The 111,825-nt window shown below is 35.5% G+C and overlaps 1 pseudogene; it reads right to left on the reverse strand.

Moving 5' to 3' along the window:
* Positions 1 to 16,550: 16,550 nt before the first annotated feature.
* Positions 16,551 to 91,305, reverse strand: LOC128546465 (multiple epidermal growth factor-like domains protein 6; annotated as a pseudogene).
* Between the last annotated feature and the right edge of the window lie 20,520 nt (positions 91,306 to 111,825).

Genomic DNA, 111,825 nt, shown 5'->3' on the forward strand with positions numbered 1-111,825 from the left:
GAAAAAGCTCTTTTAAATTTATATAAAAGCAAAACTTAATGTACTTATTGCATTTGCAGAAGAAACAGCATCAAGTGACCTGAAGAAACAGGCCACGATACAAATATCAAAATAGCTCAGTCCCGGTGTGATTTGAAAACTTACATCATACATTCCTCCGCCTGTTCCATCAGACACACCCAAAGAGGGAAACGTAGTTATAAAGAGGTTAAACACAAAACATGCGGAGTTTCTCAAGATAGTTGGGCCATAAACACTTTTAATGAAACTTTTATAATTTCCACCTGCTTTTCATAAACATTGAATAAATTACATGATCCCAAAGGTTTGGGTATACCTTCTCGCAGAATGAGGCCTCCGTGGCTGAGAGGTTAACGTTTCTGACCCCAATCATTTGCCCCTCACCGATGTGGGTTCGAGCCTTATTCGAGGCATTGAATTCTAAATGTGAGGAATCCATCCAGCTGGCTTACGGAAGGTCGATGGTTCTACCCAGGTGCCCGCCCGTTAAGAAATAATGCACGAAGGGGCACCAGTCTGGAGTCTTTCTCTACCACAAAAGCTGGAAAGTCGCAATATGACCTATAATTATGCCGGTGCGACGTTAAACCCAACAAGACGAAACAAAACAAATTACTATTGAACTTTAAAAGCAGATCAGACTTACGATCGACAAATTCAGCAAAATATTTACGTTACCTTGCTTAAGAAGATGATTTGTAATTTATAGGTTTCTTTCATTGAAATATATATCCTGCGGTACATTTCAATTCAAATGGGGGAGATTAACTATACTAAAATTAAAATCATCCTTTGGTACGTATGATATTGTCATAAATAAAGAGATGGAAATCTACAACTGAAGCAGTAGATCTAGTATTTTAATTGTTAGTTTTATTCAATCAGAGGTCCCAGTGATGAACAGTATTCACCAACTGAGCAACACTGTAAGATTGATGCATTGGACAATGATATTAAATAAAGGAAGACAATTCAAAAAGTAATTTGAGTTGAGTTATTACTCTTAAACAGTGCATTTGCTAGCAATAGTCTCTGTTATTGTTTAAGGGAAATTAATAAAACACGTAAGCGTTGTAGAGCTATAGTTCTTGTACATTGCACTTTCTTACGATATTGTCTGTCAATATGTGACATTTCAACAATATCCTTTATAAGTTTTGATTGATGACTATATCATAAAAAGGAGATAGTTTAAGAAATAAGCAAGGTAGAGTTATAATTTTTGTACAGTTCATTTTCTCCCAATAGTTTCTATCATCATTTTCAATTTAACAAAAGCTCACAGCAGCGTGTGTACGTATGTACATGATGTATACAAGATAGACAAATACACATCAAAAATTGACAAAGTAAGGCACAAATGGACAACACGGACAAAACGAACACGCAAAAGGGACGTAATGTAAAATGAAGGTAACTTAAGTAAATACAACAATAAGAAAAACAATGAAATAATCATTATTTGATATTGTCTACTTTGAAACTTGGGATATTATTATTATTATACCAGATTTATATAGCGCACTTTCACGTTCAAAGGCGCTTTACATAGTTCAAATGCAGCCACACAGGGCGCATAATTCATCCTCTACTAGTACAGACACAGAGCGATCTGACCAGAGGGACAGAGTGAGACAAAGCCCCCACAGAGAGATCAGAAATCAGATACAGGCTTGTCCGGCTAACTTAGCCTAGCTCGTTGCAAATAGACAGCCTGGTTCTTTAACGTGCCCAGTGTATAGCACTGATACACGCAAGGATTGCCTGGGTTCCTGACCAGTACACCTCTAGTTGGGTGGGAAACACTGAAAAGCGTTTCTGAAAATTCCCGAGTAGCTGCCGGGGATCGAACCCCCAACCTCAGGATTGGAAGGCCAGTGTGCAAACCACTGAGCTATCCGTCCACCTATAAAATACGGATAAAATACGATCATTATAGATTGTAAATTTTTCTTGCTATGATTAAGTTTGTATCAAACAGCAGTATGCCAATGTGTTTTATCCTTACAGTATCAAACATAATCTACCGATCGATCTTTATCTTTACATACAGTGTACATAATTCTGTTTTTGTGTTCTAGTTAAATCTACAGATCATTTTATGAAAGAGTATTTTAAGTAAAAGTTATTTGATCGAATTATTACAGCTGGTCACCTTCTCTGACACTGTGTATTGACATCAGAATTGGTATTGTTCGAGATACTTGAAAGGTCCTGGTACGACGTTTGCCGGTTTTTGCCAATAGCTGTTGTAATTTGCAAGCTTTACAAGTATTTTGACTGAAATAGCCTAGCTTCTGCTTGCTGGAAATGGAATAGGCAGTATTGATGGTTAAACATGTTCTACCAGCGTTTGGTTGCAACTGAACAGATTCGTCAGTTTCTTCCGAGCGATTTAGTTTTAATATCAATTGCAAGAGTTAACAAATCGATGTGCACGTTATAAAAGATTGTTTGATGTATACTCGAGCAGGTATTTGAACCCTTCTCCTCAAAATAAAATGTTGTTGAAAAAATATTTATATCGAATACGAAAGTAAAATTTGACGGCGCTAAAGATGAGCCGATTGTCGTGACTATAGATTATCGACTTTTCGAGTTAGCAACAAATAGAAAAAGGTATTTCAGGTTCAACAAACTGAGTATAGCATATTTCACAAATACCAGTATAACAACCCATTTCAATTTCTAAGCTATGTGATGAAGTTCTGACAGTAAGTTTGCTAAAAGCTCTAGACATTTATCTCCAAGATAGCAAAACTTACCGTATTTGCGGAAGTTTCATCTTCTTGGATTTATCTTTAAATGTTTTTTCGTGCCATTAATGGCCTCACAACTGACCAGATTGTTGTCATAACACGACTGGTGTCCTAACATGACTGACCTGACTGGTGTCCTCACCTGACTGACCCGACTGTTGTTCTCAACTAACTGATCCGACCGTTGTCCAAAAATAACTAACCATACTATTGTCCTCAAATAACGGAACTATTGTCCACACATAACTGCCCTGACTGTTGTCCTTATATACCTGACCTGACTGTTGTCCTCTCATAACTAACCGGATTGTTGTCCTCACATATCTGACCCGACTGTTGTCCTCACATAACTGACACGACTGTTGTTTTCATATAGATGACCCGACTGTTGCCCTCACATAAATGACCCGACTGTGTTCCTCACATAACTGGCCCGACTGTTGTCCTCACAAAACTGACCCAACTATTGTCCTCACCTAACTGACTCGACTGTTGTCCACATATACCTGACATGATTTTTGTCCTGATACGAGGTTCGAAATGAATTGCTTATTTCTATCTGGAGATTTCAAATTTCAAGTTAGCCCAAAAGGGCTCATTTCATGCCCTCGAAGTACACCCCGTGGCTAGAAATGCAAAGTTTCAGCCGATGTATCCACTTCTTGAAGGCGTCACGGTACGCTAATTTGGGCACAGTAATAAGGTACTGATGAATGGCAGATCCAAGTGCCTGTCGGGACTGGTATTTCCGCCCAGCAAGGAATGATTTCAATTTCGGAAACAAAAAGAAATCACATGGGGCAAGGTCTGGGGAATACGTGGGGTGAGGCAAAACAGTTACTTTTTCTTTCTTCAAAAACGCCGTAACTATTGCGGAGGTATGAGCGGAGGCATTGTCATGTAGAAGACGGACATGTTTAAAACCAGTAGCAGGGCGTCGTTTCTGATAATACTTTTTCAGTTTCTTCAGTACTACGTCTCTGTAGTACTTTCCGGTGATGCTTTTGCCCTTTTTCACCGGCACTTTTATTGCGACTCCTTCACCAGAGAAGATTGCATACAAAACCTTCTTTGCACTCAAAGAACGTTTGGCATTTATTGGGCGTTTGCTGTGTTTAGTGGCCCAGATCTTATTGCTAACCTTTCTGACGGGCTCAAAATAATGGACCCAGGTTTCATCACCTGTGACGACATTGGCAAACTGCTTTTTGTCATACTTTGGAAACATTTGAAGCTGCTTTTTGGCCACTTTAACCCGTTGCCTCTTTTGCTCATCAGTCAACAGATGTGGCACCCATCTAGCAGAAATCTTTCTGACTTTCAAATGCTTCTTCAAAATAAGGTGAACCGTTGATAGTGATATGCCTACCTTTCGTGCAATATCACGAACTGCAAATCTGGCATCTCCTTCAATGATTTCCTTTATTTTGGAAACGATTTCTTTACGAGATGCAGATTTTGGCCTACCTGATTTCGGTGCATTTTTGATGGACTCTACACCAGACTCAAATTTCTTTTTCCATCGCCGAACTGTGTCATAAGACACACAAGAAGGTCCATAAGCAGTAGAAAGTTCAGTCATCAGCTGCTTCAAAGAACAACCAAGTTTTGAGCGAGCTTTGATGTAAGCCCGTATTTCATCTTTCTTGTCGACGCTTCTACCAACCATTTTTATTACAGTGGTCAATGATTGCGTGTATTCAAATGGCAAATTTTATGTCTTACACTTAGTCTAACATGTACATTTATACACCGTTGTGTAGGTATTGAATAACCCTATACAGGTAGGTATTGGTTTTTATCGTGCCCCTCGTGGATATCGAGCTAGAGGACAATAAGCAATTCATATCGAACACTCCTCGTATAACTGACCTGACTGTTTTTCTCACATAACGGACTCGACTGTCGTCCTCACATAACTGATACGACTGTTGTCCTCACCATACTGACCAGACTATTGTCCACACATAAGTGACCTGACTGTTGCCCTGACATAACTGACTCGACTGTTGTCCTCACATAACTGACAGAACTGTTTTCCTCACATTACTGACCGGACTGTTGTCCTCACATAACTGACCTGACTGTGAGGAAGTCCTCACAAAACGGACCCGTCTGTTTTCCGCACATAACTGACCCAAGTGTTGACCACATATACCTGACCTGACTTTTGTCCTGACATAACTGATCTGACTGTTATCCTCACATAACTATCCCGACTGTTGTCGTCGCATAATTGACATGACTGTTGTCCTCAACATACTGACCCGACTGTTGTCCGAAATTAAATGACATGACTGTTGCCCTCAAATTAATGACCGGACTATTGTCCACACATAACTGACCTGACTGTTGTCCTCACATTATAACTAATTCGACAGTTGTCTTTCTATAGCTTACTTGATTGCTGTCCTCACGTAACTGACCTGCCTGTTGTCTTGACATAACTGACCCGACTCTTGTCTTCGTATTACTCACCTGACTGTTGTCTTCACATAACTGACACGACTGTTGTCCGCACATAACTGACCTGACTGCTGTCCTCACATAACTGACACGACTGTTGTCCTCACATAACTCACCTGACTGCTGTCCTCACGTAACTGACCCGACTTTTGTCCGAACTTAAATGATCTGACTGTTGCTCTCAAATAACTGATCGGACTATTGTCCACACATAGCTGACCTGACTGTTGTCCTCACATAACTGATTCGACATTTGTCTTCCTATAGCTTACCTGACTGCTGTCCTCACGTAACTGACCTGACTGTTGACCTCAAATAACTGACCCGGCAGTTGTCCTACATAACTTACATGACTGCTATCCTCACTTATCTGACCTGACTTTTGTCTTGAGATAACTGACCCGACTGTTGTCGTCATATAACTGACCCGACTGTTGTCTTTGTATTACTCACCTGACTGTTGTCCTCACATAACTGACACGACTGTTGTCCTCACATAACTGAAACGACTGTTGTTTTCACATAACTGGCCTGACTGCTGTCCTCACATAACTGACCTGACTTTTGTCCTCACAAAACTGACCTGACTGCTGTCCTCACATAACTGACACGACTGTTGTTCTCACATAAATTGTTGTCCTCACATAACGGATCCGACTGTTGTTCTGAAATAACTGACCCCCGACTGTTTTCCTCACTTAACTTACCCGACAGTTGTCCTCACATAACCTAAGTGACTGTTGTCCTCATATAACTGACCCGAGTATTGTCCTCACATAACTGACCCGACTTTTGCCCTCACATAACTGACCAGACTTTTGTCCTCACATAACTGACCTGACTGTTATCCTCACATAACTGACCGGACTGTTGTCCTCATTTAATTGACAATGTCACCAGAGTCAGTGTCAGAAGTAGGGAAAACGTTGCCCCGTTTGAAATCGTTACGGACAATATATTCTGAGATTGAAGACGTGGCCTTATACCTACCAAGAGTAGAAGGGGTTAACTGAGTGCAACTCAAGTATAGTGTAGTTTAACAATAAATATTCCCTTTACTGGGAACAAAGCGGAAACACCCTTAAAACTTACAACAGATATAACCGGCTTAAGCAATACGAACAATAGCAAACATGGGGATACGCAGACTTCGCAAAATAGTATATATCTCGCGGTTATCATTTAATTAAAAAATGCACATAAAATAGCTTACCAGATATGTCTAAGAATTCTGCACTTAATTAAATACAACAAATGAAAATATTTGTTGAAAGGAAAAGACAGTTTTCAAAAGTAATACGAAGGCGGAATTATGAATAGATTCTCAAGAATGGTGTGTAGAGAGGGTCGTGCAAATGTTAGTTCTAGGCGGTGGAACTAAAAATACAAACTTCAAGTAGGTATTATCTATTTCAGATAGATGTGTAGTTATCTGCATCAATACACGTAGACTGAAAAAAATATTAAAATATCATTTTCTGAAAAAAAAAGTTATTTTAGCTAAAAAATCAATGACCCCGGGTAATGTTTTGGAAAAAATGGAGACAGAAAGTCCCGACAATATGCACATATGCCAGTGCATGATGTAAAATTTAAATTTCATTTGAGTTGGATGTTGAGTACACAAGAAAGTGTCTTGGAAGGACAGACAGACGAACTGATGGACAGTTCAAACACTATATGCCTCCTGGTCTTCGACACTGGCGGCATAAAAAGCGTTTTTTTCGTCTGAAAATATGCGTTGATTCTTGTTACAGTGGTTATGCTCTTGAATTAAGAGTCTGTAATTCCAAGTCTTACCTGTGCGTATAATTTATCATTTCTAATAAGTTTATGTCTTTATCTATAAAGCTTTCAAAAAGTCTTAACTTAAGTGAGAAATATATGTTATTAAGTTGAACAAAAATAAAACTATGTTACAATATTGAATACCATAAACCTAGAATTAGAGATAAAGCTATGAATGTAAAAAAGCCCATGAAAGAAGTACAAAACATAAAATATCCAGTCTTTACGATACTAAGAGAAGGTCAATGAACATTTTGAACCTGCACTTCTATTGAATTTCCAATTAACTATTTTTCTTTACTAAATAGTATCGTACATACAAATCATACAGGCATTAATAACTGGATTTTTCCAGCAATTTCCCATGTCCTCGATGACATTTACAATCACTTTCTTAGATAATCATTTAATAACTATAGATGTATATGAATTTTTGTCTCTTACATACAGGTAGCAATTACTTCCAGCAATTAGCTAGGTGTGTGGTCGTAAGAAGCCTAAATGAGGGCATAGACGCTCTGCCCTTCTAAACTTCCTTTAATGACTTTATGAAAAATGGTCAGTGCATTCTAGGAACAGGTGAAAGATTGACAGTAAAATAAAGAGTACATGACCTTAAGGTGGGAATTAGTCCATGAGGTTCGATCACGTCACTAAACATAAATATAGTGAATGTATCAAATATAGACATTTTGTACAGTTACTAAATGTATTTTGATTCTGTGAAATATATTTCAACAGATTACACCATCCTGAGCATATACCAGCGATTGCTTATGTTACATAGTTTGAGGACAGATTGAAGAATCCTAATGAAATTGTATCTAATTCGTGTTGTTTAGGACAAAAAGTAAGCATTTTACAAGATTCTCAAGCTGTTGAGTATAAGCATATCTTTACAAATTCTATATCGGTAGTTCCAACGCATAGAAATTTGGGAGTCGGCGATATATATGAAACGTTTGAAACATACCGTATTATTTATTTCTCTTTAATTACATGTACCAATATCAATATACACTAGACAGATATACAATTCAAAATTATCGACAGAAAGATATTAGCAAAGTACATTGAATGCACCTAACAGTGTCATTAGAAGTGAGTTTCTTTGGGAAAATACTAGCATTAAAACAAAGATAGGCTGTATCTTTATGTAAAACTGGAAGAATATTTAGTAAGTTTGCAGCAACATAAGGTTCGTGTATCTTCGGTGAATCAGGATTTAAAAATTGCAGATTTTAATCTAAGTTTTAACTGATTTTAAGACTATATTATCACTTTACTACATATATCATATAATACTTGGTTTTAACTTTAAAGACATTTCCTTTCTAATCAACAAGAAAGGAGAAATATCCTACAGCAAAATATACGTTCCAAGAACGCTGCTACTTCAAACATCGCTGTTGTTACAACGACCCTGCTGGGATTTACAGAAAACTGATCGCTGAGGATTACTTAGGTAGCAGGGTACACTTCGAATTTTGGCCCCCGTCAATATTTGTTATAATTAGAACTTCGTGATTTTGGATGTCTGAAATTAAGGTGAGAGGTAATGATTGTTAATTCTTTAGAAAATTTAAACAGCCGATAACGTTACATGTAAAATTCTGATGTAAGTTGTAAAACTAACTGCAGCTAGCTTTGTATGAATCGGTGAGTCACCTTGGCGCGGGAAATTCAAATCACGGAAGGGTTCCATGCTTGTTGATTGATAATCAGGATCTTTTTCGCTATTTTGTGAAAAAGCGAGCTCGATGTCCCCCCACCCCCATTTCGTTTATATCCTGCAGTTCAGTAGGGACTATTAAATTGAGAAATGTAATAAAATTGGGCATTGTTCCTGCAGCGGGATCATTGCAGGTTGTTCAACAAGTGCAAAATTGATGATTATGGCATGCTATTTTTAATTGAATATGTAAAACTATCGTTTTGATAACTTTCTGTATTCTTGTATGAGAGTCCTGATCTTGCCGTTAATTAAAAGCTCAAAAAATGCACGCAATTTATAAAATAGCCACCCTGATTCTGCTCATTAGGGAAGTGCAGTATTGCGACTCGCTACATGTAAGCCGGTCCGTGCCCAACATTTTCGAATCTAAGTGTACCCTGCTACCTTAGTATTTTGATATTTAATATATGAACGTTGAATAAAACTCCAAAATGAAATCAGGAATAAGTGTGCGTTCCATTTCGAAATGATAGACTATATGTTAACTGCGTTTCATTTAGAGCAGATTTTCACGAAGTAATGACAACCTATCAAGAGACACCTTGTAAGTCTTCTGCAGAAGGGAAGCAACAACCATAAATATAGTACAAACAGTACCGTAGTATTCTCCCTTGTATCATCCTGCGGGATTCATAAAAACACTCATTTACACATCTAAATATGATAACACATGTTATAACGTATTCTGGCAATTAAGTATATACACACTAAGATTTTAATGAATGCATTATTATATTTTATGCTACACAGTTTTTGCCTTTCTGTTAGTTAAAATGGTAAAAAATAACATTAAAAATATGGTTGAATAAGGCCAGGCAAAACCCTCCAAAGTTTGTACAAAGAATTTGTTCTAAGATAACAGAATGAATTTAATTTCAACGACTTGACGGTATACATAGACGATATTTGTTTGTTTTGAGTGAATATGGAATATATCTCACTGAGAAGTGAGAAAGTTTCAAATATTTTCAAGAGCGCGTAGCTTCGAGGTGAGATGTATTCCATATTCACGAAAAACAAACAAATTTTCTTTTCATTTTATGCTCAATTACGTTGAAATGTGCATTTTGTAACAATTTTTAATCTCAGCGCGGGAAACAGACGCGCGTATACAGACATGACGTCAGACATGTTGTGACGTTATAAAGACGCACACAACATAAAGTTCCATTTTATTTTATTTTTTGCTGCATAACGTTATGAAATTCTCATTAAGTAAAATGATTTGAATCGAGAAATATACTATAAAGAACAAAGTGCAACTACAACTTTAATCCTGTTTTAAGCAAATAATTTAAAATTCATACACAATGTATGAGGGGGCGGAGCTTTATCTCCCACAGTGTGAAAATATAGATTTCATATTTTCACAGTGCGAGTGATGAGATATGAAAATATTTAACTGATAGAATACAGTATTTCATTAGTGAGCATAAAATAAATAAATTTATACCACTTTGCAGAGAGCTAATGCTTAATTATGTCGTCGTTTGCTTGTCACTGTCCTGCCAAAATAAGTGGCGCTTCTGACTTGCATGATCCGTAGTAGGAAACTATTTAGAAACAATAATTTCCTGCCGTTGTTTGTTTCTGATTGGAAACAGTCTCTGGAGAGGTTAATTTATAAAGGTTCCCCTAGTTATCGTTTCTATCAAAGTGACTAGTGTCAGTACGTAACTGCAGTGCCTTCATTTGATTGAAATACCGAACTTTTTGATCGCTGTATGGATAGATAGTTGTTTAATGAACTAGGCTATGCATGGTTTCCCAATATTCATAAGTTTTTGTCCATTGATATCGTTAAATATACTGTTGTTACCTGCAGAACATTAAAACAGTTTTATAAACATAGAATTATAACCATCTTACACTGTAGAAACAAAGTCTTGTCTAAACTTACCTTAATATTGCAAGTATTATGCATACTGCTGCTTTGTTTTAATAATATATTAGGACACTGAACACATCGTCTTGGCCTTATATATGTCACTGTCAATTTGTAACTAGATACTTGTACCGATATTTCTCAATATTTTTTCATGCAAATCATGTATAATTACCATCACGGAATTTTATTTTGTTTCGCGTCTGTAACCAGTCGAATCACGCGACTGTAACTCTTTCATGTAAGTAGACATTGTGCATTTTATTCGACTTGGCGGAGCGGAGTTAATCTCTGACTTATGCAAATAATGGTAAGCGAAATAGGCAATCTGACTTAAGTATTCGATCTTCTAAACAAAGATCTGATGATGACCTATTCACATTTATCTTCTGTATATTTGGATTTTCCGATATTGTTATTTCTATTTTCGCAAATCTATTTTTATTCGAACTCAATCAGACGACTCGTTTCAACAAGCATTGGACTGAACCATCAACTTAGCGTCGAATGTCACAGGGTGAGAACAATGTGCAGTCAGTCCGGAGCTCGGACCCGGAACCCCTCGCTTACAGTGCAAGTGTTTTATCGACCGAGCTAACCGGTTGCCTGACACATATTCTCCCCTTAAGTGACTTAGTCCGTATCGTGACATATGATACAGGGCGCAGTCATTGTCAGAATAATTTGTATATTTAATATATTGATAACGTAACACATAAGCACAGATAGTGCTTGACTCCCTTTTCAGGTTATCATTGCTATAATTATTGTTGAATTGCTGTTAATAATAGAATTTGGGTCATTTGTGGCTGATTTGGGTTCATTATGTGGATGGCTGGGTCCCAGCTTCGCACATTATGCCATATACAAAAATTAAAAGGAACCAGATATTTGATAGAGCAGGTACTCGTTGTAAGACACTATGTATAAATTTGGACCAATCAGAAACAAGTTCTAACAAGCAAATTCGATGAATTGGTATCCCCCGCCGAAAGGGTTTGTGGCGAGGAATGGCAAAAATATATATCCGTCAAAAAGTTAAGGATGTTAATAAGAAGCAAATAATTTCATCAGTCAAAATCAATTTAACAGAAAACAAATGTTTAATTAAAGAGTACAAAATAAATGTATGATACTTTGATCCTGACTGAAGAATTTATTTTGAATGGGATATGCTTATTGTAATAAGCTTAGCTTTTAAAATTAAATGCAGTTAATTGAAATGTGAGCTTGAAGTTTAACTGGAAAGAAATATTGTCTTTGAGTGGTTTGGCACCAGGTGTTGCTGATTAACATGTACATTTGAACTTAAAATAACAGATGTCCTTAAGAGAACACAGGTAAGATATCTTGAACATGGCTGAGGGCAAGGTTTGTGCAGTCACAACTTAACATGTTGAAGGTTTGAACATTTAAAAAAAAAAAAAAAAAAAGGAATGGAAATATAATTATATATGTATATACAGTGTAACTTCCGAAAACCGGACCTTCTAAAAACCGGAAACCTTTGAAAACCGCACGAAACTCAAAGTCCCATTTTTTTTTCGTTCTTATTTCTATATATTTTTAACTTCTGAAAACCGGAACTTCCGAATTCTGAAAACCGGACGATTTTTGAAGAACCGTTTATGTTTTAACACTTAATTTGACTTCCGAAAACCGAACAGCAAAATATTTGCCAGATTAAGAATGTCACCTGTCCTTAACATGTTGTTAATCCAAAAACCGCCCACGGCAAGTTGTCAACATGTTCTTTTGTTTATCTATTAGCAACACATGTTTATTTTGACACGCATAACAATCACAACGATCATTTGATGCAAAAGTAAATTGAGAAATAATCAACAGTTACTATTTTTCAGTTTATGAAAACATGATGAATTAAATATCTTACTTGTAGATAACTTTTGTTTGAATAATAAAAGGTCGGTGTTTTAATTAATTTAGTTACATCGATTAAACTAAGCATTATCAACATCAGCTAAATATTGACGAACTAGGGACTTTAAAGATGGTAAAATATATTAAGAGGAAAATGTTTGAGTAAATTCTATTATTTTTCATATACAAAAATGGAAATTTATTACGGTTATACATACTTGATTAACCTTAATATTTTGTAATTAATCAAAGCATTAATTATTTAATTATATCTAGTAAGTTAATTATTACTTTATTCAAACTTGTACAATCATGAATGATAGTAATCCCCTTTATCCTACGTGTACGAAAACATAACTCTAGTGCACCACGTCCACTTCGCTTGCAAACTTCCAAACTTCTGAATTCCGGAAACTTCCAAATACCGAACTTTTAGGCTGGTCCGGAGGTCGTTCGGTTTTTGGAAGTTACACTGTATATTCTTTTTATGGGGTGTGGGTGCGGGGGAACGGGAGAGGAAACAAAATTTTACATGTTGATTATAAATATTGATGGAAAATTAAAAATGAAAAAAAAAAAAAAAAAAAAGGGTAAAAGGGTGAAGTTTGGGGGTGGGGATGGGGGCAGAGGATGCATGATTAGTGGTGGGCATGACTGTATGGAGGAGTGAGGTGGTGGAACTTGCATGTTGATAAATAATCATGGGAGGTTTGAAAAAAAATCTAAAATAAGAAATGAAAAAAAAAAAAAAAATATTTGTTTTTTTGGGGGGGGGGGGGGGGGGGGGGGGGGGGGGAAGGGGTGTGACCAAGGCAAGTAGGTGACCAGGTGTAGATGCGCAACTTCACATGTTTCTAATAAATGTTCACAGAAAAGAATGAAAGAAATTTAATGAAATTCTGCCGAATGGTAAGTTTGTTATGTACAAATATGTGGATTTTTTTTTGGGGGGGGGGGGGGTTGGGGGGGGGGGGGCAGAGGATGCATGATCAGTGGTGGACATGACTGTATGGAGGAGTGAGGTGGGGAAATGGTACAACTTGCATGTTGATAAATAATCATGGAAGGTTTGAAAAAAATCTAAAATAAATGAAAAAAATATTTTTTTTGGGGGGGGGGGGGGGGGGGGGGGGTTGGGATGGGGAGGGAGTGTGACCAAGGCAAGTAGGTGACGAGGTGTGGGTGCGTAACTTCACATGTTTATAATAAATGTTCACAGAAAAGAATGAAAGAAATTTAATGAAATTCTGCCAAATGGTAAGTTTGTTATGTACAAATATGTGGATTTTTAGACAATTAAAGGGCAATAACTCTGAAGTTACAAAATAAATCCGTACAAAATTGTGTGTGCACAGCCACATTGTGCTCTAAATTCTGTTAAAGTTTCATAGTTCAAGGTTAAATATATCAAAAGTTATGATGCAGAAATTGCCATATCTATAGATCTATAGTACCCTATATTATAGTTAACACTAGAAACTTCTAAGGGCCATAACTCTGGTGTTACTTGGGCAATCTGTCTGAAACTTATGGTGATCTAAATTATGTTTAAGTTTCATAGTTCTAGGTGAAATATATCAAAAGTTATGATGCAGAAATTGCCATATTTATAGTACCCTATATAGTTAACACTAGAAACTTCTAAGGGCCATAACTCTGGTGTTACTTGGGCAATCTGACTGAAACTTGACGGGCCGCAAGAACTCATAGTGGTGAACATGTATATGAAGTTTTAAATAAATATTCCCAACCATTTCCTAGATATGGCTCCGGACGGACGGACGGACGGAAGGACGGAAAGACGGACGGACGGACGGACAACGCCAAAACTATATCCCTCCGACTTTCGTCGGGGGATAAAAATAGCACGTCTGCTGGGGTATAAATAGGTAGATGAATGATAGAGAGCTCATTCGGTATCCAGCGGTTGAAGAAGTCACATCGAGGATTCAACTAATAATTTATCCCAGTACCTTGAGAAGGAGACTATTGCAGTTACCCTGTCAGGGCGGATAAATTATTAAAAAGAAGACTTTGGAAGTTCTTAGACTAAAGAAGAGTAGTAGAATTTCAATAAGGTTTCGAGCTATAGGGCCAGCGCATAGGAGTTTTACCTTAAAGGTAACTGAATGCTATAGACGATAGCATATACAGGCTGAGCTTCGGGAAGCTGAGACAACACCCAGAGTTTGGTAATCTACTGAGATAGTAGGAGAGTTCCAGCTTATACACGGTTCAGCATTATTGGCGAAGTACAGCCAAGGCATCGGGGATAATACCTATATGGTAGTTGAAAGTTACATATGATAGCATATAGGCGCTGAGCATCCAAGAGTCAGGGCAATCTTATAGAGTTTGAGAGGACAGAGGCCGAGCATCTATGCGACAGGACTCGTATGTTGTTGATTTAAAGACATTGTCTGACGGGAACTTCAACAAAAAGACCAGTCAAGTATAGAGTCTCCAGCCTATAGGAGTTTGAGCTAAATGGAAATTGTTAGTTTGAAATATTTATTGATTTGCCTTATCCCTGAAATTGTCTAGCTCATAATTAAAATCATTTACGAATCATTGGTACACGAATCATTTAGGCAAGGTAGCCAGAGGAAAATTCTATATCTGAGATATTTGGTCTCACCAGCTTTACGTTTTAACAAAGGACATTCTACATCGTTTGTCAGCTAGTCTAAGACATAGTCATCTTAGCGATTGGACCCAAACCATTGTTCAAGATACTAAAGGCGTAGGCACTTCCCTGGGTTATATAACCAGTATCCTGACAGTCATGATGCGGTCGTTGTAATAACATGAAAAACCCAGGCTAAATATAGATTTTTAAAACTTTTACTTCCACTTTCAAAATGTTGAAAGAAAGGCTCCGATTGACTAGCGGAAGGTCGTCAGAACGAGTCTATCAATAGCACGTCTTCGGTTCCAAAGCTTAGCGTGAATTGGAGATGTACTTTAGTCAGTAACCAATGACTAAAATTCAACGCTACATCGATCACAATGTAAGGTACCGGTAGATGGCCACTGAATAAGAAATCAGGATGCCGACTATATTACACATCCTGCACAATAATGCAGCGGACCGTCGCGAAACCCCGCCCTGCCAGGTCGATTAAAATGCACAATAGTCTAATACAAAGAAATTCTCGTGCAAAACTACTTTTGTAGCCTCTCTGTACTTGTGAAAACATTTTAATTTGTATGACTCTCTTTTCTGTTGTCAAAGGATTAAAAGTGTCTACAAAAATACCAATTTGTAATTTTATTCTTCAAAAACTGTGATGGTGAAGAAGTTTTGTGATAAAATGGACTTACTTGATATATATTTATTATTAGTTATCTATAAACATATTTGATAGTATTATCCAAATATATTGTTAAGTATTTTCATGTATGTGCACATTGTGATTAGGACAAATAAGATTTTTCTGTTTGTTAGCCAAAGGCACATAATTGTGTTGGTATAATTGAAATAAATGTAGAAATCTTTTTTCTATGATCTAACAATAATGAGTTATCTTATGGAAAGTAATGAAACCCGATTAACTTTACACATCTCTTGCATTATTAGGTTATAATTATGAAATTGCATTAATGTGAGGAAGTGATCAGGTATTAGTATGTTTGTGTTTCTTATAAGAAAGGTTGAGGTCATTGCAATTTAATGTTAAAATCAAATGTAGATAATAAAATAAGTGTGAGGGGACGATCTTTAGTAAAATGGGGATGTAGGTAGGCAGAAAATAATATTCTAGCTCCAGCATCACAAAAGACAAAAGGTTTGGCCTTAGTTTCAACTTAATAAAATGTTGATCTCAGTAAATAAGTAAGTAAGTACGTACGTAAGTAGGTAAGTAATTATTTTAGGCTACACATTGGGTGTCCCTATCTACCATGTAGGCCCAGAACCCAAATCAATTCCAGGAATAATCTTAGAATCTCAAAAAATATATATTATAATTTGGTTTCAATTCAAGGATATAAAAATATAACAAAAAGGTATGCAAAAAGCTTGCATCGCTGGCAATAACTTTTTCCTCCATTCCATATCGTATACGTCCCTAATCAAACCGAAGTTGACGTAATCGCTATTATAAATTTTTTATAATATTTTAAAACTCTTTTTTTTAAGATACAAATATATCATACAAAATCATGAGTAGAAGCCGCAAGTTAGATAGATAGATTTCTTTCAACATAAAATATACAATTACACGACAAGTATAATATAAATACATACAACAAACAATAAACAATGTATGCATTAAATTAAGGTATGCATTGTTAGTAAAAATCAGGCTTCGACGTATCTTATTTAACGAAAAGTTGAAGAACCCCTTCATGGAAACTGAAAAATCCATGTATGAATATATATATGATAATGAGATAATCGTATTTACTTATTTCTTATTTTTGACAGCTTCTTATAATATTTACGGCATATAACTTAATTTTACTAAAAGCTTTCAATTGTACAAACAAATGAGAACTTTGGGATGTTGCGAAGCTCGAGCCTGATATGGATTTTCGAGACAGCGTATATCCCGTATCCTGTCACCAACAAGCAGTGTAATGATTTTATCTTGCCGACTACCCTTTATTTACATGTATAATCGACACCTTTTGTAAATTAACAAAGCCACTGACTGTGCAGACTGGAATCCTACAATCATTTGTTTGGTCATCACGTTTTGTTTATAGTTGATTTACACCAGCCATAAAATGCACAATGACCTGTGTTTTGGTTAAATCACAAAACACAAAAGCTCATTTACACAGGTTATGAACTGGTTTAGATCAGAAACACTAAAAAATTTCTTGTTCCATCCCTTCGAAAGTTACCGGATTTCACGATGTCATTAATGTCTTGATACTTCGGCTTTTGTCCCGTTTCCTGTTAAATCATTTATCTTGCACGTAGATTAAATGATCCTACAACAAACAGCTGAGTAAAAAGTACTGTCAATTCCTTTTTTTCACGGTGATTTAATTGTTTAACTTCCAAAACAAGATTTCAACTTCCGTGTATCCCATACAGAGTTATTCCGCTTTTACGGCTAACTTTTGTCAAACTTCATAAGCCTCAACTTAAGTAGAATGAAATCGGCAAGAAAACACTAAATTTACTCTCGGAAACGATACTATCGCTGGAGAATAATCTGACTTGATTCAATTACGCCAGAAGTGTGGCAGCCATTTTGTTTTAATCAAAATTCATATCTGAAATATACTAGCAGGATATGGAATATCCTGTCTTCACGTGACGTCTACTGACCAATAGAAATGCAAGACACTTGTAGGAGGCAAGATAATATTAAATATTTTATCAAATTTTACAATGGACTCAACAGTAGCTTGAAAGAAAGTAGAAATACAATATTATCAAATTGTGTAATTTCTAAAAACTATTTTAAAATGTTGAATGATTCCTTACATTTTTGTACGTCAGAACAGTTGTAATAATAGTCGAACAGTTTACTGTTATTCCATCTTGCTACATCAAGGTGCATCAAATATATAAAGTGATATTTTATAGCGTAAAAATCTTATCAGCGAAATATATTAGTAACTCACCTTTTTTTGACAAGTGACTACATTCATTGACTGTATTAAGTTAATTGGACAACACTGGGACAAACAAATTATTTTTATTTGTCATTACTATTTCTTGTTTCGTAATATATATCTGAATGTTAAAGTGGACGGCGAAACAATATGTAGTGTTGGCGTGGTTTACAAACACTAAATACTGGCGCAAAGAACACAGTAGCGTTGAAATTTCGTATTAAAATATGTTCTGCATAGAATGCTTCCTGAGCTTCTTAATAATACCACAAAGCAGATCTATACTTGACATTATGCAGCATTTATATCATTATATTCTCAATAATTGCATTATAGAATTAGTCATGAAAACGTGGACTATACATTCTAATTCAAGTTTGCCTATCTATATCACAATATCTGCCGATATCATTAAAATGATAAAGTTCGCTTGCGGCTTTCTATGAAAGTATTTGGACGCTACGCTTTCCTCTTTGATTGTGTCTGACGGATCAGGTGGAGGACTGTTTGATTAGTAGTTCTTAAATCCCACTAGGACTGAGCTATTTTGATTTCCGTCTTCTGGCCTGTTTCGTCGGGCCCTTAAGGGTGTTTTCCTTGTTGCTCTGTCTTCTGCAAAGGCATTGAGTACATGCGTATTAGGTTCTTAAGGACTGCATTTTTATATTATATTTACAAGGGCATCTTTGTGTTTTACATAACATACCTTCTGTTGCCTTTACGTATGTTAGGATTTCACCTGGCGGGGATTATTTTTATTTACACTGTCTTGTAACTTTGGAACATGGTGGGGGTAAGAGTGAGGTTAGGTGCACCATAAACCGGTTTAAACTCCCCAGTGGTGGTTTTGCCACTGACCGTTCCAAGGCGGTGCCCCACTGTGTTCCTATATTTGTTTGTTTTGTCCTTTGGTGTTTCATTTTCTGTGTTGTGTGCGAGGGTTGTTCGTGTGTGTCTTTGGGGAGGCTGCGTGTTTTGAACGTGGCTTTCCCTGTTGGATATTCTTCCTTGTTTTTTATTTTAGATTTGTTTCGATTCAAATGCACTCTGCTTGAAATACTGCAAGATTTTTTTTTCAAAACAAAGAACAGAATTTATCTACAGCTAAGTATATTTATTTCGTGTACTCTTCAGAGTATATTAATAAAAAAAGTTGTGAAGTAATGTGAACGTTACGTGTTACATTATTTGGCGGCAAATAAAACATGCTAAAAGAAGTATAAAAATTTGTAAGATATCAATGTATATAGAATCAGATTAAATATGCTGCAATATATATTCTTATATGATAGTAATACGCATAGTGTATACAACATCTTGCAATGTCCGCGAGGTCGTAACATTATATCATGTATTGAGGTTATGAATCACATAACCTACTCATTTCATCAAAAACATTCCTTTGATTACATTTCTAGAATAATAAAGTACAAGTTTGTAAAATTACCATATTTAGTACAAAGTATGTGTTTGCATATTTACTAAAAGGATGAAAATGTCCCAAAGCTCATTGCTTTTAAACAAGTCCTTTTTAAAATCTCATTTTCCTGCTTCTAAATCCTTTGAATAACATCATATGCTGTCTTGTCATCCACAGAGCTTCGCGCTAAATCTGTATATAACTCTATAGATTTATCTTTGTTTCCACTTGAACCACTGTCGTTTCTGCTTGAACCTGCTTCTGCTACATTTATGTATGTCCTGAAATTTAATCTGTTCTGTTTTGTTTTTAACAACACTTATATACACAACAACATACATACCTGATAAAACGGAACGGTCAAAAAGGGAAACTTTAGGGCACAATCTTGTAATGGGCCGAAAATTATGAAAAGAGATCTAGAGGGTTTGTGTAGATGCTTTTTTTCTCCCACGCATTTCACGGTTGTCCAATCTTCAACTCGTTACACGAGTACGTGTAAACAGATTATTCTCTGCTGAGATAAGGTCTAATATATATATATAAAATACTGAATAAATTTAAAGATATACATAGGGTCAATCGTTGGTATAAGTATATATATGGCAATATGCTCAATACCCTGCTTGAGGTAAAAAAATCAAGAATATAACATTTGAAAAAGCAGGACTAGGCAAGTTGCAAGACAAAATATCCATTCCCTCGGTCCATTTCGAAAAAGCATTATGGAGTCTCACGCTTGAGTAGTCGCCACACACCAACAAATAAGAAAGCGACTAACTGCAGAGAAGTCTACCACCAAAATTATGATATTTGCATTGAATTCTCCTTCAATATATTTTCTAACAGATACTACAAATATTTGACTAAAATTAATATCATTATATTCAATTTCCGTATTTCATTAATTGTATCCATACATAGTATATGGGTGCAATACCAAGTTTTAGAAGTACTTTAAGATTATTGTTGTATTTCTTTAAAATTTCGGACGATCAGTCAATTGTGATAGCGGTAAACGTTTTGTAACTTTTATTTTCATGAAGTCATTCCAATGCTGCTTGGTAGAAACATTATCTAACTGTTGATATTCTAATGAGAATAAAAGCTTCTGTTCTTATAAACACTGTCTTATTACGCAAACAAAACCGAAAAGAAATCTCGCTGAAAAAGTAAAACCTGTTGGGACACGTAAAACAAGTGTATGATTGCAAACATGATAAGAAGGTGTCCATCATTAAGTGAATATCTCGGCAAAGCCAAATAAAGTATTCATGTGCGAAATATATAATACTACAATGATTAGTAAATATGCTTACGCTTGTTTAGTCGACTCCTCCTTTGACTGGGTTCCTGAAAAAATACAGGGATACGGTTTAATACACAGTGCTTGCACATCTTAGCAGTATTTCTTGACATGACCATTAGAGTCAATTAGCCACTAATTTTAAGAATTATAAATTAGAATATCATCAGTAACTGCATCGTTGAAAAATAAAATGCATGCATGCACATGTACCTGTATTTGATGTCTTCCTTTTCAGTGCAATGGTAATAAATGTTGAATAGACAGTCAATACTGCACTCAGTATGCCAAAACATATTCCGACTGTTAGTCCAGTCTTATCTGTTTCTACTGTACATTTAACGGCGGTATTTTCTTTTTTCTGTTCGTCTTCTAAATAAACAAACATATAAACTCGTACAAAATTACAATTCCGTCAAACACAACCAATATTAAAATTGATTATTGGACATTCTTATAAGTATTCCTTGACAAGTTTGTACCTGAGTAACAACCCTATGATGCATGCAGATTAATTTTCGCAGTAAAATCAAATGTAAGTTTTATTGTTATTTCTGAATTTGCTTTTAAAAAGACAAGTCGAAAAGTTGATATGGAGAACTGACAGATGCTTTTTTATATTAATGATTTCAGGCTCGGCAGATATGGTCGGAAGGGGTTCGGCTCCCTTACCATTTCCAGCCCATATTTACCTCGATCTGATAACATTGATAGCAAAAGACAGTAGCCTGTAATTCTCTATTAAGCTCCTCCCATACTGACTGGATATTTTGATATCAGTTTCCTTCCAGATCGAATTTTAGTTTTGCATGGCTTTTTTTCTAAATATACTATTTATTCTTGCATACCAGACGCGGATATCCGATATTTTTACCGGTGCTGGAAAAATCCATCTTACATCGTGCTTTAAATGACGTATTACGAACTACATATATGTGGAAGATTTATGTAGTTATCTGGTTATTTATATTTTATTTAAAAAAACGGAATAAAAATCCAGTACCGTGACAGTTCCTCTTTGTTCCTGATAGTATATTTCTCGATTCAAAACACGTTATTTTACCAAAAATTCATAACGTTACGCTGCAACTGATAAAACAAAACCGGAACTAAATATTGTTATTTGTCTTTGAAACGTCATGACGTCTTTCCTGTTTACGGACGTTGGTTTTCCGCGCTTTGTTTAAATACGCTGCTATAATAAATAGTTCTAAAAAGAAAGCCGTTCGACTGATTTTATTTTTATTATTATATCTTGATATCGGTATATATCCGGCTCTCGGGTAACTGTTAGGCGGTAACTCGATAGGAACCTCGTAACCGCCTAAACAGTTACCCTCGAGGCCGGAAATTCCCATCTGCACCTATAACCAGTGAAAGAATCTTATAATCTCAATTAGTAATTTAACTATGCATGTCTCAACTTTCACCACTCTTGGAAAGGATTAAATTTAACTTGATACTATACTTTTCTTTGATTTATGCTTAATATAAGTTATCTAGTTTTATTAAGGAGAAACAAAAGTGTTTATTTTAATAATAATCCTCGGAACGGTGTATATTTAGTGATTTTTATATTTAGAATATTTTTCAGCTGACCTACTGTCCTCTATTGGTACTGTTATTGTTTTTTGCCTGCACTTACCAGAACGAGGCTCCAGGGGAGAACGACTCCTTGTGTCAAATTATGCAGGGAATAACTCTGTTTCGTGAAAAAAATAACAAGGTATTGTTAAATTTTCTATATCAAACAGGGAATGCCACGCACCAAAAGCGCAGCCTCCTCAAAACGAACCCCCCAGCACGCAAACGCGTGCACCACACACACACACACACACATACACACACACACACACACTCAAAGCCCACACATCAGGACAAAACGAACAACAAACACACACACACCCAAAGCCAACACACAAGGACAAAACGAACAATAAGCATACACACACGCGCGTACACAAAGTCAACACACAAGGACAAAACGAACAAACAAAGGAACACAGTGGGGCACCGCCTTGGAACGGTCAGTGGCAAAAACACCACTGGGGAGCTTAAACCGGTTTATGGTGCGCACCCAACCTCACTCTAACCCCCACCATGTTCCAAAGACATGGGACAGTGTAAATAAAAGTAGTCCCCTCCAGGTGAATCTCTAACACACGTAATGGAAACAAAAAGGCATGGCATGTAAAACACAAAAATGCTCGTGTATAAATATATAAAAAGCAAACCTTAAGAACCAAAAACGTATGTACTCAATGCCTTTTCAGAAGACAGAGCAACAAGAGAAACACCCTTAAGGGCCCGACGAAACAGGCCAGAAGACAAATATCAAAACAGTTCAGTCCTGGTAGGATTTAAAAACTGCTCATCATATAAACCAGGTACACTGACTCTACTAGCGATTAGGTTAATTCTTTATTCTGCTTATGTGTTCAACGAATCATAATTGAAATCCCAGCACTTAGCAGCTCCATTCAAATTTACCGACAGAGAGGGTTAAAAGAGCCGTGACGGAGTAAAGGATTACAATCAAATGTATCTTATGATGTGACTGATAAAGTGAGGTATGGGACAATATATAACACATATTATCATACTGTTGATTATGTGTAAATAACAAAATCCGTAAAAAGATCCTTTTGGAAGCAAAGAATGCAACTAAGAAGAATAACAGCAGACTCGGTTTGATTGAGTCTATTCATGAGAGGTAATGAAATGCGTAACACCTCTCACGCCCCCTAGCACCGGCTTAAGCGGAACTATATTACACACATTTTGAATAGACTCCATGACCCCAAATGACCAGATAATATAACAACACATAATCAAAGTACGGGGAGATTTTTACAGTCGCCACACGGAACTTAACCACTTCTGTGCCAAGGGCCGATTTCGGGCCGATGTTGTTTACTACGTTGAGTGCCAAGGGCCGATCTGAGCCGATTTGAATTGAATAGTCCTGTCATTCCTTTATTATGGGAATAAATCGTTTTCGTGCAGAAAGGTATACAGTTGTTTCTATGGACATGCAAACATAACAACGTAACAGACTTTTCATGACGTAACATTTGTAATGACGTCACGCAAAAGACGTTCATGTTATATTGTATCCCGCCAAAAATATTCTGTGTTCTTACGTTTGACGTTTATAGAAAACTCGAAGGAATGCGATTTTGAGGGGGGAAAACGTTTGTTTCATTTGGAAATAGCGAAATAATGTTTTAAGAAAAATTTATCTGCTGTGAACCGTTGGCTGCGAAGATATTTTAGATATTAATTTTGTTCTAGAAAGTAGTTTTACTTTTTACATATCTAAATGTCATAGAAGCTAGATATTTAAAAAAATATCATATTTTATGGAATCAATTACACCAGACAACTAATCTATGAATTTACAGAGAAATAAAATGGGATGTTATACAAAAGCACATGTGATAAATATTCTACATAGAGACGCTTAAAGCTCAAACTTGTACGAATACACCTGTCAGGTGCGTAATTAATGCAATGAATGTATGTGTCAAAATATAGACCATTAAAGGTGTGTACGCGTAAATAAATTTACATGTTGGTATGTTATGTTGAGTTCTGTCCGAAATGTATGTTTTATTGTATACTGAGCCGCCAAAATTATAGAAAAGAAAATCTAAAAGACACTTATTATATGACGGAAACGTATGCGTACGGATATTTAAATCCCTACCTATCTGCTCCACCCCTTGCCTGTTTAAATGGTGTCAAATAAACAATACTTCAGTGAATAGACCTAAGTAAGTAACTGAAGCAAGTTTTCATTTGTTAGATAGTAAGCCAAAGTTTATGAAAACAGTCTGAATATCTGTAGGACAAACGACATCGTAATTGTGATTGATATCAAACATAAAAATAAAATCTTAAAAATCAACAAATAAAAAACAAGCACGCGTATGCGTTCGAGCAGACACATGCAAGAAAAAAAAATACGCCACAAAAATGCACTTGTGCAAACACATAAAAACTAAACTTTTGAATATAAGACATACTTTTTAAATTAAAACTGGAGATAACTTTAGATGATAAACAGCCTGAAACCTTTATTGCTTTTACACATGTATATCAAAGTACAGGGTATATTACAAGCTGCAATATTAACGCTGTTATATACAGTATTGATTTATATGAGCCGCGCTATGAGAAAACCGACTAGTGCATTTGCAACGAGCATGGATACCGACCAGTATGCGCATCCGGACGTATAGGTATATGGGTATTTATGTGGCCACTCTATTGTTCTCTCTTGTAGCCACGTAAAAGAAAAATAGCCACATAAAAGCCTTACGGAATGAATGACAGCAAAGAAAAAGTACAGTTACCTATTGTTTCTATAGCCACTTAAGTATGCAAATGTGAGCTCGCGAAGTCTGGTCAGGATCCATGTTGTTCGCTTTTAAAGCCTATAGCAATAAGAGAAACCATTAGTGAACTGCATGGATCCTGATCAGACTGTGCGAATGCGCAGGCTGGTCTGGATCCATGCTGGTCGTTAAACCACTATGACGGTTTTCTCATGGCGCGGCTCATATATGTGCTTAAAACAGCTTAAATTTCTTTCTAAATTTCTGTTGATTGAATATACTACACATCCTGTTACCATTATAAAGACGTACCTTCATTAATTCGTCATAGACGTCACATTTGACGTCAATAATAAATGACGTCAGATAGCGTGCAAACAGACGCTTAAAAACAAAATGGCAAGGCCTTGGTTTCGAGTACTGCCATCAGAATCTGAGAGAAACTTGAATTTTCAAGAAAATGTTGGAGTGAAGAATATGCCGCCTAGAGACTCGGATCCAGTAGTCTATTTTCTCCTTCTTTTTACCTCAAACTTAATCAGAGAAATAGTGAGACAAACTAACAGGTGAGTGTACATTTTTGTAAGATGTTACTGTTTAATTACTAATATGTGTTTTATTAACACTGAGTTAGCTAAGGTCTCGGAAAAAATTGCTACGTTTTGAAAAGAATTTAGAGATGGATGTTTATAAACTTTACGGATCTTTTAGAGCTATTTGTTGTTGTTTTTTTTCAATCCATTAGGTATGCACGACGGTATGTGCGTAACACGATACTAAGACGATTTTCCCGAGCTCATAGCTGGCGACCGGTGACTTTTTCGGAAATGAAGGCCTTCATTGCTGTAATACTTAACATGGGAATCGTACGAAAACCTACAATACCAGAATATTGGAATAGGAGAGACAAGACCCAGGCCACATCGTGGTTCAGACAGACGTTTTCCAGGAATTGTTTCCAGCTTATACTGAAGTTTTTTACGTAGTGGATAATCTAAAAATACCAGGACGCCAAAGCCAGTTGTACAAGTAAGCTTTACTACATACTGTGTACTATCTTCACGAGTGTTCCTTATCATTGCAACTTTACAGTCTGTCAAAACCATATATGAGCCGCGTCATGAGAAAACCAACATAGTGGGTTTGCGACCACCATGGATCCAGACCAGCCTGCGCATCCGCGCAGTCTGGTCAGGATCCATGCTGTTCGCTTTCAAAGCCTAACGTAATTAGAGAAACTGTTAGCGAACAGCATGGATCCTGACCAGACTGTGCAGATGCGCAGGTTGGTCTGGATCCACGCTGGTTGCAAACGCACTATGTTGGTTTTCTCATGGCGCGGCTCAATGTTTTCTAGGAAAACTGTGTCATGACAAAATATCATTGTCTTTTTAGCCTACTTTGGTAACTCTGGGTTGTGGGCTTGTTGACGTCACATTGAATAATGGGCTGACGCAATTTCTATGTTTTTAAAATTAGCTAATAGCGAAAATAACATGTTTTCTTTTTATTTTACACTTAGCTAATAATCAAGGCCTTCGAGTTGTTTACCGTCTGATTTACCACGGTTCAAAGTTCAGATGCGTAGGAATTGAACCACAAGGGCGTTAGCCCGAGTGGTTAAATACTGAAGCATCTAAACGATGAACCGTGGTAAATTAGACGATAAATAACAAGAAGGCCTTGATTATTTTCATTCTGACATGCCCATTGATATATTTTAACAGATATTATACTGGACTTCGTTTACGCGAGGAGTAATGTATCGAACGTCATGCGGCAATATGACGTCATAATTGAGGTCATAATGCTCTCTTACCGGCCCGCGCGTCAACCGTTGTTTATCGCATAATATATAGAGCTTGATTTTCTTCTTTGTTTAACTGGAAATCAAATCGAGCCATGTTAAAATAACTGATAAACAACAAGGAGATAAATAAATAAACTCATTCTTAGTGCATTCGTAGTACGAGTGTAATGAGCTACATTTCATTGATAAAAGTATATTATCAATTTTCATGGAAAAGCACTATGAAGACATTCATACTGTTCACGACGTTAACATGTTCTTATTTGAAACTACATAAAACATAAAATGTTTAATTTGATTTTGAGGACGAGAATCTTCGGTATAAATGCGAACTTTTCATGTGATTCTAGGCCGGACCTGAAGTTCAAGCCCCTTTTAGACTTTGCAAACAGAATGTTCCAGCATTATTACACTCCTTCCAGAAATCTGAGTATAGATGAAACCTTGGTAGCAACGAGAGGGAAAACGTCAATGTTGCAATATATTCCGACAAAGCGAGCAAAGTTTGGTGTATAGTTCTGGGTACTTGCAGATAGCCTTAACGGATATGTCCAAAAGATGACTTGTTACCTCGGAAAGCGGTTCGAACCAGCTATTGTCGGTCTACAAGGTACCCGAGTCGTGTTGGATCTACTGTCAAATTGTAATTTGCTAAATAAGGGGTATCATGTTGTGGTTGATGGTGTCTTTTGTAGCATTGACCTTGCAAAGAGGTTGTTGCAGGTCGGTACTTATGTCACGGGCACATTACATGCCAATCGACCAATGCCCATAACTATAAAAAATGCCCGTCTAGATTCAGGTGAAACCATTTATATGCGTCAGGGGGAGATTCTCATAACAGCATACAGACCAGCAAACCGGGCACGAGCTAAACCTGTGAGGTTGTTATCAACAGCTATTGCTGCACGTGATATACACGACCGTTGCCATGCCATTGTTCATACGTATAACCGTTATATGGGCGGTGTGGATGGCGCAGATATGCTGCTTAGTTTTTATAATGGACAGAGAAAGACAATAAAGGTATGGAAAAAATGGCGTTTAACATTATACAGAGAATGACCCTTAATTCTTATGTGCTTTACTCACAAAACTCACAAGAGAATCCCATGTCTCGTTTGAGATACATGCAAGCAGTAGTCAATGGTCTTTCAGAAGAACATCTTAGAGAGAGAAACCAACCTCCAGTGGTAGTGCGGCGGGAAAGATACCGTCACCAAAAACTGAGACCAGTTCCAGGTAGGGCACTGAACATATTATCCGTTAGTTGATTGTAGTGAAAATTCTAGCCAAAAAAGGTTATTTTATGTATATGATTTATTTCATCGGACTTTATGTCTTGATTTTGTTGTAGCAAATTCTTTGCAAGTACTAAAAATAAAACTGAGGTAGAAAAAAGTAACCTGACTAAGCAGAAAAGATGTCAGATTTATTACTTTACGGATGTGTTTTCCTTAACACCCTTTAGGCCTACTAACTTGTTAATTTAACAAGTGTCACCGCATGTATGCAAGAGTTTTTGTTTATACCAACATAATTATGAATGAAAATCACACATACTGGATGTCAAAGATAAAATATTTATGCATCTAAAATAATGAAATGTTCCACTCAAAATATATCGTAATTGATATTCCAATTACATTTCAATACTCTTACGTCTGCACTTTTTCACTGAACTAGGCGGACGCGTAAAAGACTGGCGGTCTGCTCAAACCGTAGGATGGCAAGACGAAGATCAAGGAAGGAATGTTCTGTTTGTCTGCGCGGTTGCCACAGAGTCTGCTGGCAAAACCATGTGTTGTCATGTAAAAGACACGAGGAGTGAAAAAAATCGTTTGATATAAGACTTACTTATTCTAATGAGTTTATTTGTGCGTGCGTGTGTGTGAGGAAAACTTATTTTTGTGAGAGACTTTTTCTGTGAATTATTTAAATATTGAAATATGATACGATTTATGACTACAAGAATGTGTGTGCGTCAAGTTTGAGGCGTTTGAAATTTTTGTTTGTCAACTTCAGGTATGTATTGTATAAACTACCTTTTTCATTTATCAAACACTGGTCACGCTCATGAAAAGTGTCTTAAGAGATATTAAACATTTTAACATGGAAACAGCTGTAAGCACAGGACACATTTTAACAGGCAATAGTATAACAGGTTATGCCGCATAAATGTTGAATGCGTTTTCTAACATTCTTTCTTGTAAATTCACTGCTTATGATATATATACACATACTCAACTGAACCTGAGATAAACAATTCTAGAACAACCATTCACTTTATGACTTTTTGACACTGTCCTAATAGTACTATGGTAATTGAATCAGTACGTCATTTATTACCGCCAATTAATCAGATGACGTCAAATTTCTTTATCGGCTTTCGACGTCAGCGACGTCACTTTGGCATCTTTTGAATTTTCCGTTGGCAGCGAAAGGGTTAAAGATTGCTGTTGTGATAATAAAATCTGTAAAATGAACCTTTGGAAGCAAAGAATGCAACCAAGAAGAATAATAGCAGACTCGGTTTGATTGAGTCTGTTCATGAGAGGTAATGAAATATGGAAAACCTTTCACGCCCCGCTAGCACCGGCTTACTCAGAATTCTATTACACACATGTTGAATAGACCCCATGACACCAAAGGACTAGAAAATTTAACAACACTGAACATGTTCAATGACTTAAAGGCACTGGCCAAACTAAAACAAATGTTTTTTTAGATATCTGGAAAGTAATATTGTATTTCTTAACAATGCTTTGAAACTTATTTACTGACAGACTGCATGTTACTGAAACTCATGAGTATTAATTGTTTTCACTAATGTTTACGAAAAATCGAAAATCGAAAAGCAATTTTAACGCCTTACTAGGTAAATTGCCTCGATTATAAACGCGTATTGAGCACTTAATCCTCTATACATATAGTAGTATTGGTAACGACAGCGGTAAACCACTTTATTGCCGCGGCTGTCCGGGTTTGATTCCCAACGCGGTCATCCCTTTTCTTGATTTGGCATTTTAAAAATTTCAGAAACAAAAACTCATATTCTGACAGATCATTTCAGCCAAAATCTGGAGGTCAGTGCATTTAAATTTGTTAAATAAATTTATTTGGACAATATTGATTTTGAAGTTGTTTTCTTGGTTCATCCAATGGTTTGTGTATCTGAAATATATGGACTATAAGTTTTTTTCATTGTTTTTAATAAAAAGATATAAGATTAAGTTAACTTTGAAAACATATCTATTAGAGCAATATACTCCATGATCTAAACGGAATCAGAATAAATAATGATACTGAGCTCTAGTAGCGGGCAATATTTAAATGCTAATATGACTGTTACATTTTGTAAACAAACTATGCATTAAAGATGCCTTAAACGAGTTGATTTAGAATTACAAAAGTTATAAGAACAAGTTTCTTTTTTAAACGAAACTTAAATTATTTCTAAAATGAAGATGCGTTAGTTTTAGGTCTAGAGTAAAGTATTGAATAAGGAAGCTAGACAAAGTTAAGGGATTAGTTTTCATGATGGTACTAGCATTTGTTACTGTAAGGCCACATTAGATGGATTTACAACTAGTATCACAGTATACGTCTTTCTTTTACGAAAAGAAAGTTAATCTAAAAAGTATACAAGAGATTAAGCAAATGCATTCTTACCTAAATAAGCTTAACGTTACAAAAAACAAACATCAATGACGTAAGCATACATATGAGTTTGAGAGGAAGAGGAATCTGTTCTAAGAGCAACAAAAATGTATACTCTGCCATAAAAATACTTTAGGAGACAAGAGTGTCGGGTAAAGTTGACCCAGAAATTTTTCTAATGACCCTTTTACCTTTTTTGAAACCTTGACAGAAACTTTTTCATGTTGATATTAGGTGCATTTGACTAATTGTGTACCAGAACCTACTGGTAGACTTTAGGTGTAAATTCTGTCCAGTGGAATCACAATAATACATATACAAATTTCGGCTTTCCGATGTTTTGATAACCACCATATATTTCACAATCCGCCGAAAAAATATAGTTCTCAAATGGCACCACATAGAACAACTGAAATTTCCACGCTTCAATGCGCGTTTTAATTGAATGCTGTCGATTAGTGTAGTATTCATGCGAGCAGACGATGTGCCCGCTGACCAATAAACTACGCACGCTTTATAAACGAGACAGTTTGTCACAATAACTTGTATGTTTGATATATTGATAACGTAACACATTAAGCACAGATAGTGTTTGACTCCCTTCCCATGCTATCATTGCTATAATTATCGTTGATTAGCTCAGTAGGTAAGAGCGTTGGTCTACGGATCGCAGGGTCGCGAGTTCGATCCTCGGGCGGGCCGCATGTTCTCCGTGACTATTTGATAAACGACATTGTGTCTGAAATCATTAGTCCTCCACCTCTGATTCATGTGGGGAAGTTGGAAGTTACTTGCAGAGAACAGGTTTGTACTGGTACAGAATCCAGGAACACTGGTTAGGTTAACTGCCCGCCGTTACATGACTGAAATACTGTTGAAAAACGGCGTTAAACCTAAAACAAACAAACAAAATAATTATCGTTGAACTGCTTTTAATAATAGGATTTGGGTCATTTGTGACTGATTTGGGTTCATTATATTGATAGCTGGATCCCAGCATCACACATTACGTCATATACAATAGTTAAAGGGAACCAGATATTTGATAGAGCAAGTACTCGTTGTAAAATACTATGTTTAAAGTTTGACCGATCAGAAACAATTTCTATAATTAGCACGCATGCTGAGGTATAAATAGGCAGATGGATGACAGAGAGGATATTCTCAATCCAGCGATGGAAGAAGACACATCGAGGATTCAACTAATAATTTATCCCAGTACCTTGATAAGGAAATAGAGAAAAGTAGAAACTTCACAGGTCGCTCAACACGACAAAAACGAAAATGTTGCAGGCTCGGTTTGATTGAGCCTGTTCATGGACGGTAGTGGAAATGTATGCTACCGTCCACGCTCTCTAGCCCCGGATTGAGCAGAACTCAACATTTACACATGCTAAAAGTACAAAAAGCAATTTAGAGACATCCGCAGATGTATTCAACCGGCGGTGAACATGGAACCTTCAATGATACACGTGTTGAGGCGTGCAATTCAATGAAGAGCGGCGTTTGGTCTCCAGATAAAGTAAAGGGTTTGCCCCAAACGAGAAAACAATGGGCAGAACTAAACAAACTGGAATTTAGGAAGGGGATCTGAGGTTATGGAGCCTGCGTATCACAGGAACTGTCAAAAGACAAAATTAAAAAGCAGGCACCATATCTAAGGGGTGATTAAACAATACCCAGGACTATGAAAGCGGGAGTATTGGAACCACCCAGGCCGAAATGGTCATGTTGAGAAACTAAACAGTACCAATAACACGACATAAAAGTCGTGCTGAACGATCTGAGAAGATCGAAATATAACAGCCCTGATTGTCAGGGTGGATAAATTATTAAACATAAAACGTTTGAAGTTCTTTTTTTCGGATTCAACGTCGCACCGACACATGATAGGTCATATGGCGACTTTCCAGCTTTAATGGTGGAGGAAGACCCCAAGTGCCCTTCCGTGTATTATTTCATTACGAGCGGGCACCTAGGTAGAACCACCGACCTTCCGTAAGCCAGCTGGATGGCTTCCTCACATGAAGAATTCAACGCCCTGAGTGAGGCTCGAACCCACATCGATGAGGGGCAAGTGGTTTGAAGTCAGCGACCTTAACCACTCGGCCACGTTGAAGTTCATATACTAAATAGACTAAAGAAGAGTTGCAGAATTTCAACAAGGTTTCAATCTTTAGGGTCAGCGCATAGGAGTTTTACCTTAAGGGTAGTTGAATGCTACAGACGATAGCAAATATAGGCTAAGCATCGGGAAGCTGAGGCAGAGACATAGGTTTTGGTGATCTATTGAGTAAGTAGGAGAGTTCCAGCTTATAGAAGAAGTTCAGCGTTATTGGCGAAGTACAGCCACAGCATCAGGGTTATACCTGTATGGTAGTAAAATGCTATAATTGATAGCATATAGGCGCTGAGCATCCAGGGTAATCTTAGTGAGTTGCAACATTAATTAAAAGAACATAGGCTGAGCATCTATGCGATAGGACTCGTACGTTGTTGTCCAAAGACAATTGTCTGAAGGGAACTTCGACACAAAGACCAGTTAAGTATAGTATCTCCAGCCTACAGGAGTTTAAGTTGCTGATTTTGAGTTGACGATTGATAGTTGAAACATTGAATGAAATTTTCCTGATCCCTGAAATTTTATAGCTCAAAATTGAAGCCATTTAAGCAAGGTAGCCAGAGGAAAATTTTATATACGAGATATTTGGTCTCAACAGCTGTACGTTTTAACAAAGGACATTCTGTCTCGTTTGTCAGCTAGTCTAAGACATAGCCACCTTAGCGATTGGACCCATTTCATTGTTCAAGATACTAAAGGCGTAGGCACTTCACTGGGTCATATAACTCATATCCTGATACAGTGTTCTTATGATTATCGCTGGATGACGGATTTTTCATTGAAAATTTACATCTATGGAATCCACAAATAAATTAGCTGTAATAAAAATTCAGAATTTAGGGGAAGTAAAAGCTCGGCTATTTGTTATTTTCAATCACCACAAAAAAGTAAAATAGAATAATAGAACTTTTGCCAGGTGCTTTTGATAATCAAAAGAAGTAAAATACAGTAGAATATTTTATTCTCAAATGATTTGGCTATTACAGTCCATTTTAATTTGCAACACGGTAACAAGTTATGTGTGTATTCCTTAAAAGTCTGATCGTCCCTGCTATAAATAGTGACCTTAAAAATGTTTTTCAGTTCTGTTCCCTATGTTTTTTAGTTTGATGTATATTGGCCCAATAGTTATTAATGTATAACTGTTTTGTAATTGTGTGTATGTGTCTACATGTACATCTGGGCAGGCTGATCATGATAGTCTGCATTGTTCCATATTTAGTCATTAAATTCACAATGGACATAGAAATTTGGCAAGGAAATGTTGTAAAAAAAAAAACAACCGAAAAAGACATTTACTAGTTTAACAGTCCCAACAGAAAAGTGACATTGCTGATCTCGGACCTGACATCTCAATACATTTTAAGACAGTCCATCCTCCAGTATTTACAATGCTTTGATTTTTGCAGGGAATTGTAGGACAATCTCACTCGCGTATTGAACAATGGTAAGAAAAATGGCAGCCTCCAGTGATACATGGAAACATGTGACCTACTTACAGATGTTGAAATTTGTTTGGTGAGTAATATTTAAAACATATCGGTGAAAAATTAATTGATTTTCATAAGTTAGTACAAATTTATTTTGCTAGATTATCTTTTATTCATTTTCATGAAAATAAAGTCTTATGGTCGCTAATCATAAGTAACTCAGGATACAAAATTTGAGGGAAACATCCAGATAATTTTTCCATTGTTAGCAATGCTCAAGTGAGTGATGATGATCGCTCGATGCCCGGCGTCTTATCGTCTGAAAAATGGTCATCTGGGATGAAAAATTAGGTCACAAGGTCAAATCAAAGAAAAACGTGTATTCGATAAGGTCTGCAGCTTACACTGGACCTTCATGAAATTTGATCAGAATATGTATCTGAATGAAATCGCTGAAACGGTATCCTTGGCGTTGGCGTAGCAATCATACATAGAACTTCTATAGATGTCCACTTTCTTGCATCAACACGAGACAAAGATTTCTCAACTTTCGAATACATGGATTACAATTTGAGCCCGACAACTTCATTTTGCGTCTAGTTGTCGTTTATAGACCATCACCATCCTGGGAAAAATGGACTAGAGAATTTCTTGAGAATAAATGGCCCAATTTCCTATCTAGATTTGCAACAACTGTCAAACAAATTATCATTGTAGGAGATTCAAACTTTCATTTTGACATTCCGACTGGCAGACACACATCCTACCTTGGATGCACACGGAATGAGACAGCATGTCAACGAAGACGCTCACGTCGGTGGACATATCCTTGATGTTGGCATTACAAGATATAACGATGACATCGTGTCAAACATTGAAGTCACTGATCTAGGCCTGTCAGACAGCAGCGGTAAGTTCGCGCGCGATCATTTTTCAGTAACTTTCAAAGCAAAGGCTGTCAGACCTCCACCAGTGAGAAAAACTGTTTCCTTTCGAAACATTAGGGCATTTGATGTTGACTCATTCAAACGGGATATTCTGAACTCAGGGTCTTTGAAGGCAATAATGTAAATGACAGATGTTGATGAGTTAGTTAACACATACACACACGAACTTGCATCAGTTATTGATAAGCATGCACCATTGCGCAAACAAACCATTATTCAGAGACTTAACTTGTCCCTGGTATACACAATAACTTCATGATGTTCAACATTTAAGGCGCAAGTTGGAATAGAAATGGCGCAAATTAAGACTGACAATAAACAGTGTGCAACAGTAAATAGGTTACCGCCTCTGTAGCCTAGTGGTAGAGCGTCCGCTTCGAGTGCGCGAAGTCGTGGGTTCGATCCCCGGGTTTCGCTACAAAAATCAATTTGACAAGTAGTCATAAGGAAAATTATATATACGGCATTTTAGGTACTATCATTTTACTGTATTGCATTCTGATACTTTTTCTTGTCTTTTTATGATATTTTATCTAGACCGATCGGATAAATAACAGCACCCACCGAAATTTGTGACAGTGACATACACAAAACCCTTGGATTCAATCTGTAGAAGCCTTGGACTGAATCATCACTTTTATGCTAATGACTCACAACTATACTTGTCGTTCAAGCCCAAAAATATTTCCTACCAATATGAAGCCCTATTCCGAATTGAGATCTCTTACAACGATATAGTCACTTGGATGCATCAGAACATGCTGTAGTTCAATACTGACAGAACTGAGGTCATTTTGTTTCACACAAAGCACACAAAAATACCCGAAGATATCTGCGTGAAAGTAGGTCCCTCTCGGATCAAACCATTAATCTGTGTGAAGAACCTCGGTGCTAGAATGGATTCAAACATGATCATGACACAGCAAGTTAACTCTCTATGTAGAGTTAGTTGTGCACAACGTCGGCAAATAGGCTACATTAGGCAGTATATAACAGCTGATGCTATCAAGTCTCTTGTTAACTCTCTGGTTAACTGTGCTGTATGGAATTTCCAAAGACATACTGCAAGAACTTCAGTGTGTACAAAACACAGCGGCCGGCCCGCATCATAACCAAGACTCCGCTTTACAATCACATCACACAAGTCCTGAAGGAGTCGCACTGGCCTCCGATTTAGCAGAGAATTGAGTTCAAAATCTTGACACTTACATACAACGCCTTGCACAATGAATCCTCCAAGTACATTGTCGATATGCTAGTCCTGTTGGGAAAAACTAGGTCACTCGGTCAAATCAAAGAATTACCTTGCTTGTGCAAAAGGGGTCACATTTTAAGCAAAATATTCATTAAATTGATCGAGCTGTTCTCAGATGAGCGACCTAGGACCATTTGGTCCTCTTGTTTTGTGAAACAAATCAACTGCTGTGGTGCTACAGAATGTTTGTTTTTCAAATGTTAACTAAAATCAAATACAATAATTAGAAGAAAACCAGTGCACTAATTTTAAGATACAACGTTATCATTATCACATTATGATGTATTTTGTGGCGTTTTATTTTCATGCAATGCCGGAAATCTCAGAGCAATGCATGTCTGAGTGTCTGAGGACTTCGACGTTCGAATCACTTTCCCATTCAAATCCTTTTTAAAAATATGGTAGAATTCTTTCATGTGAGGTAGAAATCTATCTGGCGTATCTAAAAGTAATGGTACTACCCGGGCAGCTGTCCATGTTTGTAACAATGCTTGGATGGGCACCAGGGTTTTTACTCTTTCGTTCAAAACATTTTTGTCTTATAATACGCCCGAAGGGACGTATTATGTTATGGTCCCGGTGTCCGTCCGTCCGTCCGTCCGTTAGCAATGTCGTGTCCGCTCTGTATCTCTTGAACCCCTTGAAGGATTTCAAAGACACAAATGTTCACCACACTAAGATGACGTGCAGAGCGCATATTTCGGATGTCTCATTTCATGGTCAAGGTCACACTTAGGGGTCAAAGGTCATATGAGTGTGTTTCGTCTCCGCTCTGTAACTCTTGAACTGCTTGAATTATTTCAAAGAAACTTGGCATAAATGTTCACCACACTGAGGCAACGTGCTTAGCTCTTGTTTCGGATGACTAGCTTCAAGGTCAAGGTCACACACTTAGGAGTGAAAGGTCATATATGAATTTGCTGTGTCCGCTCTGTAACTCTCGAACTGCTTGAATTATTTCAAAGAAACTTGGCATAAATGTTCACCACACTGAGGCAACGTGCTTAGCGCTTGTTTCGGATGACTAGCTTCAAGGTCAAGGTCACACACTTAGGAGTGATTGGTCATATATGAATTTGCTGTGTCCGCTCTGTAACTCCCGAACTGCTTGAAGAATTTCAAAGAAACTTGGAATAAATGTTCTTCATACTGAGGCGACGTGCAGAGCGCATGTTTTGGATAACTCGCTTCAAGGTGAAGGTAACACTTAAGGGTCAAAGGTCATATATGATTTTGCTTTGTGTATATTTCTATGCATTGCAGTGCTCTTGTTTTTATTTGGCAGATCCCTTTTTATACGCCCGTTTGAAAAACGGGACGTATTATGGGAACGCCCCTGGCGGGCGGGCGGGCTAGCGGCGTCCACAGGCTTTGTCTTCTTCAGGCATGGAGGAATTTTAATGAAACTTGGCACAATTGTTCACCATCATGAGACGGAGTGTCATGCGCAAGAGCCAGGTCCCTAGGTCTAAGGTCAAGGTCACACTTAGAGATCAAAGGTCAAATTCAAGAATGACTTTGTCCGGAGCATATCTTTTTCATGCATGAAAGGATTTTGACGTAGCTTGGCACAATTGTTCACCATTATGAGGCGGAGTGTCATGCACAAGAACCAGGTCCCTAGCTTTAAGGTCAAGGTCACACTTACAGGTCAAATGATACAGGAATGAAAACTTTGTCCGGAGCATTTCTTCTTCATGCATGGAGGGATTTTGATGTAACTTGGCACAAATGTTCACCACCACAAGACAGAGTGTCACGTGCAAGAAGCAGTATTCTAGGTCTAAGGTCAAGGTCACACTTAGAGGCCAAAGGTCAGATGCAAGAATGACATTATCCGGAGCATTTCTTCTTCATGCATATCTCTAAGGATTTTTATGTCACTTGGCATAATTGTACACCATCATGAGACGGAGTGTCATGCGCAGGTCCCTTCTTTAGAATTACTTCCATTTGTTGTTACTATTAATAGCTTATATTGTAACTTTTTCATTACTAGTCGTAGGGAAAAATCGAAATCACTTTTCTGTTGTACAGCATGCATGTTACATGAAATTCTGAGGTGTATTTTGCCCTATCTCTACCTGGTAAAATTTTTTTATGGACTTAATTTTTTTTGGATTTTTTTTTAAAGATTAACTTCCCTTAGTTGTTACTATATATAACTTACATTGTAACCTTTTATATAATTGACCGTAGGGAAAAACCAAGACCACTTTTCTGTGGTACAACATAGATGTTACTTTCACATTTTAGGTGTATTTTAAGGTATCTCTACCTGGTAAGGAGTTTTTTGCGGATTAAGAAAAACAAAAGAATTACAATAATTACTAAAACAAAACATTGTAAACAACCACAAAATTAAAATTCCATTTGCAAATACAGGTGCTAGTGTAAAGAAATTTGCTATGACGGGCATATATTCTGACATTCTGGCACTCTTGTTCCTCAATTGTTGCGGGTGTGAAATACAACTCAACACAGCAAAACAGAAAAGACGAGTCCTTTAACACAATATTACGTTGATCACTAGTATATGTTTTACGTCATGCTCAGGATATATGGCAAGTTTCTAGCTTTGGATCCGGACATTGTGCAGGCTTAGATGGCCACCAAAAAGATTAATTTATTTATATTTCACAGGTCAGCAGGATTCCTTACATAACGAACTTTACAAGTTAAAATATCAATTACACAAACGTGAACTGTATTCAATAGTTATAACGCCGGTGTAATGAAGTATTTCGACCCCCATAGAATAATGACCCCCTGGTCATTATTCTATAGAAAAAGTGACCCCCAGTCATAGTATTATGACCTCCAGATCATAGTACTATGACTCCCCCACGTGAAGTAAACTGAACCTCACGAAGAATATTGACTCCCATAAAAAAACGACTCCCGGTCATTTGGTCAAATTTAGTGGTAACTCATGTATCTAAGGCCTAATTGCTGCATTTTATGCCCCCACTCGGGGCAGGGGGAGGGGGGGGCATATAGATTTGCTCTTGTCCGTCCGTCCGTCCGTCCTTCCGTTTGACCATTAGCCCCAGATACCATCACTTGACACAGAAATCAGAGCATTCCGCAACGGGAAATGGGATTCTATTTCTAGACGCTGTATCTTGGTGTATACATTTTTTTTTCAGGAAAATAACAATTCACAATACGTTCACAAAACACACCAGTGTCAATAATCCCTGCAAAGGTATGAAGTAATTCTTCAGAAGAAAACTGCACAAGAAACTGCTAGCATAGAACTTAGTATTAATAGAAGTTGCAATATTTAGCAGTGACAGTAAAGTACGGTAGCGGCAACAATAGTAGTAGTAGTAGTAGTAGTAGTAGTAGCAGTGGCAGTGGCAGTGGCAGTGGCAGTGGCAGCGGCAGCGGCAGCGGCAGCGGCAGCAGCAGCAGCAGCAACAGCAGAGGAATAAGTGACAGCAATAACAGCAGCAGGAGAAGAAGAGGTAGATGTACAAGACGTATTAGTGGAAGCAGGTATAGTAGTATCAGTAGTAGCAGTTGTAGTAGTAGTAGTAGAAGTAGTAGTAGTAGTAGTAGTAGAAGAAGAAGAAGTACATGTAGTAATAGCAATAGAAGTAGCGGCACCAGTAGTAGTAGTACAATCAAAATGTTAACTATTGGCAATGGAGGGTATTAGAGTTGTAGATCTAGTACAATTGTCCGTTAGGTTTGGTGGGGATCACTTTTTAATAGATACTATCGTCGAAAGTCTTTTTAGGAGCCGGTGTTTTACACGGAAAGAGTAACTTTTTTAAATAGAATAATGTCCGGGAATCGATATTGTATGAGAGTTCGAATGTAGTAATTTCGGCAGTGAGTATTTTACATGGAAGGAGTCACTTTTTCTATAGGATAATAACCGGGGTCGTTATTCTATGAGATTCGAAGGGAGTCATCTTTAGGGAGTCAGTATTTTACTTGGAGGGGTCAGTTTTTCTATAGAATAATGACCGGGGGTCGTTATTCTATAGAGTTTTCAAAGGGAGTCAGTTTTTTATAAGGGGAGTCAATATTTTACAGGAAAGGAGTCACATTTTCTATAGAATAATGACCGGGGGGTCGTTATTCTATGGGGGTCGAAATACTTCATTACACCGGTATTTTTGTGTAAGAAAATGTCAAAAGAAGATCTGGTTCGCGGCTCATTCAAGCGTGGTTGTAATACAAAGATACTGAATTAAAAGTTATTGAAGTAACCTTTATTAAGACATCACACCAGGAAAGAACCAATATCAAATGCTTCTTTTTCATTCGGCTGGTATCGTCCTAAGCATAATGGATATCTAATCTATGGAGTAAAGATATTTGAGACTATACTTGTTACATTAAGAAATCATGTGCTTATTAGCTGTTATGAAAGGCTGTTTCATACAAGTATACATGTGTATTCCATTTTCTGAGAGATACGGTACGGATGTAATACTAATACTAATACATATGTTGAAGTTTGGTTATCAACAACGCATGTCATTGTGTAATGCTGCAGTCAGTTTATCAAAGTCATACCTTACTAAATATTATATTTCAAGTATTTCAAAACCACTAAATGTAAAGTCATGATGTTTAAAACTTACCATTTATTTTCATCATTTTATGCCACTTAAATTTAAGTTGTGTTAGACTTCAAGGGCGGTTCCAGGATTTTGTGTAAAGGGTGGGAGGCGCAACTAGGGGGTCTTTCTGGTGCATTCTGTGCGCTCTGAGGAACATAATTTGGTATTTTAAAAGGACGGATTTAGTGAGAAAAACAAACCAAATAACATGCTAATTATATTCCAAGTTTTTACAACTTATCAGACTTATTCTTGCGTAAGTATCTTAGAATGGAATTTCTTAGCCCGATTGGATTTCTGAGGATTGTTTTGAGGGGAGGGGATACCAAGGGCTATTAGCATATTGTACAAATGGTAAAGAGCGTTCTAGAAACTCATGCAAACTTTGTTGGATATTTATTGTGCGTGCGTAGCGAGCAAGGAAAAATGCATATTTTATATCTTTTTTTTTTACCTGGAACAAAAGACAAATTACCTATGCGAGCGTAGTGAGCGAGAAAAAATACATAATTCATATTTTTCACCCAGATAAATACCTATGTAAGCGTAGCGAGCGAGAAAAAAGGCATATTTTGCACTATTTTCACCCAGAACAAAAGAAAAAAATACCTATGCTCAGGCGACTTTAGGGGGTGGGTGTTAGGGGTAGGGGATGCGCACCTGGCCCGCCCCCTCCCCCTTAGATCCGTCCTTGGACTTTCTGTGTGAGATACTAGTAAAGGGAAAACTGTACTCCTACTTCTTTTAAATTTTTATTTTAAGTGATAAATTAATGTTTAAATGAAAGGAAAAATTGGATTTAATCTCTTTTTTATCTTTATATCAGGTAACATGTATTTCATTGCAGCAGGGAATTTTGCTACATCCTGTCACGCATGATTTATGAATATATCGTCTTAAAATAATTGATACTTTGTAAAATGAATATCTTAAACGTGTATTTGAATAAATTTTACTAATTAAATCATATTTTTGTATAAAAATTAATACTTGACTAAAACTTAATACAGGTATAACATAATTAATATACGGGCCTTTACCATTTATAGATATAAAGTAAGGAAAACTGGTTTATTTGGTGACTGGATTGAAAATAAAATTGTATGTCTATTGAAATATGGAAACCATTTTGAAATTTAAGATGACCACTAAACTGATGGCCGAAAAATGTAACCAATGGAACTTTCAAGACGTGGCGTATATGATATCATAAAATCATGACTTTTCAAAACATAGCAAAACCTCTATAGGCCAACAATTTGCCATAGACTTTAATATATAAGTCTTCAAATAAATATTGCACATACCAGTCAAACAATGGAATCCTTGATATCCTGATACACATCCTTCAGTACAGTTACCGTCGACTCTCTCGCATCTCAGATTAAAACACTTGTCGCTGCAAACTTTGTCACACTGGTCTCCATAGGTGCCCGTTTTGCATCCATAAACACAGGATCCATTAACTCTATCACATGTGCTATTGATGCAAATTACATTACAGGTATTTTCACACTGTACACCATAATATCTTTCTATGCATTCGTTACAATATCCGTCGGCTCTCGCACACGTGCCGTTTACGCAAGTGTCACTGCATGGTACATTACATTGCCCACCATATACTGTCTTTTTCGTGCAACCTTCTGTGCAGTCCCCAGACTTCTGTTCACATGTTCCATTTAGACAACCATCGGGGCAAGAAATACACTTTTGACCCCAATGTTTATTGTCTTTACATCCGTGAAGACAGATCCCATCGATACTGTCACATACTGCGGTGTCTACAAGCTTTTTGCAATTTTCGCTACAGAGGTTCGTGCATTTGTCTCCCCAGAAATGATGATTACATCCTTTCACACAGTCACAAGACTGGTTACACTGTTGTAATTTACAACCATCTTGGCATCCAATTTCACAAGTTGGTCCGCAGTAGCTTGGATATTTGCATCCGCCAATACACGATCCTTAACAAAAAGATAAAAATATTTCTACAGCTATACAATGGACAGGACTATACTGGACGCAACTTGACCCCGATGGTTGACCTTTGTATTATAGCACATAATGAGGCACAACCTATTATCGAAAAGGAGTGTACGTAAAAGCACGAGCTGCACAAGAAAATGAAAATATGAATTTACGGAAATATGAATTAATGTATTGGAAAGTTTTGACTGATGAAATGTAAGAATACATGTTTTGATACTGCACTGTGCACAAACTAACTCCATATAAATATACGCGGCTACCCTAAGCACCCCTTATTTTACAATGATATACATGTAATCGATATGAATAGTCAACCTAAGGTCAACCATCGCGGTCAAGATGCGCTTACTATATGTCCTATAAATTGCACTATACAAAATAATATCTCTTAACAGACACAACAAAACTTAAACAAACAGCATGCTTTTGAGTAAGATATGATCTCATGCATGGTACAGTTAACAAACCAAATTGTAAATTTGTCTCCACTTGATGCTACAAATTTACTATTATCTTAACTTTAGCAATTCACAACGGCCAAACATTTTCTTTCGCAATTTTCCTATACCTCATGAAAAAACTTAAATATGTCATTAAATTAAAAATGTTTTTTCTACATTCCACTGGAAAAATGTGGAACATAGCGTAAGATATATCCGGCTTTTCCAAAACAATGAAATTATTAACGAACATTCCTGTTGCAGACATGGTGATTTAAATCGCAGATGTTGTTGACAAAAGAACGAGTATGAAATCACGGAAACAGCAGGAACTGTGTATCGGTCGGTCGATTCGTGGATAGATCACGCGTTATCAGAGCGCTAAAACCTACAACCGTCAATCTTAAGGACCTCCCTTCTACTCCTTTTTGAGAAGAGCTACTCAATTTGGCGAAGGAAGCCCTCCTCTGACCCGAAAAAAATACGCACCTATCATCAGTACTGGTTCTGACAGAGAAGATCTGGGTTTATGTCAAGCTATGTCTAAAGAAATAAACTTATGTGTGCTAAATGCAAACAGTGTTTGTATTCAATGCTGATGCTTAGCTTTTCGCACGCTAATTCTAACGTTTATGGGGTCTGAGGAGGGCCTCCTTCGATAAATTTAGTAGCTTCTCTCGAGGAGGAGTTAAAGGCAGGTCCCTTTATCAACAAAATATCGATAATGATTCTGAGCACCGGCTCATCCATTTTATACGTTTCTGTGGTTCAAGGAGGTTCTCCTCACTGCCTCCTGCTATCTCCTCTCGCCCTCCTCTTGCCCGAGTGGGTACTCATGGCGTTGAAGAAGGTCTACCATCAGTTCCCTGAAACAACATAACACGTATAGGGCCAGTGGTAACGATCGAAAGGTCCGCGTTTTAACATTTTGGTTTCATCTTCAGTCCCTTTAAACGGTCTATGACATGTTCAGAAGGACTTGCAGACTTTAAAGATCCAGTGCTCAGGGAGATAACACCCAAATGGTCCCTGTTTCTTTTTAAATCATTTAGAACTATTCTGCGCCACTCGCAGGAACCGGTGTCAAGGGAGATAACACTGTCCCAGTAGTCATTATTTCTTCTTCAATTATTTAAAACGGTCTGCGACACTTTTAAGAGGTATCGCAGAGTTTCGGGATTCGGTGCCAAAAGAGATAACACTATCCAAGTAGTTCCTGTTTCTTTTTAAATATTTCAAAACTCCTGCGATGCTTTCAGGAAGACACGAAGACCTCCAGGTACCTGTGCCAAGGGAAATAACACCATCCCAGTAGCCTCTGTATTATTTCAATCCATTTAAAACAGTTTGTGACACTTTCAGGGGGATTCGCACACTTTCAGGAATTGATTGAGAGGGAGAAAACATTGACCAAAATCCTTGTTTCTTTTTTAATTATTTTGAAAGGTCTGTCACACTTTCAGGGAATCGCAGAATTTCAGGAATTTCAGGAATTGGTGCCGAGAAAGAAAACACCGCCTCAGTGACGTGATCTGTTCAAGGTCGTTCTGAAATATCAAATGTCAATGTCGTTCTGAAATTATATGCCCAATGTAGTTTTGAACTCAAATGTCCACTGTCGTTCTTAATTCAAATGTCCAGTGTCTGATGACGTTCTGGATTTGAATGTCCAATGTCGTTCTTTAGTCGAATGATCAATGTCGTTCTGAAATATCAAATGTCCGTAATCTGTTATGGACGTTCTATCGAAAAATAGAAGTCCACTGTCGTTCTTGATTCGAATGTCCAATGTCGTTTCAAATCGAATGTCCGATGGCGTTCTAAAATCAAATGTCTACTTTTGTTTGTGAGTATAATGTTCAATGTCGTTCTGAAATATCAAATGTCCGTAATCTGTCATGGATTTTCTATCTTTAGAATGGAGGTAAACTATATGTACCTAAGTCGGTCAAGGTCAGGTGAATGTGATGGATGCTGACTTTGGCACATACACATGAAACAATGCTACTATCAATTCACTATTGATTCAAAGGAGTTTGACCTCATCTTGAATCCAGAACAAGCTAATAATGGAAGCACAGCGTAATTTATACTACTGTCCAATGTCGTTCTTGTATAAAATGTGTAATGTCGTCCTGAAAAAGAATGTCGCTCTGGTTTCAATGTTCAATGTTGTTCTGGGTTTGAATGCGCAATGTCGTTCTGAAATCGAATGTACAATGTTGTTTAGTTTCCGAAAGTCCAATGTCGTTCTGAAAAAGAATGTTCAATGTCGTTCTGGCTTCAAATATTCAATGTCGTTCCGAAATCGAATGTCCAATGTCTTTCTGGAAATGAATGTCTAATGTCGGTTTGGATTTGGATGTCCAATGTCGTTCTGGTTTTGAATGTCCAATGTCGTTCTGAAATCGACTTTCCAATTTCGTTCTTGTTTCGAATGTCAAATTTCGTTCTGGATTATGATGGCCAATGGCATTCTGGATTCGAATGCTCAATGGCGTTCTGGATTCGAATGTCCAATGGCGTTCTGGATTCGAGTTTCATTCTGGGTTCGTACGTCCAGTGTCGATCTAAGATCGAATGTCAAATGTCGTTCTAAAAACAATTATCCAGTATCGTTTTTGATTTGAAGGTTCAGTGCCATTCGAATGTTCATGTCGTTTTGAAACTAAATGTCCAATGTCGTTTTGGATTCGAATATCCAGTGTCGTTCAGGATTCGAATGTCCAATGTCGTTCAAAAATGGAATGGCCAATGTTATCCTTAAATTGAACGTTCAATATGTTACTGGATTCAAATGTCAAATATTGTTTTAGATTCAAATGTCCAATGTCGTTCTGATTTTGAATGTCAAATGTCGTTCTGAAATCGAAGATCCAATTCGTTCTGAAAACAAATGTCCAATGCCGTTCTTGATTCGAATGTCTGATCACGTTATGAGATCAAATGTCCATGACGTTCTGACATTGAATGCCCAATGTGGTTTTGAATTCAAATGTCCAATGTCGTTCTTGGATCAAATGACCAATGTTGTTTTGAAATGGAATATTTAATGTCGTTCTGAAATCGGAAGTTCATTGTCGTTCTGGATTGAAATGTCACATGTCGTTTTAGATTTTATTGTCCAATGTCGTTCTGGGTTCGAATGTCCAATGTTGTTCTGGTTTCAAATTTCCAATGTCGTTCTGAAAACGAATATCCAATGTCGTTCTGAAATCAAATGTCCATGTAATTCTAAAATTGTATGCCCAATGTAGTTTTGAACACGAATGTCCACTGTCGTTCTTGATTTGAATGTCCAATGTCGTTTCAAAATCGAATGATGACGTTCTGAAATTGATGTCCAATGTCGTTCTAGATTCAAATGTCAAATGTCGTTTTAGATCCGAACGTCCAATATTGTTCTGGTTTCGAATGTCCAATGTCGTTCTGAAATCGACTGTCCAATGTCGTTCTTTGTTCGAATGTCCAATTCGTTCTTGTTTCGAATGCCCATTTTCGTTCTGAAAGCAAATGTCCAGTGTCATTCTGGGTTTGAATGTCAAATGTCGTTCTCGGTCCAAATGCCATATGTCGATCGTACGCTACATGCATACTACAGAGGAAGGACCTAACTAAGCAGTTCCTTCCTCATTCATCATGTATTATTCAGACAGGCAGATATATACATACTAGGGAAAGAACAATCTAGTCATTTTCTTCCCCCTTTACCGTGTATTATTTAGACATGCATATCTGTACATACCAGGGAGAAAAGATTTAGAACTATCTAGTTAGCTTCTTCCTTCACCACGTATTATTCAGGTATGCATATACATGCTCACTAGGGGGATAAAAATCAGCTAGTCAGTTTTCCCCATTTATTGCCTATTATTCAGGCATGCAGATACATGCACACTAGGAAGGAAAAACCACCTATTCAGTTTCTTCCTCCTTCATTGTGTATTTTTCAGACATGCAGATACATGCTCATCGGGTTGGGAAGAACCAACCAGTCAGTTTCTTCCCCCTTCAATGTGTTTTATTCAGACATGTAGATACATACATAATGTGGATAAAGAACCAACTACATGCAGTCAGTTTCTACCCCATTCACCGTCTATTATCATTCTGGTACGTAGATAAATACATACTAGTGTAGGAAGAGCCAACCAGTCAGTTTCTTCCTCCTTCACCGTCTATATTTTATTCATGTAGAAACATATATACTATGAGGGGAAAATTAACTAAACAATTTCTTCATCATTTCACTATCATCATTAAGGTATGTAGATATATGCATACTAGGGGGAAAAAACAACAACCAATTTGTTTTTTCTCCCTGTTTATGCACAAAAACTAGGGGAAGGAGGGTGGGGAGGGATGGAGGAGGAAAACCAACGGTCTGATCTTTCTTCCGAGTAAGAAATCAATTGGTTGTTTTTCTCCGGGGACTTGAAAAAAACAACTGGCCATTACAACGGGTCGCATTCCATTGGGTGGAAGTCCAGTTTTCTAACCACTAAGCCAGAGTGGACTCCCTGACGCAGTTTTGAGAGATCGATTTTAAACATACAGGCTATGCAAAAGCGACCGTAACACATCATAAATGAAATTCCTTATTCAGTGCGGCCAAGCATTGGTATTAGCCAAGCATTGGTCTCATTACCCTAAAATTGAGAAAACGTTTTATCCGGTTTAGTGCCGACTGGACTTAACGATCAGTAGCCTGACATTCATTATTTGCAACAAATCTGCTCTATTTGTAGGAATACCTTAACATGTTATACGAGAGTTTAAGATTTCAACCTTCGCCTTGCCCTTCAACGTCTCTCGCGAAGTTAACGTATGAAGTAGAAGTTCGATTAAAATTCCTTGAGATTTCAAACTTTAGATTGAACGTTACTTCTTTTAATCCGCCCATTCAATTTATCAGTAATTATGATCGTTTTTTCGTGCATTTTGATGTCAATTGTCCGAAAAGGTGAAAATTAAATGAAAACATTTCAATTAATATAATCATCGTGGATATTAGTGCGATTACGATAAATAACAAAAACAAAAAACAACAACAACAACAACAACAACAAAAAACAACAACAACAACACAACAAAAAAAAAACAAAAAAAAACGAAACAATGTTAAAATTTGTTGGTGTTACTCCGAACATTTAGGTTTTATATGAAATGATGTCAGTATACAATGCACGATTGTAAATCATACATGAGAGAAAATAAAAATGACAATCATATCAACGTATTCTATTCTTGAATTCTTGAAAGATAATGCAGTTAATACTTTTAAACAAAAACATGAGACACCAACTATTAAAGATGCATTTCTCGATATACTTTGAAGTTAAGTTTAATATATGTGATAAAGCAAACACAAAAGGCATGACCATAAAATATAAAGGACAGATACATCCGTCATGCTGTTGACTAGTATAGATTTCCTTAAAGGTTATTTATACTTTGAATTGGTACTTTGTACATCGAATTTCTTAAAAGACTCGTGGATAACCTGAGCCAATATACACACTTTATGAATACATTTATTACGCAATTTGAAACAAATGTAAGATACTCTCGTGATATCATACGTATTGGCATCATGACACCCTGTATTACTGTGTATAATGCCAACCTCTTTGACAGCACAATAAAATCGGGCGAAGTCACCAACTGTCTACCGAAACAATCAAGAAATGTTACGTGGAGACGAAAATTGTCGCACAAAATAACATGTGGGCATATACACGTATTTGCTTGAATACACTGTTTTATAAGTAAAGCATGTCCAGATCAAGGAATTTTAAAGAGGTGGTCACCCATTTCAAGGGTGGGAGTGGGGGTGGTCACACCGAGTTTCGAGACCCATTTTCTTTGTAAAATGTAAGAATCAAAAAGGGGGATTGACCCACAATGCCCCTTTGCAAGGCTCTGGGTCCGTACATGTAAAGAATGGAGTTATCCCATACGGCTAACAAGAAGCTTCTCGCATCATAGTATCAAAGATCTGAAATTGTCTGATACTTCAGAAGAATTTTCCGTCTTACTAGTACCATTTTATGTTTATAGTTAGAACGCAATTGTCGTATTAAGTGTCCGGCAAAAACGGATTGATTTTATTTGGAAGTGAAAATAAAATGTTCCGCCAAATGACAATCGCGCATTATTATTCATTTTACAAGTAAATTGACTGTCATGTCATGTGCCTCCATCCAGATTTCAGTCTTTGATGCAGAGTATGTGGAGAGAGTAGATGTAAAAAGACTGAAGTTTTGGCTTTCGTGATATCACATCTTCGGACGTTCAAAACTTCATACGACAAAAAGGCCCATCTGGTATAACCGATACCGCCTGGGGACACAAATATGCTGTAGAAGTTAAAGTTGTCTCAAAATCAGTTGATAACTGCACACTTCCATGTTCAATTCAATGTATTTAGTTAAAATCATTAGCCATACAAAACTTCGTTATTCTCATACTTATTGATAGTGTTTCGCATCAAATTTAGTCTAATTATACATATGGATAATCGAAATACTTAATAAGCAGAAATCCTGAAATAAAGCTTTTTATTTCACATAGTGACAAAGAGAAGTCTTAGGCTTACTTGATATTACATGGAAATCTTCAGTAGCAACGTCTGATATAAATAAAATACGCGCATATCGGTAACGTTTTACCCCAAATATATATGAGAGACGTTGAAGGGGAAGGCGAAGGTTGAAATCTTAAACTCTCTATTGAACATATTGGGCCGTGCGCTTTTACATGAGTATAAGATCTGGTAAATTATGAATGTTGCTAGTTAGAAGTTCAAAAAAAAAAAGGTTTTGTTCCACATTGTGCTTGAATCGATAATGACATTTATACTGGAAACATTTATTTCTTTTAAACAGTATTGCAGAATGTATTAACTTTTAGCAGTGTCATATGCTTTTTCTCAAATATAAGATGAAAGATATATGTATTTTACTAATCATATTTATCCGGATAGATGTTACAATCTTACCACTATCCCTTTGACAAATATCTTTGCAAGTGCTGCTACATCTTAAGTCACATTTAAAACCATAGCGACCTGGACGACAACCGAAATTACAGTATCCATCATGTTCCCTGCATGCTGGTAGAGGCTGATCTGGCTTGTAAGTACAAAAGTAGTTACATGTCAGGCATTTACCATTATCTCGGTAAAAGTTTCTGTTGCATTCTTTGCATACAAATCCACTGGAAAACAATGATGACATTATTGTAAAGAGCGTTTAAACTTTAAATTGTATTGTTGAAGGTAGCCCTGCACGTTTAATAAACCAGCAGCGACGGCGTAACGTCATTTATTCATATAATCATGAATAATGCCTGGCTGCTGTTATAAGCTGGGAATCTATTCTATCTCGTGTATTAAGCGCTGCTTTTTTTAAGGATCACTTTGAAAATAAATATGTGTTGATGTAAAATAATCCAAAATAATTACATAAAATTAGCAACAATATAACGGCCCAAATTGGGATTTGCCGAATTATATTATACTGAACACATGGACCTATATATTCTATTTAGCCATATAATTTACAAATATCATATAAAAAATCTACAAGTATGAAACGTTTCATTAAAATGTACATCGTTGAACCTTTTCAATATGCAAAAATGTTACTAAAAGTACGATTTTCCAGTAGAAGTTCATTGTTAGATTTGAACGGAAGACTAACATTTTCAATCGCTTTAACAAAATATCAAGCACACGACCTAACTGTTTTATTAGCTGAATTTCAATTAGATACGAGGCTTTGAATAACGCGGTTTAATGAAATTATACATTGTAAAATAATAGTTGTTTCAAACTTAACTGCCTTAATAGTATGTCAATTAAAAGCACTCGCTACAGTTTTTTTCCGGACGGGTCGATATTTACCCAACACCGTGCCAAATTGGTTTCGATGTAGCTCACTGCAGGGTTGGTGCGATCTTCTGCGCATGCCCGAAAGTGATTATCTAATATCGCGTACAGCAAACAAATCGCAAATTATTGTATGTTCGCATGCATTTAATGTACAAAATGTAAAATATACTGACTAAAGTATAGGGTAAGTATCACCATGATTACAAAATATATACAATTAAAGTACTTTTAGTTTAAATTGCTTCAATCCGACATATACTGGAGTCTGTTATTTATACCAGCGCTCAAACTCTGCATTAAGGTGTCACCCCGGTATAGAAGTACTTCCGGGTCGTTGTATCCTAGAAAGTTTTTTGAAATTTTGAAGTTCCCAATTTAACGCTATTCCTACTTTGACATGTTATATTCCAAATGTATTTATTGATACTGTGTACATTTTTTGTCATTTCTGATGTCTTTAACAGTTGTTTTATGTGTGTTTGTCAGGATTACATTTCTGTGCGGAAGGATTAAAAAACTACACCAGACTGGTGGCCATGACAGATGTCAGTGGGAAATTTAAACATGGACTAGATACTTTGATGTATAGCAAAAAAGTTCATCATTGATGGTGGTGTTTTTCTGTGATATATTGACTGGGATAGTATTACTCCTCAGAAAAACAGAGCTGTCAATGCTGCAATTTTGTTGTGAAATTCACAATCCATGTCCAAAAGTGCTTGTTTTACTGTACAGCAAAGAAGGAGAAATTGTACCGGGCCGACACCTATATGGCAAATTCAGAAAGTGGAATATCTCAGCAACCATAAGGTTTACAGTCATGAAATTTCACACACTAGTAGCTGATAACAATACAAATCAGTGGCTAAAAGGATATTTCCAAGGTTTGTGAAATTTTAATTTTATTCAAATTTTCTTTGAAATTTGAGTAATAGTTGTCTCCTCTTGATTTGTCAGTCTTCTACTATAGTGCAAAGACACTGAACAAGCAGGAAGCTTTAAAAAGGCTATATAAAAAGAAGACACATATTTTTTCACTTTAATTTTAAGAAAAAAATATAAATTTAAATTTCTTAATTTTTAAAAAAAATTCTATTTCGCATAGTGTCTCTTTTCCGAAGAATTTATAAGTATATATATGTGAACATGATACATAGTGCAGCAATAGACCGTGGATGAACAGTGTCTTATGTATGGAAGCTGTACATTTTGGACTGGATGGGTTTATAAATGAGGCTAACGTCGGTTTCGTAACAACAGTCGGAGAGACTGATTGCTTGTCGGGCCTGGATCTCGAACCGGTCACGGTGTTATTATACTGATGTTAAAGCCAGTCAGCAGGCGTCTCATATATGATATAAAGAAATTGCGTGAATGTTCGTTCCCTTGCGTATGAGCCGCATAACTAATATTACACGAAATAATTATTTTTCTCATTTCAATCAAATTCAATGTACTACCGGCATTTTGGCATTGAAGGACATTGCTTACCGGTGTGCCGAGTGCATTTGTCAGCATTATTAATGTATAACAAGTTTTCTTTACGCTGACGGGACATTGGTTGTATTACACAGGGAATTACATGGAGGTTGCTTCAGTGTGATAAAATAGTTGTTGTTGTTGTTGTTTGTGTATTATTTTATTTATTCATGTGTTTTGTCAGTTTAGAACATATTCCGAGCTTTCAGCTTCAGCCCGCATCAGGCCGTCGTCAGATACATTCTGCCTTGAATGGGATGCTTCTATTCTGATTTGCTTTTCAGGTTTAAAACGCAGGTCTGTGTTACTAAGAAACTATTTAACCGGGCTGATTTCCTCGGTCGGCCTCGTGCAGTTTCCTTAATATGTATTTGTCCTGGTACCGACTGGAAACACAACTTAACGGTATTTGTATTTCAGTTTTGCTCGATTCATTCTACTTCATTCTTTAGATAGGACTTTTCCTGTTGGGACTTTTATTCATGTTTTTCTGTATGTTGTTTTTTCATAGCATTTATGTGTTTCAATTCTTTTAAATGTGCATTTCAGATACTTTGTTGTCTGTGCTGAAAGAGGTTGTCTGGTAATACTTATTTTAATATTCTTTTCACTATTTCAGCTAACACATATGTAGAAAATTATTCAGTTGCAGTGTTTTAATGACAGATTTCCTGTAAAGTTCATGAACAAGTTGATATCAGAATGATAGAGAAATGATAGATGAAACCAATCTGTGAATATTATGTCACTTTTTTCTATAAGTGTTCCTGATCACACTTAGAACTAAACACACACACACAGTTGTTTCTCAAGAAAGGCCGACACCGGTTCACAATCTTTCTTTTGACATTTGCAGGCGATGAATTCCATACGTCAGTATGAATTTAGAATCGTACAACCAGTCAGCAGCTACCCATAAACCAAACCAACCTATTAAGTCGAGCGGGCAGAAGCTGTGATTCCCAGTGTAACACCGTAGAATGATGGCTAGTTTTCGGTAAGCGATTTACATGTTCCACCGGTGCATTTCCCTCTGGTCCTAATGTCTTTAGTCAGAACTGTAGCCTTGTCAGTAACTGCTTGACAGTTTTAGGGGTACCCTGAGCTGTGTCTGGCTCCAGTTGGAGTTCTTGACCTTCCGCATTTGCCTGCTTCCAAGATGGTGCGGATCGGCTTTGCATTTGACGTTTCAGGCTTTGCCCGGCTTAGTCGAAGAAATAATTCATTTTAAGATAGGCTGTGCTGTATTGATCTGTTTTACTTCCAGTAATTGTCATAAATATAATCACATATTGGTCTTTGCTTGTGGGTTCTGGTGTTTCAATCATTAAAAGTTTCATTTTTCTGCAATTGTGGTGGGGAAATTCTGCATTTTTTTTTACTAAAAATTGCATATTGTTAAAGTAAATACTCATTTTGATACATCATTTTTCAAAATAAATAAGCTTAAATTTACATAAAACATACTATAAGCATTAACTAGTGATATCACAGTTGATTTCATGAAAATCTGATTGAAATTTTCAGAAGGAAGGCAAATTTTATAATGTGCCTTTTTTCTTCAAAATTCCGGTTTCCGAGCCAATTTCTCCGCAAAGTAGGTCTAATGTTTGAAATGTTTCTGCGGTACAAAATTTTCTTCGCGATAACAATGTCTTGTGTAACTTTTCTCGCAAACCCCTAAGTTACAAGATTTTGTGGGAAAAATTTGGCTAAATTAAAAATTTGATAAGATTTAGGTGTCACCCCGGTATAGAAGTACTTCCGGGTCGTTGTATCCTAGAAAGTAGTTCTTTGAAATTTTGAAGTTCCCAATTTAACGCTATCCCTACTTTGACATGTTATATTCCAAATGTATTTATTGATACTGTGTACATTTTTTGTCATTTCTGATGTCTTTAACAGTTGTTTTATGTGTGTTTTTCAGGATTACAGTTCTGTGCGGAAGGATTAAAAAACTACACCAGACTGGTGGCCATGACAGATGTCAGTGGGAAATTTAAACATGGACTATATACTTTGATGTATAGCAAAAATGTTCATCCTTGATGGTGGTGTTTTTCTGTGATATATTGACTGGGATAGTATTATTCTTCAGAAATACAGAGCTGTCAATGCTGCAATTTTGTTGTGAAATTCCCAATCCATGTCCAAAAGTGCTTGTTTTACTATACAGCAAAGAAGGAGAAATTGTACCGGGCCGACACCTTAAGTCACAGCTGTTTCTAATCCCGTACCGTACCCGTACCGTACATTCGTAAACTATAGGTTTTGTTTAAAAAAAGGCGGAAACTTTCATCGTTCTATGACATCAAAATGCTTCAGAAACATCTTAAAATCCGCTTATTAAGAAATCTGCCGTTTGATAATTTTATGTATATATTTCAAAGTCATTTGCTCAAACACTGAAAGAGTATTTCGTACCAACATGCGTTGTATAAATGTCCGCCACACCCCGCCTCGTTGTAATTTGATTTAAGCCAAATCTGATATGGTGACCTATCAATTTTCTTTTTGTTTCAGATTAGGTAGATATAACCAAAGGTATGTGCAGAGTTTGATTAAATTCTATTATGTGAAACTCGATAAAATAGCAGAAGTACCAACAGTAGTTTAGAAAGTAAGGTTATTTAAACAGTATGACCTCGCTTGACCCCTTGCCCTCTTTTAAAAAATTCAATGCCGGACAATTCAAAAAACTACTTTTGTTTTTTTTAATAAACGTAAGCAGACTAAAGCGTCCCCAGAAGTTTTTAGATTAAAATAAAGTACTGAAAAATATATATTTAACTTTAAAAAATATCTTAAAACCGATATTAACTTTACACACTATCATTAATTCTCTCTAGTTAGAAATCAATAACCGTCCGCGTCATTTTTGCCAGCGTGGCAATTCTCCCCGGCGAGAATTATTCACTCTAGTGAGAAATCAATAACCGCCCGCGTCATTTTTGCCAACGTGGAACTTAACTGTCATTTTTGCCAGCGTGGCAATTCTCACCGCGAGAATTATTCTCACTGGTGAGAATTAATATTCCTGATTTTAGTTACTATATATGTTAAGCCGTGTTGAGTTTTGTCCCTTTGATCAAATAAAAAAAAGTTTTTCCAAATTAATCATGTGCAGGATTGTTTTACAATTTCTGCAGGATATCAATGTTAGTCAATGAAACATGTAATAGGAAGTGATAGTTCGTTCATTATGTTTTACATTGTTTACTCTCAGTGTTTTATACAATAAATCATAAATGTTTATACCATTTTGTAGCATTTTTATGAAAAATAAACAATAATATCCACAGAGCGTACTTGTTTTGTCTTGATATTGTATGATTTAAATTTAAATACATATAATATAGATGAGTTTACAAAATAAAATATATTGTTTGAAAGAAAGAAGATTTACTGATAATATAAATCCCCATTATGTTACAGCAAAAAACGGGAAAAGAATGATAATAGCTACCTGTTCATCTTGTGGAAGAATGAAATCAAAATTTGTTAAAAGTACTATCAAAGCAGGCAATTACGATATCCATAAAGCAATATTACCTTTATTACCTAAAAAAGGTTTAATTTCCAGGATATAACTATTGTGGGCCAGGAAATCCTTTAGATAATGGACCTCCTGTCAACGAACTGGACGCAGTATGTAAGACCCATGACTTTTGCTACGACAGCGGTGTAAAAAAAAGTACATGTGACAAACAAATGCTTTCCAACTTAAATAACACTAAATCAAAAACATTTGGAGAAAAGATTGCAAAACATTTAGTTGTAAAACCTGCAATTAAAACGAAATATAAACTTGGTTTTGGACAAAAACGAAAGTCAAAATACGGGAAAAGGGGGTAGACTATTTACTCAAAAAGAGCCCCGAAATAACTGTACCAAGGTACCGCTGGAGTGATGAATTAGCAGAAGAATTACACAAACCAATTAAAAGAAAATTTAGGAAACGAAGAGTGATTGTCCACGACATTGATGATTTTTGGACAGCTGATTTAGTTGACATGCAAGCTTTTTCAAAATATAATAAAGGAGTAAAGTACTTGTTAACCGTTATTGATATATTTAGTAAATATGCTTGGGTTATTCCATTAAAGAATAAAACTGGAGAATCTGTTACTGAAGCATTTGAAAAAATAATTTCTGGAGCTTCAGCTCCTGATGAGCTTCACGCTCGGCCTGAAGACAGAACACCAACAAATTTATGGGTAGATGAAGGAAAAGAATTTTATAATAAAAAGTTTGAATCATTTTTGAATAAAAGTAAGATTAACATGTATCATACATTTAACGAAGGAAAAGCTGTAGTTATTGAAAGATTTAATAGAAGTTTAAAAAGAATAATGTGGAAATATTTTACAGCAAATAATACTTATACTTATTTAGATAATTTACAGGATATGGTTGATAAATATAACAAAACAAAACATTCTAGTATAAAAATGACACCAACCGAAGCCAGTAAAAACTTAAATAAAGGTACTGTTTACTTTAACTTATATGGTAATTTAAAGATACCAAAGAGTAAAGCAAAATTTAAAATTGGTGATCGTGTTCGCTTAAGCAAACTTAAAAGACATTTTGAAAAAGGATATACACCAAACTGGACAGAGGAGATATTTATAATTCATGGAATTAATAATACAAATCCCAGAACATACACTATAAAAGATTTAAATAATGAAATAATTCAGGGTTCATTTTATGAGCACAAACTTTTACCTACTACACAAGAAGTTTTTAGAATAGAAAAAGTTATCAGACGAGACTATAAGAAAAAACAAGCTTTAGTAAAATGGAAAGGTTACAATGAAAAATTTAATAGTTAGGTTCTGTTTAGTGAATTGGAAGAAATGTAAATTGAAAATATATTATATAAATGAGTAATAAAAATCTAATTTCTAATAATGGAATAGAAACAATAGATCAAATAATTATTCACTTAACTAAACTAGCTGCTGCTTACAGAAAAAGTTATAAGTTTTGTGGAAGAGTAAATACAGGGTTACAGATTACAACAGGTATCTTTGGCTGCTCAGCTGCGTTAGCACTTGTTCCAGCTATTCCTATATTTGTAGCAGTTGCTGGTGCTGTTCCATCAATAATTACTATACTTATTAATAGACTAAAAGTTGAAGACAAAAAAACTATTTTAAAATTGCATCACCACAAAATAAAACAACTTATAACAAAAGCACACATTGCAGCTTTAGCTGTTCATGGCCCTAATGATCCTGGAAAAGTAAATAAAGAAGAAGAGACAAAAATTATTCAGGATATTTTTACAATACTGTTAGAAATACAGAAAGAAAAAACTATTCAATGCCTTTTGAAACATATATGAATGAATTTAAACTTAACGGATATAAAAGTTAAAAAGAAGAAGAGTTATATTAAAGATTTTTTCTATAAGTATTTTATATAAATGAGAAAAATTATATCAGTCGAAGGTAATATTGCATCAGGAAAAAGTACGTTATTAGATATTATTAAAGAATATAATCCTAATTTTAATATAATTCCAGAACCAATTCATGAATGGCAAAATGTTATGAACCCAAGCGGAAATTCATATAACCTTTTTGAACTTGCTGCTCAAGAACCTCTAAAATATTCATTTCCTTTTCAATTAGCAACTTTAAACAGTCACATAAAAGTGTTAAATTCTGCTAAAAACTTTGATGGTGTTTCTTTTCTTGAACGATGTTATTTAACTAACAGCAATGTTTTTACAAAACAATATCACGTCACCGGAGTTATAAATGATCCCGAATGGGCAGTATACAATCTTTTCTTAATTGATCATGTTATTAAAATACATGGAAAAACCCCAATTGATGCTTTTATTTATGTTAAAACTGATCCTAAAATATGTTTCCAAAGACTTCAAAAAAGAAACAGAACTGAAGAAAACAGAGTTGGTTTAGATTATTTAGAAAAACTACACAAATTACACGAAGAATGGTTAAACAGAATGTCTCAAGAAGGAATTAAAATTTTAACAGTTGATAACAATTTAGAAAAAATAACTTTAAAATCTTATTCAAAAGATATAGATAATATTAACCATTTTTTAAATGTTCTTTAGGCGTGTTTTTAGAGATTTTTTTCTATAAGTATATTATATATAGATGGTTAATAGAAAGGTAGATAGAATGATTATGCCAAAATTATCTAGCACTTTAGGAGAAATAATGAATCCAGACAAAAATTCATATAAAAAAGTTCTTAAAAGAAGAAATGTTATTAAATCAAAACTTGATCAAATAGTTAGCGATGAATATAAAAATCATGTCATTGATAAATTACAAAATGTTATAGATCCTTATCTATTAGAAAGGAATTTATTTGAACGGGACTGTGGTTGTCTATTAACTGAAGAAGAAAATGTCGAAAGGTTATGTGATTGTCCCAGACCAAACAATCATCGAAACAACCCTAAAAGAGTTATTGCAACCGATTGTGACACTAATGAAGAAAAAATATATAAAAGCACTTACGCAACATTTAAAGACCTCGGTATTAATTCAGGGTTAATAAAAATGTGCTGTGAAGGGAAAAACAGAGTAAAAAGTGGAATATCAAAAACTAATGGAAAAAGATATAAATTTAAATATTTTATTTCTTCTTAAACTTTATTTATTTTATTATTTTTTTTTAATCCTTTTTTGCTTAACGAATTTTATTTTCTAAATATAATATATAGATGGAAATTGAGAGATCTTCAAAGCAATATTATAAGAAATTTGAAATTAAAATTGAATATAGACAAGATCCAAAAAGTCAATTATATTTAACTATAAACGACTCTTATGAAATACTTAAATCTGAACTTAAAGTTTTAAAAGTTATAAAAATAAACGTTGTTTTAAAAATAACTTTTGTAAAAATGAGTACAACAGATACAATATATAAATCAGCTTATTTTCAATCAAAGGCTTTAATTATTATTAATACAAATGAAATAAAAAACACTTTACGTCAAACCTTTGATGAAATAATAAATAGAATTGGTAATTGGATTTCAGAAGGAAGTGGCTGGAGAATAAAGTCAGTTGATGCTCATTATATAAATAGATATAAATATACACCACTGGCTGCTTCAAGTTATTTAGAATTACCAAAACCATTACAACATCCAAGAAAAGGATTGATAAATATAAAGAATGATGATAACGAATGTTTTAGATGGTGTCATTTAGCGTACAAATTTCCTGTTAAAGAAAACCCCCATAGAGTTTCAAAATATAAAAAACATATAAACGATCTTGATTATACTGGAATTAAATTTCCTGTTACATTAAATCAAATACCTAAAATAGAAGTTTTAAATGATATTTCATTTAATATATTTGGTTATGAAGAACCTACGGGAATTTATCCATTGTACATATCAAAATATCAATACGAAGAACACTGTGACATGTTGTTAATTAATAATAACGAAATAACTGATGATGACTGTAAGTGGGCTGAAGCCCCCGAGGGTTCCGAGGAACTCCATGAAGGTAATCTGATTAATGAACAAATCTACAAGATCCTTTGGAAGGATAGAACGCAACAAAGCAATTTAATTGCAGACTTGTTTTGAGTCTGTTCATGAGAGGTAATGAAATGCGCACCTGTCTAAGTTTAAGCAGAATTCGAATACAGTAAAACTGAGAGATAGTCAATAAAATCTTGAAGATCCTTCGAAATATTAGAACAAATCAAGCATACTTATAAAAACCGAGTCTGTTAAAGAAAGGTAATGAAATATGTAAAACTGTTCACATCACCTAGCACCGGCTTAAGCGGATTTCTTCATTTATATTCCAAGTATACTGTGACTTCCAAACATTGTTTAATGTCATCAACCCTTAAGCCATAGGAGAATTTTCAAGACACATTGAAGAGTTCGTGTCCAGTACATTTCCAATATCTGGCAATAATTAACTTGACTACAGGAATGCAACCATTAAATCATAACAAGAAGTTTTATCTACCTGTTATCATCCTTTGTGGAGCATCGAATGCAATTCTTGTCTTGATCAGAACATTTGTTTGTGCAGTTGCGACCATAAAATCCATCTTTACATCCATAGACACAGTCCTCAGACGTTGCGTTACATATTTCATTTCCTCTGTCGTCGGAAGGGGCACAGTTCTGTGGACATTCAACGGTGCAGTTTGTTCCAGCAAACCCGTCCCTGCAGCCATGCAAACATTCTCCTGTTGTATGATTACATGTTCCAGTCTCGTTCTCGGATGGAAACATGCTGTTTGCAGGACATTCAAAAGAGCAATCTGGTCCAGCAAACCCATCCTTGCAGCCATGCAAACATTCTCCTGTTGTATGATTACATGTTCCAGTCTCGTTCTCGGATGGAAACATGCAGTTTGCAGGACATTCAAAAGAGCAATCTGGTCCAGCAAACCCATCCTTACAGCCATGCAAACATTCGTTTGCGTGTAGTCACATGTTCCCGTCTCGTATTTGGATGGAAGCATACAATTTGAAGGACATTCAAAAGAAAAATTGGTTCCAGCATAACCGTCCTTACAGCCAAGAAGACATTCTCCGTTTGTATAAATGCAGGTTTCTGTCCCATCAACTGTTGGAAGCGTGCAGTTTGCGGGGCATTCATAGGAACAGTCTGGTCCAGCAAAACCTTTCAGACAACCAAGCAAGCATTCTCCGCTTGTAGAGTCGCAGGAATCCTTTCCATCTGTTACCGGGAGCAAACAGTTTGTGGGGCATATATAAGAGCAATTAGGACCTGCACTACCTGGGGAACAACCATGTAAACATTCTCCGGTCGTGTAATTACACATCTCGGTATTGTTTTGAAGTGGATGCCAACAGTAAATGGGGCATTCAAAAGAGCAGTTCGGACCATCATATCCCGACATGCAACCGTATAAGCATTTGCCAGTTATATCACATGTTTCAGTGTTGTTAGCAGGAGGTTTGGCATATATATATATATATATATATATATATATATATATAATGGAAAATATTAAAAGTTACTCCTGGACAAGTATATAATAAATAAAAAAGAAAAACATCCAAAGGGTTTCCTCTGTCTGTACCCATTGGATGTTTTTCTTTTATATATATATATATATATATATATATATATATATATATATATATATATATATATATATATATATATATATATATAACTGCTCTTCGTATCGTAAAAGAGTGCTGAAATATTTTCGTTTTTTTTTAATTTAGGTGAATTTCGATAGGTTATCAAGGGTCACAAATTAAATCAGTGGGTCTCAAAATTATAGAAACATATTATCTAAACTCTAACTTCTCTTCTCTACATAAAATCCAAGCAGAATGTGTACCTTGATAAAATATATGAAAATATGGGAATATGAAAATATGTAATGAGGCCACTTATGACATACACGTGACAATTTTAATGTATATCAAGCAGAAAATGGTTTCTGTGTGTATTTCAATGTTTTTTCTATGTTTTTACATGGTGACCTAATTTTGAGCCCAAATGATCAAGTTTCCAAATTATTTTACATTGTATATTGTATAAATACTCTGATCAAAATGCGGCATAAAGGAGTATTTTCTATATATACTTTGACCTAGGACAAGCGATACAGATTTTAAACATACCACCAGGCAACCCTGCTTTCATTTAGACCTAGTAAAAATATTTAACACTGACCAGGGACCTATATTTTTTTACCCAAGATAATGCAGTAACTAACTTGCCCGAAATTTTGTTTTAGCAAACATTCAGACTGAGTTTACTGTTTTCACCTTGATCTACCGTTTACACATTTCTATTTTTTCGCACACAGTGATGGATTTAATAACGTTTGCCGGCAGCTAATAAGGCGAACCCTATGGCGAGTATTGCGTTTCCCTGGTGAACACAGATCGTCATTATATTGCTTAAAATTATATATCACTAAAAAAAAATCATACAGATTAGTTTGAACAAATGATCGCGAATAATTCTACTGAGAGTTGAGGTCACCAATATATCCAAAGGGCTTCTGCAGACGTTAATACACAAAAACATGCATCGTTGCTCTTCTTGCATAAAAAACGTCACGCGACGGCTAAATGTATTGTTCTCATATTTGATGACTTTACAATTCCAATACATTTTCGAAGTACCATTCTGTCGTTCATTTTTTCGGGTACGGATGAGTACGAACGAAATGACAAGCTTTCAAACATTTTCACACAAAGTGTCCGGTAAATTAGATAAAACATACCGACTAGTACTTACCGAAATTATTAATATGATTCCTAAAAACAACAATCGCACAGGTTACACGCGCTTCTTATATATTCACGGTTCTGGACAAAAACTGAATCGCCGCCGAATTCATATATAGAGGAGTTAACAATGGGAGAAGCGAGTACGTACATTTTGGGGGATAGTGCGTCTAGTGTTGGTAACTGATACAACAAAGCATACTATAATGGAATAGGTTGCGTGTTTTGTGCTACAAGAAGAGGTAATAATGAAAGAAACAAGACGCATAAACCGGATGTCAATCTGTGCCGAAATAAATGTACGTCCAAAACGTGATACACTGGCGGATCCGGTGAAAGAAGTAAATATTATGCAAAATGGATATTTTTAGCCATGTTCTAGACTGTGATGTTTCTCTAATAACGTTGATAATTTTACGTCACTGACAAAAACGTAAGTAAACTATAAACTAACTTTAATGTTTTTGAACCTATTTATAAAGTTTGAGAAAAAAAACAATAAGCACTTTGATATTTTATACACGACAGGGCGGAAGTATGTGTTTACAGAAAAAAAAGAAGAAAAATATTATATGCTTGCAGATCCATGAAGGTAATCTGATTAATGAACAAAATCTACAAGATCCTTTGGGAGAAGAGAACGCAACGAAGCAATCTAATTGCACACTCGTTTTGACTTAGTCTATTCATACGAGATAATGAAATGTGCAACACAATTTATGCCCTTGAGCATCTGTTTAAAGAGTAAGCAGAATTCTGTGTACAGTAAAACTGAGAGATAATCAATAAAATCTATAAGATTCTTTGAAATATTACAACAAATCAAGCAAACTTATAAAAACCGAGTGTGTTCAAGAAAGGTAATGAAAATATGTAATACCTTCACATCACCTAGCACCGGCTTAAGCGGATTTCTTCATTTATTTTTTAAGTATACTGTGACTTTCCAAACTCAGTTTAAAGTATCAAACCTTAAGCCATAGGAAATTTTTCAAGATACATTGAAGAGTTCGTGTCCAGTACATTTGCAACATCTTGCACGAATTAACTTAACTATAGGAATGCAACTATCAAATCATAACAAGGTTTTATCTACCTGTTATCATCCTTTGCAGAGCATCGCATGCAATTCTTGTCTTGATCAGAACATTTGTATGTGCAGTTGCGACCATAAAATCCATCTTTACATCCATAGACACAGTCCTCAGACGTTGCGTTACACATTTCATTTCCTCTGTCTCCGGAAGGGGCACAGTTTTGTGGACATTCAACGGAGCAATTTGTTCCAGCAAACCCATCCTTGCAGCCATGCAAACATTCTCCTGTTGTATCTTCACAAGTTCCAGTCTCGTTCCTCCTGGCACAAAATTCTCAGTTTTCCAGCAGTGCCCCGCACATTCAAAAGAGCAATCTGGTCCAGCAAACCCATCCTTGCAGCCATGCAAACATTCGCCTGTCGTGTAATTACAGGTTCCCGTCTCGCTTTTGGATGGAAACATACAATTTAAAGGACATTTAAAAGAACAATTGGTTCCAGCATAACCGTCCTTACAGCCAAGAAGACATTCTCCGTTTTTATAGTTGCAGGTTTCTGTCCCATCAACTGTCGTGCAGTTTGCGGGACATTCATATGAACAGTCTGGTCCAGCAAAACCTTTAAGGCAACCAAGCAAGCATTCTCCGCTTGTAGACTCGCAGGTATCATTTCCATCTGTTACCGGGAGCAAACAGTTTGTGGGGCATATATAAGAGCAATTAGGACCTGCACTACCTGGGAAACAACTATGTAAACATTCTCCGGTCGTGTAATTACACATCTCGGTATTGTTTTGAAGTGGAGGCGAACAGTTAATGGGGCATTTAAAGGAGCAGTTTGGACCAGCATATCTCGACATGCAACCGTATAAGCATTCGCCAGTTATATCACATGTTTCAGTGTTGTTAGTAGGAGGTTTGGTACACGTCATGGAACATTCAAAAGAACAGTTTGACCCTCCATAATCTTGCAAACAACCAAATAGGCACTGTCTGGAAGTTTCATTACAAGTCTGTGTGTTTAACTCCTCGGCTTTTCCACAGTTACTTGGACATTCAACGGTGCAGTTTGGTCCGGCATAACCATACTGACATCCGAGTAAACATTCTCCGGTACTGGTGTTGCACGAGTCGCCTTTCGGGCTGCTTGAGAACCTACAGTTCAATGGACAAGCATATGCACAAGTTGGTCCGGCGTAACCTAATTTGCAACCATGTAAACAGTCATTTGTTGTAGCATTGCAAGTTTCTGTGCTGTTTTGGAGAGGCTGCAAGCAATTAGGTGAACATTGTACTGAGCAATTACGTCCGGTATATCCTTGAATGCACCCGAACAAACACTCACCGGAAGTGATGTTACATGGTTCTGTCGAGTTTGATGGATCTGGTGAGCATTCGCTGCTACAAGTAATGTTTTCTGCTCTGGAAACAGCTGCAAAAGACATAGATTTATGTCAGTAAAAGAAGTGAATTACTTTAGGTGGTACTATTTGGTGTATAAGGTAATTATAGAGACGGAAACGGACAAATTACTCACGTTTTATGTTTCATTTTACAAACTTGTCACTTGACATTACATATACATATTCATACAGAACATCATGATCGACTTTACAAGACTCGAATGGATTGTGACCCCGTTTGAGCTAGGCCTTATTTTAAAAAAAAATTCGATACATATACTACAGTGAATAAGCAACAATCAATTTAGTTTTATTGCCTTTAAAGGACATTCATCACTAAATCAAGTTAAACTTTAGAGTGATTTATTTAACAAATCATAAACAATACATACTAATTTAAAATTTGACGGTAGAAAATAACTGATCAAAATAGTAAATTTTATTTCAGGATTTGATAAACAAATTGTTTGCTTTAAATGTGTCTGTTATACCTTTGACTCATGTAGTTATTTGGCATTTTCGATAGAAATTCGTTTACTACAACGAGCTGTATATAATATGAGATTAGAACAGGCATAAAATGTAATTAAATGTAAAATGAAAAACGTAAAGTTTAATTTGCAATGACTTCATCATTCATCTTTTTACAATAATATCTTTCCATCTAGTAATTTTGCACATACTAAAGCAAAACACGAAAAATTCGAAACCTTAAACATGTCATATTACTTCTATTTTTACAACTGTAGATTTTCATGAAACCTAGATCTTAACGATAACATAAACATCTTTAGAATTCTAAAGTTAAATTATTCAGTTTAGTTTAAACGTATTTTATTGCTCCTTTTTATAACATGTACAATGAGATATATATATATATATATATACAATTAATGATATCAAAAGTAGCAAAAGAGTTGAACCACGAGTTCTAACAACATCAGTAAACGGTTCTCCCCTACAATATTTCACAATAGTTGTACAGCAGCTAGACGGTTACATGCCAAAAAAGGAAGATTATAATAAACAGACCAAATGTCAATATTGTTTGAAAACAAGACAAAAGAATTTAAGAGAAGGGAAAAAAATGTTGTTGAGAGTTCAGCATCCTAAGGCCATCCGGAGTGGGTACAAGTAGTATCATTTGCCTTATTGCCGACAGACATTGGGGTTTTATACAATATGTATAAGTTAATTTACACATATATATTCATTATCTACTTTCAATGCGTTGAGTGGACTTTATGTATTTCTGAACTTCGCTGAAAATTACTGAGTTTTCTTTATTGGAAAGAGTTTCTTTTCCAAACAGGAGAGTATCTAGACTTAATGGATGAAACGTACGTGTCGCGCGAAAAAGTTGTATTCTTTGATAATTATATAATGGACACTTAAAAATATTGTGTTCTGCATCCTCCATACTGTTTCCACAATTACAAGTAGAGTTTATCCTCAAATTATTTCTACAAAAATCTGCATTAAGATTACTACAACGATTTCTGATGCGTGCATGATGAACTGCCAGACTTCTTTCTCCATTTAGAAAAAACTTAGGAACAATAGGTGGTTTAAATTTGTTTTTAAGACGAGATTTAAAGATATTTAAATTATCAGCATTCCTTATAGATTCTTCTAAATTATTCCAAAGGTCTATTGAAGATGGAACAAAGGAATTCGAGAAAATATGTGTCCGACGTGAAATTGTCACATAGTTGTTACCGTTTCGAAGAGAGTATGGTTTAGAGTTCGCGACATTATTAGGAAATAGATCTACTACATAACCTGGCACAATACCACGGTGAACTTTATATACGGTAACTAATTTCTGTATTTTTCTTCTATCTGATAGTGATACCCAACCTATTTCTTTAAGAAGTCTTTCAATTGAAACAGATCTCGTTAGACCAGTCACTACACGGGCAGCTTCGTATTGTAATTTTTCAAGCAATGCCTTATCATTTTCTGTGCAGCCGTCCCAGACTATTGAGCCGTATTCGAGAATTGGTCGCGTATAGGAAATGTAGATTTGATTAAGGGTTGTTCTATTAAGTTTAAATTTCAGAGCTCTCATGGAGCCAAGAACTTTAGAGGCAGATGACATAATATTACATATATGTTCATGCCATCTGCCATCCTCACTAAAGGTAAGGCCAACATGTTTATGATGTTCAACAAAATTTAGCTGAGTGTTTTCAAAAAAGAGAGACGGACGCTGGTCTTTACTCAAGTTTTATTCGGATTAAAGTTAACCAACCATTGGTGGGACCATTCTTGTAACATGATCTTCACTTTTTCTGTCAGATAAATCAAATGGGCACTCCACATAGTTAGTGTCAATAGTTTGCACATATCTGTCAAATAAAGTACTCGATTCAATAATAGAGAGTTTGAGATTTCAACCTTCGCCTTCCCCTTCAACGTCTCTTGCGAAGTTAACGTATGAAGTTGAAGTTCGATTAAAATTCCTTGAGATTTCAAACATTAGAATGAACCTTACTTCTTTTAATCCGCCCATTCAATTTATCCATAATTATGATCGTTTTTTTCGTGCATTTTGATACCAATTGTCCGAAAGGGCATGAATTTTACAAGAGGTTTTAAAAACGAAAAAATGAAAAATAAATAAAAAAAACCATTTCAATTAATATAATCATCGCATGGATATTAGAGCGATTACCAAAAAAAAAAAAAAAAAAAAAAACCGATAAATGAACAATGTAAAAACTCGTTAGTGTTGCTCCAAACATTTTGTTTACTTTTACACTTTGATTAATCTGACCTATTACATACTGGCACGTAGTAATTTATCAGACTGAAATGAAATGAAAGTTATAATTACGTCATGAGTTGGACTAATATAGGACGTGGAATGTTTTCTTAACGTTGTAATGGAAAAAATCGCGTGACGTCCATGGCGTCCACGAGCACGTTGCGACAACAAGTTGACGTCATTTTCGCGGAAAATATTAATGCGCGTCAGTTTGATTTGTTTATTGCGTTTTCGGAGAATTTGTTTCCGTATTTTTTCCTGTCTTTCGTGACAGAACGATAATTTAGATATAAATTAATTATTTGATAGTGGATATGTAATAAAAAGGTTATCAACTTTGTATGTGGATATATGCACTCGTTCTTTCGCGGACAATTTTGCGCTCCTAAAGTCGCGCAAGAGAACTCGTGCATATATCCACATACAAAGTTAATAACCTATTATGGTCATATCAACGTGATAATGACACTCTGTATGACTCTGTATAATGCCAAACTCTCAGACAGCACAATATGATTTTAATATACTATTTTATAAGTAAAGCATCTGCGGATCCAGGAATTTTGGTTAGAGGGACACCAACATTAAAAAGGGGGCACCCATTTCGGGGGGGGGGGGGGGGGGGGGAAGGGGGGGAGGGGGGTAGGGGTAGGGTAGGGTCACACCGAGTTTCAAGACCGACTTTCTTTTTAAAATGTAAGAATCAAAGGGGGAAATAACCCACAATGTCCCTCTGCCAGGCTCTGGTTTCGTGCATTTAAAGAATGGAGTTATCCCATACGGCTAACAGGAAACGTCTCTCATCATGATGTCATAAATCTGAAATTGTCTGATACTTCAGAAGAATTTTCCGTCTTACTAGTACCATTTTATGTTTATAATTAGAACGCAATTGTCGTATTGGTTGTCGTGTTGATTTTATTTGGATGTGAAAATAAAATGTTCCACCAAATGATAATCGCGCGTAATTATTATTTTTCAAGTAAAATGACTGTCATGCCATGTGCCTCCATCCAGATTTCAGTCTTTGATGCCGAGTATGTGGACATAGTAGATGTAAAAAGAATGAAGTTTCGACTTTCGTGATATCACATCTTCGGACGTTCAAAACTTCACTTCATACGACAAAAAGGCCCATCTGGTATAATCGATACCGCCTGGGGACATAAATATGCCGTAGAAGTTAAAGTTTGAACAAAATCTCACAGTTTCTCAAAATCAGTTGATAACTTCATACTTCCAGGTTAATTCAATGTATTTAGTTAAAATCATTAGCCATACAAAACTTCATTATTCTTATACCTATTGATATTGTTTTGCATCAAATTTAGTCTAATTATATATATGGATAATCAAATTACCTAATAAGCAGAAATTCTGAAACTAAGCTTTTTATTTCGCATAGTAATAAAGAGAAGTCTTAGGCTTACGTGATATTACATGGAAAACTTTAGTAGTAACGTGTGATATAAATAAAATACACGCATATCGGTGACGTTTTACCCAAAATATATATGTGAGACGTTGAAGGGGAAGGCGAAGTTTGAAATCTCAAACTCTCTAATATCTGAACGATCTGCTGTTCTGGCATTAAGATCGCCAATTACACAAACTCTGTATGAATCATTATATTTTCATACATAATTTTCTAATACTTCAAAGTAACCAACATCATGCATTCTAAAATATACAGAATCGTTGAAGCTCAAAAACATCAGATTTACATTGCCAAGTTTCACTACAAAAAATTAAATCAAAACTGGACACAAAATCAATAAAATCATTATCAGTAAGACAGTTTTTTAACCCTTCGACATTCCAAGATAAAATAGTCAGTTCACACTCTTCTCCCCCGTCCTACGTAGAAGAGGGATCGGGGTCAGGACAATAAAGTACATTGTTTATGTACAACTTATCTCGGACGAGATAGGCCGTGTGTCCGTCAGCACGAGCATGTACCATCTTCGGAACGAGATTTTTCCTGCGGGCTTGAACATCTTTTGGAAGCTGATCAAAGACTTCAAAATTTGAAGATATGAGAGACACAGTTTTGAGTGCTTGCTTTATCACTTGTTTCGAATCAGTGTCAAAGTTACAGATAATGGGCCTAGTCTTTCCTGGGATTCGGTTGGTTGGTGAACGATGTGCAAGGTTAATATGAATACGGGATCTAGCGTTTGTAATTTTAAATATTTTCTCACAGAACACATACACTTTCTCAGCACAATCTTCAGGGGCAGCCGCTGCTGCATACGAGCCCGTGCTGGGTTGCCAGTTGCTGAAGATGAAGTGTCCATGCTGCTGCCACCAGACGGCTCTGATGGTTGGTGTAGGGGAATTGATGGTGCACCGCCAGTCGGATCTTGTAACAAGAGTGGATGCTCAGAGATACCCAATATTACTAAATTGTCTCTCATAGAACGGCAAAGGACATCAATTACATCTTCCTGAAGCTGTTTATTTTGTTTATGTAATTTTTTATTATCTTCTGTCGAAACTTTTAGCTCACCCTGTAGTTTTTTCAAGTTTTTCTCGTGCGAGTCAGTTGTTTTCAACATATCATCAACTCTACCACATACGAATGTTTGACTGTTAGTAACGTCTTGGATTTGTGATTTGGTTTCAGATATTTGTGATCTATTTGTTGCAATGTCTGCCTCTATGTTAGTGAGTCTTGATAAAATCAGTGTTTGTTGTGATTCTATTGTTTCAAGTTTGGATAATTTGCAAAGAACATTGTCAAGTTTTAACGAAAGATCTTGATTCGAATGTTGTGTTGGATTACAAGATGGGGATTGGATCACGCCAAACGGGTTCGGGGGTACACTGCTCATGGGGAACACGAACGATGCATGCGGGCTCATGGTAGAATTCAGTGGAGAATTAGCACTGGTTTTAGAATTAGACACAGTTTTTACACCTGGAGGAACACTATTTGGTACCGAGGTAGGTGGTTTTGATCCCCTTTTCGATCCTTTTTTATTGTTTACATCGGCGCTGGCCGCCATTGTTATCACAGGATCCTCGGTATCACTTGAATTTGAACCTTTATGGACCTTCTGAGTTTTCTATTCTGCTTCGTTGACATACGTGATATAACATGTACTCGTTATTGTTACATTCAGTTTATAATAACTCTGATTTACCACATTTTACCACTTTTTAGAGCAATTTTACACGCCACAATTTCAAATTTCAAACGTCGACCGCCATTGTTGTTGTTGTTGAATACCGATAAACACGCCCATGTGTAGTCATTCACACGTTTAATAGCTTTGACCCAGTGATCGAGTCAATACACATTGTCACGTGACCTGTATATTCTATTTTTGTAAACAAAATACCTTAGTTAAATATAGTCTGTTTCAAAAGTTATAGTTTCCCTTTCCCGCTGCCGAAATGCTCCATAAAGATCATAATCATGAAAATGGTATTTGTTTTGCGTGTAGGACTGGGATGGGGCTAGAGACACATTCGTAGTACTGTAAAATACTTATTTGCTGTAGTGTGGATGTGCCCTTACCCCCCAAACATTTCAGTCAGTGAAAATGTAATTCTATTTCCTAGCATATTTTAGAATTGAAATTAATAACACCATGTCACGTATAATTGTATTGTATTTAGAGCAACTGTTCGCTCATACATCATGTAATATGATTTGAGATGAAATAAAGTGTTGTCCATGTCTATGTCTATGTCACAAATTTAGTTTGTTCCAATAATCATTATCACAATTTGGTGGACGGTACGTAGTACAGACTAAATATTTTTCATGCGGACCTCTAATTTCTACCCATATAGATTCATCTAGATAGTTTTCTACTTCGTATACCCTTTTCGATAATAATTTTTCCGACACATACAATAACATACCACCCGAATAAGCGCTGCAATCTTTTCGGTAGATATTACTGAAACCTTCTAAAGTTATAGATGTATCGGTGACATTGTTACTTAAATGAGTTTCGGTAAAACAAAGAATATCGTATTCTAGCCAATGGTCGGAAATAAAATTTACTTTATTTCTTAAGCTTCTAATATTTTGATGAAATATAGAGACAACTTTGCTCGGAGTTATTACTGTCTGGGCCAGGATTTAATGCAATATCTCCAGACAATATTATTTTCATAAGAATGAAAATAAGCAAATGCTGTGGTAATTCATGCAGTTCAATCGACTGAGGATCTGCCACATGATGATAACGTGTAATTTTGGAACTGAAACGTTTGTATTAAAAAAAATTTAAATCCAAAATTATCGCCATCGTAAGAAGACTTGCGTGAATATGGTATCCATTCGAATTGAGAAACATAACGCATTTTGTTACAAACCGAAGGAACAGCATAAAAATTAGTTTGGGGCTCAAATATAGTTCAAATAATGGGTATGTGTAAAATGACTCCGTTTTTAGGACACCCTTTGTCGCAATATAAAAAAGTCCTATTGCTGCTCGGTATGAATTTAAACAATTACCCATTTGGATACAAAATTAGAACATATTGAATCAGACTGAGCAGCAACATAGACCTGTACAAAAACAACAACTTGCAACCACCTAAGAACAATCTTAGGAAACTGAACTCCGAAAAACAAAAAATAGATTTTGCGAAGAAAATGTTCGCTAACAATAGTATAAATGGAATGAGTAATATTCTTTCTGTTTTACGTATTTGGAAAGAAGTGAAATAAAAATAGAATAGAATGGAGAGACAAAGTTGAAGTACGAAATACAACTTACTTTGGAAATTATACTTAACATTTAGTATAGAGTCAAGTTACTTAAAATGAAACAAAATGCAAATAAACGAGATGAATTTACATAATTTACACTATCATATAAATATACATATGTCATTCATCTAAAACCTACAACATGACCAATACACATTATCAAAAACTACATGTATATATAACATGATCTAAACGTGACACATAAACAAACTATAGAAATATGTGAAGTATATCAACTATTCACGATTTGCATGACCAGTGCAGTTTTTATGAATGAAATTCCGTAGTAACAAAATTTACTACTGTAATCTTATCGGTTTATACAAATGCTACACCCAATTCATTGGATGAATATCTTATTGCTAATGCGTGTGGTAACAGTTATTTTATAGTGTTTTGGGGATATATGTACATGGATACAAAATAGAATGAAACAGTTGTGCAGTTATGAGTGCACTTTCTCCAGATGTCATTCTCAAATTCATGAATACGCTAGTGAAATTCGTTTGTGAAATTATTCAATATAGCCAAATGTGGTATAGAAGACGCAACTTGACCCCGATGGTTGACCTTTGTATTATAATACATAATGAGGCACAACCTATTATTGAAAAGGAGTGTACGTAAAACACGAGCGACATGAGAAATTGGAAATATAAATTTGTGAAATTATAAATTAGTGTATTGGAACGTTTTAACTGATCAAATGTAAGTATACATACTTTGATAATGCTCTGTAAACAAACTAATTTCATATAAATATACATGGCTACCCTAATTACCCTTTATTTCTACAATGAAATAATCGATATGAATAATCAGCCGAAGGTCAACCATCGCGGTAAAGTTGCGACTACTATATATAATTATAACAACAATAACCCGTGAGTCGACCGTAAGATATGTGGATTTATAGGATTTTGGACAAATAATGTATGGAATAGTGCATTTATTTGATAATTCACCAGGGAAATGCAAAATATTCTCAAATAAACGGTAAGATTTTCATATTATTTCTTTTTACCTACTATTTTAAACTTATAGCTGCTGTCCTTGCAAAAGAAAACAAAATGAACGCAGGATTATTTGAACAATGAAACATACACACTTTCCTGACATAGACGTTACATGACATAAACAGTCACACTTTAGAAATATATACCTTTTTTTTGTATATATATCTGTTCAGTTTGAATTGTACATAGTTTTAGTACCACTGTGTTATATGTGCCATGTGGCAAGATATACAAACAGTTGACAGTTTTCTATTTATTTCGATTCACCCATGACATTATACCAGGGATTCTGCATCATAGGGTCGAACGGGTCAATTGAATCATTGTCCGGAATGAAGTTTTCAATTTCCTCGAAAATTGTAACGAGCCTTCGTTTACCTTGCTCGGATTCTTTGTAGTAGATTTTTACATCTAGTGTCCAATAAAAGTTAATTTTCTTGCCTTTGTTCAGTCCAGTGTAATCATTACAAAAAATAATAGGAAGTTTTCAAATGAGACACAATATTTTTAAAAACAGGCAATTATTTGACTTTCCCGAGTGATTTATTTCGTACGACGTATAATCGCTGGGGTCTATAAAGAATTTTAAAAAAGGTTTTGCTCTTGCAGGCGAAATTGTAATTCAAAATAATACTTTAAATATACAAATAATAGGACTGATACGGTAAAAAAAGAATGAAACAGACCACTGTTGAAGCCGTTATATTTATATATTTTATTATATATACACGGCGAACAGTGAATAATAGAAAATTGCATATTTATAAAATATATCAACCATACATTTTGCATTTAGGAGAACGTAACACTTTGTATCAACAACAAAATGTTATGTTCTGAAACTTTAATTAAAATTAGAAAATTAGAAATTAGAAAAATAACTAAAGGATTAAGAAATACATCACTTTTGATATGAGACTAAATGTATGATTTTCTAGATAGTAGTGGTACTCCAAGCTACAGCCGACCTTTATCGCACACGGCAGCAAAAGGGTGACTTGTTTGCTATTTTGATATTCCGCTTTCGCACATATTTAGAATAATATAATTAAAGCTTTATAAAAGGGTTAAACTTTTCATACTGACAAATGTATGGTACACTGTAATTTAAGATACTCAAGTGTACATTTGATACATACATTATTATACACCTATAAAATTCTGTGAACATATAATTTGTATTTCAAAAGTAAATACTGCTGCCGGAATACTTTCTGTCATTGATATTCATGACCTGACTCAGTTCTATAAATAGTGGAGGTAATGTGAAGGTTATTCTATAAAATGTGCAGGTATATAATGAAAGGGGCATAATAACAAAGGCTAGATCTTTTGTTTTCGGCTCTCGTGGCGCGCCTTGTGTGATCTGACTTTGCAAAATCAACTCAAGCCACATACAGCATCCCAGATCAAGCTAGTACATCATAATAACCCTATCATATTCATTTCTAAAAGTAAAACATTATTATGCATAAGAATAAGAAATTTACTTCTCTTGAAGATAATAGCTTTAACATTTATGAGATATTGTGATTAATAATAGTAAAAAATTCACAGTTACTGTATAACACATGTTTTAAGTTTGAAAGCGGAAGAAAGGAAACAAAATCACAAACACAGTGTGTAAATGATTATTTCGCTTTTGATGCAATTATAGTGGAACGCTGTGCATGTATTTTGATTCTTTTCTCCTTTTTTGTATGCGGAATAATACTATTAACACAGCGTCTTACTCATAACATGGGTGGCATACTGTTATAATATTTCCCTATCGTCATAACATTAACAAATATATCTCAACTCTTACACGTTATTCCTGATTCATATACATCAACTCTTATGCGTTATTCCCCTTAAACATAATGTCACTTTTTCATTTTTCTTTTTCTTTTCAGTTGTACATTAATTTATATTGGATTTACTATCAGAGTAAAACACAATGAAATAGGAAGCCTAGCATAGCTGTAATTCTACCTCGTTGAAAAGGAAATCCAGCTAGAAAAAGCTTTTACCAGATACATAAAGTTCAGCATCTTACTTTGAATTAAACACTTGTATTGAGATTAAGCACTACATATTACATTGAGTCTCGGTCAATATGACTACGTGTGTTAGAGGTTCACCTGGAGGGGATTACTTTTATTTACACTGTCCCGTGTATTTGGAACATGGTGGGGGTAAGAGTGAGGTTGGGTGCGCACCATAAACCGGTTTAAGCTCCCCAGTGGTGTTTTTGCCACTGACCGTTCCAAGGCGGTGCCCCACTGTTTTCCTTTGTTTGTTCGTTTTGTCCTTTTGGCTTTGTGTGTGTGCGCGTGTATGTGTGTGTGTGTTTGTGGTGTGCGCGTCTGCGTGGTATGGGTTTCGTTTTGGGGAGGCTGCGTTTTTGGTACGTGGCATTCCCTGTTTGATATTTTGTCTTTGTTTTTTACTACCTATGAATATTAAATTTTATCATATACCTATATAAAATCTGTCTATAATAGATTTGTATTCAACAAGTAAATACGAACAGGCTGAGAAAAATCCTTATTGTACCTTTTGTATCGTATGTTGCCAGACTACTTTCATTCAATAAGCATGACGCAACACAGTTCTATAAATAGGGTACACAAGAACTACACTCAGTTCTATTTCAGCATCAATAAACTGATAAAACGTTGAAGATTTCGTTCGATAACAAAACGACACATATAAAGGTTGAGGTCTGTAAAAAAGGATCATTATAACAGTAGCTAGTTGTATTCGGCTCCCGTGATTTTGCCAGGTCGGATCACACTCGGTCCTTGCGCGCTTCGCGTTATCTGACCTGGCAAAACTCACTGAGGCGAATTACAAGATCAAGCTACTATAATAATAATCCTGTTATATTTATGGCTCGTTACTTGGCAATTGTTTTATAATATGAATGGATGTTATCTGATAAATGGTTGTGGTGCCAGATGATAATGATTGTTGATGAAGAATGATGATAATAATGATTTGACCGCAAAATATGTTGCTAAAAGTAATGCAAAATGAAGGTTAGCAGATGGTCTACCAATAGTTTGGCTAGTGATAAGCTATGCTGCCTCCGTTTGGGTGTTTAAGGAGTATTCATAACATAATAGGTAAGGATATATTTCTCGGAAGCACAGAGCACTAAAAACACAGCCTCAGAGCCACGCATTTGCAAAGTAGGCCTACAACAAAAAGAAGCTGTAACAGAAAAATATTGCAGACAGGTTGCTTCAAAAATCCAACACGTACATTTTTATGCGAAATATATATAGAGGTAGAGGGGGTAGAAAGGGGGGTAGGGGAGGAGGTTGAAGGGGAAATTAGAATAAGGATGAATATACAAAGGGAATACTACGTTCCCAAATCACAGTTACACTACAATGTAAACCACAATAGCGCAGACATTCATGTACCAAAGATAAACACAAAACCACTCCCAACTAATTTACATAGATAAACAGACAACTAAGATACAACAACACCGTAGGGCTCCGCTTTAGACACACACGCACACAAACGCATACAAACGCATGTATTAATGCGACCATGAGATTCATTTTAGGGGTGGGAAAGTATACACGAAAGGATGCACTTATTAGAGGGATGGGATGTTAAGCAACTACTATGTGTATCTAAGTCTATGCGACGTTTGTTAAACACTAATATAACTAGATCGAAAAAAAGACTGTGGGCTTATTCGCAAGCTTCTGGGTCATGCAAGAATATATATTTTGTAAGTACTGTATTAATTAGGAAGTTGAATTAAACCGCAGTTTTGACATTTCTTGAGAAGTACTGTTAAGTTATTTACCACTTAAACACAGGTCTGTTCTAGTCAAGTTTGGGTGTAGTGTAGCGCCATCACGATTGGAAACAGGACGATTTGAGAGTTTAAGTTCTGAAAATAGATTGTGTCCGTTTTGAAAAGAAGTTAAAACTGAAGTACATGCTCTATTTCATTGGCACATTTACAATGATATAAGACAGGTTCTGTTTACTAAGGCAATATCAATAGAAGCAAATTTTACCAACTATTCTGATTTCTATTATGTCCAACCAGGAAATTATAAGGTGTACAGCCAAACCTGTTATGATATTCTACATAGAAGAATTTTATGCCTTTGTAAATAAGCAGTCATTTCTTAACACATTGATATTTTCACTTAATTTTGTTTGACCCTGAATACCTTTTGATAATCAAACCAACATCAATCTGATTAATGTTGGACCGGATTTTTTAACACACATTTTATAATGTTTGCATATTAGTGCCTGTTTTGCATTTCATGTTTTAAGCTATATTTTGTGGCAGTTTTTATCTACAAAAGATTAGCAAAATGGTGTAATATAAATCAAATATATGTACTTTCAGATTGTAATAGTAAATGTAAATATTAACTAGGGGATAGAATTAGAGGGCATGTGTTTATTCTTTAGTATAATAGTAATTACCCAACTGTGATAACATGTAATAAGTGCAATACGATGTGGAACTTCAATACGATGCCCAGCGTCATTATGACGTTGTCATGTCACACATTATTGATCAATACAAGTTGTGATTATCATTGGTTCAATGCATGGTTCATCAGCTATAATATGCTCCTGACCACTTTTAAACATTCTGTACCACTAATAAAATATGTTTTCTTTCAGAGCCTTGTAGCTTCAACCTTATGCAGCATAGCGTTTGTTTTTTTCCTTGATGTTTGATTTGAAACAAAAAACGGTATATCATATCTCCATTCAACACTGATTTCCAAGCGATGATCAAAACGACATGCCTGCCAAACATTATAAAGATGTCACACTTATGATTTGACGTTCTTGACGTAACGCTTACATTTCATTTTAATATTCTGCTTATTTGATGAGAGGTAGCTTGAAAAAGTAGGCGGGTGGCAAGGAATGTTCATCTGTAAAGTAAGTTCATGCTCTCATACAATATCTTTTATCTTGTTACTATTCACTGAATATTGAATCTCGAGCTATTTTTCAGGCCTCAACAAGTCTCTTTGAAGACTAAGGTCAAGTTCTCATTCCTGGACTCTCCACTTTTCTCATTTTAATTCTATTTCACTATTTCAATTATAGCATATTTTCATAGACTACCAAGGAGATTATAAAATGAAATACAAACATTAGTTGTGAATTTGATTGATTCACCATAAATGTTACGAAGCCTTAGAGTAACTTTTGTTATCCAGGAAGTTCTGAAACTGAGTTTAGCAAATTACATGAATACATAATAAAACTTGGAAAATTTTGCCCTTTCTCTGTCATCAAGCATATGTAGGTGTCTTTGCAAGACCATTTTTACATTGTTTTTATTGGCAATTTTGAAATTTAAACAATGATAAATTTTAGTCTCTACCATATTTTTTTCAAAGTGTCCTACAGTGTGCACGGAATATTTCAATGTAAATCTTCGGATCGGTTAGTGCGTGTGTGTTAAAAGTTTTGTAAGCGTTAGAATTGTCTTGCGCTTCCCGAGCAATCTTTACTTAACCCTTACCCTGCTAAATTGCTATAATGAACTTGACCATTTTTCAGTTTGGACAGTACCATTAACATTTAAAAAGAATGCATACCAAAAAAATACTGGCTGAATAAACAGTGCAGACCATGATCTTTGTGTGAACTGGTTGCTTGGGCAGAATCACTTGCCACCAGCAGACTAAAGGTTAATATGAAATAAATTACAACTATTGATGTATACGTCTAAATGCATTTTTAATGACATATCACTCCATAATTTAATCCCTTCCAATTGTTTCTAATTTTCAACTTCCTTAAAGATTACAAATGCATTTGAATGTAAACTGGTTTGAGTGTACCTCACTGAGGGATGACCACACATGTAGAATGTAGAATAACCTTTAGGAATTCTACGTACAGACACGGTAGTAAAAATAGCGACACTTCATAAAAAAGGTATAGATCACTTTCCAACTGTTTGACCTACCTTTACCATACCAAGGTTTTCCTTGAATTCTCTCCAACTACAAGTTGGTACCAATGATATAAAGAAGTCGAACTCTGATGGTGATATTAAGAAAGATAGTAGGTAAGGGTAGATTTCTCGGAATCACAGAGCACCACAAATACAGTCTAAGGGCCAAGCATTTGTAAAGTAGGCCCACAAAAAGAAGCTGTAACGGTAAAAAAATACAAACGGGTTGCGTCAAAAATCCAACACGTACATTTGAGTGTTATGCAAAATATAGAAAGTGTGTGTGTGTGTGGGGGGGGGGGGGGGGGGGGGGGGGGGGGGGGGGGGGGGGGGGGGGGGGGTAAGGGGGAGAAAGGGGGATGAGGGTTGAAGGGGACAGTTGAACAAGGATGAATATTCAAAAGGGAATGCTATGTTCCTTAATCACCGTTACCCGACAAAGCTACAAAGTAAACCACAGTAGTGCAGACACGTACAAAAGACACGCGCACACGCACACACACGCGCACGCACACACATACACACACACACACACACACACACACACACAAGGTAACTAACAGATTAACAGACAAGTAAGATATAACAACACTGAAAGACACCGCCCAAGACACACAAGCACGCAAACGCACACATATAAGCAGGAAAAAGCAACAATCGTGTCCCGCCTTAGGATTCCGGCAGCCAAATTAAGGTGGGCACGATAACTTACTCATAGTAAAAAGGGAAGGAATGCCGAAGCAAGGTGACGCAAATACAAGTATAAAGGATGGGGCGATATGGGAGTGAGGAGAAAGAGGAAAGAAACGCTAACAACAAACAAGACAACATACGTTACAAAAATACAAGACAAACAGAAAACAAGTTGAAAATAGGGAAACCGCCTTGGAACGGTAAGCAACCTATATAAAGGAACTTGGTGATTTAAACGCATTCAGGGCATGCCATCCTCGCAATTATCCTATTTTCAACAAGTTACACACATGATGTAAATAAAATATTTCCCCGCTGAGAAAGTGAATAAATATCAGATCATATTAAGTAAGACATATACTCATGGTAAATATAAGGTATAATTACATCAATGTACACAACAACTTGTCTGGAGTCATAGCACGAAGAGCCTAACTTTTAAGAGCACGACTAAGAAAGCTGCAAGACAAAATTCCCCTACCTCCGTCTGTTTTAATGTAGAATTTAGGAGAAAAGCATCATGAAGTCTTACACTTTATTTGTCATCGCACCATCAAAACGGAAAGCGTAGCGATTGACCGTAGCGGGGTCAGTCATCAAACAGGCACTGTGTTTCACGACTTTCCCATCGTATCCTCTTTTGATAAACTTCAAGACGGGGTAAGTTGGCAATTTCAAAATTAAAATCGTCGTTTTTATCACATATTTACGTTTCAAATCTTTAAATTTAAGTTCAAAAATGACGCTTTCGAATGTGAGGTATTAGCCTTGTTAAGCTGTAACTGTTTCGGGTATTTATGAAAAATATAGGTTATCCATATTTGAAATATTATCAAGATACCTCCAGGTTCCATTGAAAGCTTCAATAATTTAAAATTGTGTCCAGTGGACAAACTAAGCATGAAATCTCGTTCATAACAGTATAGGATTATCAGCAATGCTTGGGCGCAGTTAGTTCCCATCAAGATACCGATTACTTGTCTGTAAGTTTTATTGCTAATTTTGATAAATATATTATCTAATAGAAACCTTAGACCTTCCCAAACCTGATCACAACTCCATAGGGTGTATCTAGCTCTTAAATCTACTGTTGGAAAAGAATGCTGTAGTTTCATTGCATGCCAGATAATTAACGTTTTCTCTTGCAAATGTTTTCTTAATTAAGGCAACCACTTTTTCTTTAATAAAATGATGTGGTAAATAAGTATAAAGAGTAGAAAAGTCATTAGTACTTATAGTCGAACATTTGAAGTGTTTATTTATTAGCTTTTTGATAACATCTCCAGAGTTCTTGATGGACCGAAACAGATTAACACCCGAGTTCTCATATACCTTGGAGCAATACTTTTGTACGTGGTCTTTTATTGCAGTAAGACAAGAAGTCAAAAGTAGAGAAATATTTTTTGTTGAGGATAAGGTAGAATTTGCAATTAATCGAGCTTTATGTTGAGTTTTGTGTAGTTCAGGGGTCCATTGTAGGGATAATACACGTTTTTTGTGTATTAACGTCTGCAGGAGCTCGAGGGATTGTTAGTGACCGAGACCGAAGGTCGAGGTCACAAACATATCCCAAGGGCTTCTGCAGACGTTAATACGTAAAATAAACGTGTATTGTCGCTATTCTTGCATAAAAAACCATTACACGCCGACTTAATGCATTGTTTTCATATGTGATGACTTTACGATTCCGGTACATTTTAGTTATGATTCGGTTGTTCTTGGAAACGGTAAACATGTTTTAAATATCCATTACCAGGGCACACAGATCAACAACACTATCAAAAGCGTGATTTGAAGGTTATTGAGCATCTTATTTTTAATTCTAGTTATTACAAACGTTATATTACCCATAATTGTGCATATAACTTAAAAATTTGATAAACAGGAACACAATTTTAAGAATAATAAATTTACATTCGAGTTATTTTGAGTACGAACACATTTAGAGTACGGATGAGTACGAGGGTAGTAACTAGCTCTCAAGGTTTATTATATGAATTCTGCGAAAAATCAGGTAAAAACATACCGACTGATACTAACAAAAAATCATAAATATAATACCTAAAAACGAGCAATAGCACAAGTTACGCCCGATACTTATTTATTCAAAGCTATTTACAATAACTGAACAGACGCTTTATAAAGGGAGTGAACTCTAAGAGAAGCTAGTGCGTACATTGATGGGGGCAGTACGTTTGGGGTTGGAAACTGATACAGCTAAACATACTATGTATTTCATTGTATCTATAATGCTACAAGAAGAGCTTGTTGTGGAAGAAACAAGACGCAGATGCCAAATATCAGTTTGCGCAAAAATACATACATATTTCCCTGGCAAAGCATTTAAAAAATAAAAATCGGATATTAACAGCACGTGAATTGCCTTTTTTGCACACGATTTTTCTCCCGTTAATACTTGGGCGGATCCAGTGAAAAAAGTAGTTTTTATGCAAGAATAAAGGATAGGGAACTTCATCTGATTGTTGTCCAGTGCGACATTACATTTATACATTGATCTACATGACTTTTTACAATTTCATTCTCATCTTGTCGCGATAACTGATAAGTTTTCGTATGTTTTAGTTCATTTTGTAATATTTCTGTGTAGTAAATACGTCATATAATAATAATAATAATGATAATAATAATAATAATAATAATATTTAAAGCGTTGTCTGCAGGAGTTAAAACAAAATTCGTGTATAACATAGATAAAGCTTTCTTTAAATTTCGAAGTGAAAACTTGGGTTTAGGGGGTAATAAGGAAGGGTTTGAATTTATCTCGAGTTTTTAGAATTCTAAAATTATTCTTTTTTTTCCATTCAGTAAGAGCGTTCGGGTCAAACACTCATAATTTTGAGAATACCTTGGTTGCTTTTGACTTAACTATCATACAAATAACTTAGTTAGCATAAAAGCGATATCTCAGTGCAAAATTATTTATCTATGTTTCGAAATTGAGACTTTGCCAGATGTTTACAATGGGAAAAGTACATCGTTGACTTTAATATTGACATTTATAAACATATTTAACAAAAGAACAGTCGATATCTAGACCTTGCACAATAACGATGCAGAGTGTGATTAACCCAGTTACGCCATTTTATGATAATGTAAACAGGTAACAAAACAGAGTACAGCTTGTCTTTGGACATTTTTAAAAGTTAATGGTGTATGTTTTGGAACTTTATACATATATGATACAATCTTTATACAAGTAGTTTTGTCATAAACTTAACCATTTTAAAATACAACGAGAGAGATAAAATCGTAAGGAGGAAGTTGAAATTGTGTTAGTAATTATGGAAAAAAACCATTAAGTATCGTAGCAATTTAAGGAATGTTAGACTGACAGGCATATTGACTTGAACAACCCAATAGAAAAAAATCAATTGTGATTCGACAAATTTTATCTCAAATGATTGTCAAAATCTCCTTGAAAATCAATTAATGTCCTACGATAGCAAATTAATCTTTTTAATTATCATATCTCTTATATGATTAGGAATTTTAGAATGTTCATAGATCTTATAGCTAATAATAAATAAGTAAGCTTTTCTCATTTTATTGGGGGTATGCGTCTTTTGAACGCGCTGGTTGTTTTTTAATCTTTGTACAGCCCGCCTGTTGAGCGCGGGAGAGGGCACGTGTACAGACCAGGGGCCGTACGTTCTGTGAGAAGATTAGCTAAAACCATCGTGTCTAAAATCATGGTTAGACCATCTGTCGTCCAAGTAGAAAAATTGGTATTTTCTTGCGGAGAGCAACACGTAAGTCATGTTACAGAATGCAAGAACCTCAGTTAGGTTCATCTACCTCAAATGAGTGCCAAAACCTGCGTGAAAATAAATGTTTTATCCTGCGATAGCAAATGAAGTTTGTAAATGATATCTCATATAAGGTTAGAAACTTTAGAATGTTATTTAGCTTAGAGACTTGTTTTCTGTGAAAGGATAAAAGACATGTGTCTGAAGTCATTCGTCATCCAAGTGGAAAAAAATGGTAGTTTATTTTGCGGAGAATACGTAAGTCCTGTCACAGAATGCAGGAACACTGGTTAGATTTACTGCCCGCACAACTGAAATAATGTTGACAAGAAACGCTCAACAGAAAAAATATATAGAAAAAAGAAAAATAAATAAATAATTTAACAGTTCCTTTCATGTGATTATAGGGCCCAGTTGTTCGAAATTTTAACAGGGGATTAACATTCAGGGTTAGTTTTCGACATTCTTAGAAAAACAAATATGAGATAAAAATTATGAAATTTGAAAATTCTTTACTATAAAATCAAAACATCATGCTAGTGTTTCCCACCAAAACTAGTGTTCTGCATTAAAATTTAAGCAGGGGTTAGTTTAACAGCCGGTTAAAAGTTACGAACAAATTTCGGAATGCTTTAAAGGCGTATGCTAGAATTTCACCATTTGTTCCCAGTAAGAGATTTTATTCATATTTCATATATTGATAGTTCATTCTATAAGTAACCTTAAAATAAATAGAGGATATTTGTTTGTTTTGAGTGAATATGGAATATATCTCACTGAGAAGTGAGAAAATTTCAAATATTTTCACGAGCGCGTAGCTTCGCGGTGAGATATATTCTATATTCACGAAAAACAAACAAATTTTCTTTTTATTTTATGCTTAATTACGTTGAGATGTGCATTTTGCAACTATTTTAATCTCAGCGCGGGAAACAGACGCGTGTAAACAGACATGACGTCAGACGTGCTGTGACGTTATAAAGACGCATGCAACATAAAGTTCCATTTTGTTTTATTTCTTGCTCCATAACGGTATGAAATTCTCTTTAAGTAAAATAATCTAAATCGAGAAATATACTATAAAGAACAAAGTGTGGCTACAATTTTCATCCTGTTTTAAGCAAATAATTTAAAATTCATACACAATGTAATGAGGGGGCGGAGCTATATTTCTCACAGTGTGAAAATATAGATTTCATATTTTCACAGTGTGAGTGATGAAATATGAAAATATTTAACTGATAGAATACAGTATTTCATTAGTTAGCATAAAATAAAAAGTAATATGGGGGTCACCGACTTCGTTTTCATTTTATTTCAGATTATAATGCATGACCAGGGTACAAGTGTATCCTGAAATCTAGAGCGTGTATGCCAAAGTATATAACATCAACGAATCGAATAAATGATTCATGAAGTATAACTGATAGTCAAATCTCATAAGACATGTCTACTTCGCTTCAAAACAAAAAGATATTTTAATGCAATTCAAGACATACTTGCATGACACTTGTGTGCTGTTGTTGTTTTCTAAGTCAAAAAGCATCATAATTATGAAATATTGTATATTTCCTTCAGCAGTTAATATTTCCAAATCTACATAAAGGAATTTTATTAAACTTGCAAGAACAGCAGAACAAAATGTTTACTTTTAAAATATAAAAAGAAAATGGGTGGTCAACAAATTAGATTTTTCACAGTTTCATTTTGAAATATTGCCACTTTATGATACTGGTTCATGCCGAGAAATAAAAACCGTTAATATCCAAAATAGTCATGGAATACTTGTCAGACTCCAATAAATTAAAAATAAATATTCATAAAGAAACGTCAAATGGGTTAAATGTAACTCATAACTGTAAATAAGAGACTAAACTCTTTGGAATCATGTGGAAAAGTGTTAGAGATATCTACCTCGACACCGGTTTCAACCGATGACACTAAAATGACAGTAACAAAACACACGTTAAAAATTATCAGCAAGATAATTCTATGCTTTATTGTCAACATTAATTCATTATCAGACATGTTATCTTTACAAATACATTCATATGTACTTGTACCAGTAAACGTTCCCAACAAACTTCATTCGGGATTTTCTTATATGTGTCGTGGAATGTTATTTTGGGGCTTATGGACGTTGATGTCGTTATCGAGAAAATGCGAGATTTGTTTACACTGAACACAGAACGACATTGGACATTCGAATCCAAACAGACATTTGGCATTAGATATAAATCGACATTGGACATTCAATGCCAGAACGACCTTGAACATTAAAACAGAAAAGACATTGGACATTCGAATCTAAAGCGAAATTGGACAATCAAACCAAGAACGAAATTGGACATTCGAACTTCATTAGACATCCGAACCCAGAACGACATTGGACATTCGAATTCAAACTGACTTTGACATTAGATATCAGATCGAAATTTGGACATTCTAACCCAGTACAACATAGGACATTCCCATTCAAAACGCCATTTGACATTTGATATTAGAACGATATTGAACATTCGAATCAAGAACGACGACAAACATTCGAACTTAGAATGATATTCGAATCTAGAACGACATTTAAAATTCGAATTTAAAATGACGTTTGACATTAGATATCAGAACGAAATTGAACATTCCAACCAAGGACATTATTTGACTTGCGGACCCAGAAAGATATTGGACATATGAATCTAAAACAAAATTTGTCATCAGATATTTGAACGAAATTGGATATTCCAGCCAAGAGCCAAATTGGAAGACTATCCTAGAACGACATTGGACATTCGCACCCAGAACGACATTTGACATTTGAATTCAGAACGACGTTTGACATTTGAATCCAAACCGATATTGGGGCCATCCGAACCCAGAACGACATTTTATATTCGAATCCAAAACGACATTGGACAGTCGATATCAGATCTTTTAGACATCCGAATCTAGAACGACATTGAACATTCAAGTCCAAACGGACATTGAAAATTAGATATTAGAACGACATTGGACATTCACATTCGAACCCAAAACGACATTTGAAATTCGAATTCAAAACGACATCGAGCATTCGAACCAAGAACAACTCTGAACATTCGAACCCAGAACGAAATGGGATGTTCGAATCCAAAAGGACATTGGACGTTGGCACCGATTCCTGAAAGTTTGCGAGTCGTCATGAAAGTGTTACTGGCCTCTATAGTTGATTTAAAAAACAGGAACTACTTGGTTGGTGCTATATATCCTGGCACTAATTCCTAAAAATCTGCCTGTCCCCCTGAAAGTATCACAGAACGTTCTGAATGGTTTGAAAGGACACAGCGATTGCTGCTAGGTATGTGTTTTCTCCTTTGGTACCTACTTTTGAAAATCTAAATCTGCGAGTCCTCCTGAAAGAGTCACAGACCATTCTTAATGAATGAAAAGGAATAAAAATCTATTTCGACGATATTTTCTTTCTTTGCATCGCTTCTTGAAAGTCTGTGAGTTCTCTTAAAATTGTCACAGACCATGTATAATGGGTTGAAATGATACAGAGGTACTGGGCTAGTATTTCCTCACTTAGCACCGATTCCTAAAAGCTTGAGAGTCCTTCTGAAAGTGTCGCTGATCGTTGTTAAATGATTGAAAAAGAAACAGGAACTACTTGGCCATTGTTATCTTACTTGGCAGCAGTTCTTGAAAGTCTACTAGTCCGTCGGGAAGTGTCGTAGACCGATCTGCATGGGTTTAAAGGACACAGGGATTGCTGTTTCGGTGTTTTCCCCCTTGGCACTGATTCCTTAAAGTCCTGCTGAAAGTGTCGCAGACCATTCTAAATGATAAAAAAGAATCAAGGACTAGTGTTACGATGTTTCTCCTTACATAGCACTGTTTCCGGAAGGTCTGCGCGTCATCTTGAAAGTGTCACAGATGTTTTTGTTTTTGTTTGGATTCGATTGTCCAATGTCGTTCTAGTACTGACTGTCCAGTGTCGTTTCTGGTTCGAATGTTCAGTGTCGTTCTGGGTTCTATAGTCGAATGTAATGTCGTTCAATGTTCAAATGTACAATGCGGTTCTGGGTTGAATTGTCCAATGTCGTTCTGAAATCGTATGTCCAATTGGTTTCGAATGTCCAATGTTGTTCATGGTTCCAATGTCAAATGTAGTTCTGGGTTCAAATGTCCAATGTCGTTCTGTGTTCATATGTCTAATGTCCTTCTTTGTTCGAATGCCAAGTGTGGTTCTGGGTTCAATTGTCCTGTGTTGCTCTGCAATCGTATGTTCAATTCGTATTTGTTTCGAACGTCCAATGTCGTTCTGGGTTCGGATGTGGAATGTCGTTTTGGGTTCAAATGTCCAATGTCGTTCTAGGATCAAATGTCAAATGTCGTTCTGAAATCAAATGTATAATGTCGAATGTTAAACTTTCACCAACTTCACATGTACAATGGATAATTTTGACAGTATGTTTTTGAGGGAATGTTACTATTTCTTCCAACTCGAGAAAGCAAAAATCCACCCCCAACAATTCTGCTAATGAATACCCGATACTCGGTTTCGTTTTAATCGAGATAAATAAAGGGGGTTAGTTAACTGACATGAAATTACCCTTGGGTAAAATGGTGATCAAATGATATTAACCAGTTTGGTGTGTGCTGGTTAAGAAGGCTTGAAACACATGCGTTATATTTTGGGATAGCTATATTGTGCCGTGTAACAGGTAAGTCCGGTTCTGGTAAAGCAGGCTATGTTTATATAGAATATAACAAAATGTACCGGGACGATAGGCAAGTATGGCAGGATTCTGTTGAAACCAAGTAGCGGATAAATCAGAGTTCATCTGAGATACAGTCCTAATATTGTTTAAGCAGTTTTGAGAATGACGATAAAATACAAAATAAACCTATCATCAATGCCATGGCTTTGTTTCGTATTAAAAATCAATTTATACATTCAAAATAATCAAGCTACTGGAACTTAGTACATCAACATTCCTTTGGTGTATCTTTTTTGGCCCGCCTGGAAAGATTCTATTTTGATCACAGATTGGACAAATGTACGCACGCATTGAGTATACTATATACTGACTAAAGGTTAGAGAAAGGTTTAACATAGGTTTAATAATGTAGGTTCAATGCGCGCGTACACTCAATACGGGAAATTTAATGCTGACCACACCATGATGTGGGCGCTATATATGTGTACTTCGATTGCACACGTGGATAGTTTAAAAAATATTTATTTTGAAAGCTTTGTAATATACTTACTAGCATTTAGGAGTGACCTGTCGCTTTTATTAATAGATTTGAAAGGTTACTAGAATAAACCACTTCATTAAAGGGATATCCTACCTTTTATAACTTATTTTTATGATAAATATTAAAATGACTGCCTCTTCGACAATTAGACGCCGTGGTGCAGTGGTAAGCGTGACGGCTCTAGAATCTAACTTTTGTGAGTTCGAATTCCAATGCAGATCAATACTTTTTTCATTTTATATATTTTGTTCATTTTATATTTTGGTAACATACATTTAAAATGATGATAATGTTAAAGATGTATTTTAATTGCATTACTTGTATCATTTTGCTATTTCGCATATAACATAGGTTTTTCAAATATCTTTTTGACTGTGAATTATTCAAATGGTTGACATACCTGTTGACAATTTAGTCATTCAACTAGCTGATGACACTGATTCGGTGGAAACCGACGCCACCAGCGAGTGTGAGGATGCTCCATTGGATGTGTGTGTTTGAAATGTATTGAATGTATTGAAAATTGTATGTATGAAATTAAAAATGAAATTGAAATGATGAAATAAAAAAAAAAACATGTAAAATATAAATAAAAATCCAATCATAAAACAAATCACCCTGCGAACCCACAGCCTCCTAATCGCAAAAGTTAAATCACTAACAAGTTTCTTCAATTCTACCAATGGAGCTATCAATGCAATTTCAATCTGATCAGTATTTAAAATATATTTATAGTTTTAAATAGACAAAAATCTTTCAAACCCTTATTAAAAAATGGAACAGTCTGGTAAATCCAGATCTAAAAATAAAAGCGACAGGTCACTCCTAATTGCTAATAAGTGTAGTTAAGTATGCATTTGTTTTAAAGGCTATCACGCATTGGTAACTGTATATATTTCAACAAGCGCAACATGATGACTCTGTGTTAGATAAACGCTTGTTTAATTTGAGCAAACAACATCAGGCAAGTTGAAATCCAAAACGCCTGAGTAAGAGGACTGTCTCACATATATAAATATGAATATCTTAGCATTGCAATTGCATTTAGTATGCACAATGAAACATTAGCTAAATACAGATGAATATATCAAATAACAAGGGATATTTTTGTATCATGTAAGAAAATCCTCTTCTGAAGGCATTTTCAAAGATATAGTTTGGAAAGAATTTATAAATTGTTCTTCCTATTTTCTTTAAATTAAGAACAAAACAGGCAGAAATATATGTATACAATTATGTAGAGTCTAACAATGCAAGCATATACAATTAATTGTAGGAAAAATTAAACATATTGTTCATGTGTTTACCGATTTAGTAATTAAATAAATGCAACAAAAAGGGTTAAGATATATTTACCGGATGCACAGAGCACCCCAACACATGAAAGCTTATTTCTTGTGTCTCAAGTAGAACCTTTATGCAAATAAGAAAAGATTTATCCGTAATGATATCATTTACTTACTTCCTAAAAGTAGAACTACAAATCCTACAAGCTCGATCATTCTGTAAATTCCACTTTTCTCTTAATTTTCTTAGTCAGATTTTGTTTTCACAAGAAAAATGTCCGTCTTGAAATGAAAACAAGTTAAAATTGATACAAATATAGTTTTGCACTATAAAAATGACAATCACCTGTAGTCGCATTTTACGTTTGAACAGATAAGAGGAAGTTTGAAAAATTAAGATTGCTAAATTATTCTTTTGATCCTGCACAGGTATATACTTCCCTTTAACGTAAGATATTTTAATATAAACTTGGCAGATGTGATAAGTTTTTGTATAAACTACACATGTATATATATCTACCTGTTTTACTAAAACGACAGAAATTAGAATTTAATAAAATATTTGTTTATTTTTTTTGCCTTTTACAGTTAATCAAATCCTATTTTATTCTAGATCTGTTGAAATATGCATTGGATGAAACAGAAAATGCTCTTTTAAATTTAATATATAAAAGCGAAACTTAATGTACTTATTGCATTTGCAGAAGAGACAGCATCAAGTGGCCTGAAGAAACAGGCCACGATACAAATATAAAAATAGCTGTGGGATTTGAAAACTTACTATCATACATTCCTCCGCCTGTTCCATCAGACACACCCAAAGACGGAAACGTAGCGTTCAACTGTAAAGAGGTTAAACAGAAAACTTGCGGAGTTTCTCAAGATAGTTGGGTCATAAACACTTTTAATGAAACTCTTATAATTTCAAAGATAGAAAATTACAATGACCCAAAATCTAACGAAGTTTGTAATAAAATCTGTATAAAATGAAATCAAGCAAAATAAAAGCTGACCCGGTTTGCTTAAGTCTGTTCATGAGAGCATGAGAGGTAATGGAAGTGTAACATCCCTCACACACCCTAGCACCTGCTTTTTATAAATATTGAATAAATTACATGATCCCAAAGGTTTGGGTATACCTTCTCGCAGAATGAGGCCTCCATGGCTGAGAGGTTAATGTTTCTGACTCCAGTCATTTGCCCCTAACCGATGTGGGTTCGAGCCTTATTCGGGGCTCTGAATTCTAAATGTGAGGAATCCATCCAGCTGGCTTATGGAACCTACCTGACTGTTGTCCTCACATAACTGACCAGAGTATTGTCCACATATAACTGACCGACCGTTGTTCTCACATAACCGAGCCGACTGTTGTCCTCACATAACTGACCCGACTTTTGTCCACACATAACTGACCTGACTGTTGTCCTCACATAACTGACCGGACTGTTGTTCGCACATAACTGACCCGATTTTTTCCTCACATTACTTACCCGATTGTTGTCCACATGTAACAGACCTGACTGTTTGCCTCACATAACTGACCCGACTGTTGTCCATACATTGTCTGAACATTCAACTGAACTGACTGTTATCCTCACATAACTGACCCGACTTTTGTTCTCACATAACTGACCTGACTGTTGTCCTTACATAACTGACCGGACTGTTGTCGTCTTTTAACTGACCCGACAGTTGTCCTAACATAACCTACCTGACTGTTGTCCTCACATAACTGACCAGAGTATTTTCCACATATAACCGACCGACCGTTGTTCTCACATAACTGACCTGAATGTTATCCTCACATAACTGACCCGACTGTTGGCATCACATAACTTACTTGAACTTTGTCCTCACATAACTGACCCAACAGTTGTTCTCACATAACTGACCCGACTGTTTTCCTCACATTACTTACCTGACTGTTGTCCTCAAATAACTGACTCGACTCTTGTCTTCACATAACTGACCTGGATGTTGTCCTCACATAACTGACCCGACTGTTGTCCGCACATAACTTACCTGAACGTTGTCCTCACATAACTGAACTGACTGTTGCCCTCACATAACTGACTGGACTGTTGTCCTCACATTACTTACCTGAACGCTGTCTTCACATAACTGAAACTGATTGTTGTCCTTACTTAACTGATCTGACTGTTGTCCTCTCATAACTGAACTGACTGTTGCCCTCACATAACTGAACTGACTGTTGCCCTCACATAACTGACTGGACTGTTGTCCTCACATTACTTACCTGAACGCTGTCTTCACATAACTGAAACTGATTGTTGTCCTTACTTAACTGATCTGACTGTTGTCCTCTCATAACTGAACTGACTGTTGCCCTCACATAACTGAACTGACTGTTGCCCTCACATAACTGACTGGACTGTTGTCCTCACATTACTTACCTGAACGCTGTTCTCACATAACTGAAACTGATTGTTGTCCTTACTTAACTGATCTGACTGTTGTCCTCGCATAACTGACCCGACAGTTGTCCTCACATAACCTACCTGACTGTTGTCCTCACATAACTGATCAGAGTATTATCCTCATATAACTGACCGACCTTTGTTCTCACATAACTGACCTGACTGTTGTCCTCACATAACTGACGGGACTGTTGTCCTCATTTAATTGACCCGTCAGTTGCCTTAACATAACCCACCTGACTGTTGTCCTCACATAACTGACCAGAGTATTATCCTCATATAACTGGCCTGACTGTTGTCCTCACATAACTGACCCGACTGTTGTCCTAACATAACCTACCTGACTGTTGTCCTCACATAACTGACCCGACTGTTGTCCATACATTGTCTGAACATTCAACTGAACTGACTGTTATCCTCACATAACTGACCCGACTTTTGTTCTCACATAACTGACCTGACTGTTGTCCTTACATAACTGACCGGACTGTTGTCGTCTTTCAACTGACCCGACAGTTGTCCTAACATAACCTACCTGACTGTTGTCCTCACATAACTGACCAGAGTATTGTCCACATATAACCGACTGACCGTTGTTCTCACATAACTGACCTGAATGTTATCCTCAGATAACTGACCCGACTTTTGTCCTCACAAAACTGACCTGACTGTTAGCGTCACATAACTGACCGGACTGTTGTCCTCACATAACTAACCTGACTGTTACCCTCACATAACAGACCGGACTGTTGACAATATCACCAGAGTCAGTGTCAGAAGTAGGGAAAACGTTGCCCTGTTTGAAATCGTTACGGACAATATATGCTGAGATTGAAGACGTGACCTTATACCTACTAAGTGTAGAAGGGGTTAACTAAGTGCAAGTCAAGTACAGTGTAGTTAAATAATAAAAATTCCCACTTTATTGGGAACAAACGGAAACACCCTTAAAACTTACAACAGTTATAACCGGGGCTTAAACAATACGAATTGAAATACAACAATAGCAACCATGGGGATACGCATACTTCGCAAAATACTAGTAGTATATCTCGCGGTTATTATGAAATGAAAAATGGCACATAAAACAGCTGAACAGATACGTCTAAGAATTCTGCACTTAATCAAATATTACAAATGAAAATATTTGTCGAAAGGACAGTTTTCAAAAATAATACGAAGGCGGAATTATGAATGGTGTGTAGAGAGGGCCGTGCAAATGTTAGTTCTAGGCAGTGGAACTAAAATACAAACTTCAAGTAGGAATTATCGAATTATCTATTTTAGATAGATGTGTAGTTATCTGCATCAATGCACATAAACTGAAAAGATATTTAAATATCATTTTCTGATTTATTTATATTTTAGCTGAAAAATCAATGATCCCGGGTAAATTTTTTGGAGAAAATGGAGACAGAAAGTCCCGACAATATGCGCATATGCCAGTGCATGATGTAAATTAAGTTTCATTTCAGTTGGATATTGAGTACACAAGAAAGTGTCTTGGAAGGACAGGCAGACGAACTGATGGACAGTTCAAACACTATATGCCTTCCGGGTCTTCGACACTGGCGGCATAAAAAGCGCGTTGTTCGTCTAAACATATGCGTTGATTCTTGTTACAGCTGTCATGCTCTTGAATTAAGAGTCTCTTTAATTTCAAGTCTTACCTATGCGTATAATTTATCATTTCTAATAAGTTCATGTCTTTATATCTATACTCAGTAAAGCTTTCAAAAAGGCTTAACATAAATGAGAAATATATGTAATTAAGTTGAAAGAATAAAACTATGTTACAACATTGAATATTATCAAACTAAAATTAGAAATAAGGCTATAATGCAAAAAAGCCCACGAAAGAAGTACAAAACATAAAATATCCAGTTTTTACGATACTTAAAAAGGTCAAAGAACACTTTCTGAGATAATCATTTAATAACTATAGATGTATATGAAGCTTTGATGATTGATACCTCTTTTACATACAGGTAGCAATTACTTCTAGCAATTAGCTAGGTGTGTGGTCGTAAAAATCCTAAATGAGGACATAGACGCTTTGCCCTTCTAAACTTCCTCTAATGACTTTATGAAAGATGGTCAGTGCATTCTAGGAACAGATGAAAGAATGCCAGTAAAAATAAAAGAGTACCTGGCCTAAAGATGGTAATTAATCCATTAGGTTCGATCACGGCACTTAACATAGATATAGTGAATATATTAAATACAGACATTTTGTTCAACTTATTAATTGATTGGATTTTGCGGAATATATTTTAACAGATTACATCATCCTGAACATATACCAGCAATTGCTTCTCAACTGTACCAAAGTTACTATGCTACATGTTTGGAGGACAGATTTAAGATTTCTAATGAAATTATATCTAATTCGTGTTGTTTTGGACAAACAGTAAGTATTTTACAAGCTTCTAAAGCTGTTGATATAAAGCATACCTTTACAAATTCTATATCAGTAGTTCCATCGCATAGAAATTTGGGAATCGACGATATACATGAAATGTTTGAAAAATTCCTTATAGTCCGATCAATTTGTAACAGAAAATGCCAAAATACTTTATAAAATGGGAAAAGCACCAAAATTGGCACAGCTTTTTATTAAAGCATAAAAAGCATTTTTTTTTCATGGGACCCATTTGATATCTGTCAAGATGGCCGATACGGCGGCCATTTTCCAAAATGGCCGCCAAAACTCAATATTTACCTTACAAGATTTTTTAAATGAAAGGTCATTATATTTACATTCATCCCCAAAAGGCGCCAAAAATAAATGTATATGATAACATAAATCCTAAATTTGCATCAAATGCAAAACTAACAATTCAAATGATGTTGATTTCTTTTTGTTTCCATGGTAACGGCTAAATCTTGCCTTTTATTAATATTATCATTGTGTTTTTCATATTTTAAAGGTTGTTTTGTTTTAGTATATGTAATTTATATTGATTTACTTGCATTCCCTCCACAGCAGCATATTGAAACATTGTTGTTTCCCTACCAGTGTTTAGCCAGAGGGGGCTCATGGGTTGCCCCCATATGCATATCAATACGTCAGCCATGCAAAGTGGGATACTGCAATAACTTTATTACTACTGCAGATTATTTCTTGATACGTGGTACATGGATAGATGGCAATGTGGAGAATGCCAAAGTCATTTAAATTTGGTCCTATGGCAACAAATGTTGTTTCCATGGCAACAAATAGTACACGAATATGACAAATAGTGTCATCCTGCATTTCTTCAAAACTAGGAGAAATTGTTTCTTGAGAAATTGTATATAAATAGGAGGAAAAATTGAAAAGATGCTTATTATCTTATTTTCTCCTTTTGTATATCATTTTGTCTATCTGTATGTCCGTCCATCATGCGCAAATTGTGGATTCGTCAATAACTTCAAAAGTGCAAATTCTAAAGACTTTTTTGTGAAACCTTATTTATAGATGGAACGCAATATGGAGAATGTGAAGGTCAATTAACTTAGTTTCTTTATAGAATTGTAGTTCCTATGACACCAAGTATGACAACTACCCCTCTCGGTTTGGGACTCCGTAATGCAAGAAAAGATTATAGCAACGGGCTAGTAGGATCAAATGAAAAAAACGTTCCTTGTTATACACCCGCATTCATTGCACTGTCACTTGGTTGCATAATAAATTGATCACATAATCATTGGTTATGTTATGCTAACTGTGTAACAAAGAAGAGTAAGACTGAAAATATTAAAGTTGCTTTCACAGACAACTCTTAGTAACTATTCTGTGAAATGTACTTTTCTCAGCACAGTGAGTTGAAATCTGAAATAAGGTACATGTCAGATACTCGTGTCAGTACACACACGAGATTGTAGACAACTTTAGTTAACTAGCATAAGGCAGTGCAGAGCATTAGAGCACTTTCGACAAATTACATTTTCCTCGACAGCCTTTATCTAGGTTGCAAATGCACTTGAGGAGCTATTGGTAGAAGACTCAGGTACTTGAGGCAAAAACTACCAGAAAGGTTCCAGTTTATGAAAGATATATTTGAATACTTTGAATTTAAGGACAGTGATAGAACACCTGACCCCTATATGTGTCTGACCTAATGGGCAAGCTTTTTTAGTATGTTCGAGAGGTGTAGCAGACGATGAAGGAACGCACACTATAGCCCTAATCTTTGTGTGAACAGATGGTTGATCAGCTGCTTGACATGTTTTGCTGTAAAGAAGAGTATCAAAAGCCTCCGTCTATACCGAAGAAATATTATATGAACAGTTTGTTTGTAGGAAGGTGTAGAAAATGCATTTAAAAGCTTGATTCACCGGTATGCGCAAGCTGTACTGGTTAGTTTGTTTGACAAGACAGAGTTATTCTTACATTGGACTGCTTAACTGGTAGTGGCATAGCTTTACAAATGGTAAATAGATTATATGTGTTGTCTTAAAACTAGTAAATTGGTATTAAAACTGTGTTTCGAATACATGTACTCATTAGATAAATCATCAAGAACTCACATTTGGTATGTCCTTATCTAATATATTTTAATTTCAGTAAAAATGTCCAGAAATAGATATTAGAGCACATTTTTTGTAGAAATGATAGATTCTGCTCCTTATTTATACCCCCATCACACTCAGCCATGTTCCAACTACGTCCTAAAAACTAGCAGGACGCAGTAAGAACTTGTACAATGTAAAAGGAATACAGTCGACACCGATAAGAACATAATAATTATAGTCTCCTTGAGTGTGGAGGACGCAGTCAAGCTTTGGACATGTTCAAAACAAAAGTAGTGAGGACGTGGTCGAATCCGGAACAGGAAGAACTTAATAAGGAGGTAGTAATGATGTAACTAAAACCTAGTAGGACAGAGTACAAGCGTGGTGTGGACGGGAATGACTGCATGACGTGCTCATTGCGCTGTCACTGGGTTGATATTGCGTTCTTGCTACGTCAATGGAGTTTTCACTACGACTTATCTACGTTGTGTGCTATGACCATGCTACGTCCATGCCACGTTGTAGAATACCGCATTAGGTTATCAATACGTTATTTCAGTGCTTAACATGTCTGTGTAACGTTTGTAACAGGTTCTTGCTGTATATGTTTCTGATTCTGAGAATTTAGTAAGAATACTAGATCCAATTCACCATCACTTCATTTTCAACAAGCAATGGGTATCATCTAGCATCCTCAGGAATTACCACATAATCGCAGACTCAGCAGCACTGGCAGCTTGTAGTGGACTTCTGGACCTTCCTTTACCCTTCACGCTGCCTTTACTTTTTCCACCTCGGCCTCTCTATAAGACTGGTCTGTTTCTTTGGGGGTGGGGGGTTGTCGTAGATTGTATTTGATATGTTGTTGAGTGAGCATACGGACACAAAATAACTTGCAGAAAGAATTAAAAAGAGGTGCCTGGCGTAGTATTTATAAGTAGCCAAAGAACACAGTGAGAAGGTGATAAGCGCATGGTTAAAACATGGTAAGCGAGAGGTGCAATCTGACTGGTCGTACTAAGGAGGTAGTAAGAACGTATTGGACGTGTGGTAAAACAAAATAGTGTGAACGTGTAAGACGCCGTGAGAACATGGCAAGGATGTTGTAAGGGCGCAGTATAAACTTTAAAACTGCACATTTTTCGAGTCTGACCCCGTCCCAACCGCGTCAAAATTTTCAGGACGCAGTGTGATCTTCATGGTCTTCGTCTTAGAGTGATCAGGGAATTAGTGACTGTACATTATATGCTTATGACATTAAACTATAAACCTATTGTTATGGCACAATGTGCTACAATTTGACAAAAACGGAACATTACAGGAACATGCAAATGTAAATTTGATTACGCTGATCAAACGGCAATGACTTTTTCCCAAAGAAATCATAATGGTCTGACAGGCCAGGGATATTCACATGGTCTATTGCACTAACATAGTTAATGAATTATATCGTTTTACTTAGTGTCATTAGTTCTTTTAGTGTAAATAAATTGAAATGAATACAACAACACTTACTAATTCTGAGTCGCGAAAACTAATGACAAAGTGAAACACATGTCATTTATTCATTAATACACATTACAGACAAACTTCGTTTGCTCAAACTCTGATAATTCCAACACCATCCTTCACTTGAGCCTATCCTCAGGTCCCAACCAAATTCCTTTGTAATATATTCTTCGATCACTCAAACTACCGATAACTCGAATACATTTTGTCGGTCCTGACGGGTCCCAGTTAACGAAGTTCGAATGTATTTATAATAATTTACAATTGTTGTAAAGTTCTGCACAGGACTGTTGCCATTTTAAACATTCTTGATATGCTAGTTATCATTATATACTTAATTTTGACTCACATAAATGCATTCTGACTTTTCTTCTGCTTAATAGCAAATTTTATCCAAGGGAGACAACTTTTTTCATTTTTGTTGGAAGAGCGATATTTTTGTTAATATAATATGTTTGAATTTATTCAAACAGGTGATTTTAGCTAATTATACTGATGACTGTGAGTGTCTATAGAAGTTTTATACATAATATTAGGTATTTCTGAAAATATATACATGCATGGCGGTCATCTTGGATTTTTCGGCCATATTGGATTTTTTGGAGTGGGTCTCATGCTCATTTTTTGTGTTTTGCCCTAAAGTATGTATGTACCAAGTTTTGTGCTTTTCCCATTTTCTGAAGTATTTTTACACCATTTTACTGGACTATTATTATCTACTTCACTTTAATTACATGCACCTATATCAATACACTAGACAGATACAGAGTTTGGAATTATCGGCAGAAAAATATTAGCAAAATACAGTGAATGCACTTAACACTTTCATTAGAAGTGAGTTTCTTCGGAAAATACCAGCATTAAAACCAAAATAGGTGGTATCTTTATGTAGAACTGGATGTAAAACTGGAAGAATGTTCAAGAAATTTATCAGTCTGCAGCAACATAAGGCTCGTGTATCTTCGGTGAATCATAATTTAATAATTGTAGATTTTAATTTAAGTTTTATCTGATTTTAAGACTATATTATCACTCTACTACATATATCATATAATACTTGGTTTTTATTTCAAAGGCATATATAACCAACAAAATAGGAGAAATATCATACAGCAAAATACACGTTCCAAGAACGCTGTCACCTCGAACATTGCTGGGATTTGCTGAGGATAAATAACATAGTATCGGTATTTAGATAGTTAATAAATGACCGATGAATAAAACCCCAAAATGGAAGCGTTCCATTTTCGAAATGATAGACTATATCTTTCCTGCGTTTCATTTAGAGCAGATTTTCACGACGTAATGAAACACGCGTGTTATTTAGTTTGATTTGAACCGTGGAAAAGGGAAGGAACAACCATAAATATAGTACAAACAACACCGTAGTATTCTCCCTTGTAAAATCTTGCGCACACTAAGATTTTAACGAATGTATAATATTATGTTTATACGTTACTCAGTCTTTGTCTTTATCTGTAAATTAAAATAGTAAAATTATATGTTAAATTAAGCAAAGCAAATCCCTCCAAAGTGTGTACAAAGTATTTATTCTAAAATAATAGAAATAATTTAATTTCTTTATCAACGACTTGACGGTATAAATGAATTTATACCACTTTGCAGAGAGTGAATGCTTAGTTATGTCGCCATTTGCTTGTCACAGCTTTGCCAAAATAAGTGATACAAGATATATGATACAAAATACAAGAAGCCTAATTTTACATCGACGTCGGATACAATATAACAAGTTAACAGTAGTTCATGAGTTAATTTCCGTTAAACATATATATAACAGAGATTAACAATGATACAGCAGCTAAAAAGGAATACATAATAATGTGCTTTAAGCATGCTGACACATATATACGTTGAGTAAGATGGTAAAACAACTAGTATCTATGAAAGGTTTAAAGTATACATAAGACAATTTAATAATAGTAATTAAGAAAATCCGTGAAAACATTAAAATAATAGTAGTAATAATTTTAAGATATATTTAAAGAAACAAATATTTTTTATCAAGCACACAAATAGTAACTATTCGTACTATATAAACAGTGGATTAACACAATGTAATCATTAGTCCTCCACCTCTGATTCATGTGGGGAAGTTGGCAGTTACTTGCGGAGAAATAAAAGAGAATCAAACAACATAAAGAACGCAAACAAACACAGTGAACCCATACTCCAAGGTGATCAGAACCCCTGGCTCTTACTGACGTTTGAATGTCTTAAGTGGCGCTGCTGACTTGCATGATCCAGTGTATAGAACTATTTAGAAACAATAATTAAATGCCGTTGTTTAATTTGATTGGAAACAGTCTCTGAAAAAGTTTATCTATAACTGTTTCCCATTGTTATGGCGTCTATCAGTGACTAGTGTCAATGCGTAAATGCATTGCTTTCATTTGATTGAAATACCAATCAATTGGCAGAAGTTTGTTATCGCTGTATGGCAGATATTAACTATGCGTGACATTGTAATAATTATGATAAGCATTTGACAAATGTTATAGTTAAATATACTGTAGTTACCTGCAGATCATTGAACAGTGTATGCAAAGAACTTTAAAATTAAAAATACTTGTTATTTCTCATTTTCTTCATGCAAAACATGTATAATTACCATTTATTTATTTATTTGGGTTTTACGGCGCACCAACACAGTATAGGTTATATGGCGCCAAACAGGACTACAAATTTTGGTTCCACATCTCATTTAAATCGACATAAAAACATGAGGTATGGAATCAAAATTTGAATACCTGCTGGAATCACAGAGTTACTGCAAAACCAAGTGTTAAGACCCTATTAGTCGCCTCTTACGATCATGCTAGGGTAAGGCAGTAGTTCCAATTCAAATTTTTCATACACAGATCGTCCCAGAACCACATGAGGCCACATACAAACGAAAATGGAAATACAAACCAATGCAGTTATTTTGTGGAGCGTCCTTAAAGATCCACCACGACCCAGTGAACTACTTTTTCCTCCCACATGAACTTCATGCAAATCATGCAAATCATTCTGATAATACTGGTATAATACAGCTATTCTACAAGATTACAAGTGGACAATTTAGGCCCTTCCTGAAATAATGTGTTTTACAACGTCATCTTAAAACTTATTCAGCCTTTATCTTTTCAGTATAGTTTTATTAACATAGAATAATAGCTATCTTACACTGTCGAAACAAAATGTGGTCGAATCTCACCTTAATACATCAAATACTGTGCATACTACTACATTAAGTTAATAACATATTTAGACATTAAACACATTGTCTTGGCCTTTTATATGTCACTGTCACTTTGTAGCTAGATATTTGTTATTTCTCATTTTCTTCATGCAAAGCATGTATAATTACCATCATGTAAATTAAAAAAAATCGTAAAGTTATTTTGTGGCGTGTCCTTAAAGACCCACCACGACCTACTGACCTACTTTTTTCACCCACGAAAACTTCATGAAAATCATTTTTAAAATACAGGTAATATACAGCCATACTACAAGTTTTCGGGTGGACAATTTAGGCCTTTCCTGAATAAATGTGTGTTTGACAACTTCATTTGCAATCTCTTTTTGACGTAGTTTCAAAAATATTGGTAAATAACTATCTTACACTGTGGAAACAAAATGTTATTGAAATTTAACTAAAAATACTGATTTCAGTACATATTGCTACAGTAATTCAATAAAATGTTAAGACATTACACACATTGTCTTGGCCTAATATATGTCACTGTCAATTTGAAACTAGATATTTGTCATTTCTCATTTTCTTCATGCAAAGCATGTATAATTACCATCATGGAAACACAAAAGAATATAGTTATTTTGTGGTGCCTCTTCAAAGCTGGTATAATACAGCTATTCTACAAGATGATTTCAAGATTCAAGATTTTATTTTATAAACACCAGCAGGTCATCGACCCATGTGGCAAACACACACATATACATATATGGCGACAGTAATGGGTAGTTGATATATTATACATATATATATTGATACATAATGATTGTTTTAACAATGAAAACAGACAAGGATTAGCATTATTATGTAACACTTTTTTTAACACCTTTTAATCACTTGTTTGACGTCGCGGAAGTGTAATAAAGCCATTATCTAAAAATGATAATACACTAGTGTAATAAAGCTATGACGTCGACGTCATTTATACGTCATTTATAGTATATGAGACGTTAGTCAAATTGACTTGATTATAAAGTAAAAGAAAGTAGAATTGTTGATGTTTCGATAGCAAAAGCTAACATGTGATAAAAAGAATATTACATTCGTGACCCTCCACATTGATTCCATCAAACTTGTTGAATAATATTGACAAAGTGCTCGGCAGAGCCTCGCATTTTATTATCTTATTCAACCCGTTTAACCAACCCATTTGAAAAGACACTCGTGTAATATCCTCTATATAACAATATAAACTTTTATTGTTGTTAACCTCTAGCATTCCAAAAATCAGACAGTATTATATTTCTGTTAAATTACTAAAGTAACGGCATGATAATGCAACAATGGTGATATAACAATATTAAACATATAATGTAAATAAACAAACACAAAATGGACAGAAATACAACTTTATAACATATGTGTATCGGTATCAACCCTTCGGAAACGTTCAATATTGAACTTAATACAAAAGACCAAATTATACATAACAGTAATTACTAATAACAGAGAAAACATAAGTTAATGTTATTGAAATTAATACCAGCTGTGTTTTGCCCTTTCATGCATAGAAAGGGAATGGCTGGTGTACAGTTAGTGCCTTTAATAATGATTGAACCCGAAATAAGTTATCTAAATATATATTAATCAATTATAAATTAAATATTAAATATACATAAAGTATACATAAAATATACAATAGATATACATTATGTTGATATCTTCCGAAACGAAACAAAGACACCAACATAGTCACTGAATAATTGTTAATAACTCACATACAAATTCAGATCTTTCATGGGTTACTAGTGCGTGACGGTAAACTCAACTTAAACACTATTTAACATGTAACCGAGCATATAAACCTAATTTTGTTCTCTGTATAATAAGTCGTTTCGAATGGAAAATGATTTATTAACATACGTTGCTAAATGTTTTAATAAACGTTTGTTTTCAGATTTCATTAGCTCTAAAAATTTAAACATGTTTGGGCGTTTCCAAAAGTATGATGGTATAAATTGTTTTCTCAGTTCAGCATATAGTACACACTCTAAAACAAAATGATACTCGTCTTCAAGTTTGTTACAAAATATACATTTTCTCTCAATTAACGGTGTACTGACTGGTTTGTTCCATCTACCAGTTTGTATACATAATCTGTGAGATGATACACGAAGTTTTATTAAAGTGATTCTAACTTTGGGAATATCAAGCAAGTTTAAATATGGCTGAAAACTAAAATTTGCAATGTGTCTGTAGAAAATTGCTCTACTAGAGTTTAAAAGTCTACCACTCCAGTTTTGAAGAAACTGATCACTGATTCGTTGTTTTACAGTTATAAGAAATAATTCAAAATTCCGAACTGTTTGAAAATACCATACATCATTAAAACCTAGCGAGCATAACAAGTCTCTAAGTAGAGTACACCAGTTTTTCGTATTAGGCCTATCTAACAGATCTTGGTACAACATATTATATATAATTTTTATGTACTTTTTACTATCTGACTGTAAAATCTTTAGCCAAAATTTAACTATTACATAATATCTATAAGTTTGGAGGGGCATTCTTCCAAGTTCTCCATATATGAAGTCATTCTGTGTGCTTTTTTTTACTGCTAATAAACGTTTACAAAATTGCATATGGACTCTTTCAAGTGCGTTACCGTGATGAAAACCCCAGACTTCACATCCATAATTAAGTATAGGTAAAACTAATTTATCAAATAGATCTAACTTATGTTTAACAGTAATGACGGTAAACTTACGTAAATATTTTTCTAACTTAAAGATAGCTTTTAGAGACTGACCAGCTAATGTTTTCTGGGCTTCAGAAAATGATCCACCCGTAGTAAATACAAACTTGTTAACTGTTTCAAGAACTTGATTTCCATATCTAAATTGTAAAAACAAAGAAAAATATCAAACAGGGAATGCCACGCACCAAAAGCGCAGCCTCCTCAAAACGAACCATTTGGTATTCTTCCACCTTTTCTAAAAATCATGATTTTGTTTTTGAAGAATTAACGGACAATTTCCATCTTTGACAATAGTCATATAACAGATTTAAGTTTAGCTGTAACTCTTCACTATTGTTTGCAAGAATAACAATATCATCAGCATAGAGGATTAAAAGCATTTTAAACATATAAGTATCTATACCATCCACACCGTTTTCAATATACATATCTTCAATATCATTAACAAACATAGAGAAAAGAAAAGGCGACAAAGATTCACCTTGTCTAACGCCAAGGTGACATTCAAAACTATCACTTAACTGATTCATGTACTTAAATCTTGATTTTACATTGCTAACTGAAAAATTGTTGAAAAAGACGTTAAACCCGAACACACACACACACATTGCTATACATTGACTTAATAACATCTAGTATTTTTCCCCTGAGTCCTAATTTTATAAGTTTAAACCAAAGATTTTCAAGAGTAACATAATCAAATGCCTTACTGAAATCAATAAAAGCACAATAAAATTGCTTACTTGTGTTAATTAAATGGCTTACTAAACCATGTAGTACAAAAATATTATCCGCTGTTCCCATCTTAGATCTTAAACCTGACTGCGCTTCTATATATACGCCATACATTTCGGCCCAAGTACAAAGTCTGTTATTATCTGCGGCCTGAAGGCCGCAGGTATATTGGAATGCAACAAGTACTATAGCACATGGGGACTGGGTGATTTCACGTGACTTTTTACCGATATGCGATTGGCTTATCGCATTTATGGAACGCCGTTTTTGCAATATAGCTAGCACTCTATATGATATATAGAGAAATGTTTGTGACTTAGATTCCTCATTCATTATTTCATATAATTTATTCAAACTTTCAGCAATGATCAATATTGATACCTTGTTGTGCATAAGGGTTTTCATGTTAATTGCTCTTCAATTTCCTAGATTATGGTCCTGTGTTGTCAAGCAAGTCCAGGTGAAGGCATGAATCACATTTGTGAAAGCTTTAGTAAAGTATTTCAATAGTCAAGGAATGCGACCAGTTGTGCTTAAAGTTATGTTATACATGAAAGGGAAATATAGTTATTTTTGCTCAAAACAAAACTTTCAGAATTAAGAAATACATAGTTCATATATCTACTTGTAAATCATGTAGAATGGAGTAATATTTCTTACATTAAAGCGTAATGGTATAATAGAAACAAAACAAGTACGTTATTCACCCATAAGTTATACTATCAACAATTTCTGGTCTGTATAACTCATGGCCGCAGGAAAGTCTTTCGACTTGTTTAATAATCTTGTAAACAATTTTCCAAGTGTACTAAGTAAAGTTATACCTCCATAATTATTAACTTCATTTATACTACCTTTTTGTGTAAAGGGACTACAAATCCTTCAGACCATGCTTCTGGGAAATAACCACATTCGAAAATTTTGCTGAATAGAATCAACACTACTTTGATAATACATTCTTACCGTGTATGAATAATTCATTTAAGTATAAATCTGGTCCACTGGACCTGTTTGTGTTCAATTGTTTAATTGAGTTTAATAGCTCATCTAGTGTGAAAGGTAAATTTAACTCTTCAAACATAGTATTAAATTCATTATTTTCATAGCGTTCAACAAAAAACAAAACATCTTCATCTGGACTGAAAAAACGATCGTTTGGATTGTTTACACTTCTGAAATAATTTTCAAACATGCTAAGTGTAATATTATTTGCTTTAATACCACAGGAACCTTTTAACAATTTCCAGTATAGTTTTGCATTTTTCTCTCTAGCTGAAAGTAACTTTTGGGTTTCACTTCTATCATATTCATATCTAGCTTTACGTAAGGTATTTTTATATTCTGTACGCATATTTACCATATTTTTATCTATTTTGATCAGATTTATCTTGTCTATAAGAATTTAAAGCAGCATAAAATAACCTACGCCTTTCCTCACAATCAGCATTATACCATTTGTTAACATGAGAATTATCAACACTGACGTAATTACTACTACCAAGATTATGTTTAAATAAGGGGAGACTACTCCATCTAATATATCGGACAGTTCTGCAATACAATTGTCAATATCAGTTTTACATGTTGAGGCATTAACACTATCACTAAACATATTTAATTTGCACAAATTTTCATTTTCAGACAATCGATTCTGATAATCATACATTTTACCTCTGTTCCAAACATTTTGAAGGGTACATTTTCATAGCTATTATCTACTTCTACGGTATTGTCAATATGCCTATTAAATATTAAATTAAAATCAACGACACAATGAGCCGATAAAATATTAGGATCATGCACTTCAAAGTATTCAATGTTCGTGAATAAATTCTGAGAGGGAATTACGTAATCTACAAGACTAGAACCATTTGCGTTAAAAAATGTTTTTCGACCAATAAATTTATCTTTGCTCATTCGGCCGTTAACAATTCTTAACCCAGTTTGTTTGCAGAGGTCAAGAAGCATGATACCGTTATTATTTGTGCGCCCACAGTCTTGTGAATAGCGCTTAATTTCAATATCTACAGAATAGTCGTCAGGTAAAGTATCACTATTTAAAGAATTATCGTCTGCTACATAGTCAGGTAAATCAGAGGTGTGTAATTTTAAATCACCACAAAGTACAAAATTAAAACCATTTTCATACTTTGAGTCAAGTGACACAATAAAATTTAAAAGCTTATCATAAGTATGAGAGTCTAACATAGCTTGCCTACTACTATTTTCTGGTATAACGTAACATAGGCAAAAGAATAAGTCGCTTGTTAAACTAAATAATTGCCCATTTAATTTTACACAAATTATGTCATCTTGACTTTGAAAAACTAACGTATCATGGGAGACAAATTCGTTACGGATATATATAATAATACCTCCTGAGGGCCTTTTGCTAGTTGATTTATTTTCTAACCTATTCAGAACAAAATATTCAAAATTATCTTGCCTCCTACAAGTTTCTTGCATTTCTATTGGTCAATAGACGTCACGTGGAGACAGGATATATTCCATATCCTGCTAGTATATTTCAGATATGAATTTTGATTAAAACAAAATGGCTGCCACACTGCTGGCTTAATTGAATCAAGCCAGATTATTTATTAGCTCCAGTGATAGTATCGTTTCCGAGAGTAACTTTAGTGTTTTCTTGCCGATTTCATTCTACTTAAGTTGAGGCTCATGAAGTTTGACAAAAGTTAGCCGTAAAAGCGGAATAACTCTGTATGGAATACACGGACGTTGAAATCTTGTTTTGGAAGTTAAACAGTTAAATCATCGTGAAATAAAGGAATTGACATATTTGTTACTCAGCAGTTTGTTGTAGGATCATTTAATCTACGTGCAAGATAAATGATTTAACAGGAAACGGGATGAAAGCCGAAGTATCAAGACATTTATGACATCGTGATATCCGGTAACTTTCGAAGGGATGGAACAAGAAGTTTTTTAGTGTTTCTAATCTAAACCAGTTCATAACCTGTGTAAATGAGCTTTCGTGTTTTGTGTTTAACCAAAACACATGTCATTGTGCATTTTATGGCTGGTGTAAATCAACTAGTGATGACCAAACAAATGATTTGTAGGATTCCAGTCTGCACTGTAAGTAGCTTTGTTAATTTACAACATGTGTAAATAAAGGGTATTCGGCAAGATAAAATCGTTACACTGCTTGTTGGCTTCGCTCTCGCCTGATATGGATTTCCTTGACAGCGTATATCCCGTATCCTGTCACCAACAAGCAGTGTAACTAATATTATCTACCACTAAATCCGAAAATTGATCAGTCCATGTTTCGGTCAATAGTACAATTTCATGCGAATTAAAAATACACATCAATTCAGATGACAAAAGTTTATTGGTTCTCCTTGTACATACACCCTGAACATTCAGTAATGCACAACGTAGCTGTATTTGCTCAGCGATGACCTACTGTCCTACATCTTGACTTTTGTGCGGGTCCGCCGTTGACAACGAAGGCTGATCCGATTGGCTGACCTCTTTCGCATGTCTATTTATAGTACCGGGCAAAACCGGATTATCAATGATACGCGTATTTTTATCTGTCAATACACGCGACCTACTTCTGGATGCACTGCTTGTGTTGCGCTTCTTGTAAGGCCGGGCAGATTCGGACCTTTTTCTGACATTGATGTTGCGCGTGCAATGTGTGACCGACCTCTAACTGGCGAAAGTGTTTTTGGCAGCGTATTCTCACAATTTAAAACCGAGTTGCTTGTTCTGCAGTGTTGCACGGGAGAGTTTCACTCGAATGTGTGTCATCAGTATTGCACTGTAGATTTTTGGGTGTATCAACTGTATTTTCATTTTGCACATCATTATTTGCCGAACTAGATACAGGATTATTGTGTACTAAGCTTTGTGGACTGGTCATGACAGGATTAGGGACAAAACAGGTATGGGTGGAGCTTGACCATGGACGACTTGGGGTATACATGTAGCTGGTATTATTCCAGACATTGTGCTGATTTGTTGCTGGAGTTGCATTGGACTAAGAATGGGATTTGCTTGCAGTAATGTAACCGCCATTTCCAGTTGTAGGGGACAAGATAACAGGTGGACAATTAAGGACTGCATTAATGGGTTATCACAACTTCACTTGCAAATTTATTCAGTCATTCTCTTTTCAGTATAGGTTTATAAACATAGAATAATAACTTTCATACACTGAAGAAACAAAGTGTGGTCTACTTTGGTCTACTTACCATATTACACCAATTACTCTGCTTTGATTTAATGTTGTATTTAGACATTAAACACCTTTTCTTGGCCTTATGTATGTCACTGTCAGTTTGTGTCTAGATACCTGGTATTTCTCAATTTTTGCATGCAAAGCATGCATAATTACCGTCATGGAAATACAAAAGAATACAGTTATTGTGTGGCTGGTCTTTAAAGAAGCACCACAAAATAACTGTATTATTTTGTATTTCCATGATGGTAATTATACCTGCTTTGCATGAAGAAAATGAAAACTAACAAGTATCTACTTAAAAATTGACAATGGCAAATATAAGGCCAAGACAATGTGTTTAATGTCTTAACGTGTTATTGAATTAATGTAGCAATTTGCACATAAATCAGTGTATTAATTTGTTTCTACAGTGTATGATATTCTTAAAACTATGTTGAAAAAAGATTGACTGCAGAAGTTTGCAGATGAAGTTTTGAAAACACATTTATTCAGGAAGGCCCTAAATTGTCCACCTGAAAACTTGAAGTACAGCTGTATATTACCTGTATTATAAGAATGATTTTCATGAAGATTTTATGGTTGGAAAATGTAGGTCACTAGGTCACTAGGTTGTGGTGGGTCTATAACCGATTAACTTTACTCATGTTTTGCACTATTTAGATATAATTGTGGAATTACGTTAATGTGCGGAAGACAGTTATTTGAATGTTTGTGTTTCTTATAAGTAAGGTTGAAGTCATTTCAATTTAATGTTAAAATCAAATGTTTAGCTTCATACAGATAATAAAATAATTGTGAGGGAACGATCATTAGTAAATCGGGGATGCAGGCTGGCAGAAAATAATATTCTAGCTCCAACATTACATAAGACAAAAAGTCTAGCCAACTTAAATAAAATGTCTGTCTCAGTAAGTACGTAAGTAGGTATGTAATGACTTGAGGATACAAACTGAGTGTCCCCATCTACCATGTGGGCCCAGCATCCAAATCGTTTCTAGGAAAAATATTATGATCTCAAAAAGCAAATATATTTTCTTCTCTTCGCTCAAAATAAACATTTTCTACGAAGTCCTTCTGCAACTTAAATATACTATAATTTGGTTTCAATTCAAAGATAAAGAAATAACAAAAAAAGTGTGAGCTTGCATTGATGGCAGTAACTTTCCTTTCATTCCATATCCTATATGTTCCTAATCGAACCCAAGTTGACAGTAACGCTTTACTAATTTTTTATAATATTGTTTAAACTCTGCTAAAATTTTAAGATACAAATATATCGTGCAAAATAATAAATTGAAAAGATAATAGGTAAGGGTAGATTTCTCGGAAGCACAGAGCACGTTAAACACTGTAATGGAAAAGTATTACAGTCGGGTTGCTTAAACTAGATACCCACGGGCAACATGTCGAGCCCGCCAGCTGTCAAAAGGACTAAGAATTGTGCATGACACCCTGTCTCATTAAAGCAAACATTTATGCCAAATAAAAAATGATTGCAAAAAGTTACAATATAAGTTATTTATAGTAACAACAAAGGAAAGTAAATC

This window comes from Mercenaria mercenaria, chromosome 10, assembly GCF_021730395.1.
Source record: "Mercenaria mercenaria strain notata chromosome 10, MADL_Memer_1, whole genome shotgun sequence".
Lineage (NCBI taxonomy): Eukaryota > Metazoa > Mollusca > Bivalvia > Venerida > Veneridae > Mercenaria > Mercenaria mercenaria.